The sequence below is a fragment of the Falco punctatus genome, assembly GCF_963210335.1.
Source record: "Falco punctatus genome assembly, chromosome: 1".
In the NCBI taxonomy this organism is placed as follows: Eukaryota; Metazoa; Chordata; class Aves; order Falconiformes; family Falconidae; genus Falco; species Falco punctatus.
Genome location: NC_137580.1, coordinates 13,653,684 through 13,797,862, shown reverse-complemented (window position 1 = coordinate 13,797,862; position 144,179 = coordinate 13,653,684). Strand labels below are relative to the sequence as shown.

Below are 144,179 nucleotides of genomic sequence, written 5' to 3'. Positions count from 1 at the left end.
AAAAATATAAACGGTTCCATCAGAGGCTTTACTAAAGATGCCATTTGACTTACGTGGGATATGAAAAACTTACTGAGCCTGCACTGAAAGTTTTAAATGGTGGTCTTTCCAACAGAAAGTGGAAGTCAATGGCTATTTACTTCAACTTCATTGTAATGAAATAAAACATAGTAGTTTACCTACAGATAAGATTGTCTAGTAGGAAGGCTAGCAATTCTTTGAGATAACTTGAACATGCATTAGTATAGAATTATTTCAGATGCAATGGTTGTTGTGCATCAGCTACCCAAATCTTTAGAGCCTGATCCATCTTTCACTGAAGCTAACCCAAGACTTGCCAGCTCACATCAGATTTTAAATTAAATTGCTGTGACTTAAAAGTTTTAAACTACAATTTTGTAATAATTTTGTATTTATTTAATTCAAACCTCCCTCATTTACAGAACCATAATACATTCATGATCTCAATTGAATTCAGCGGGAATTTTTTTGGGATGGTATTATCTGTTGGTCTTGATTTTATATATATGATAATGAACTCTATATTTCCTATTTCCAGTCAGGAAATAGAACCCTGTAAGTAGTTCTATAGAACTGTAAGTAGTATGTGAGTTGCAAATTGTTTTTAATGGTCCTTTAGAAAGGGAAGGAGGATGACATGAATAGTCCAGAAACTCTGTCACACATGACTAGATGTGGGAGAGTGTGTTTGAGAAGTATCACTTATTCTTGCCTGTTTCTTTTTATTTTTTTGCCATAAATATTCTCCATGACTGCTTTCAGGTAGGGTACTGGGCTATATACATATGTGCATGTATATATGTCTGTATGACTTGTTTTGTTCTGTACATTAGAAGACTAACAATGATGTATTTGAAGTATTCAGTACTGAAAAATGAGATGGAGCCTAGAAAGTATCTAATTCATCATTGGCATTTCAAATCTTTAATGTCAACAAAGGTAATCTAAAGCTATTGTTTTGTATATGTAGCCTTCATCTCGGACAGAAGCTTAATTTGGAACTGCTGGACTGCTGAGAGACAAGCATAAAACATTGACAGAAATCACTCTCTTAGCAGATATACCAAGAGGTGATTAGGAAAGAAGACATGATGGCAATGGTGCAGCTAAGCTTTTGTACTCCCAAACCAGCATACTGGTTCCTTGAATACCTTTATAAACCGGTGAAGCTATGACTAGTCCAGAACTATTTTAAATTCTTGTAGGAATCGTTTTGGCAATGTTCTGCTAAAGGATTGAGCAGAGATAACACATTCCCTACGTAGTCCAGCTAGGCTAGCTCCCAAAACTCTAAGACCAGGAGCTTATTTTATGGGGTCTTATACTGTAATTTTGAAATATACATTGATATTTCAAAACCACTGAAGGAGAAATTGAGCTTTACCAGTCACAGGCATTGAGAAGTCTTCAGTGAAAACTCCCAGAAGTAGATGTTTTGATTGCCTCTCGTACTCAAACACTATTGCCCCCAGGTGTTTCCATTACACTATGTACTGTAATGAGAGCTGTTCAGTGGAGCACAGGGCTCCCTTGGCTTTGGAAAGAACAAACTATCGGGTATTTAAGAAGAGTCTCAAAGAAGAGCTAATCTGGTTTCATTAGATGGGCCGTTGAAGTTGGAAATCCTCTTTGAACGTGTCCTTCACAGTATCATTAAAATGTTCAGAACACCGTCAATCCATGATCACGAAATTATTTTACAGTAGACTGCTAAACAAGAGTTACTGTGTAAATTTATCCTTTCATATATTATTCAAAATTATCTGGTAGCTGGGAGAGACATAGGTTTATTTAGAGCTTAGATGTCTTCAGCATGCTGCCTTTTCAATACATGGCTTGTTTTATCTCACGGTAGCTCTGAAAAATGTTTTCAAAGTTGGGAAGAGATTGTTGTGTTTACACTGTTCTTCAGGAACAAGTTAGCAGCCTAGAAATCACAATAATGTGTAGATTTTTTCAGTCAGTCATCCTCTTCCCTTTATCCTGTGCTAGAATACTCTTACTGAAGAGGTATTGCTAGGAGAGGGAGGAGTAAGCCTACAATGGCCACTTACAGAGTGGCTTTACTGCTTACCCAGTTTGGGCTATTGGTACTGCTGGTTTGCACTTTTATAAGTGTCAATGTGGTTTTTACGTTGGAAGATAAAAGCTGGGGAGAAAAGGAGTCAATTAACAACAAAGTGCATGGACGTTTTCAGTATTCTAAGATAATATCTGTTCACATAAACCACCAGGCTACAAAGGATTTCAGAGTTTTACAAAGCTTCTGCTCAGCTTCCAGCTGGCAAAAAAATAACCGTATTTTCAATAGTAGGAAAGGTGGTGGTTATGCTGTTTTGCATTGCTATGTGTTCCTTATCCCGTGTTGTGTCATGTCTCAGAGTAGGTCAGTATGAAATCAAGAATGAAAGAAATGAAACTTTGAAGATATTTGTTTTTTCCAGCTCAGTAACTTCATCAAGGGCCTTCTGGGAGTGATCTGAACGCTGCAGTGAAGAGAGCAGCCAGGGAGGTACTCTAATGAGTCCTCAGTATACATTCCTGACAGCCTTCAAACAATTTGGTGGCCATAATTTTTTGAAACATTCCAAGCACTTATCTCTCATTGTCTTTTGCGGTTTGGACAGAGTATTGTTGATTGTTGGACTGGTTTTGAGGTAGTCCCTTGAGTGGAATTGTGGATCCTACCTCACACATTATCATCTACATTTGCATATAATTGAGACATAAGCTTTCTGGCAATCTGCAAAAGGAATGCTGTAGAGCTGTTGTTAAATTTTCTAAGAACAAACACGGTAGGAATGCCAGCCGAGGATGTAGGTCAAGAATTCATCCACAGAATAGTCTTTATTAAATCCAGTGAAATTCTCTGGAGGTTGTTAGATACAAGTTAAAGGAAAGACCTGTATCCAAGACTTCCTTACTATGGGGAGTAAAATAAAATGAGATTTGGATGTCCTTTGCCTCTACACTTGTTGGTTTGAAACTAAAATTATTCCATGTTTTGACTTTTTTATTTTTTTTTTTAAATGCACCAAACCATCCCCAAAACCAGGGTGTCACTTTTGTAAATAACATCCATGCATGAGAGAGAGTGTGTGTGTGTATTGGGGGTGGGGGATGAGACGGAGAGTGAGAAACCACAGAGACACTTTATACTGAATGTTGCTCCTGCAGCAGCTAGTAGGGTGAGAGGTGACTTTAGCAAAGACTTACATTACATAATACCTCCCATCTCTCTGCAGATGTGTGAGTTTGTTTAAATGTTTTATGAGGTTTTTATTACACTGTAATATAGTCCCAACCCCTCTGCAGTTGCCAGTTTGGTCACAAAATATAATAAATTTTAAAATACCTAATGCTTCAGCTATTCAATAATTTTCTGACAGGGCCCCCAATGCAAATATGGTACCACTGTGTCGCTGAACTCCTTTTGCTTGGGATATGTAGAACAGCAGTTTTAATTCTCTGATCCTGTTCTACAAAATCCCTCTGTTTAAGCAGATTGGAGTGTTCTGTACAATTGTTAAAAAAAAAAAAATAAAAATCACTGTTCTCTGTCCCTGTCTTTCATGTGCTGTGATACAACAGTAGGCTGTCTAAAGTTAACCAGTGCCTTCATACTCTTTTGGGGTTGCCATGCCTAGATGATTTGTGGTGTAAGTAGCAATATCAACTGTGGTGTTTTTCCAGGTTCTGCAGCAAATTGGATTCATGGGAAGCATCTGTACTGTAAGCTGCTATGCTGCTTTCCACCCATATGATAAAGTTTACATTGGAGGCTGCTGAACGTTAAATGCTCTCTCATGAGACACCTGAGTACAGGCTGGTGCTGTCTTCACTTTATATTGCAGCATTACTACTCAGAATCCCATTCCCTCAAAAATTTTATAATTCTTTATGAAAGGGAGGAAATTCAATTTCTGAAAGAAAAAACCCAACCCTACTCAATTTAATTTATAAGAAGTTGATAATTTTTAATTATTTCAAAGAATACTAAGGGAAGAAATATATGCTTTAGGAAAGTGATTTCCTATTTCCAGTCTCCAATTTCTAGTTCCAGTGAGGCAGCTTTCTGCTAGGCTCTGAACACTGTGTGGAGAGCCAACGGTCAGATCTTGATTGAGAAGGTCAATTTTCCATTCTGCTCTCCCTCCCAAAAAGGAATGGCTCCTGAGATGCAGAAGGCAGATAGAGCTTGAGTTATTTCAGCAGAGTTATGCTCTTAAGGCACTTGTGTTGCTGAGTGGGAGGTAGACTGCTGGAAAACAGCAGTCTGAACTTTTGCGTGAAATCTCTGAATTTAGGAAGATGAAAAGTGGCTGCATTTACAGAACTCTGAAGAATATGAAAATCCTGTGCAATTTCTTTGTATGATTACTTCTTTAGGGGTGACAAGTAGGAATAGAAACCATTGGTTTCTGGCATTAAGACCCAAAATTCTAGAAAAGGAAAGTTGTGTGGTTTTCCATAGTTACTCTTCAATGGACTTTCCAGCAGATGAACAACTGTCTTCCATACTAAACTAGATTCTGTATATCTCCCTGTTAAGACAACTTCTATTACAAACACATTGACAAAGGGTAATTAAAAATTCCCGTACTGAAAAACATTTAAATTGTATCTGTGAAGTGCCCAATTGTCAAAGACATCTGTCACGTACAACAAATTTGGCCTACAGCTTTCTGAATCGTCTTTCTAATAATAGGCTGCTCAAAGAACGGATTTGGGTGGCAATATATCTAATCTATATCTTCTGTATAAATATCTATCTATCTTTTGTTCAGAAATATAAATGTTGTTTCCCTAACATAGCTCTGTCAATTTTAAACTTATTTGTAAATTCCTCAGGTCACCTCAGCAATAACCATACCTCACACTTCGTTTAGAGGTCACAAAAGGTAGTTTTTTACTAGCAGGAATTACTATAGGGATTAATAGATTTTGCTGATTTCACACAATTAGCCAATGGCTTAGTAGAGGTAGGAACCTGAATCCCTAGACCAAGCTGTATCTTCTGGTCTGCAAAAAATTACAAAATGAAAGAGCTACCGTTTGTTACAGTGTGCTATTTCATGTGTCAGACATCTCAAATTCAACAGAGTGATGCCTGATCAGTAGCAGGATGGGACGTTCTGAAGAACTGCAAGAGTTAACGTGAAATAATGCAGTGCTGCTTTTTCCTCTGGATCTATAATCGCATGCCTGTGCCCCTCATGGTATCAGTAAGATATGAAAGCATGCTGACACATTTCGAACATCTTATAAATGTATCTGTGCCAATTAAAATTACGATTTGAATAATTAAATTATCCTTTTGATAACTTAGGTGTGCTACATCCCCATTTTCATTCTGCTCCTCTGTGAGGTGCCTTTTGCATGTGTTAAATAGTCATTTTCCATTGGTTTGTACTAGCTGTGTTGATTGAATACCTGCATATTTGTACAGTGCTTTACTTTTGGGGTAAAAGATGGCATATATGTACAGTCTTTAAATGTTAGTGGATAAAACACAATTTTCTTACATGGAAAGGAGTCGGTGAGATGTTCAATTCAATGGAGGGTGTAACATAATATGACACACTTTGGTAATTTGCTGGGGTTTCCCCCCCTCTTGAAATGAAATATTAGAAATATTAACCTAAGCTAAGAAGAAAGAATTTTAACTTAATTTTAGCCAGATGGAAACAGTTTATAAGCAAGGGTGAGGTGGGAGAGATTGTTCACTAATTATGGCTTTTGTAACTTGGGTGAAGAGCGAGTGTGCTACCTACAGGGAAAGCAGCTAAAGCCTACATATCTCACTTCCAAGGTGTCAGGATTAAAGGTACTGAAAGAAGGTTTGAAGGCACATTCAGTACCTCAAGGGTGGATGCTGGTTTGTGAAACAGATGTGAAGGGAGTGAGACATCAGTGTCCTTAGCTGGTATATAGTTCAGTGGGAGTTAACTCCAGTTGACATGAGAGTTGGGAGAAAGCAAGGGCAGAGATTTTTGGCTGACGCTTTATTTTCTTCTGTGTAGCTTTGTGAAGAAAGGAGCCTAATTTTCTTAGAAGCTTTCCTCAATTCAGAAAAAGCCAGTCATCTCCTATGCTGCTTTCCACCATCTGAATAGGAATCGGGCAGAGGGCCCAGGAGCTACATTCTCTACCTTAACCCAGTGACGCCTGAAGAAGCCAAGAGTCCTCTTCCAAGCAGTTGCAGTGGGAAAGGGCCAGCAGCTACTTAAGAGTGCCCCTTACTCACATCACAGATACTTTGGGGGCTAGAAGGGAAGTAGTAGAAGGCAGCTGGGAGAGCTGCCAAGTGTCACACTTTTGGCAGCTTTGTCACACATTCCTTTAATTTAGGATTTGGCTCTGCCACAGGTTTCTGCTTGAATTTTTCCTTATTTACCACTTGGGGCCACTGTGGCACTCTTGAGCAGGAAATGTGGAGCATCTCCTCCCCGTTGGAGCCAGGCAGGAAGGAGCTCTTGGGAGGTAGAAATTGCAGCAGCATATAGGCAGGACCATTTCCTACTGTCCTCATTGCCTTTGCTTCGCTCCTGGTGACTGAAACAACCTTGAGCATCCTGGGAACTTCTTACCACTCTTCACCTAAGCAGGTTCCCTGGCAGCCCTGGACTAGGGCTGATGGATCCCCATCTCTGTTCTCCATCCAGCTGGGAGCGCTTATTCCACATGCTGGGCTTGTGTAGTTCTTTACTTTACCCTTACCCTCCCTTCAGGGGAGGGTGTGCTGACGACAGGAGTAGGTATTAGGTCATCAAAAATAACACTGTGAGGCAAACGGAGGACAAGATTACACAGAATTGTTAAACAGTGAGAGAAAGCCAGACAGCAGGACAAGTTAAAAAAGGCACGTGATCGCTGTGAAGATACACACGTATCTTGAGGTAGTGAAGCTCTCTGATGGTGGCAAAAAACACTGGAGTTTTTAGCTTAAAATGTGATTGGAACCGTGTGTTAACTCTTACTTTGTTAGGCAAGTGCTTTGCTGCTATGTTCAGTACAGTTAAACTATTGTTTTTTTATAGTAGTACCTGAAAGAAAGTACCACTTAATTTCTGCCTTACCACATTACTCTTTCAATCTGTAGTTAGGACCATAATTTTCTTGTTCACTTGTATTTGAGATCTGGTGGAGTTCAGGCTAAACAACATTCCTTTTTCTAGTTGGATCAATGCTGGTAAGGTTGTTATTTAATTTTACGTATTACCGGAGTAGCACTAAATTGGAATGCTGGGGTTTTCTATACAGTTCTCTATATGTTTCATCCAAATTAAAAAATAATTCAAGAGACTTCACATTGGCTCTCACTTTTGTCACAAACGTTAATGTAGCTTTTTTGAAAGAGAACGAGGCAGTGGAGATCACTGCTTTGAAGGGGTTGGAGGGAAAGATAAACTTCCCGTTCTCTCTCAGTTTAATGATAGTGAGTGACCTGCTTAGCCTGGAGCAGCATGTCCCTGGGGCCCAGCCGTCCACTGGAAGCAAAACTGACCACGGTGACCCACCGCAGATCTGCTTCTCGGTTGCAGGGGTGTGGATTGGTATTGGTTTTCAATTTAGACAAGATGTTGTGTGAGTCACCCTGCCCCCTGCCCTCCCACTAGTGCTATGAATAATAAACTCAGCGAGGAGTTGCAAGCCAACTGATGTGCTGCCAGGGCACGGCTCCTTCTCCCTGCGGTCCTTTCCCTCTGTGCACTTTGCTGGACCTGCAGGGCCTGTTGTGGGTGGAGGTGAAACACATCTGGAAGGGGCTGATTCAAATGGCTCTCGTAAGTGAAGAAGGAGGTTCCAAATCCGACCCACCCTGGGGAAAAGAGGCTGAGGTCATCGGAGGGCAGAATGCAGAGTATTATTATGATGAAAAAGTGAAAAAAAATTACATCAAATGTTTGTTTAAGGATCAGGAGTCCTGGCCCAGCCCCTTCGGTTTGCCAAATATTACATGAAGCTACATAAAACCCAACTCTAACCTCTTACAGCTCTCCCGTTAGGTCATATTAAGCTTTGGCAGGGAGGATGGTCCTACTTGGTGGTTTTCTGATTTGTGGTTTGAATTTGGCCAACCTTACTTATTTAAATTTATTTTATTTTGTAAACGCTCAATGATAGAGTAAAACTCTAGAGTAAACTTGTTCTGGCCAACATTTATTGTGGAAACATTCTGTATTATCAAGAGATCTTTGCAGAACAGCTAGCAAATTAAAACAAAGCATTTCAAGCACATATTGAAGTTCTTTTTGTAAATGAAGGAAATGTACTGATGGCTTCAAGCCATCACTTTGGTTGTTATCCACTTCTAGCCCTCTGAGCTTCTTTAAAACTGGTGTCTTTTCACTCTCCCCGTGAGGACAGCAGTCTCTTTGGCTGTGGTGCAACCAGGGGAATGAATCAAAATACGTTCTCCTCCTTTTAACTTTGTTAAATTTTTAACAAGGTTGTCTTTCCTTCCTTTATGAATAACTTGGTGAGCTTGTTTGCTCACATGGAGGCTCAATTTGACTGTTGCCGTTGAACTATGAAGAGCTGATTCCAAGTAGGGATTTTCATAATCTGAAACAATATTAAGTACACTATATGTCAGCTATATTTTGCCCACTGAAAATAGAATTTAAAATAAGTGGAGAATGGCCTACGCTTCTTTTTATGCCTTCTGAATGAAAAATTTGATTTCTCTATCAGTAATGTTTTCTTTATAGAAAATAACTAGAAATTAAAAAAACCAACACCAAACCAGTTGCATTTTCCTTTATGGGACATTTTTGATTTGCTAAAAATAATCAAAATACTTTATTTTGCCATCAGATTGGTATGTGACTACCCGTGGTAAACTAATAGTCCTGTTCTTTCTGAGGACTATGATCTTGTGACATACTTTCTCATCTTTATAGCTTTTACTATATTTTACTATAGTTGCCACACTGTATAATTGAAATATAATCTCACTGCAGATAAAAAATTGTAATGCATGGAACCAAATCACTAGAGCTGTGAAGCACTTGAAGAAGCCTTGCTTATGAACCTACTGCCTTCAAAGTTTGACAATTTGGGGATGCTGAAAATGTAATTTAGATTAAAAACTTGCAAAGAAACCATTTGAAACATTTGGGTTTTTTCAGAACTTGAGGATTTGTGAACTTCCTTGATCTGAGGGGTAAAAATGGCACACTGCTTTTCTCTTTGAAAAGATATTTTGCAACGGTTTTAAAAATAAGCCACAATAGTGCACAGGGAGCAATAGCCTAATTATAATTTTATGTATAAGTTACATGTCAGAAATATATCTCTCAAATTGTTTTAAGAACTAGGACTACAATTTTGACTCAGCAATTACAATTAGGTCCTGCCAAAATTCATTATTTTATTCTGTGCACATATCTTGTGTAGACGAGCTTTTCCTTCATTTTGCATGTGAACTTATGTTCTGTATGTAGCAGACTGACAGCTCTGTAATCTGGTGATTGTACAGAACAGGTTCAATATACGTAGCAGTGTTTGTACAATGTTCCCCGTATTTGGCACTTAGCTAGGTTAATCATTCTGGTTTTTGGCAGGATAATTAACCAAATACCGTGCTCACTGATACCTCAGTGGAATTGTTTCTCATCCTGGAGTTAGCTTGTTGAAACAAGTTTGAATGTTCTTACACTCTAGCTGTAGTGCCGTCAGCAGTGTAGATTTAAAATATATTATAAAAGTCACTTGAAGAAATATAATCTCTGGGTTTTTTTATGCCTGTGCAGTTTTTGAACTCTTGGCTGACTCTGTCACAAATGCTGGCAACTATAGCAATAATTTTATTGATACGGTTGATTATCTGCTAGTTACTGTTAAAACACCAGTCTGTTCTATGGGAGTCACTGTCATACCAGGTAGTGATGGCCTGACTGGAGGTGAAGAGTGACCTAAAGATGAAAAATTCTTGTATTCGCTGAAACTCTTGAAACTTTCTCTGCAGCTTAATGCTTTTTCCTCTTGATAGTGAAAACACCTTTAAATACCAAAGCCGTATTGTCATAGCTGTCACTGACTCTAAGATGCAAAGTTGGAGACACTTCTTGACAATGGACATGTCAATAGCATTTGTATTGTTGTTGAGAAGGATGTTGAATTCTTTAAAAATTGCAAAGCTAAAGGTTGTTGCAGTGACAGTTTTCCCAATCTGCTTCTTATGTTTTACAAATTGGCTGCCATATGACAACATTATTTCCATTTGTTTTTAAAATATCTAGATAAATTTGACCATGAAAAGACCCATACCAAAGCTCAATAATTTCTTCTATGGAAAGCATCTGTATTGTTCGTTAACAGTAATCTTCTATTATAGTTTATGATTTTGCATTTATGAGTTTCTAGAGTTTTAAAAGGGACAGAAGAGGTAGTATATGATATTTCTTATTGCAGGGTGCCTGTGAATACATCACTTCCTCCAGTTTGTGAATAGCTATGCTTACTAGCTTGCCAGAGGTTTGGATTAAATGCTTAATCACCATTATGCTAAAGCTGAGAAGATGTCACTACTTCCAGTTGTATGAATAAGTAAAACTGAGGAATCTAAATAGAGGTTGTTTGGGTCAGTACTGAGTCAGTACTGCTGACTGCTCCCAAAATATGCTACAAAATAAGTATCTTGTCAATCTGCTTGTATTTGGTGTGTTTTTGGCACAGAAAGCTGTATACTTAGCTCCCTCAAAAATTTAAATAGAAAGCAACGAGGGAATTGTGCAGCTTTTCCTCATGAATCACACTACCCCATTTGCATTATTAAGCTGTATTTTGATTTCACAACAAGCTTCTATGACAATAGCATTTACACTCATCTTGGCTATTATTGTGCACTGGCCAGATTTAGACACTCTTGCTTTATTTAGTATAGACTAGCTGATCTCACAAACAGCCAGCACAGTATAATAGCGGTATCCTGAATTTAGTTTTACTGTCACTCCTCATCTGTGATACTCCCCAGTTGTGGAGAGGTACTGCATCTTGCCTGGTCTCTTAAAATTCTCTATAGCTAACATCTGTGTTACAGTTGCTTACTGGTGTATAGGTGTATAAGAAATGTTTTATAGAGGTAAATCTGGCCAATAGTAGGTTCCAATGGCAGGGCTCCCTTTTCTTACTTGGCTCCAGATCAGTTAACAATATTCAGTTTTATTGCCATAAACATGTAGCCTGTACATTTAAGTTCACGATGCTGAATACAGTATACATAATTCACTGAAAGAGGCTAACAAGAAAAAAGTCTCTCTAAATTATAATTAATTTAAAAAATAGAAAAGAACAGCAATTAGTAGAACTAGTTGAATAATGTTGACTTTGGGAAAAAAAGACTTGAAAAGTTTACAAAAAAAATACTTAAAATGCTACTTATTCAAGCAAATGCCAAATACTGCATTGGCATTAAGGTAGGCACAAGTATTCAATTCGTTCCATGGGTATGTTGCTGTGATGATATACATCTATGATTTGAGAATTGTCATAATAGGTGTGGGTTTGCTTCCTCTGGAATACTTTTTTGTGCTTTTCAACCTCAGGTACATGTATATTACAGTTCAGACCATGAGTATGCTTTTGAAATAAACCTCACAGTCATCTCCACTTGCTGCATTTTTGGTTTGTATCACAATGAAGTCCCAGATGACAAAAACTGGATTCCTTTCAAGAGAAACTTGTGCTCCAGCAGCGCAGCGCACCTAAAAAACTCCAGACTGTACTGGTGTTTTATCTACAACCCCAAACTAGAGCAATTCTGAAACAGAAACCCTCAAAAGGCGTATATATGCAGGGATGCCAGGTCCTCAACGCTGTCAGTATAGTAACTGCTACTTCAATAGGTCTTTCTTCAACATTAGTTACTTCAGTAGACCCTCTTCTATTGTACCACACTGCTCGCTAATGCAGACATAATTGTTGTAGTATCTCTTACCTTTTCCTCATGGGATTATCTAGTTTATTCAGGGTATGTTCAGTAAGGCAGATCTAAGCTGACAAACAAGCTTGCCTGTGTAGTAATATTTATTCTAAGTCTGCTCTCATCCTCAAGCATCAATGAGATACCTGCGCAACGCTAAGAAATAGCTTAAACTTCTACTGAGAAACATTCCGCTCTTAGATGAGTTATGTATGGGAGTATTTGCTTTTTCTTTCAATGTCAGAGCTACCACTTTTCCCTTTTAAGACTCCCCTGTGGTGACAGTAAGCATTGCCAGTCACATGGCTAAGATTCAGAGCTGGGAGAACTGCCATAGTAAACTGAATTTGAACTCTGGTCTTCCCATGCCTCCACTGGGATCTATAACTGTCTAAAAGGCAGGTCTGGCCAGAAAATTTTTGTGTTGCAAGATTACTTTTGATGTGCAGCTGGCTATGTAAAACACTTCTTATTTGTTTGTCCAAATTCCAGAGCCAATTTAAACCACACAGTCTAATCGATAATGCAAGTTCTTTTTAAAAATAAAAATATTTATCTTTTTTATTAGTTGATTTGATGATAATTGAACCCAAGTGTTCTTGAACACTGAAAGCAACTGAAGCTCGCTAATTTATTATCGATGGGCTAGCAGGCTGGTGAATCACTGCAAAGCTATGCTGGGGCAATGACAAGCCTCAGGTAAGTTGTGCTTGTCAGGTTTTTGTACGTAACCCTGAAAAATGTATGTAATTTCTGTGTTAATATTGTTGATGTAAAAACATGTAACTTTTAAAGCACAACATTTTGTGCACAGCATCCCTTAGATCTGCTGGTGTGAAACAGCGGAGCTGCAATGCATTCAAGCATTCATCAATTTAAACTGAAGGTCCTGTCCAAGCTTCTTGTTTTCAGGAACCTTGTTTAGAAACCTGGTACCACAGCAAGTGAAAGAAAAAGTGTGTAGGAAAATTTAAATCAATGACATATGTACTCATTTTCATAATGCACTGGTTAGCCTAATTTTATAATACATACCCTTGGAGGAAATGTGAATGAAATCTGTTGTCAAAACAGATTAAAACAATTGAGATTAATTTATTTTTATTTTGGATGTGGCTTAGTATTCAACTTTGAATTGGTTAGTATACTGTCATTTAAAAGATGTGAAAAGGTTACCCATAGAGTCTCACAGCTCAAAGAGCTGTAATAAGTGGAGCAAGCAGCATCTTTCTTCTAGTAGACATGAAAAGAGAGCTGCTTGTCAGTCAGTCTGTTCACCTTCAAATGTGTAGTAAAGACCAACAATGTGAAATGCATCCAGAGTGTATATGAAATACATTTTTCTATGCATGGAGACAACCATTTGTACATAATACACTTTTTTACTATTTCCACGATCTAAAAAATGTGATAGTTTTTTAAAACACTGATTAATTCAAGATGGATTTAGCAGAAGGATAGAGGTTTGAAGGGATAGCATGTTCCTACAATCTTTGTGGAAATTGCGAACTAGATGGAGATCACATTAGCATTCTTATCGTAGGAAAAACATTTGTTTGAGCTTGACAGTCATTTGTATTACTTGTTCCAGCAGCTGATCAGTCAGCAAACATGTACTGACTAGCCAAGCAGCACATCTGTACCTCCAAGCCAGCTGTGGCACGTGCTGCTGTTCCACCAGCCACAAATGGAAGCTGGCACAGGAGGTGCGATGTACCTGTGGTTGCGTGTGCGAGAGGTACAAGGGATAAATTTTTTAAAATCCTATGAAAGCTGTTCTGAAACGTTTAGGAGAATGAGAAGTTCTGGGAGAGGATGAGGAGAAGGAAAGTAAGGAATGAAAGAGGAATAAGTGTATAGGAGAGACCCAGAGTACTACAGAGTGGAGAGGAAGGGAAGCAGGGACAGGGGGCACAGATCTTGCAATGAGCAAGTCTTTGCTGCGCCGGTCACTGAATGTAGTAGGCTGCATAGGGACCAGGACGTCAGATATGCCTGTCACTGGTTTTGTTCTGTGCTTCTATGTTGTATTGGGTTTGTGTGGCAAGGTTTTGGAACTGGGGGGGCTACAGGGGCGGCTTCTGTGAGAAGCTGCTGGAAGCTTCCCCCGTGTCCGATGGAGCCGATGCCAGGCGGCTTCGAGAGGGACCCGCTGCTGGCCGAGGCTGAGCCCGTCAGCGATGGTGGCAGCACCCCTGGGATAACGCGTTAAAGAAGTGGGGGGAGCGGGGAGTGAGACTGTAAGAGCAGCAGCTGCAGGCCCCAGGCCGGGGCAGGAGGAGGCCGGGGAGCTCCAGGCCCGGAGCAGATCCCCCCGCAGCCCCCGGTGCAGCCCCTGGCGGGGCAGGCTGTGCCCCTCAGCCCGCGGGGGGCAGATTCCCCCCCGCACCCCCGGGACCCCAGGCCGGGGCAGGGGCTGCCCGAGGGGGCCGTGACCTGCGGGCAGCCCCTGGCGCTGCAGCAGCTCCCGGTGGCCCCGCAGGGAGGAGCCCGGGCCCGGGCCGGGCTGGGGCAGGGCCGGGCCCCTTGGCGGGGCTGGATCTGGCCGGGCCTGAGGGGCTGCGCCCCGCGACAGGGCCCGCCCGGGGCAGCCTGTGACCGGCTGCAGCCCCGGGGAAGGGGCAGTCGGAGAGGCTGGTGGGGGGCAGCCTGCCGGGGTCCCGGCTGGGGCAGGGCAGGGTGTGAGGGGTCCCCTGCGGGGGAAGGGGCGGCAGGGACAGCGTGTGGGGGGCTGAGGTGACCCCTGTTCCCCTGCGCTGCTGGGGGGGTGGGGGGGGGGGGAGAGACAATCGGGCGGGAAGGTAAACCCAGGAAGAAGGGAGCTGTGGGGGGAAGGTGGTTTTGAGGTTTGGGTCTATTTCTCGTTACCCTGCTCTGATCTGATTGGTAATAAATGAAACTAATTTCCCCAAGTCAGGTCCTTTTTGCCCATGGCGGTAACGGAGGGCGCTCCCTGTCCCTGTCTCAACCAGGCGCCTTTTGCTGCATTTTCTCTCCCCCTGCCCGGCTGGGGAGGGCAGTGACAGGGCGGCTCCGGTGGACACCTGGTGTCCGGCCAGGGTCAGCCCACCGCATATCCCTATGACCCGTTGCTTCTCCGTATCTTTTACTTCCTTGTCTTCAGCTATTTCAGGTTTGGGAATATAGGACAAGAGAAGACCACAACTGTTTCTACTCTGGGAAGACATTCTTGGAAAATATGTGGGACATAAAGAGCAGGTGGAGGCAATTTTAGTTTCCCTGCATGACTATAGATGTCTCTTGGCCTTGCAGGCTAGATTTTACTCAGGAAAACACATTTAAAGGTCAAAGTAAACACACTTTCTACAGTCAACCAGACTAGTTACAGACATTCTGCCACAGTGGTTTTGAGCTTTCTGGTTCAGGTATATGTATAAATGAAAATATTTTGATGGCACTTTATAATTTTCAAAAAAACGCTGTTTTTTTTCCCTAGTTTTAAATTAAAAAACTCATTGTAATACCTAAGGTGGAAAGTGTCATCCTCTAATTTTCTCTTCCCTGTTACTTTCTTACTGACTTTGTAGGGCAACTAAAATCAACAGAGTATCCCTTCTTGAATGATTTTATTACAACTCAAAGATATTGGACAGATTCAGTATTTTATTTTGGCCTGCTACAATGCTGTGGTCTAAATTCTAGATTTTAATCATATTTTCTTTGAATATTTCAGGATTGTATTTTTAATTTATGAGGCCATATTAAAAAGGGAACTGTGGAAATTAGTACTGTAATTTCAAGGTAACATAAATTATATTCTAAAACAGTTATTTTCTAAACTATGTAGGTTGAGTTGATTCAAATAAAAAGAAAAAGTTTCCTGCAGGGCTAATGAAAGTCTTTGTCCATGCTCATGCAGTCTCACTTTTTTTTCAGACAACCTCATGACTCGTATTTTTAAAACTCTTTATTCGTTAATGTATTTTTGCATTTAGGAAGTAGGAAATAATTGGTGAGCTACCCATGATAGCATGAAGCATTCAAGCATATTATGTATGAACCAGTTCTCTTTTTACATTTCCAGTGGATCTCTCTTTCACTTGAATACTGTAAAAAATAGTTATAAACCTGACCCTGCTAGGACCCCTGAAAGGTACCAGCATGACTCTTCAGCTGGTGTTGGAACCAGATGCAATTTGGTTTGGTATAAAATTTGTCCAAAGAAGGTAAGAAGGACACACACACACCCCCCAAGCCCTGTAAGTATGTGGTCTTAAGAAATGCACACAGCTGCAGGAAAGAACTGCCAATTAATGTAATTTACAACAGGTTTCAAAATCTTGACTTAGATGGTGAGTTGAATGGGGAGGGGGGAAACACAGGAGGGAATGGTGTAGAAGTTCAGGCAAAGGATGCAATGTGGCAGGGAAAAAAAATGGGTAAGCAACTACATCTGGAAACTACCTTGAAAGAAGAAACAACCAAAAGTGCAACTAGTAAGAGAGAATCCAGGCTACAAGAGATTGGGAAAAACCAGAAGTAGCCAAGAGGAGAGCTTTGTGGTAACATAGCGCACTGTGGAATGCAAACACAATTGCTCCTTTTGGCTTTAAAAGTTCTATCACTTCTTTTAAGTATTGATACCTGTGTAGTTTGGGTTGTGCAAGGTCTGAGATTAACAGAGATTTGTTTTCAAAGGTGGGAAATGAGTAAGCTCCACTACTTTCTTCACAGTTCTGCTATCAGTGATTGCCTTGTGACTGTAAAAGTTCTTTCCTTATATGAGTGTCCAGCTGATTTTATAATCACCTTACTAAACTACGTGGTTAACTACTGTGCGATGTGCCTCTAGAGGAGCATCTTTGGTTGTGCACACATAATATATCACTGGATAAATACTTTTTTTGGCAGGTTGCTCATAAGTCATGTTATCATCACCTTTGCCAGTCATATGGAGCCAATCACAGCTTTCCCTGTTCATTGCAAAAGAATGCAGAGCAACCCATTCAAAGTGGTCTGTGAATGCTTGCTTTAACTGTTACCAGTTGCTTTGCTCATCCCTCATTAGTTACTAATGGATGCTTTGGTCTGCCGTTAGTGCAATGTACATGCACGTGTCTCTCAAAGCACATGCTGACTGTGGGGACTGACACTATTGGACAACTCAGGGCAAATGTGTTGGAGGAAACCATTAGAGATGTGATGATTGATTTGGTGGTTCTTTGACATTAAAATTGGCTCTTCATTTTAGATTAGAAGTTTTTTTCCAGCTCTCACAAACTTGAGGAATGTGTCACTTCTCATGGGAGAAAACTGAGATCCACGAAGTTCCAAAACACTGTGGATCTGCTCACACCTATCGAAACACTGAATATTCTTATAAGAAGAGGAAATCACCATTTGACAAACCAGAAGCAAAGGAAATTAATCTTGATGAAACTAGCTGGGTAATTTTGCAGCTGCCATGGTATTATAGAATATCTTATTTATATTTTCATCTGTCTAAGGTGAAAGCATTTTACCTTTCCAATCTACAGGTTAAGGTCCTGGCAACACAAGTGCACAAGTTTTTGAAGACAGGAGAAAAAAACCCAAAACCACCTGAATTTATATTTTATAAGAAATGACAAAGATAGCCTGGTTTTCTTCCCCAGTACATCCTTTATCTTGTGGTGGGGTTCACCAAACAAAACCAACCTTCTTTTGCAGAGGTTTGCTTTGTACTTCAGAGTATGAAAGCATTCCCTGGCTTTTCACCTGCTGAAGTTTTAGGCTATGTGGCTGTATGGCAAATATGATTTTTTTTTTTTTTTTCTGTTTGTTTGGAATAATGTGGCTGCAAATCAAATGGAGTGTTTGGGCTCTAGTATAGACAGCATTGTGATAAAGATCTAGCTTATGTTAATTTTCCTCAAAAGACGCTCAGTATCCATCCCTGTGATCCTAACATGTGGATGTTTTCCCAAATGCCTGGTTTTCCCTGTTATCATCAAACCTAGTCTGTTTTCTCTGGACAAACTACTCCTTCTCAAAGCACAAACAAGAAGCGTTTAACAGAGTGCTGAAGGGGCCTGTGTTGGATTCATGTTAAAAACCTGTGTGCTGCCATAAATCCCTGACTGGTACAGTGTATGTCTGTACTTAGGTAAATGTATAGATGCACGCAAGAATGCGTATCCACCCACTCACGTATGTACATACTTACACATCTTCGGAAAACACACAAGTGTAACAGTAATCTGTTGGACTAGAGTCCTAAATGTTTTCATGCAGTGCTTTGTGGAGAGTAGGTTATGTTCCTTTGCTTCCTCACTGTTCTTTTACTTACAACTAATTTTGAAGAAGAGGGGGGAAATGGTCTATAAGTGATTCTTCTAAGGTCTGTAAAGGTCTTGTCTTGTTAGATATGCACAGTGGTACAGCTGCCAGAGAATCTCAATGTGTAACTGTATTTTATATTTCTCTGGACTTTTTTTCTACTTCTATTGAAATTTCTTACGTTTATTATGTACTGTACCTTCCACTACACAAACTAAACATACTTAAACTCAGAAAATCTGATGCAAAAGAAAAGTGTACAGTAAAATGACATCTCACCAATGGTTATTTTTAACACCCTCAAGTTCTGTTGCAATTCGAAAACAGGTAAGGGCGTACAACAACTCTCAGAATCATTTAGGATCTATGAACATGTCTTATACGTATGCTTCTAAGAGATACCACTGAGAACTTTAAACTTTTAACTGAATATTGTATACAATTCATAACTTGTGCATTTTTGAAGTCAGGTAGTTTTTGTTTGTTCCTATAGTGCCTTCTCTGCTGTTCCTATAACTTAATATAATTACACTTTATTAAAAGAAATTCCACTCTGAAATTATAATGCATGATTGAAAGAATCCGTATATTTTGATATTCAAATTCAAGAAAAAAAGATAAAGCATTTTTTGATGAAAGGTGAGAGTGACTGGGTTTGTGATGTAAATTTATAGGAGCAATTAGTACTGCTATCTGAAATGATGGATATTTTGAAAAATAAAGTCATCCTTTGGAAAATGCATGTTAAAGTAGTCTTTAGACTTAGAAGTTACTCTTTTCTGGATAGCTGAAATTGCATGTTATTTGGTCTCATCTCTTTTCTTCACTCTTGCAGATGGATTTCCCCAGCTGTTTCCTAAGGTGTATGAGTTATGTGCGTGTCTATCTTGTTTAGCCATGAGTAGCTCTTTTCTCCTCTTCTCAGTTGTACATTTCTGCTGGTTACGGGGCGGGGAATCAAGCATATCTACATTGGAATGACATCTTACACAGATTCCATTCTTAGCTAGACAGCAGAGTAAGTGCTGCATTTTATTTTACCTGTTGTGTAGTGGAAGGTACAGTACACAATAAATGTAAGAAATTTCAATAGAAGTAGAAAAAAAGTCCAGAGAAATATAAAATACACTTACACATTCCAAATCTACATTGGAATGCCATCTCACACAGATTCCATTCTTAGCTAGACAGCAAAGAAAGTGCTGCATTTCATTTTACCTGGGTTGGGTTTTTTTTTTTTTTTGTTTGTTTGTTTGTTTTTTACCAAAAGCAGTTGAGAATGCTCAACTAATTTTGGTCTGGGTTTAGGGTACACATTTTTAGCCACAATTACTAGATATTTTAGAAGCCTTTCCGTTAAATTCTAAGCAGAGCAAAGTTTGCAGGGTGGGCTAAGGAGAGTGGGCTTTGTGTAGTGTGAGAAGTGGTAAATGGAAAGCTGTTCTGGAGGGAAACTGGGAGGTTAGCAGAAGGCTTCCCTAGGCGGGAGCGCCTGCATGGGTGTGAAGCTGGCCGCTCTGTACTGTCCAATACTCCCAGGTGGCATGTCACAGGACACCTGGTGGCCTGGCGGCGGCACTGCAGCAACAAAATTGTATGGAAAATATTTTCTTTAATTGGTGTATAGCATGCATTGTGTGCTTTTACAAGTCATAAATTTTGCTCTGGGAGCTAACATTGTTAATCCTGTATTTCCTTCCATGCAACAGAGGCTACGTTTTCAGAGAAGCAATACATTCAGAATGCGTTGGTATGCTTTAGACCGTAGTAAGCTATCCAAACTGAAATGTCAGCTATTTTCATATCTGATCTTTAACGTGAACCTCCTCTTCTTACAGTCTTCTAAGGCTCCGTAGAACTTCAGCAATGCTCCATTTTAGCTTGCTTTATTTGGAATTTGTTTGAAACAAACAGAACATGCAATGTAGGATAAAGAGATACTACACTTGTTCTCATTCCGTTCCCCTCCCCCCCTCCCCCCCCCCAAATTAAAAAAATAGAACCATAGAATCATTTAGGATGGAAAGACCCTTAAGATCATCACGTTCAATCGTTAAACTAACACCATCAAGTCCACCACAAATAGTCCTCTCATACTCCTTTAGCTTTAGATAATTCAGTACATCTTGTATATTGCATAGGAATTATTTTTTAATTACATCAAGCTAACTTTTCAAATTTCAGAGTGAATGATTTTTTTTTTAATTAGTGCTAAAGGTAAGTAATTTGAGGATTACTATTTGCAAATTAATCTGAATGGAACTACTTGATATTAAGTATCTTGTTGAACCAAGTCTCAGTGCTAGAGTGTCACACCATCTTAGATGTGAACTTATATCCCCCATATTGTTTTGAGTATCTGTATAAAAAAGTCAAATAGAATGATCTATGATATAAGAATGTAATTAAATAATTACCTTAAAATGCATTCATCTTTTTAGGAAGTTATACCTCACTGCAATTGTTGATCAGATAACCGGGGAGTAAGTTTTGGTAAACAGGTTAGCTGATGGGTGGTCTTAAGAATATTAATACTAAAAGATAAAATCAAAGAATAGAAGCAGATAGAATGAAATTGGTTAACCTCCCACTCTGTTTAGAGAAGGATTCTGTTTCAGTAGAAGCTAGTTTTTTTTTAAGACCACGACAGCTTTTGCGTATCTCAGCAGGCAAAGTTTGTGGGCATAGCTATAACAAACTTCCACAGATGTTTAGAAGAGCCTTCTGGTTCACCTGAGGTTTTAAATTAAACTTGAGTTGAGAGGTGTGCAAGCACAAATGAATAAATATCTGAAACCTTTTTCCATAAGTCACACAGCTGGGCTTTGGGGAACCTGCAGAGTGGAATGGGGCAGGCTTCTGCAGAGAAAATGGATTATTTTCAGATAAAGAGGGGTTGTACCCCAAAATCTGTCTGTGAGTGGTGGCAGTTCATACAGGACTGAGAATAAAGTAATGATTAGGATAACGCAGAGAAAGAAAAAGTTATTGGATAATGCCACTCGTATTTTCTGGATCTACTAAGCACCATTTTGGTGTGTATTTTTCAAACTTGGAAGTTGTTATTCAGTATCTGTATTCATATTCTTCCAGTTACAGGAATGGCGTGTTTTCAGAGGCTGGAATGGTCAGCACTGAAAATAAAGTTCAAATTTGTTGTGCCAGCTTTCTTTTTGGTTTCTTCTTTCTAAGATGTAACTAATATTTATGATATACTTAGAGAATTAATTAGCCCTTTCAAAGTTATCTGAAATGTTGGGTGAAAGGTGATATAGAGGTATAAATTATGAGTGTGAATATTTAATTTTAGAACACAAAAATTTGCCCAGAATGTTTTTGGTAGCCAAGTGCAAAGGAGAAGTAGAAGAGAGGCAGGGTAGTCTTAATGGCCACACTCTTGAGGAATATTGTTTATTTCTGGTATTAACATCATATTTTATATGCAGGAGGCAGTATCGACTTGCTGTTAATTTATCTGAATAAAGCATGTGTACAACAGCTGTAGTAGCTGTTGAGAGGTCATTAGTTAAACCTTAGTTTATGTCTGGCCGAGATTTGGGTTTGTTGACCAATGATACTGAAAACACTGTAGCCTTGAAAAGACTTTGACAGAGCTCTGTCACTTGCACTTGCAAGAGACCTGGAATTTATAGAGGTTTTGTCTTTTTCCATCTGGGATCTGGGGCAGCAGTCACATTTTTAAGAGATGAAGGGTATTTTCAGACCGTATCCAAAACGATCAAGAGTGAATCCCTTTCCTGCCTACTAGCATAAATTGTTACAGTAATCTGTTGCATTCTTAGTTATTGCCCAATGCTTTATTTTTAGATAGTTGACATTAAATACACAATCATCAGAACATCATTTTGCTGCAGGGGAAGCATAAAGACTGTGGAATACATACATGATACAAGAGGTAGATTTCATTCACCATAAATCAGTGAACTTCTGAGTGTAAAGCCTGGTTCAGAATAACTCTTGCATTATTTCTTTTGTGCATAATTTGATATTTGATTAATGTCTCGGAAAACAAATAAATCTTAATGTTTTAAAAATATCAAAAAGACTTTATATAGTAAAGCTAAGCTTTCAAATTCCTGCAGTATCATTTGATAATGGTGATTTAAAGTAAATAGAATGGTACTAAATCCCTTCTAATAGATATGGACATCTATGAACGATGAAAAAAACTCTTGTATGCAGTTAACTTGAACTTCACAGGCTTCTGTTATCATTTTATTGGAAATCTGGTTAATATTTGAAGGATAACAGACTCGTATTAGTTTAAAAACATCTACAGCCTATCAAAGAAAACCTAATGAAACAGAATAAGTGGTTCCTGATTATTGCAACTAAGGCTACAGCCAGTTTCTGTAATTTTCAGTCTTGTGGACAAAATTTTCAGTTTAATATTTTCCTGGTGGAGGATATGAGTATGTATGTGTCCTTGAATCTAAAGAATCTGTTCTACCAAGTTATTTTCATGCTGGATCCAAGATTCTACAGAGTCTGGGATTAACTAACTAATTCACTAATGGTTTTGGGTCCACTTTTACCTGAAATTAATGACCACATATTTATTGTCATGCTTTGGTCTAATGAATTTTTTAATGAATGTAGCATTAATATAGAAAAAAGCTTACAAGATTCAGTAGTTTAATGAAGATTGTTGGCTAGGCATCAAGAGAATTTAAATTTTATCGTTATTCTTGAAGTGTAATACATTTGGATAATGCAGGAAAAAAAAAAGTCAAAATATGCTGAATACTGTGTCAGTGTCGGAGTATATTTGTTTCACAATTATTGCTTTCTCAAATATTTAGCTAACAAAAATATTTCTTTTTTATCAAATGCCTATTCTGTAATAGAAAACACTCTAGTGAAAGGTTGAGATGATCTGTATAAGGTATTGTGGGCTAACCGCACGTGAGTGGTTCACCTCTAGCAAAAGCAAGAATGCTTGTGCCAAATTATCTTACAAGGCAGGAACTGGTACAGAATGGATGTAATGTTTACTTAGGGCAAGGATGTAATGTGAACTCGGGATGTTGCAACACTACCTTGACCGTTGCCGAGTGAATTGTGATTAGGGGATGTTTTACTTGATGTACATCACCTTTTTGTCTATTTGTAAATGAGTTCAAAGTAATTGTCAAGATTTAAGATATTCTCAAGCTTAGCGGTTGGATTATTATTAATATTTTTAATTATTATTAATATAGTTATTAATAATAATTAACAAAATATTATCATTATTAATATTTTTATACATTTAATTCAATTCATGTAGTTAAATAATAGATGTATAGTTAATCAACAAACAAATCAGTTCAGTATGTATTTGCTATCATATTCAAACTTAGTTCTGATAGATAACATAGCCAATGAGAGGAATTTCTAATCTAATGGCTGAATACAATTCTGAGAATCTGTTTTCTTGTTAAATGCAGGATTCACTTTGTGGGAATGTTCCATCACTATCTGCTTAATTATTTTTTCTCTAAGTAATTTCTGCAAGTAAAATGCCAGAATATTTGCAAAAAATATTTCAAAGTCCTGAGCACAGATACAGTAAATCCATTAGATATTTAAGGTTTTGGGTATAATATTATTCTGCAGACTAATTCTAGTTTATTCATATCTATTTACTTACGTAATTTCTCTTTTAAAGCTGGTGTTCAGCAAGTGGGGGCATGCATGCTAGGATAGAAGCAGTTGAGAGAGGAAGGCATACAATGGTAGTAATCGACACAGAAGAGTCATATTGTACTGGGATTTTGGATTTGGATTTGGATTTGGATTTGGGTTTTGATAAGAGGGAACAGACAGGCTTATCTAAGGGCCTGAATAGCTCTGTGCACACTGGTAAGGGACTCAGAATTGCTGCTGTTACCACACAGTGTTGTACAAAGTGGATTTGAGTAGTACATACTTTGACACAGAAGTGGAAACTGCCACTGCCAATGATCCTGACTGCTTTCTGCTACCGGTTCTACCCAATGCCGTGTCCAGTAGTGATAGTAGCAAAAAAAGTCTGTAAGATGCCTGGGTAGAGATAGGTATTAAGAAGTATTTACATTTTCCATATTCACAAAGAATTCGCAGCAATGAACTGTAAGGATGACTGTTATTGTTCATGTCCCTAACTTTCTCCTTAGGGCTCATTATCGTATCAGTCCTTTATAATCCATCATTCCATTTCACTTTTCTTTGCCATTTTTCAGACCCCTAATCTTTTCCCATCAGTCTCTCTGCTTCTACAGTCTTTTTACTATTCTGTCCTGTCTTTTTCACTTTGTCCAAGGATGAGGAGCTCAGGAGGAGCTAGCAATGCTCTCTCCTGGAATTGATAGGAAAGATTTTAATATAACAATAACAACAATAACAAAAAATAGAAAGAGGAGTTAATAAGGGGAGTCTTCTTATAACTTCTCCGCAGTCAGAAGAAAACACAAGGGCTAGTCTTGCTGTGCATTCTTTCCTAGAAACCTTGGAAGGTTGTACCACGGTTACCCAAACCCTATTTTTCTGAGAAGAGCTGTCTTTTGTTCCCAGGGTGGATGCAGTGTAGGAATTATGTCCACACCCAAAGGCTATCATTTGTAGCTGGATAAAATTGATCAAACCAAGTAATCTCTGAAAATCAACCAGGTTTGTGCTGTTGCAATGGCTGGCTTAATTATATTTGCAGGGAGCAAAGCTATTTAGCAGCCACAGCTTGTTTTAGGATGTGGACCTCAGTGTTGCATGGACACAAAATGTTAAATCATGGAGTGTATAAAAACTTATTTTCACATTTGATTTCCATATTTGGAAAAATGTCTGTTTCTTTTTCAACTCAGGAACATGAGTTTCATTCACAAAGTCTCTTCTGTTACTGTGGCAGGGATGAGTTTCAAGGTCATATTTTTATGCAATACCTATTTCATATACACTGTTAATGAAGTAAAATTGGGCAATAACATCAATTTTTGGGGGGGTTTGAATTAATGATGTGGAAATGTTGAGTGTTTCCTTGTATTTGCTCTTCTGATTTTGCCCTTTTTTTGTGTTGAAAAATTAAACCCCCAAAAAACCTAAACCAGTCACAACCAAATTAGAACATTTTTTTGATCAAGATATAATACATGTGTAAATTGCAGCACTTGCTGTTCTGTGTTCCAAGCCTGCCATTGCTTTCTCCACAAGTTGAGACTCCAGTACTTAAAATGCTCCTCTTTTTCATGCATAAAAACGTACCTCCAGCCCATCAAACTATTTCCTTGGGAAGTTGTGGTTCATGACAGCAAGATCAAATTAGTGTTCTAACCTGGAAATGAAAGGAAGGCAGAAGCTGAGCTGTCTGAGAAACACTGGCATGGTAGGGGATTACCCTGTCTCCCCAAACCACATTTTTCTGGAATTACACTTCCAGTGAGACTCCCCACCCAGGCAGTCCTTCTCCCAGATGAGGTAAAGGAAGCCACCGTCGAGCTGAGCTACGAGTTGTGTTCGGCTTCTCAGAGTTGGAAGCCTCTCTTCATTACATCACACCTGGCCATATTTCAGAGATTAATGAACAGCATCTTGTCAGTTTTAATATATCGCAGCGCTTTAGTTTACATTGACGATGTAATCATAAATTCCCTGAGCTGTGAACTACACCTTAAGGACTCGCATGCAGTTCTAAGAAGGCAAGAAAAAGAAATGACTATACACTAGAGAGTGTGCCAGTTTTGAGAAAAAACTGCAGATTTTCTAGGACATTAGGTTTCAAAAGAAGGATTACACACAGACTAAACAGAGTAGAAGTCATAAAAATTTAAAGACATCACAAAAATAAGATCCTTTTTAGGTATGACAGAATACTAAAGGAAATTTATACTGAATTATACCACCCAAGCAGACCCATTAATTAATGTAATGAGAAAATATGTTCCATTTCCATGGACCTAAGCATGTCAGGAAGCATTTGACACTTTTAAAAGGGGGATAGGTGAAAGCATGCACTTCACCACTCCTGAAATTCTCAGATTTTACCTTATCTGTTCACATTCATGTTAGGGCTGCTGGGGCTGTTGGATACATGCTAATCAAGAGAGAGGAAGAAAAAAAAAATTACCTGTAAGTGACCAATGTGTCTAAAAACTGTAATCACATTTTGTGCTGTGTAAGATACATCTTGTATCTTGAACTTTGGAGAGATTATCATATCACACTAGGAAGTCATGAGTGAAAAGAAGCTTTTTATTGTCAAGATATGATTCTGAAAATGGTATATATGTGAAAATTTTAAATCTATGAGCAGTTGCTGTGTTTATTCCAATTGCTTATCCTTCTGAATCTGACAAGTAGGACAATTTGCAGGATCAGGAAATAAAAGCCAGACTTTAAAGGTTGTTCAGGCATCAATTTTCCATGCAAATGATTTGAAAAATCAGGTTCTAATTCCTTTTCTCAGAGTTTTATTCCATTCCTGTTTTTCAGATATTCCCCTGCATACTGCTTGGAAATTCTTATGGTCGTTCATTGACAGAAGCAAAGTGAAAAAATTAATTTGATCCTTAATTTTTTTTATGATGCACACCCCCCACCCCCCACCCCCCTAGGATACATTCTTTCATTTCATGTGTGTGATGTAATGGTCACTTGATCTTAAGAACAGGATATTGTAGGTAGCATCTTCTGCAACATGTCATGTAATTTTTCAGTTTGGGTAGCACTTCCCAGATGCTTCTATCCCTGTCAATTTAAATAAATTTGGATAGATGTGACTACTCTCTGCAGATGTATTCTTAGACTTACTACGTTGATCTGTCTGCATCAGGGTGATGCATTGCTCTAGTGTATTTTAATAAATGTATGTTTCATACATATATAGCTGATGCTGAAGGATTTTCTAGCTTACAAATAAGTACAATTTTTATGCACACAAAGATTCAAGAGTTAATTACACTTGCATAAGTAAGTGTGCACGTCTGATACAGTTCCGTTAATTCTTTGACTTTTTGGATTAAACTTCATGTTTCTTTTCACTTGTTAGTGGCAGGAATTGGGCCTGCAGGTCCCTTTTCTCTTTTGTGCTGAGCAGTTTACATGCTGTGTGTGCAAAACGGTGCTATAGCCAAAATAATATTGAAATATTTGGTCAACATGGATCAACAGAAAGAAGGCCAAACCTCACGCTTTTACGACCACATTAAAAAGCAGGAGGAAAGTAACAATAGCTAACCTATCTGTGGGGTTGAAATGCAAGGTAGCAGTTGTTTTGTAATAGAAAATAGAAGATCGTTGTTGAGGCAGAAAATACAGGAGAATTTTATGTTTAATTGAATCAAAGAAAAATATTTTGTATAGGCAAACCCCGGTTCATTTACTTTAAGTATTATCAGATACTGCACTGTCATTTTATAGGAGTGCTAATTACTATCCTGATTATGTTAATCTGAATGTTTGCCATCCAGTGAATATTCATTTATTTAAAATCTTTTGCATCCTGTAGTGTTGTGCAAAGTTTATCAGCATTACCTGTTTCTAAGGACAAACTTACTGGGGAAAATGTGCTAATAATCCCATAAATAGATAACTGATAGCAAGCTCTTTCTGAGCAGGTAGCTTTCAAAATAGGTAGAGGAAGGAATCTGATTTGCATGGGTTTACTCTTCATAAAAGGGTTAACATTAGTTGTTAATGAATCCCTGTTAATTTGGCTGATCATTTTCTGATCTGTGGAAGGTTTTGCTTAAGTCAGTAACAATACTAAAGACGAGTCTTTGGCCATGTCTGTACTGCGGTCAATAGTGACTGCAGCACTTAGCATAGATTCAGGAATGAGGTGTCAGTAAGCATGTTAGGGAGACCGGTCACAGTTAAAAATAGTCATGCAGAGCTTCACAGGCTTACCTGAGATGTTTATTTGCTTCCCTAGACTTCCTGATGCACTACTAGACTGCTGCTTATACTCAGGCTGACTTAAAGCTATCTCCCAGATCTCTGTACCGCTCAGTAGTTCACAAAAAAACTTCAGCAAAGACATTCTCACTTTCATTTTCTTTTCTAAGATAGAAAACACTTCAGCACTTTCTGTTACCTGTTCAAAAGATTCATTCATTTAATCTTGTGGGGTTGTAGTGTCTCAGTGTCATGATCTGACAAATCTTTCGTTTTGAGCTTTTTGTAGGGGTATTCATTTGTCAGGGACCTGAAGCTCGAAACTCAATGATAGCCACACGCTCCGCTGAAGCCCATTGCCGTCTGAACTTGCCTTCCTAAAGACTCTGTTAAACTTCATCAGATTTTAATCTCTCTGTGGGTTGGTATGCTGAAATCACAGGCAGAGCTCTTATGGACATCAACAGATCTGGATTTACTCTGTGAATTTTTTTGGCAGACGGATTTTAAAAACAAAAAAGAAGTAACTTCAATCTCTCAGATGGAAAAAAGTATGTCAGGGCTGTTTTCTGAGCTGTTCGTGTGATGGCTTTTTGTTTTTTCTGTCTAGTCTTCTCTTCCTTGTAAATCCGTGCCTGTGATATGAACTGGGGCTTTTATCATCTGTAGAATAATAATAATTTAAAAATCCCTGATTATTCCCTACAAACAAACACTTTGGGTCTTGTCCCTAAATTCTTTTACAAAACTTCTCGGAGATTTCAGAGATGCTCTGCACAGGTGGGGGATAAGTGAAGAAGTGCAGGAGAAAATGCATTCTTGGTGCTGCCTGTTGAAAAGCAGAGCATAGAGGCATAAAAGGGAGTTTCATTCACCCACAAGGAGGAGAAACTGAGGCACTGTGTCACGCATCCTTAAGTGTGTATAACTACATTGTTAAGCAGAACTAATTTAGTGGGCCTTTCCACTTTCAAATGGGCTTTCTAGGCCAGAAGATTCTGACTCTTTCTTCTTTTGACCCACTGATTTGTATCATTTCTGGCTGCATCGTAGCTTGGATTCAACCAGAAGGACTGCAGTCAAAGCAATTTCTTGGGAGTAACCAGAAGAGTTAGATCCACCTTTTTCTGAATAGTAGTAGTGTTCTTATCATTAAACTGGCACCACCACCCATGAAGTTAATTGAGGTGCTGACTATGACTAACTTTTTAGGATTCTCCAAGGTCTCAAGCAAGCTTTGGCAGTTATATGTCTTATCCTGGATTGCTTTTAGAAGGAGATAAATATCTATCTCCGTATTGTTCGGGTACTTCTGAGGATGTATGCTAGCCAGAAAAATTTCTAGCCAGATTATAAGGTATGTAGTAAGTTCAGGTACCAGGAAATTTAAGCAGTACTGGAAACTGAATAGACGGGATTGTTGTTTGGGGCTCAGAAGGGTTTCCGTGCATGGGACACACTTTGGGTAGACATCAACAGCATGTAGTTCGAAACCTGCTGTCTTGGAAGAAAAAGTGGTCCTAAACAAAACAAAAAATCCCAGTCCAATCTGTGTATGGCAGACATTAAAAGTAAAATACTAAGAGTGTGTTCCATCTGGGGTAATTTCATGTGTTTTATCTCCAGGCTAATAAAAGTAGTGAAGAATTTCCAAGACAATAAGTTTAGAAAATACTAAAATGACGATTTATCTGCATACTGAAAATCTGGTAATTGCATAGAAATTCCATCATAAACAAAAAGCTGTAATTATAAATGCAAAGCAAATATGATTCTAGTAATTCACAGGGGGCCTCCAACACAAATTCATCTTGCTACGAAAGTGTTTGAATAAGAAAACGCAGAAAATGTCACAGCTGTACTCTTTGGAACAATTTTAGCAAGCTGACATGGTAATGAGTTTACTGGTTGCATCCTGTTGCCTATATTCAAGTGTCTGTGCAACTTAGTCACTTCACTGTCATTTTTCTCTTGCATAACCATCTTAAAACACATCTAATCTATTGTGTACCTTTCATTGCTTGTTTGCATTGATCTAGAACCAAATAGCTTGGACTAAGTGCACAAGTGATGCATGAGGTATTACGCATGTGTGCGTAGCTGCAGGTTTCTGTTACAGATATAATAAGCACCAGATATATGCAGACTGTAGAGTTATACATCTTGGAAATCTCAGGGCTAGGCTGACATAAGTGCCTTCTGATGGCTTGCTAGGTAAGATCTAGCATGAGACTCTCTAGGGATGAATTTCTTAAAATAATAAAAGTGGGGTCGACCACATTTATTTGATATTACATTCATAGGTGTAAAATAGCAGTTTATAGTTTCACTTGTCCGTTTCCCTTGCTCTGGATCTGCCTCCCTGATCAAGAAATTCAATAGCTATTAAAAGCTGCAGCTGTACTAACAGTCTTACGCTTTATAGGAGCCGTTTTGCAGCTATTACTTTGGAACAGGCGTTCCGTGCCAGTACAGATGTTGCGTCCACCTTTTCATAAGCACTTTATCTGCACCATGGGCATTGCATTTCTAATGTTTGCATGGAATTGCTAAATACGCTCCATAGCTGTAATTTATTTGGGCTGGTGTAGTTTAAAAGACCTGAAAGCTGTACCTGCACCTGTTCTATTCATCTGACCAGGAAAGCGCTAATTCCACTGCATGAGAGTTTGTAGAGTTTGGATCTCTTCCTTATAAATCTCTTGAACCAAATGCAGCCCTTTGATTCACATGTATTTCCCTTCCCTGAAGTGGAAATAGCTTGCATATATATCACCAAATTTCAGTTTTCTAATATTGAAGGGAGAACATACCGCTTGGTCTAATGGAGGACCAGCACATAACTCCTACATTCCCTCCCTCAGCCAATCCACCTCCGAGTACTTAAATGTACATACTGAAAAGTGAAACATGTTCAACTGTGTGTGTAACAGGAGCAAACTCTGCTAGTATGATGACACTGCTTTCATTGTGGAACGGTATGATAAATGTTCTGAGTGTAATGTATTTAAAGTGATATAAAATGAGATACAAGGAAATGCAACTACTTAACCTGGTCACCCCATGACAAACTGATATCAGTGGATTTGCACTAATGTAAGATAAACAACAGTTGAAGAAGGTGGAGATACTGGCAATAGCCTAAATAATAAATGAAAAATTTTAAATATTGGATGTTGAACCACTATGAGAGCCATTCATTCAACAGTTTCAGCCCAAAATTTTGGAGTTCAGACAAAATCCAGTAGTCCTAGCTTTGAAAAATGAAAAAAACCCACACCTTAAAAAAAAAAAAAAAGGCAACTTTAAAAAAAAAACCAGAAACCACCCCAAACCAAGCAAACAAGAAAGCCACTGTTCAGTGAGGTTTTTCAAAACCAAAGCTATGTCCCACTTTGCCCAGTTCTGCCAGAGATGTATGACATCTGTAGACATGTCATCAAATATGACTCAAACCAACCCTTCCCCCAAAATAAATAAATGCAACCACATAGACCGAAATGATTCTTTGGCATTTTAAAGATTCTACTCTACTTACTTGTGGTGCATTTTTAATTTAGAGTTAAACTAGGGGCTGGTCCCTTACTCGGTGTTTTTGTCTAAATTAAAGAGAAAAAAACCACTTGTGCCATAATCAATCTTGTTATAAATAGGTAATAAATTTAATGCAATAGCATGGAGAAGCAGCATCTCTATAGGAAATCAGATAAAGAACAAAAGACTTAAAGAACAGAGCTATATGGAAATAAAGAAAAGGCAATAAAAGGACAGAAGCTTATTCCAAGTATTAATTTTGGGAATAGCGATTAAATACTGAAGCAAAGGTATTTTTAGTAACTATTACTAAAATTAAATGCTCCAGAATTGTGCATTCAGGCTTTGAATTCCTTTAGAAAGTTCTGATGTCTTTGACAAACCACACAAGCCTCATTCAAAGAGGCCACGGATGCCTCCTTTGATTCATCAAAAGGCAGAGCAGAGTTTGGCTCCTCAGGTTTAAGATGCCATCAGAAGGTCTAGGTAGAATTACAGTCTTGCTGTACACAGCTGAGTGTATATAATTAAGTAAAATTCATGTCTTATGTGTTGTAAAAGAAATGAAAGGTAGCTGTTAATTCCAAGGCTTATAAATATGTCAGTGGGTTTTCATAATGTCTTAATAAATTACAAGAACAAACTCAATGACTCATGATGTCACTAGAACTACATGCTTCACTGTATTTATTGTAATTATGTACTATACCTCACAGGATTCTTTTACTTTCTATGTGAATATGTAGGTCCCACTAAAAAATCAAACCAATCCTCATCGATTTCTTCATTCTTTTTCGTTTGCTATCTTTCAGCTGTTTTCTTGTCTGCACCCTTCTTCAAATGAAGAAAATTCTTAAGAAAATGTATTTAAGAGAACATTGCTGCAACTGCTGTATTTATTCATTGAAAAGCTGAAGTAAAATACAGTTTCTAAATATCCTCAAATTTGGGTGAAGTTCAAATTTTCCTTGGATCCTAGTTCTCTGGCTGGCCACCAGCCCCTATCACTAATGGTATAAATAGCTGAAAAATGAAAAAAGAATTTCATGAATATTTCAAGATTATTTTGGCTTAGATCTGAAATGTAGAGATAGCATCAATATTTTCAGTAATGCTTCATTCTTTATTCTAAGAAATAAATGCAGGATGGGCTAAACACTTCAGGTAAGTTAAACAGCTAAGACTAATTCAACAGCATTTCAAAACCACTAAGGTAAACTTGGTGTGTGAAGAAGCCCTTGGCTTTCCAGTCCTCCCTGTCCAGACTGTTTTTTACTTTCACAGATGTAAGCTGCAAGTGTAGTTTGCATTTAAAGTGTCATGATTAAATGTTCTTTTATATAAAAAAATACAGTGAGTTGATACATTGACTTGGCCCTGCTCCCACATATATGCTTAGGTGTTGATTTCAATGGAAGAGAACCTGTTACTTAAGATGGGGGGAAATGGAAAGAATTCCACACTGCATCCATTTTTTATGGCCCTTATTTAAATCACTGGAAATCTTACATCTGAATTTAACATACATTGACTTGATGACATGCTTCTCTGAGGATATTAAATAAACAAAACAAAGAAATGACCCCAACCTTTCTCCCATCGTTACTGAACTAATTCTCCAAGATACCTGTGCCTGAAAAGCCTGTGCATGAAATCCCCTTGTTCAAGCTGTACATGCATTCACGTATTGCTTGCAATGAAACAGGTATCTTTTCAGTGTGGAGGTCTTAATTATCACTGTCATATATCCAGAAGCAAACAGGAAATCCCATTCCAAACTTCCCATTCCAAAAATAATAGCAGTGTTCAGTCATATTTTATGAAAACATCTTAGAATTTATATAAATAAAACTAGTGTACATTTCAAAGAATATATATAATGCTGGTGTTTCACCTTTACTGCAAAGATCAGAGAGCCAATTAAAATCAAAGTTTCATGAATTTTTAAATTATGCATTTAGTCATAACAAAAATATTAAAATAAAAAAAAATTAAAGCAGCAGGTGTACCTTATATAGTAAGATAAAGTTTAATATATTTTATTAGCTTAAGGGACAAGGAATAACTATCTATTCAGAAATTCAGGCATGCATTTACATAAATATATTAAATTAAGAAAAGCAATTATACACTTAAACATCCTTTGTCTAAAAAAATCATTAAATCCACAGATTAACAATAAATCCAACTCTATGCATTTATCACTTCCAGATACAACTGTTCCATTTCTCAGATATTACACAAATACATTTGTTAGAATTTATATGCATTATACATATATTATATATTACATAATAGTGTGTATACATACATGGTGTTCAATAATATAATAATTATTTGTACTTTTTATAGCACTTTTCATTTGAAGAGCTCAAAGCGCTTTACAAGGATTGATTTCACTAATTTTCAGATGGAAAGTGGAGGCACAAAGATGCAATTAGTTCAGGTTATATAGAATTTGTGACAGACAGTAACTGAATTCTTTTGTGAACTTCAGCCGTGCTGTCTCCCTAAAAAGAAATACACGTATAGCATATGTAGTCTATGTAGGTAGACTTGCAAAGACTTGTAAGGTCTCAAACCAAGAAAGCACTTAATTATATTAATAACGTTAAGCACATGACTTTAGTGAGACTCATGTGCTTAAAATTACTTGGGTGCTCCAGTGCTCTGCTAGGTTGGTGCCTGTATATGCTTAGTAGTATAATACAGTTTATAGAAGATACCTAAACATAGTTTGAATGATATTTTCTAAGCTATTTTCCCACATTTCAAATGTACATATAGTACCTGACAGCTACTATAAAATAAAACTAATTGAACAGAGGAATATCACAACAGTAATGTTCTCAAGTAACAGAATCTTGTTATTTCCTTTTCCTTTTCTGCTTGGCTCCTATTACATTCTAATTGTTCTCAAAAGGGAATTGGCGTTCTAATTCTGCGGTATGTTTTGTTGGCGACAGCTAATAGCATTTCTGGATAACTCACAGGGTAAGGTTACTGCTTCTGGTATTAATGGAGATCACTACAAGATACCTCTGGTGACTTAATACCAGATGGTTTCTGGTCTCAGTATATCTTGATATGAATTAAGTTCATTTTGCACACCAGTTTTGACTCTGCCTAGAACATTTTCCTTTTAGTGTTTCTTCCTAGGAACATTCAGAAAATGGGATTTGTTTGTTGCTGCCTTGTGATGCAAACCACCTTTTTGTCCTCCAGCAAAATCCATCCTACATAAAAAATACCCCTCCAAAGCAGCCACTTCTCTCTGCCTTCTTTCCAGCCAAGATTATTGTGAACACAGCCACTGTGTATATCCACAGGCTTTAGCTGGTGCCTTCTTTCTGAAAATCCCTGGGGATTTAAGCAATTTTTCATTTCGATGTTTTTTCATTTCTGTTTTCATTGCAAAATGAGAAAATATTTGTAAAAGGAACTTAACTATATGATATATGGGACCCTACTGATGACTTCTAATAGATGAAAAGTTTTTTTATCAGTAGAAATAAAACTCTTCAACAGTGCAGCTGGCTGTGCACATTCTTAGCAATAGCTTCTGACATTTTTGATTGTGGAAGCCACTGTGTGTACAGGAGACAACAGGTAAAGACATATATTAAGTGTATGTAACATAGAATATTATTTTTTACGAATTCCTATAGCATGAAGTGATCATGAGAATGATACGTTTTCAGCAGTGAGAGCTCTGGTAAGCGGGTGTGTTGCTTGGCTTTCAAATCAAACAGTACAGTGTAATGTGAAGAAAAATTTCCTATAGGAGTTTTCTTTGGGTTATGGGACAACATGATAATCCTTTGCTAATATATAGACCAAATTAGTAAGTATTAATAACTCATGAGTGAACTCAAGGAAAAAGGTTGATGTGTCAGTTGAACCACTTGCACAGTGCTATAAAATAGTAATGTTTCTCTTTTCCCAGATAAGGCATTAATAACACTGATTAGTCAGTCTGCCCAGTGTAAATCTATGCAGAATTAATTGCTATGCTAAGATTTTTTGGATGTTGTGCACTCTCTAGCACAATAAATTCTGTGTGCAGGGTCATAATTGAAATCAATGAGTACAAAGGCAAGCGACTATCCCTTTGCCTAGCACGCGTCTATAGAATGCCTGTTCACGTCTGAGTCCCTAATCCCTTATGCCTGTCATTTCAGTACCGAGGAGTCTCATCGCTTTCTGTCTTACTACTCTTATTAGCAAGGGTGACAACAAAATCTTTGAATTAGGATATAGTCTTGATTGAAATATTACACCATCCCTATTAAATACAGGAAGAAATGCTTGAAAATGTACCTGATATTGCTGAATTCAGCCTTTGCAACAGCGGACTCAAAAAATTTGAGGGAACTCTTTCCATGGATGTTTGTGAGCATCTGTGTCTTCTTATGGCTATTTCATAAAATGGGGCCACTGACTTGTTATTTTAATTGCTTTCCTGCTTAGCGCATATACTTACATATTTGAAATCAGCATATATATGTGTGAAAGAGAAAAAAAGTGAGCTAATTGCTCAACATTTTTAAAGAAGTATCAAGAAGTCTGGCAGATTTAGTAGACCCCTTGTGTAACTGTTGGCAATACCTGTAAGGAAACCCAAGAGGATTGGATGTGGTCCGTAAGTCTTTAAGTAGGATATGCTCCGTACGGCTTTATGCAGGGCTGAATCTCCAGTCTTATTCCAGAAAACCTCGGTGTGTCTAATGACTGCAGATGCAGACACAGAGAGGTCACGTGTGCACTGATGTCTGAAGTTAAGATCTTCTGCCGGCTAAGTGGATATCTCTTAAGGACTTAATCCTATCACTAATGAAGTCAATAGGAGATTTTCAGTTGACATCAATGGACTTCAAGTCAGGCCCTCAAAGATTAAAGTAATCCTTTACTAAGCTTTCAGGTGGCTTCTGCTGTTTCACACCTATATCCTAAAAAGTATGTGTCTTATTTCACTGAACTACACTGCTTTGAAAACAACGAACATTTTAGCAGAATAGTCATAACCTTTTCCAGTGTTTCTACAACATTTTCCCCCTGAAACTAATTATGGAAATATTTATCAGGTTTTTGTAGCCAGAACCGTGATTATTTGGTACATATTTTCTGCAAATTTGGATTAGAATAGATTTAGAGGGTTGGTTGTCTTTTTGGTGAGATTCTTAAGATTTTTTTAAAATGACAAAAATAAAATATTGGTCAATTTTTCAATATTGAAAAATGGGAAAAATTAGTTTTATTTACTTCATTAGTTCTATTTTTTTTCTGAGACAAAGATCACCCTTTAAGCGGGATAGAATATCAAAATGCTATCATTCCTAATTAAACTGATACACAGTTCAACTAAAGGGTAGTAAATGAAAATGCACTAATGTCTTTTAATGGATTTACATAATTAAGGAAAAATAAGCAGAATAGGATGTCCTCAGAGTTGTTTTTTCCATGTAGACCCAATCTTGCAAATACCTATTTCATGGGTACAAAAGTAGAATTACATGCATGGATATTTATTTTCACTTTTATGGGACTTCATGCCTGTGAAAAATTACTTGTTCGTAAAGTGTTTTCAGGATCTTCATCTGGCATATTTGTACACGAAAAGGTCCTAATTTCTAACCCCAAATTAGAGAAAGTATATACTGAAAAGCAACTTTTCATCATCCCGGGAGTATCATTGTGCTTTATACTCGAGGCATCTGATTACTGGATTGAAATCAGTAGCTTTCTGGTTAGCATAGTGACTGTATCATGACCAAGGGTTTTCTCCTTTCCTCCAGCTCCAGTCTATCTGTGGCTGAGCTTCACAGCCTGAGGCTTTGCTGCTTGGGGCTGACACTTCTGAACTGTAAATGTCCAGCTAAGAAACACTGTTAGATGTCACTATAAAATAACAGAGTTCTGTGGAATGATCAAAAGATAAAAACCTCAGCCTGCTGGCAAGCCTCTTTGATGCACACTTCCTTATATCTATAAATATATATGTATATATATATATATATATACACGTTTGCTGTGGTTCTAAAGGGGAAAGAGCTGCAAAGCCAAAATGTGGAGGAGTGAACAAAAGGAGAAGATAAACAGAGGTGTCATGTTGGCGATAAAAAATCTATACACTTATTTATACCTAACTTACACTTTGTTTGCATGAAATAGAATAACCTGTGAGGATTTAAAGGTACAAAGGATTTATATCTGTGTCCCTGACTGTTAATGGAAGGAATTTATTTCCTTGAGAGGGAGATTTGAATTAAAATTTCTTACTGGATGCATTAGAAAAATGAGTTTACTGTTTTTCTGAAACAATTTGGAACTGATTTTACATAACATTTTTTGTCTCCCTACTTATCTATGGAGTAAAGAAGTTTCTCCTTATATTCCAGTAATATACCTTCTTTCTGATCAGTGGCACTTAAAAAGAGAAAGACGAAGGTTTTCTGTCCCAAATTAATAAAACGAGGGTTGAAAACTAGCAGACGTCAGGAACAGAGTTATGTTTCTTGCAGCAGGTATGTTTGTTCTCTTTTAACAGCAGAAAGCCTCAAAGCATGCTTGAAATGTACAATGCGTTGGGAACAGAGAGGCAGTATCTCCGAATAAAGGAAGAAATGAATGGAATAAAAGATTAGGAGAGAGAGACAGAGACAGACACAACTTGAACACATACATAAAATCCCTTCTGGAGGCCCTTATCTAATTGCCTCATTTATCTAGTTTCATTTATAAGCTCAGTTTTATTCTGGGACACTCTCGGAGGTTGTGTGAGAATGGCTGCAGAATGACCTAACTGGCAACAGGCTTTCTACAGACCCTTTTTTTTTCTTTTTTTTTTTTTTTTTTTTTTTTTTTGTATGCCAATTCTCAGGGCAATTACTGCAGTTGCCCTTTTTATATCAGCATCTTGGGTGGCTAGGCCTGGGGTTTACTCACTCTTTTTAATAGTATAATTTCTTTTGATAAATAAGCAGCTAGGATTTTTTGTGTCTTTTTTTTGAGAATACTTCTTTTCCACTGGGATTTCCTATGTATGCATGTGGGCTTAATGCAGATGCTTGCTTTCTCAAGATATAAAAGATGATTTAAAAATGAAGCAAAAGACTTTCTACAAACTATCTCCCGTCTCTAATCTTCACTTAGATTACTTCTCAGTTTTGGTGGAATGACTCAAACAGAAATACTTTTTAAAAAATAAAATAACACAAATGGGAGTATTTTGCTTAAATTTTGAAAGCAAATTTCTGGGTGCAGCAGCACAGCCAATGTGAGTTTTTTGTCATTGAGTTGAACAAGGCCTGGATTTAATTCTTAGCTTTTACTGGAATTTTATTTTCTGATTTCATTAGTAAATGGAACTGTCTTTAGTATTAAGATCAAAACTCTAAGTTCATTATTATTCCTTCTTTACATGACTATGACACATATATTGCCAGGGTTCTTAATTTAGGTGCCATCCAAGGTATTTTTTAAGTCTCCAGGAACTAAGCAGTGAGAAAAGAACTATCACATCTCCCCAGCTGGTTGTTGAAAATAATACGTCACAGTAGAGTTAAAGTTGGTTTTATTTTTAAGTACATTTAATTAAAGAAAGTGTTAAAGCGTTGTTATCTCTGTCAGATATTTTGCTAAAATACTTCAGCAACTTTCTTGTTTTGCCAATTATGAAGAGTGTAATAAAACTGCGCTATGTGACAGATTTAGACAGCTGGCTCATTCATGAGAAGTTCACATTTTTGTCACCCACGTTGAATAAGGAAAGATTAGATGCTAAGGTCAATTTACAAAAATGGTTGTCAGGACATTTTTTAATTGTAAAACTTTTTGTGATGGAATTCAGGGAAAAGACTAAAGGCAGAAAGCAGCGGAGACAAAGAGCTGCTATTAACCTACAGATGCTACCGCAGGGTTCATTTTAAGATTGGTCACACTGCTTAGCCAATGAAGTGTTCGTGTGACTATAAGGGACCACCCTTTTCTGGGGTGAGAGGGCAATTTGGTCTTCATGCTCATTTAATCCCAAGACGTCTTTCAATGGACTGTCAGTTGAATCTACATTGTGCAAAATTATGCATGCACTTTTTAATGCAGACCATTGTTCGCTGAGCACTTAACCAAGATTTCTCAACCAATTTCCATTTGGCATGAGGTCACTCGAAACCCAGGCAAACATATATGGAAGGCAAATGTAATTTTCTGTTCCTCTGAGCTGGAATGCGTAAGACAGAGAAATGCAAGTATCAGTCATGCTGTACTTTCAGATTTAATACTTACTAAATGAAGACTGACAACTTTCTATAAAGGACAATCCATTGCATGTCACTGCCCTGGAGAGCTACTGGAGAGTAATACGGCTAAAGTCTTTTGCATCCTATTGCCTAAAGTGTTGTAAATTGTTGACGCATGAGTAGCTGCTTCTAAGAACCATACGATGTGCATGCTGTGGCTACTCTGTGTTCTTTTCATAGGCGAGAATTTAAAAAAGCCAGGTAGTGCAAAGGAAATCTGACAGTCCGTAAGTAGTGAGCAAAGAAACTTCCAATAGACGCCCTAGTTCTGGAGATAAGAGGGCACCAGTTCTGAAGATATATCTAGTTAGACTATTAATACTTTAGAAAACCTGACTATAGCATGTACAACATATTTATTGATACATTTACAAAGACTCAATTTTATGTTAGCTCTTCAAGGAACACTTACATTTAGAACCACATTTGGCGAGAATTGTTACACGCTTTGTACAGGTGACATCTTACACAGCCAGCATGTGCTCATGTGAGCTCTCATCCAGGAGCGTTCCATTCAGTGTGAAATTGGCAGCGGTCTACTTGTGTATAATCTGGCCTGTCCTGTTACAGTGAAAATCGCTTTATGAACACTTTTAACATGTGCTGCAATTTTATTATGATTGGTTAGCTGTTGTATTTTTCATCCGTCATAAAGGAATACGGGTTGACACAAGGATACATTTCTAGATTAGGTCCACAACACATTAAAGAGTGTGTTTGCTCTCTCTTTCCCCATCTTTCCAATTAAGTTGGTGAAAAATGTAACTTTAGTATTTTACAGGACATGGTAAAGCTGTCTCATCTAGGTGATTTCTATATTATAAAAATAAAATAAAATAACATAAATATGTAACATGAACCCAGTGCCCATTGTTAAATAAAATATATGATAAAAAGCAGACCTTCTAGGATGACTGGTTTTGAAATATGCGAATATAATTTAATTATTAAACACTTGAAACAATCTTGATATTAAGCTGCGATAACCAGATTTTTGCATCTATGCTAGATAAAGAAATGCGTAACATTCTGTAATAGAGTTACATTGATGAAGGTGAAGGTTACAGTCTTACAATGAATTGCCTAGATAGGAATGCATTAAGGAGTGCTGAAATACTGTTTCATGATGTAGTTCACCTTAGAAACTGTTACAACTGGATTTATTAAGTCCAGCAGTGTATACAGCGATGTTTGAAAACTGCTCTCTCAATGCTATAATCAGATAGGTACAGCCACGAGATTTCTGGGATGCCCAAGAATCCATTAAGGCATCACAAAAGTCCTTTGACAAGAATGTGGTTTACAGTGGAATTACTTTGTAAACTATTTCTCATGAAGAAATAAATATTAAAAAAAATTCCACTAGCTGTAAAACCGTATTTGTGATAGTGCGTGCATGTGTATGTGTGCATATATTGGATATCCGTACGTCTGTGGAGGTGTACAGAAATATTTACACACATACAAAGAATTTATCTGCACATTTGTGGATATTATACTTAAATTAATAAAGTAAATCAAATTACCGGTATTTGTTGCAGGATAACAGTCTTTTCAAAATGACAGGATTCAAAACAAATGCCCGTTGAAAGTGTAGTTTCCAAATAGTCCCAGAAACTATACAATATAGCTGGTTAGATCCAGCAAATAGGATGTCATGTCTAGGATCTGATCAAGAATACCTGCCCTTGTCACTCTTCGGATGTTTCTATCCACTTGTTCACACTGGGGGCCGAGATAGCCTTTTTTACACAAGCATTTATTAGGCCTTACACAGACACCTCCATGTCGACAGGCTGGGTCACATTTTGCTGTGGGTGAAAGAAACAGTGATTTTCTAATTTGTTTAGAACATTGCAAACTGAAAAGATACATCACACATTCATTAAGAGCTTTTCTAAACTTATAAAGCACATAAATTTAAAACAAAACAGAAAAGATGAAATATTGGAAGATTTGAAACCGTATCTTTTAAAGTTTTAGAATGTTAGGGAGGGGAATTAATTGTGTATGTCTGAGAGTGTATCACCCAGGACAGACTGTGAATATCAAATAGCAGATTTTTGAAAACGTCCATATTCATGCTTGATTTTGGAGTACACAGAAGACCCATCTCAAAAGACTTCAGGCTTCGAATGTCTTATCGTTTGAAAATAAGACATACAGCACATCTAGATCTTTAAACAGTGGTGGTCTACCTCATCCCATTTCTTATGCTGGCAGCCCAAAAAAGGCCTGAAGTTGGTGAGACATTTTAGCACCTGGCCATCACCAAGCTAGCAAGTACTGAATCTCAGGTGAACTCCTCTGTACATGCAGAGTTCCTCACTACAGACTTTGTCTAACAGAGCAGGCTACAACTGACCACAGAGATCTTTGGCTCTTGAATCACTTAAACTTGGAACAAAATTGAATTCCCTTTAGAAAAAAAAAAAAAAAAAGAAAGAAAGAAGAACCTGAGTATCTTTTCAACGACTTTTATCAATGAGTTAAGTTTCAAAGTTTTTCCCTCTTTAGCAGATATCCAGGTTAATCAGCTTGCTTAAGTTTTTCAGATATAAATGCTATTTTAAATTGTAGCCAGTGTTAGCAAAACTAACAATCAGTATGTTTAGTTGCGGAAGTATTTTCTTCTGGAGTAGAGTCACAGCACTGTGATAAATATAACGTATCCTTCTTTTTGCAGACATTTTGCTGTTTAATGTTATCTGTTAGAGTAAAGGTATGACACTGATTTACAGAGATTTATAATACCTTACATAGAAATAAGTTTCTTGATTTTATTCATGAGTTTCTTAATTAAACTATGTATAGGGGGAAACTGATGACTTGTAAGGTAATTTTTCTTATTTAAATTACAATAGTAGCTTGAGGTTCAACCTAGAACATCTCTGTTAAGAGCTGCATGGGTTACAGGGAAGAAAGATCCTGTTTACACATTTTCTGTAGCTTTCTTGTACATTGCATCTATCAAATTAGCTAGCTGTAATTTTTTTAAAACAAAACAGATTATTCGAAACCCATTTATGTTCACACTGGTGATGTTTTTTACTTTAAGTTCTGTTTGGACAAGGGCTGTAGAATGGGCTTCATTCTCTAAACGCAGGAAATCTCTGACTGACAAGTGAAGACAATTGAAGTTGGGCTGTTTGACCAGATTACATCATCCATCTCTCCAACGTGTTTTTGTTGCACTGTTGTGTGATGGTCAGCTCATTAATCTTGCCAGTAAGATATATCATTGGTGATTTCTTTCATTTAATTTCATTCCAAGTGAAGTCATTCCTGCTCATCACTAAAAACTGGGAAGCTGCTTACACTCCAGGCTGTAAGGACTTCATAGCTGACCCTGCTTCCAACCTGAATTATCCCTGGTCCATCATGTGATTCTTGCTTTATCTTACTCTGTGATTCTTTTCCTCTTTTGAGTTCTACTGCCACTATTTTAACCTTATCTCTTTGTATAGGCATCTGGTCAAACTCGCTGAGCAAATACTCTCAATCAGAAGACTGCTGATGCACGAATAACATCTCCTGGCACCCAGGCTTGCTCTGGGCGATCTGCATGGGCCAGTTACACAGCTCAGCCATCACCGCAGCCCCTGTTGGGGCAGTGGTATCACGGCTGTGGCACTCCAGGTTCATTCACCTCACCCCTTTGGCAACATATCCAACACCTAGTTTGATCACAGTCACTTTTTAAACTGACTTTTAAAAGATACGTTACAGGAACAAGATAGGACTTAATAAACGCACTGTAATTAAAAATGGATTGCAGTAAAGTTCTGATTATTAGCTGCTTTGTAACAAGTTGTACATAGAATTCTCTTTAACAAACGGGAGACATTTTATTTTGTAGGATCAAAAGTAAAAATGTACCAAACCTAAAGCATGTGATTTAAATTAGCGAAGTGTGAAAAATGCAATAGTGACCTGCAGGTCTGATTTATCATCTTTCCTGACAAGTTGCTGCTATTTGACGCTGACAGTGGTACTGCTGCAGGTGGAAGTTGAAAGTCAAGACATGGAACATGTATTTATTGCATTTCCTTTCCTTTTACAATCGTGGTGAAAAAATAAGAATACCATTGCCTGTCATATTTATGCTATTATTTGCATTCTGTAATGGCTCACATTGCATTAGATGTTTTAGTTGTTGCACTCATCTAAAGGTTTAGTTCTCCTACAACTGATGAGATCAGCATTTCTTTAATGTTGTTTTGGAACCGATGGTCAATGACATATATTGAAAATTTATGTCAGCAAATAATAAAAAGCAAATTATGACATGTCACTGCTTTTTTCACGTGTTGCTCTGAATCTATATACAAACCAGTTCTGCAGAACTCTCCTTCCCAGCCTTGATTACAGCAGCATTTCCCTGTGGGAGTGCAGTGCCCGTTCCGACAATGCCTGGAGCACTCAGATGTCAGTATCTGTGCAGATTGAGCTGTTCTTTTGCATTCTTCAGGGACTAAAGGCCTGATTAAAAAAATACGAACAAAGCAGATAGTTAAAAGTCGGGGTCAAGGAGAAATACTTTTTTTTTTTTTTTAATTAAAGGCCTGATTCTCTTTTATGGTATTATCAGTGGGAGAAATCTGTGTTGTAAGAGGATTGCTTTTTTCTCAAAAATACCAATAAACATAGAGATGGTATGTTACATTACAGAAAAATACAGTGTGATTTGCTATTCTTTGATATAACTGCTTTCTGAGATCTTCTACAAGATAAATAATAGTCTCTGAGAATTCTTGAAGCGTGAACCCAGCAAAACCAGCTTGCTGAAGAGCTTATCGCAGGCACCATTTATCTCTAGATAATATCATTTATTAGACATGCCAAATTCTACCCATTGTGTGGCTTTTCTTCAGAGAGTGCAAGTAGTCCTATAACTCAGTCCAGAATCTGATGGTGTCTTTTTGGCCTTTATAGCTGATTTATATTTCCAGTTGTATGCTGGGAAGAGTAATCTGATCAGCAAGTTTTATGTCACACATTATGAAAGGCCTGGTAATTTTGTGGAAATATTACCTCTGTCTACGAATTCAGTTTGACATTGCAGATTTTTTTATTCCCATATTTTTGTGACATCATATTTGGATTATGCATTCTGGATGCTCATTTAAGCACCTGACTTTTTTGCTGTGAGAGCACTGGCACAGGTTGCCCAGCATCCTTGGAGCTATTCAGAAGCTACCTGGCCACGGTCCTAGGCAACTGGCTGGAGGTGGCCCTACAGCGGGCGGTTGGACCAGGTGCCCCGCAGAGTTCCCTTCCAGCCCCAGCCACCCTGGGTGATTCTGTGAAATGTATGCATGAAGGAAATTCTAGTTCAGCTAACTTAAAATATTTCTGATACTGGTTTTTGGTTGGGCTTCTTGGTGTCTAGTCTTACGTAATGCAATTTTTTCCTGTCAGTCTCTACATTATTTTGGATGTCCAGTAGCCTTTTTTATTTACAAAAGCAGAGCATTATCTTCCTTAACAAAGAACTGACTGTAGTGTTCATTCTTTAGTCTTAAGTGTGTAAAACACTTAAGTGTTTTAACTTAAGCATGCCCTAATTGTTGCTATGGCTTCCAATGCTTTTTTAGATGTTTACTGGTTTGTTGTTGTTGTTTTTTTGGTTGGTTGTTTTTTTGGGTTTTTTTTGTTTTTGTTTTTTTTTTTTTTTAATTTAGCTGCATGCCATCATACTGACCACTTACTTTATTTGCTGTATGAGTTCAGCAGCCATAGGATCAAAACAAGGCTACAGGTTCCTGGTAGAGGTATCGTGTTTTGTCTCTGCTGTGGGTTTGATTGTTCAGGAGTAAGTTTAGAAAAGAATGTCAGGATCTCACAAGAGATCTATACAAGTAATCGAATGGGACCATCATGGCAAATACAGAATGACTCATTCTCAAGGAAACAATCTGAACTACTGCCATACATTCCTAAGCTTAACATTTGAAGGACAAAGATTTTAATAGTTTTGTCAAGAGCACAGAGAAACCTTGGCTAAGTGTCCAGCTAGAATCCAGACAAACAAAACCAATTTCTATGAGATAGAATAGAATAGAAAATAACATTGTTCATTATACTGACATCAATATTAAACCCCCAATTATATCAAATAAACAGAATAGCAAGTTGTACACTAACCACTCTGTGAAATATTAAAATCCTAAATTGATACTCCTGTATGGAGAAAAGGATAGTCTTTGAAGTCTGAGAAAGAAGGGGTATGATGGAGGTGTGGGAAACAGTGACAAAAAAAAAGAGGAGGAGAATAAGGCATTCTTGTTTATCTTCCAATTCAACATCAGTAGAAATATCAAGGGGAAAAGTTAAGCTAAATAAAATAAAATTAACAAGTTGAACTTATGGCTTCTAAGATATCAGCAAAGCCCATGTTCTAGTAGGATTTAAAAAAGATTTCTATGCACAATGGGGACATTCAAAGTAATATTAGATAGGGTAAAAATAATTTTGAAGAAAAATAAACACTTATACCTAATGTCATGGAAGTCCCTCACTAGATGACTAGGCTTACATCCACCCGCCCCCAACACCCCCCTCCCCCTCCCAATTTTTGGCATGTGGCTTGTTAATGGTACATTACAGAGTTTCTTGCATTTTTCATTGAAACAGTAATAGAGTACAGGCTCACTGGTTTGTTTCACCGTAGCACTTTCTCTGCTCAGTCTTAATTACTATCATGATTATTTAAACATCCATACAGAACTGGTTCCCCAAAGATGTTAAGGACAGAAAGAATGTGTAGATGCATCTTTATTGTAGCACCAAGTTCTGATTTCAAAAGCACTTCTGAGAATCAGACTTAAGGTCCTGTATTATTTAAGGGCTTTGAAACATGTTTTGACACCTTTAGTGCAGCGTATTTGAAACCCTTTCAGTTTTTGTGTTTACATATTTCCACGGCTGTCTTTTAAATATAATGCATTGGGTTTTTGACCTGTAAAGAATTCCAGTTCTGTAGTAATGAGTGCATTATGTATGATCTGGTTAAGAAAGTTCCTACACTTAAAAATTATACATGACATTCACAGGCAATGCTGTTTTGGAAACGGTTCTACAAAATGATACCATTTTCAGTGGAGACTTGTTCAGACTTCAAGTAAAAAGATCTGTGTTCTAATTCCTACCTCTGGAAAAAAATATCTAAATTTGAGGTGATTTCTTTATAGCCAGCTGCATAGGAGACAACGTTCTTTCTTCATCTGCCTCTGTTAAGCTCATTTCTTTAAAGTTACTTTAAATAAGAGTCTTCTCTTTTTCTTGCTGAAGCACAAGTACAGTACTGTGTTTAGCAGTCAGCATAACCTCAGGCTCCTGGAGCATCTCTTGGAAAAGAGCTTCAGTGACATCTCTTTAGCAAAGAATGACCTCATAAGTCACAGAGTTATTTTATTTGTGAAGATAATGATTTATTTTATTAAGAGATGTAAAATTTATCTACGATAGTGTGGGAATATATTCTTTTATTATTCATATTTAATTAGGGAGGCAGAATTCATATTTTTTTGTATCCAGCCAAGCATGGCTGATCGCTTTTATGATTTAAAGTTTTCTAGTGCTCTTGGTACTTGTGAATATAACTTTGCCTTTTATTCTACCATCAATCAATAACTTGCACTCATCAGCCTTGGATAATATTTATTAATGGCGGGGTGGAGTAGAAACAAAGATGGAAAAAATTCTGGTTGGCAGAGGGCCTTCGGAGAAGAGGAATACAAATGCAGCTGCAGCAGAATCCTTGTGTGTGAGAAGAGTTACGGGTTTTCCTGAGTTGTACTATGGGAGAAGCCACACTTCTTTCTCAGGCTTTGAATGCTGTTATGGTACCAACGTGTATCAAGAGACAGCCTCTGCCCCAATACTTAACGCTTTACATTCTTAAAGGCTTTAAAGGGGTGGAAATTTTCAGGCTCAGCATAAGTTGAACTGAATCTCACGAAGATAACGTGAAGTCTTGAAACTGACTGTTGGGACTTGATCTTTCCAGCACATAGACAAGCCTATGATTTTGTTTATATAACCAGTGCTTCGCTGTGTCTCTTGACGTGGAAAATGGAGGGGAATAGATGGAGCCACACTGTGGGCTGCAGAGGATTTTTTCCTTGTCTCCCTCTATCTATAAAACTCTAAAGGGTACAGCTTGATTAGTCTTACAGTAAGCACTATTCGGTCCGCAGAAAGTCAGCCAAAAATGTAGCTGATAATGACTATTTATATGGTCTGTACAATTCTAGTTATCTTAAAGAGCTGTTCATATATACAGTACAGTACAGTATATCTTGCTTGTTAAAACATGCTTTCATGAAACTGTATAACAACTCCAAATGTATGGAACATGGAGGAAAAGTTGTACTGGGAGCTGGGGCCCTCACTGACGTGTGCAGTGAGCTGGGAATTCTTGATGGTATGAAGTGTAAAATAATTTTTGCTGCATTACTGTAGCTCGTATAAGAAAGTAGCCTCTGCTGTTGGTTTAGAGGCATATAAAAGTCTAACGTGCTTTAATAGATTAAAGCTATTGTTTTATCTATCTGGATACCATCCTGGAACTGCTTAGGATTTCATGCTTTCTTTAGTGCATCTCCTCACAGTTCCACTAAACGCACAGAGTGATTTAGCTGCTATATGCAAGAGCCTGTAGCTCAGACATACATAAATCAATGCAAATGGAGGGCCAAAATCAGCAGTAGTACAATGGTACTGAACAGAAAAAAATTCCTCCATCGTGCCCTTGACACAATATCAAAAATCTCTACTTTCCCACTAAGGCGAGAAAAAAACCCAGACAAGATTCCTGGATGTTCAAATTCAAACAAGAGACATGGCCGTAGAAATCCTGATTTTTGTACAAAATATGCGGAAGGAACATCATGCTTCAATTAACTGCAGACAAGATATTAGGTATTAGAATGCTGCTTAAGTATATCACCAAAATCTGTGCATTAGTTGTTTGGGTTTTTTTCTTTATAAGGGAAAATGTCAAGAAAAAATAATTTTGTTTCACTACTTGTCATAGACTAAATTTACTGCTTGTCATAGAATAAATATAACATCTCTTCAGGTACAGCTTCTAAAATTAAAAAGTATACCTTCAATCCTGGGAGAGATGCCAAAAGCTCGTTACTTGTCTCCAGATTTACTACATGGGAATAATGTGGAAAAAACTCACGGCTTTTAAGATTTAAACTCAGCAGCATATCAAATTTATTCTTATATGGTATACTTGTTCATGACCTCTAGTCTTAAGAAATTCTGTCATGTTTGAAAACTAGTCCCTCGTGAAGCCTGTATCAATGTTAATAGCTAAGAGGTCAATGCAACTGCTAAACAGTTTGTATTACTGTCAGGGTGGTCATGAAAACAACACCTGCTGCATGAGCACTTGGCAGCTGGGTCAACAGGCACTGTGGGAATTTATCAATTTAGGGGGCCACTTGCATAACACTTTGACTGATGAATTGGGAAAGACTGGCTTACTGGGCTAAAGCTGCTCTATTATGTGTGACTTTCTTTAGGATGGCAGAGGCTTCCTGCAGGCTCCAGAAAATAAGCAAAAGATAAACTGAGCTGTTTTTTCCTTATAAAGTGATAAAAAGTGAGAACTCCTTAACAGCCGATGCTAGAAAGACTGAAAAAAAAAGAGGACAAAAAAATAATCCCAAACCAAACCAAAAACTTTTACAGTCAGTGAGCTGTGATGTGATTGAAAAAAATCCTTAGGTTTTTCCATCGTGGTTACAAAGGAGTTTTTGTGAGGTACTTCTGTAAAGTGAAACTCTCTAGACTGGTATTCGCAAAAAGCTCTAATTTCTCTTTAGTGTCTCTTATGGGAATAGTAACTGCATGTGGGTAGGTAAATGAGATAAGAATTTTGCATGCTCTGGCTAAACTAAACATAATTAGACATTAATTCTGGCTTTCCATTCCCCCAAATGACTTAAGGGATAGTAACTTTCTGAACAGAAAGAAATCATATGGCCCACCTGGGTTGGTGAGAGCATTCACCAACAAAATGGGCTCATTCTACGGAGGGTTTCCAGTGGTAGCTTCAGACTGTATCTATAACCCATCAGAACTGAGTGTCTTGATGCAGATTAGTCTAATACTGTATGTTTCTTTCTGAGTTTCCATTTCCACAGTAATTGAAGTCTGCTATGCTTTCATAAATGCTGTTCTTCTATCATACCATCAAACACTCTTGACTCATACTAAAAAATAAAATCACCAATGTTTTTGTAAAGAGCCTGAACAACATAAAATGAGGTATGCCCTAGAAATTGTCCCTTAGTGTTTGAAATCAGTCTGTTTGAAAATACTCTTCGATAGCGGAAATCCCAGAAGGTGATGATGGAAAGGATGATAAGTGGAATTACATACTCTGGAGGGGCATGAAAGAGGAGTGAGATGGTTTGAATCAAGTTCAAGTTTCAATCAAACAGAAAGCAGCTATTCTGGCTGTTGATATGAAACACATTGAAATCCAGATCTATAAGGTGTTACAAAGAGAGGAAGAGGAAATCTTCTTATGCGTGCAAGGACACTTACTTGAGCTCTGCCCTCTTTTGTAAAAATCATCTGCTGGCTCCAGTGAGCCATCCTGGTCAAAAGAATTTTTCACCCCCTTTGGAATCACTTTATTGACAGTGGCAAACACTTAAAACTGTACAGGGGATACAGCACTGCGTGACTGCCCTATAAACTTTTCTGGGTTTAGTCTCACCTTTTAAATGGAAATCTTTTGCATTGTCCATCAGTTTGAGCACTCTTCTCTGAATCTCTTTAATTTTCTCTATAATTTGCTTAGACATAAAAGCAATCATAGTACAAGTATTCTAAAAGAAGACTTACAAAGGCACATTATGGCTGTTCTGCCACCTTCCAAAGTTTGTTTTCTTTCTTGGTCTGTCCCTGTCTATGGTTTTCAAAGAACAGCTGGTAATAATGTTTAAATTAAAGCTGATATGAACTTATCAACAGATCTTTCTTATTTAAATATGTATTTTTAATACTGTCCACAGCTGATTTTCTCCTCTCGTCATGCTAGAAAACGATGACTTTTTCTTTTCTAATGGGTTTGTCTCCTATTTTCTCTGTTATTGACTAACCAGAATATTTGGACCTATACACACTTTCTGTATCACCGTTTATCTACTTATTTTTCCTATGCATTCATCCATGTTTTTGTGATTGATATGAGTATGTATTTGTAGAAACAGAAAGCAAGGCAGAAAAATTATTAAAAATAAAGTAGAAAAATAGAAAATAAAAGTTTTTCTTTTCTGGTCACAAAGAGAATTTATAAAATGCTAGTATATGTGCTGATCTTCAGGACATCTGACTAACCCTACCTTTTAATTCAGAGGTAGCTATGTCTTTCTCCCTATATTTTCTCATTAATTCTTAGCCCTGGAAAGGAGTTTACTCGTGATAACACTTCTTTGATAATCATCAAAGAATTGATATATTTTTCAGAGAAACAGTTTTAACTTCATAAAGTCTTCTTTTGTCTGCTAGTTTAACTAATTTACCTAATGCTGGTTTTATGTGTTTATAATTCTTCGGGTTTCCCACATCTCCTCCAAACTCGAAGCTAAATATGCTGTTACCTATACTCTTCACTGTACTCAATTTTTGTAAGAGGTAGTGTATGTGTTTTGCAGCACCTCACATACTCAGTTTATATTCAGTTTTAACTTTTCTGTTTCTGATTTATCACTTCATTGTCTAAGAGCTCCCAAGTACTTATGTGTCATTATAACAACCTTGTTACAAAGAGGATTATTTAATTTTGTGCTTTTGATGGGATGCTATTTAGTTATTGACATTAAGTATTTGGAGGAACTGAACTGTGGTACCTTGAATTCTATGTTTCAAACTGCCTTGATGAGGGAGGGATTCAGAAACTCCGTGCTGATCATATTTATCAACCTGTCATGTATCAACTCCGTTTAACTTACACTTAAAACATTTTTGTTACATGTGAAGGATTGTTTTAGGAGAGGACTTTCCCACTGTTGAGTACTGAAGACTAATGCAAAGGGTTCTCTGGATTACCCTCATCTGTTCTGATCCTCTGATCTTCTAATGTTTTAACCTGCCCATTTCTTTTGAATTTCTTTTTTTCCCTCTCCTGGCGATATCCATGTCATAGGTTTCTTTCTTAAGCTATATTTGTGACAAGGAAATCAGGGTCATGGTTACGTCTGAGAACAACTTTGATTATGCAGTAGTTTTCTACAAAGATCTAAAGAAATCAAATCCTGCATCTTCATGTAACATTTATTATTCAAAATAAAAGAATGATTTCATAAGCTTGCAGCAGCTTACTGATGACCACTAGCAGAAGACGACTGGGTTTTGCATAAAGTTATTAATTTCCAGAAAGGGTCTACCACAAGTAATGATAATTTTGTTCTTTTACACTGCCCCATGCATGGAAGGATCTTTCTGCTAATCGATGACTCTGCCAGGGCCCACCTCTTACAGGGTTGTATTAGCAAGTAGTGAATTTCTAAGACACAGCAAATCAATACTTTGATGACTTTATTTATACCTGATGCTCATAGACCGCCTGTAGCATCTTTGTTTCATGTTCTAGAAAGTTTACTCTGCTAGGGTTTACACCTATATTTGATGTATTTGTATGGTGCATACCATGAGGAATACATTAAAAGGAGCAGCAAAATATTAGAATGCAAAATTATTACCATGTGAATAATAATTAATATTTTGCTTAATAAAGGTTTACATGAGCACTTGCCAAAGGCAGGGAATTTTTAAATTGTTTACATGTGTAATGTGAAGTTAGCAATTAGCATGAAATGGTAAATAGAGCTGTAATGCTCTTTTCTGGAAGTAAGTCACTGTCTTTCACTTTAAAGCCTGCAATGATGTAAGACTAAAAAACAGCAAAACTCAGAACTTGGCCTGAGTGAAAATTATGCCATGTTTCTAAAGAAGGTCTTACCAAAAGCTGTATCCCTTTGCCACAGTCTGTTTAATTTCAACTGTGTGCCAATTTACAAAAGTATTTTATAGTTTTCTGGTTACTTTCACCAGTAACCAAACACAGTCTTGACCCTTTTCCATACATGAAAACAGCCAACCGTGAGTGCAGCAATGGGAGGTCTGGCCTTTCAGGTATGTCAGCTGAAGACCACCCTACTGGAAGAGGTAACAAGAACAAAAAGCCGAGGTCAAACGAGGCAGCCCCATGTAATTAGATACTAATAGTGGATTTAGGGTGTAAAATTCACTTAAAACCATACACCAACAGACTAAACAATCCCAGGAAGAATGGCAAGTTTTGTTCTAAAAAAATGTTTTTAATACCAGAAAGCATAAATAAAACATACATAATAACCTTGACTAACAGACTGCACTAACCTGCAGTAATGTCTGCTTCCAAATTATTTGCTATAGGTTTGAGATAGTGAAATTGGAAAACACTGAAACTCTACTGTAACTTACAGTACAGTACAGTGTTGTTTATGCCTCTGCTCTTCTGACATTCACTTTCACTAAGACAGTGATTACTATTAAGTGAATCTGTTCTTTTTGCTGCAGGATGGTACATTTGCTTTTAGGAAGCCCCCTGCATTAAGAATTTCCCTTCTCATTGAATGTCAGTATCACATAATTCAGCTACATGGAAAGAACTACATTTACCTTTTGGTTTTTAACATGTTGAAGGGAAGACTGATCATAGTGAGAATCCAATTTCATGAACTTATTATTGAATTCACTTGTTGTTCCAATAACGATTTTTAGATTTTAAAATCAGACAAGAAAATAAATTACTCTTCTAAACAGTCCACAGCAAAACCAAAAATGCAAGCCTAACTGCATCTGATGCTAATGGCAAAACATGCTGAAGTAAATGCTGAACAAATAAGCAGTTGCTTTTGCAGGGTATGATGGGGTCAAAGTAATTAATACGAGAAACTTCGTTTCTGTTGGCTGTTTCGTATTGTGTTAATTTCTGATGCTTTTGCAAGATGAATGTGGTACCTTTACGTGCCACAGACTTGCTGTGATAGAGCAGCAAGATTTGTCATGAAGAGAATGGTATTTCTCCAGCTAAAGTGAGCGTTTGCTAGTCATCTGCTCTTATTGCTGCTGGGGCCCCTGGTCACATTAGGACCTGGCTTTTAGCCGTCTTTCCAGATTCCCTAATATTTTCATAGCTCTAGCTTCTCTGCAAAGATCACATCTCGAGAAACCCTGATTTGATAATTATAATTTATCCTCATTTTACAACTGGTAAATTAGTCTAAATAATTAAACCGACTATATTAATTCTGTGTCTTATAAATCACTTGAGTGGGATTTATAAGCCTTTTGGGAACAGTGCATTTAGAACTGTGAAAGAATTTAGTGTGTTTTTGTCACACAGTCCAAGGACAGAAGGTTTCCTTCCTTGGTGCTCCAAACTTCCCCAGGGAGAGGCAGGTAAATGCAGGGGTATGGAAGGATGTTGAAACCTTGTAAGCAGTGACAATTCACACCCATTGAGGGTTCAGTCCTTTGTATCACTTTCTGTTGGTGGTATTGCCCATACAACAGAAGAGAGGATTGGGAAAGGCTGAATTTGTCCCTTAGAGCTTACTTATGGCAAAGTGAAGTGGAGGAAGTGAGGAACTGGATACTTATGAGGAAGTGAGACTGGAACCAACCAAGGATGGCTTGTCTGCTAGCTGGTGCTGTCAAATTATTTTTCTGTAGTAGCTTTTCAGTATACGGAGTAGGTATTGTCAGCCAGTACTAACCTTTTGAGCCAGCTCCTGCTGCACACTACCCCACCACAGTGGCAGGTAGGAAAGCGGTAGTGCTGGGGAGAATACCAGAATCTGCCTCCCACTGACGCTGCATAACCTCCGTGGTACCTACGAGTCATTTGGCTTCAGAACTACCAGAAGCATCCTTTACCTGTACTGGTCCGTATGGTTCCACATTAAATATGTCTCCACTTCTATGAAAACATGCAAAGAATTTGAATCTAGGTGGGAAAGTGGGCAGCATTTAGCATAATGTCAAAGAGTAAAAATTTCCAGAAGTTAGTGTTGGTTATGCCTCTGCTCTTCTGACATTCACTTTCACTAAGACAGTGATTACTATTAAGTGAATCTGTTCTTTTTGCTGCAGGATGGTACATTTGCTTTTAGGAAGCCCCCTGCATTAAGAATTTCCCTTCTCATTGAATGTCAGTATCACATAATTCAGCTACATGGAAAGAACTACATTTACCTTTTGGTTTTTAACATGTTGAAGGGAAGACTGATCATAGTGAGAAATGCGATGCTCACCTTTTTGGGTCAATGATCTTGTAGAGTTTTCCACTGTGAGGCTGTGTCATACTTTTACTGCTTGATAATATGTAAACCTCACCTGTTAAAGAAACCAATGCAAGAAATTAGTTCTCTCCTAAGATGTCAAATACATGGCTTCTGTGATCTTGCTGTATTTGCAAGATAAGATTAAAAAAAACTTCAGAAGAAACACTAGTTACTGAAACATACATACAACAGAATCATTGCTATTTGAAAATTTAAATAAGCACTTTCCGCGAATTGATGCTAAAGTGTGAAAGATACTTTACCATGAACACTTTTTGTTTCATATTGTACAGGAATTGTACAAGAAAAATAAAACTGGGAAGGAAGGGTAAAGAGGGGGATCAGTCTGCTCATGCACCACCTTTGCTCCTTAAGTCTGTAATGTTGAGAATAAAACCAAGTATACAACACATTGTGTCATAGCGAGTGACACAGCGCACGGAATATGAGAGGCAGTAAGGACCTTTGCCCCTTCCTACAACCCATTCTCTTCTTGGTTCTTACAAGGCTGCTAAGGTGTAGCTGAGAGCAGTGTAGACAGTTTTGGCAAAGGAAAGATAGCCTTTAGTTTTCATCTTTTTAAACATTTACTATAATTTTGAGTAGTTCATTATTCAGGCATTACCCATAAGGCTTATGATTTAATAACATAGTTTTTTTTCTGTTTACCTAATTCGTCTTCACCAAATCCCAAGACAGGGCCTGAAAAGAAACCTCTACATGAACCAGTGTTGCCAAGACAGAGGGGTTTCTCTTGCCACTGTTTGGTTGCAGGACTCTGTTGCAGCGTTAAAAAATTTCTATATTCAAAAACACATAAAGCAAATTGTTATATTACATTTTGAATAGAGAGTTTTCACCATCCAGACAAATAAGTAAACACATGCTGCAAGTGGCTCCATACTCCATAGATACATCTGTGCAGTTACAATCTTAGAATTTCCTGCCTGTTCTGTCTCAGATGCTTAAAAAGTACAGCATTTCCCTTCCGTCATTTAAACATTTCAAAACTGAGTTCAAGCTATACTATATATGCATTTGTGAATACTGAGCTATTTGGCATGGAAAAACTATGCCCATTCTTTAAAAAAACATTCATTTTGCTCTATCAGTGATCTTTCCGTAAAACCCCAAAAGATTTCAATGTCTTACCAGTTAGACCTCTTTGGGAAAGAGTTCTGTGGTTAACATTTATTGCCATCGTAATGTAGATGATGCACGTATTTGTACAACAAAACTCTTAAGAGGGATGTGATGTGAGTGTCTACTTTTTTCCAAGGATCAGATATGTCACATATGTTCCCATTCATTAGAATGCTGTGCTGTTTTATTTCCAAATCTAGAATTTAATCTGCATTGCCACACTGCTAAACTGGCAAAGTGACACAATGTACCAGACTGTTGGTGATCCTTTATACAGTAAGCTCAATAACTAAATATACCTTATATACATTTTTGTTTAAGAGTGAGTTATATGAAACCTACCCATTGCGGTCTCCAAATACATAACTTCCATAAAGTCTTTCAGACTGGCAGCCTCGATAGACAAATCCACCAACCAAGGATCCACTGCTGAATGGTTTGAATTCTAAAAGTGAAGGCTCACTTTCTAAAAAGGAACTACCATAGCGTTAGATCATATGAATTTCATATTTAGCTTCGATTCACATTTATGAAAATGTTATTACTTCAAGAAAAGAGGTTAATTCATTTGAACATTTCTCAAAATTCAAGATGTGTTGCTGGAAATGAAGCATTAAAAAAATCAGAAAATTATAACAAAGGCTGTTTGTGAAACAATCGGTTAGGGATTTAGATAAGAGAGGCTATAATTGCTTTCTTACTTGTGCACAGGCTAGGAGAATAAAACTATATAAGGATTAGGTTGGACTTTCACTGAAGTTGATGTGACTACTGCTATTAACTTTCACGTGTCAATAGAGTCTGCAGAATGGGTCTCCTGCACTCCAGGAATACAATTAAACCCACTTCACTGTAAAGTCCTTCCAGTATCTAAGAGCAGAAATACCAGATATTTTCAGCAGAACTTGGTTTCAAAGCCTTTCAATGGTTTGAGAAACACTTTCAAAATCACAGTTTTAAACGTTTTATGTGTGTTATGTCCCGTAAAACACTAGTTTTGCTGGCCATAGCTTCTTGTGGTAATTTATTTTATGCTGCCTCTGTAGTTGCTGTTCCTACAGGTGTGTTGTTTTTTTTTTTTTTTTTCAAACCTGTAGCGTTTAGTCATATCAAATTTTGTCTTCAAGGAAGTTTCAGTGTAAATGTTCCTATTCATGCAATCAACCACTGCTTAAGGTAAAAGTAGGCTCAACTTGACATGCCGACTGCATGATTTTAAATTAAAGCCACAGCCAATAGACTGTTTTGGTTTATAGAAACTTTTTTGTTAGTCAGAGGGCTATCTGGAAGTCTTTGATAAATGAATTTCCCAGCTTCTTCTATAAGAGTAAGAGCTGACATTTTATGTGGGAGAAAAGGATGATGAGCTCTTTACTGAAGCAATTGACCCACAGCCTAGTATTAATATCGGCAGGCTGTTCTGGATAGACACAATATTGCTTAGCTTACACTGCAATAAAGATGCAGTCAAAATTCCAGTGGAGCAGTGGTTTCCCAAATATAATTCTTTGGTTTGGCTTTTATAAAATGAAAACAGCAAATACATGCAATAGAATGAAGTAGAACAATTGCGTTACACCATTGTGTTCTGTTGTACTAGCCAGCCCAGCTGCTTTGCTTTTAAGTCAAATACAGGTGAGAGAACTCGGGATGTGCGTAAAACTGTAAGATGCTACATTCCAGGAGACAGTCCAGTTCTTGACGCCTTTACACACCTTTGGCATTTATCAGCTTTTACCACCATGAATTTACGAGCTGCTAGAAGCCAAGCAAGGTAGATGATAGCTCAGAGTAACTGTCACCTGGCTTGCCTGAACTAGCAAGCGATCTTAGTGAATCAGAGTTTACATTAAACTAAGATAGTGACTGACAATCATACTGATTCAGAGAAAACATGAAACATTTTAAAATTTCAAGTCCCTAATTGAGAACGTTTATCTTTTTGCAATCTAAACTAGTCATTTATGATGAAGTAGCAGCATAGTGCATTTTTCTAAGTTTTTAATTTTTAGTAACATTTAAACAGAGCTCAGCCGTTTCCCTGTTTGGTTATGGTCTGTTATTGTCTGTCTCACTTTTTCCGTTATAGGAGGCACATTACATGAGGTTTCCATTCTTTATCTTAAAATTTTATTTGTGAATGGCTAAGAATACATTTTCATCACTTCCTGACATTCCAAAATCTTTTCATTATGAGCCATCTATGCAGCAACAGTGAGATCTTTGACAGACTAGCAACTGGCGCGTATTTCTTAAATCTTATTTACATGATATTCTACACCAACAAGAACAAAGTTGAGTCATTTAAATTTTGTTGTTTTGCATCTTTTATCTGCTTGTACCATACTTTTCATAATTTTTATCTTGTGTAGGTTACCTGTGCTGTTTGTGCTGTAAGTTCCCTATCATGGCTATACAGTCCTTCATCTGTTTTCTTCTGCTTTCTATTTATTATTCCACAGGCATAGAAACTGACTGTTCCCAGTAGCTTTACCCTGGATAGAACTTACCATAGTCTTTACCCTTTATTATTTGCAAAATTCGTGCTGAAGATCTGTTCTTTCCATTTGAATCTGAGCAAAGTATAGTTAAATTGATGTTTACATCTGTTGGGTGGCGGTCCACAGCACATCTGTAAAACAAAAAATAATAGAAACCCCATGAGATAGATGAGTCCATAATATATAATTCTCTATCAATAGGATGAAGCATCACATTTTGAAGGATTATTGTTTCTTTGTGGAGCCTACTCGTTTGAGGGACCTATTTCATATGGAGCCACAATATCTGAGAAGTGCATCAGACTTGTACACAAGAGATAATACACCTTTCCCATCCCTGTGCCATTTTTTATATAATGTGAAATAAAACTATTTTTTCCAAGTGATAAAATGTACTCTGCTCACTAGCACCTGAAATGAACAGTGCTTTAACCAAACTAAATGAGTTGACTTATGTAGTGTAGGAATTTTGGATTGTTCAAAAGTCCAAGAATCAACTCCTTTTCTGAACAACTTGACTTTCTGAATTTTTTCAAACCATGACTTTAAATGCCACTTCAGTACTACCACCCACCTAATTTGCTGAATTATCTGTGTTTAGTTAAAGCGTTGTTCTCCTCCTTGTTATTGTTTAGCTATAACCAGATGTTTGTTGTCCACATGCCTTTTTTCCTTGGTCAAGATTCCCATCTCAGCTGTACTTTACCAACTCTCTCCTTTAAGTTATCTTTTTTTCATAAAGGTAATCATTTTATTACTGATTAAAAACAAAAATCCTGGACATTGTTTCTGTCATTTCAGTCTTGACATTTGTTTCTAACTGTGACATATTTGTGAGGGTGGAGGAGTGGAAGTTTCAAAAAGTTCACAAGTGCTTTTATTATTAAAATTTTGTTACCTGACTGTATAAATGATTTCTTTTGAAAATGTTACCTGCTGCAGCATAATTCAGTTTAATTGAAACTTACTTACCGGCCTGGATTGTGGAGTCCATGTGCAAAAATCTCGGGAGGCTGGTTTGTGCTATTAAAATGTGGGTTGCTGCGTGGTATGGAATAAGGGACGTTGCACAGGTCAGTATTTACGTCAAGGCGTAATACAGAACCTGTAAAATCACTGAGAAAGTTGGAGGATAAAATAATTGGGTTTTAGAAGTATTTTACTGGTAGATTTAATTCATATAATAGTACAGTGAACCAGCAAAATAAACCACCCACTTTACTGAATAAATCACATGTAGATTGGCATTATGGTACATGCAAGTCCAAAGAATAGTAGCAGAATCTATCAAAGATTCAGTATGGGCAATAATGTTGCCTTGTTATGTGCATACTAGAACACCTCCGACCGTGCTATTGGGAAACAACTTGATAATAAGAGCAACTTCCCATACACCAACGTTGTCTCATGGCTTCAAACATAAGGCTATTGACTCTTTTATACTGTATCTCCTCTAGAGTAACTATGGATATAATCACTATGTAGTTACATAATGCTTTTTGCTAACACTTTGAATCCTACTGTTGAATTCAATGATTTTTAGTCACAGTACAATCCAAAGATCAGTAATACATTAATTAAAACGACACCAAACAACAGTAAGTAATTGTATTGGTTGAATGGAGGTGCTGATTTTTTTGTAAAGAGTCAGAACTTTCTTGTTACTTGAAACAGGACAGAGTAAAATGTTTTGCCTTACATTCACGATTGTGATGGAGGAAGGGAGAAGGACAAGAATGTAGGAGGAGCAGAAAAGCATCAAAACTCTTTTTACAAACATGAAGAGCTGGGATATTTAAATTGATTTCTTTCTGTCTTTCTTCATCATGAATAAGTTTCAGTCTGCCCTTGTTTTACATAAATTTAAAATTAAGTGTTAGAATTGCTCTCTGGTCTTGGTTTTACATATATCCTCACTTCAAAGGGGAGGAGCATCTGCTATTCTGCTGAGCCAGAGAGGCCTTTGAGCATAGCAACTCCTTTTAGGTCTGTAAAGGCTCAGTACCACACCTGCTCTAAATTAAGGCAAATGTTGCAGCTTCACAGTATAATGAAACAGAGGGAAAAAGCAGGTTGAGAAAATTGTATAGGTAAAATCAAAGGTTTGCTTCATATGTTCACTAGACATTTTCCTAAGTGATGCAGTGTTGTTGCTGGCTCTGGTATGTGTTTGTAGACACTTTTTTAGAATGTTAAATAAAGTTGTCTTGTTCATAGAGTAATAGTTTGGTAAAAAGAGGTCTAACCTGTGCTTAAATACAATTGCATCTGCTGATGAGGTCTCCAATATTTACATAGTTTGACAGCACACAACTACAAGATGCATTTAAGCAGTAGACTGTTCTGAAAATCAGCAGTTTGCTAAACCCCGGCACTGAAAATAGTAGGAAATAAAGGAAAGGGGAGTCAGATCTGTCCTGACAACTGCTGATCACTTTTGATTCTGACCCCAAATACCATGCAAAACCAGGAGACAATAATAGAAGTCTATGCATTGGTAGCTTTTGTACCTTAAACCATCCATCTCCTCCATATCATCTAGAGTGATCATGCCATCTCCAAGAAAAATGTATAGGAAACCATCTGGGCCAAACAGAAGCTGTCCTCCTAGGTGTTTTCGATGTAGTTCTGCTACTTCTAAAAACACTCTTGCTGTTCTCATATCAACTTGGTGTGGGTTTTTCCTGCAATATAAAGATATGAACACAGTTTTCACAGTTCATTATCATTGTTCTTCTTTCTAAAAATAAACTCGAGTCATTCATTCAAATTATACTTTAAGATGTGGATGTAATTTGGTAGGAAAATGTCAATTATTTCTGAGAAATTTAAATTTTCCAGCATTCACAAAAAATATTTTGCTGCCTATACGCAATAATTAGGCAATAACTATAACTAAAAAATGACAGAATAACTTAAAAAAGCCTTAAAAAGAATAAACCAGTGTACTTACTGGCATTCCAAAACTACTGTTTGAAATAAAATCAGCAATATTTTTTCTGCAAGTGCCCAAGTATGCACATTGTAAATCTGCTAGTTCATTTTAGAAATGGGAAATACTAAAATGAAAAAGTTGCTGAGAAATACACAATTTGTAAATTTTAGACTTCTACTGATACCTGGACACCGTGTATTCTACGACCCTAAGGATGTGGTCATGAGGTCCAATAGCCCACCGTTCTTGGTTGGTGGTATAAGACACATACAGCTTTCCATTTTTCTTGTAATTGGGATGGAATGCAAGGCTTAACAGTCCTCTTTCATCTCCTCCCTGCAGTCAAATGAAAAACACAAAGAATTGTGAAGTTAATTATGTTCTTTATTGTGTTTCAGCTGGAACCCAAAAAAAAGTTTCTTTCTTGTGGATAATCTTTGCCCAAACTCTTTTATTTCTTTCCTGACTACTGCACAAAAAAGGATTATAAAGCATTTCACTTTGGGGAAGTCTGTAAGAGTTAGAACAAGACAATTGTCTTATGTAGTTATCTATGCACAAGTCTCTTATGCCACTTTTGTGGAGTGATTTGTGTATGTAATCTTTGGGAAGCCATGAAGACAAGTTTAAGTGCTGTGAAGGATTCTTTGCTGGGTTACTAGGTTGCTTGTAATTCGTAGAAGACAAATAAAAAGGTCTATAATCAGCAGTCACTTCTAATCCAAGTATCCAAAGCCTAAAACACAGTGCTGGCTGCCAACTCCCACTGTCCTGGCAATATGTTTAGAAAACAGTTAAATTGCTTGTGTAATATGTAAACCTTTGTTTTACCCTGGAGGCAGCAACATCAGTTGTCACAACTATGGTGGTCTGTTCGTCATAGCTAGTATACTGTAGGTAATAAGCAGCCTTGGTCTCTGTGCAGAGAAACCATAGTTTTAAATGTGGTCCTTCAATGGAAAGGTTTTTGTTATTTTTTTAAATAAAAATAGAAAAATCTCTGAACAACTTTCTTTTGTTACTATGTTTGCCACAAAGATTAGTACAGTTATATGTTAAGCATCAAATCCATGTAATGTACTGTGACAATGCAAATACTCTGTGTGCTTAAATAGAAGGCAATTTTCTCTTTGGCTTCTAAAAATATATGTCATATTACTATGCCTAAAATTGTATTTGTAGAAATGAAGAGTAAAACTTAGATTCATTTGTTGCTTTTGAGGTAATACACGGGAGAGAAGCTGAGGCACAGAAATAAACCCAGTACATCATTAACAATTCAGATTCAATTAATGTATGTGGTTACTCACAAGCTGATAGCTGTTTTGCAGTTTAACTCAGGGTTTGCCAGCCTTTCACAACTAGTGACTCTGTTGTAGATTCAAATCCTCCAGCTCGGCACCCGTAAGGAGGTAACATTTTGCAACTCTAACCGCACCCATGATAACTAATCATTAAATTTGAAATTATAAGACAGAATGAAGCTTTTCAGATGTATTTGCAATTCAGAGTGATGGATGAGCCTGCCTCCCTGTTGAAATACGTCCTACAAAAGGCCTAACTGGGGAGGTGCACAGCTTTAATTTGTTTTAATTCAACATGATTGCCATCCTTCCTTTTTAATCACAGCCACCAATGGGAAATCTGAGTCAGAAGTGGAAATGTAAATAGGTTCAAGAGATTTCCATACAAAGAGATTTGTACAATGAAATCTGGATCCCGCTAATTTAGAGGCAGCCAAAATTTGCTAGTTTGTCTGCTAGAAAAATTTAGTTTCAGGGGGTTATCAGAGGGGTTAGTTTTGAAAGTCTAGTTAGACCTGCCAAGTCAGTTGCAGTCATCATGGATGAAGGGACCGTTAATCTAGCACTTTCTCCTTCACCAGCCAAAAATAATTCTGCAGCAGAGTCTGAACTGATTGTATATATTATTGTATGAGTTTCTAAGAGTTTTGACCAAGTTGCTCTGATAAGGTCTGAAGCAAAGGGAGGCAAATCAGTTGCTTTGGGAACAGTAAGGCATATTTCAAAGATTCCTGATGAATGATTCTATCTGCTGTGCCCAGACAAAGACAGTCTTATTTCTTCTCCTGAGAGATGAGTTCAACTCATTTAAGGGCCCAGGAATGTCAGTGAGTCACACTAGGCCTGCCATTCAAGGTGAGTTATTGAAAGTACTAGTAAGAAAAGATCTTTCTGTTACTAAGCTGAAGATTTTATTTAGCACTTGATGTCATGGGAGCAGTCTCAGTGTGAAAGTGAAGTTGTTGAAAGGGTAAACAGGTGAAAATTAAATTTAGAGCTTTTAACGAAGTACACATGAAGCAAGAATTTGATGAATGAAACACAAGGGCTGAAAGGTAGTAAGCATGGCAAGTTGTATTCATAGGATCAGGCCAGTATTTCTGCTAATTGCTGTCTTGCATGATTCTATTAGCAATATATTACTTGCTTTGTTTGTAGAATGTTATCTACTGCTTCCTGAAAAGTCATGCTGCTTTCTGTTTTTCAAAGCGAGCCAGACACACTATGTTCTAAAAAGTCTATTTACTCGTGAATTTAACAAAAAATTTGGAAATATCCCTCTAAGATACTGAAATCAGTGCAGTATCAACCCATTAGTTGGCTTAAGGTCAACTAGAAATCCAGCTGAGTTTTTCCATACTTATTTTTTCTGGGTTTGGAAAACAATTGTTCATGTGTACTTTCAGCTTTAATCACTAAGCGGCAAACGTGTTGTTTCCAACTAAATCACTGCCACAACTTCCATAGCTTTTGAAATGATCTCTGTGGTGCCAGAAAGTACATAGTTTTCTGTGGTGTTATGTCTCGTTTGTTGTGGAGTAAATGGAGATACCCAGCAAAATCCCTTACAAGCAGTCATTTTGGTACTGTCAAACTGAATTATGTACCACATTTCAAAATTTCAGATTTTCCCTACAGAATATTCCTCACTTTATTTTCTATCAATGGACTTTTGATGTCTACTCTGAAAACAGCATTCCAGGCTTTACAGTCTTGTCTTGTAGATATACTGTGTCAAATATCTAGATCTTTCTCTTGGCAGCTTAATAACTTACTGACATCCTTTCCTTTTTAAGTCTTCCCTTAGATTAAATCAGCACCAACAAACTGTAGATGACACAGTAGCTTGTATGAGATTCTGCACTACACTGCTTGATGGAATAACCATTGATGTTTGTCAGTTTTATGAGGGCGGGCAAGAAGAATGAGACAAATCTTTGTATTCCATTGGGATGTCTGTTGAAGACAAAGTATGACGGTTCGCTGAAATGAGTATTAACTACTTAGACGTACTGTGGACTGGGTTCATGTGAAATCTCTATCATAACTAAGCCAGGAAACTCACACTTCCAATGTCTGCCTATGCAGCTCTTTAGCTTGAATGCTCATGTCTCACAGTAGTTGCATGTTTTGCACCAATTATTACACTTGTTTCAAAATTGATTTTCCTTGGGCCAGATTATAAGCTTCAGCTAAGGAGTTCTGTGAAAGGAAAAACATTCCTTTTAAAACCAGAATGGTCTAGTTTAAGACCACAAGCATGAAAATAACTTAATCAGAATTACATTATCTCAAGTCAGTACAAAGGCAAGTAAAGATTAATTGTATGCATTAAAGTGTTTTTTTACACTTCATTTTTAAATGATTGGTTAGGTACATTATGTCAGTTCTGAAACTATATCACACCGTAAGTGTTCTCAACTGAAGTATATTTTTAGTATTTCTTTTTCCATTGTGTTTTCTGTTGTAATATATTTACACGTGTGAAAATCTGAAACAGCTGCACAACAGGATCCACTTTGTATTTTGACTAATACTAAGAGGAGTAACCGTTGCACGTGAATACTGGATTTTTATTGAAATGTGCCTTTTTACACCTAAGCACTCCTTAAAAGTGGGCTCTACTTTCAATCTGTGTGTTTCCGTATGTATTCTGGCATATCACTGATACTATATACAGAAGTATTATTATATTGTTAAAGTGTTATACCTTTCCTATAATACAGAAATATACACTTATTTTTAAGACATGCTGCCATTTCAGTATGTCAATATATGCATTATTTCACGTAATAAATATAAAGAAATACATGGGAATGCTTAACTGGTATTGTTAAGCATTTCACTTTAAATAGATCATGTTGTAAGCGTGACCCTTAATTACATAACCTTAATAGTAATTAATTTTAGTAAGCAAAACCAAACATGACTGTATTTTTCCATTACTCTGTGTGGCGTAATAGTAAACAATATATAGGTAGCAGATTCTGAGTTTTCCTTTAAAATTGATTTCGCAATTCACTCATATAAAGTAGTGGTATTTTTAATTAACAGCTTTTTCATCTGAACAATCCCACTTTCATGTTCGAAATTAGTAGCGACCCTTTTTAAATGGAGTTGTGCTTAAAATATGTATTTAATATATTAACTTTAATGTCAGGTCTTTATATTGTTTGTTTTAATCTGTTATTATAGAGCAAATTCTGGGTAACTTGTTGAGGTAGTATGATCACTCTTAATTTAGTTTATTTCCTAGGTAATAAATATCATAGCTAATATGCATTACCATGTGTTTGATCTTAAGGAATTTTATTTGCAAAAAAAATGGGGGAAGGGGTCATAGACCCTCTAAAATCTCTTATCAGGCAGTACCATGTGAACTCTTCAGAAAGAGATTTCTAATTAGGAGATCCCAAAAGGATCTCTGCTTATCTGAACCTTCCTTTACCAGATCTTACTGTAGGGCTGAAGATCAATGCCAGGTATTTTTCTCAGTGGAAAGTGTTTGCTTAAGCGACATGTTTTGGAAATCAGGCCCCAGCACAGATAGAAACTCGACTACAGCAGAAGTAGAAGCCAGCGAAAGGTCTGCTGCAAGGGCACACCTTGCCTTTCAAAGCCGCATCAAGTATTTGGAGAAACACAAGGGAGAGGTGCTCCTGACAGATGGAAGGGGACAACAAATACAGAATGAGAAAACCAGAAACTGATTGGGCTGTAGGTATGGTATAGGAATAGAGCTCCTATAGACCTCTTGGGTGTTGAGAACTCAAGTGCTTTGCTATCTGAACATCTGTGGGGCCTGAGGCCTCTGGCAAGGGAAGAAGTTGTAACATAAGACATTTACCTTAGGGAAAAATAATTACACTGATGTCATGGCTCAGTATAGTATACATACTAGACCCTATCTCCAAAGCATTTCCTTTTTCCTGTTGTGCTGCAAAGCCTTTTTTTTTTTTTTTTTTCTCATTTATAAAGGGCTTTGCAGACATAGAAGGATTTTTTTTAAACATTTCCAGTATTTTTTACTGATTACTTTAAAGAAATGCGTTATTTTAATACTTGACTTAAAAATAACTTCAGACACAGGAATGCTTTACAATTAAATTTATACAGGAAAAATACTTGGACGGCCATATTCTTACTTGGAATTTAAGCACAATTCCTACTGAAGTTAGAGGTGGTTTTTGCTCAGTTAGGTGCAGGGCAGGATTTGGTTGAAAATCATCGATGGCCAAAGTGCACCCATTACAAAGTTGTCTGCTCTGATGTTTGCAGTGATATTTAAATGCTTCATTTTTTCATAGGAGAACTGAACTCTATTAATAAAGTAACGACGTCTCACTCCTGTAATGCCCAGCAGGTCCAAAAGTCAGAGTTATCAAAAGGTAGTAAGAAGGTGATTCATAAGACCAGCTTTGCGGGGATTTTGAATGGGGCTTCTCTGCACTTGAGGAAAAGTCAGAGTACCTATTCACAGGAATTACATATACATATTTATTATGCAGCGCAGTTTTCCAGCAAAAGAGCTCTGGAGAGGCCATAACTTAAACAGAAATAAATAAAAAAGGTTTGAGATCTAAAGAAAGCACTGGAATTTAAAGTCCAGTTCTTTTTTTCTTCTTACTTCTGTTGTAGCAAAGACAAAATTTTGATGTGGCCTCTATTATTTTTTCTTTTCCTTACCTTCATGGTCCTTTAAAGATACCAGTCACTAAATGTAGGACCTTTCACTTCTAGTCCCAGTCCTCTGTACATTTCTTTTATTTTATTTCCTCAACGCCAGATTTTGCTGTTCTGCTGGGCAAGCCTTTAGTTTAATGCAAATGACAATCCTCGTCCCCTGATAATACAATTCTTTCTTCCCACCCTCCTAAAGAAAGTATATGAAACATATAAATGCAGATACCGACCCAACACAAATCCACATCTTGCCTCCTTCACACCCTTCTAGTAAGACATGAATCCTCCTTTGACAACTCTCCCAATTATTGGGTAGAAGCAGCTAAAAGCTTGGAGACTGCCAAGAGCCAGCCAGCCAGTAATTGAGAGGTTTTGGGCAGGGTGACATATGACTGTGAGTGTGCTTGCAAGGAGGTGGCCATGAGCCCATGTGAGGTCTGCATCTGGACTGAGAAACTTTATGGACTGCACTACTTTAGGAGAATTGGAATAACAGAAGACAGTGGAAATCAGTCCCGGAACAGGGAGATTCAAATAAAGACCAGATGATTACTGCATTCAGTAAAGCTGGCTCAAGAAGGTGTGAATTACACACTTTCCTGCACCACAGAGGCCTCTTGAGCTGTAAGCAGCATTTATCCTCTGGGAACACAGGTGGTGATTCCACCTCTGTCCCCAGCTGGATTTATTTTCAAGGAAGCTTTACATTCCACCAGCAATTCAGTGAGTGGTTCACCAGCGGAGGCCACTAAGGGAAGGTAAAAAATAAGCATGCTCCTTCTGAGTTCTCTGGCATGCATCCACTTTCTGGTATTTATGTATGTATTTATTTATTTATTTATCTGGCATATCTGCTGTCCTATACTTTTCCTCTTCAGTATTCTTCCACTATTGGCTATCTTGTCCTGACTGCTTTTCAGCTGCATTGGTTTGAGGTCTATTGTGTGGTAGAATTAGCCTTCTAGGAAAGCAAGAAAGCTTCCTTCAAGTGAACGAGAATGCAGTAAGTGTTAAGAAATTTACTGACCATGAAAATTCTTCATTAATAGGGAGAATAGACTTGACGACCTTTGTATTTTTCCTCCTTCTTTCTGTTGCTTTTGAGCTTTACCCACCTTTCCATGCCACTTCTGCGATAAAGGCAAATTTTACAACTCTCTTTCAGTGGTGAGTCCAATAAAATTAGCTCAGATGATACCCCAAAGAGAATAGCCTACATTACATTTAACATTCACAAATACATGACATGATGACAAGAGACTAATAATCCCTTTTTCATTCACTAAACCCATGACTTTACCTCTTCCAATCAAGCATGATTTTTTTTCACTTAGACCCTATTTTAATGCTATCTAACATTTTTCTGTAAACACAGAAACAATACGATTTAATCTTATTAGTGATTTACTGTTCTACCAGTCCTCTAATTTGACCATGATCCTCTCAGACATCTACTCTGTTTTTCTCGTGCTCTCATTCCTTCACTATGGATATAAAACTTATCTTTATTTTTCAGTAATATGTTTCATAAAATTTTTCCTTTCGGTTAAAACACAGATCTAATCGCAGAGGATTGTCAAAAGAGCTGAAGAATTATAATTCAAAATATAAGTTGCTTTTATATGGCATGACATTTCAGCCAATCACTGCTGCTTTTGTCCTTGCTAAAGATGAAAATATGCTATGAAAAAAGAAGAATCTTACTATGGTGCAAAGGTTTCCCTGGGCTGCTGAACTAAGAATTTTCATACATGTCCGCAAAAAAGTCTGCAGCATTTTAAAATTTTAAAATTAACTGTAAGACTTTTTTTTGTGTGCTGAGGGAGAAAAAAGGATGTATGGTGACACACAGCAAATTTGACAGTGCTTATGTAAAATGAACCAACCTACAACAAATTCTATACTCTGATAATCGAAAACAAATTCATGCTGTTTTACCGTGACCACTTTATATGGAAATTTAGGGATGTAATTCAGAACAGAATAACAGTAATTATCATACTCTCTGCATTAAATTAAAACCAGAAATGTTGATCTGTCTAATTGTAGACATTAAAAATAACTAGTTTCAAAAAAGAGAGATGCAAATGGAAAGATGCCCTGATGACATTACTCCGTCTTGCAAACAATTCTGCCTTTCTCCTTTGGCTCTCAGTAGTGAACTGTTGCCTATTAAAGCAGATACTTGCTTTTTCTGGTTGCATGGGGAATGTTACATTCACATGTATTTATATATCATGGGATGCAGGAAGAAAGCAGCAAACCACACCCAGCTCAAAGGAAAAAAAGCTGCAGATTTCCACTTAGAATGGTCCCCATGTCTTTACTGTGGCCTGTATTATATTTAATACTTAATTAATATTAAGTATTAAAACTTGCTTAGCAAGTGATAAAAGTAAGTTGCTAGCAGTCTGCATCTTGGGGTGGGGGCCAGGGGGAAGCACACCTAAAACAGGATACCTTTTGCCAGAGGGTAGTAAAGTACCAGAGGTGCTTCATTCAGTCCACACCGTTGGTGTTTCTTCCCCCAGCATTACTGTGCTAATCATTCATGTTCGCAACGTAAACTGTGGGCTTTATGGGCCTGGCTCTGTCACTGGTTTATGGAAGAGGGAGTTCAGTGGGTTATCAAAAAGATACTCATCTTCAGTGCAAAATATAAAGATACTCTTCTTCACTGATGGTTATTTAACAGATTTCTAGCTGTAGTCATTCAGGCTCTGAAGGTGCTCAGCAAAGATTCTAAAGTGTTTTCAGCGATATATTTTAAATTGCCTTTTCTTAAGAAAATGGAAAATCATATTATCTGAATGGTTTTTGGTAGGGGTGTTGGAGACAATTTGTAGGATAGAAGTTCATGTGACATAAAAACACAGGACAGAGACAGGAAGCATATGAAAGGTTAACTGTAATTGATGCTTGTATTCCACCCGCAGTCTTCTCTCCTGAAGGCAGAGGCACCATGTAGAGTGTGAGGCTTGCCTGCAGGCACCGAAAGTTGGGAACACGTCACCAAAGAATGTGTGTGCAAATTCTAGAAATAAAGCAAATGGCATTCTGTTCCCCAATATCCAAAGAACTTTCGGACTCCGAAATCTGAATTCGTGGGGAGGCATATTTCGGCCTATATTTAGCTTCAGCATTCAGCATAGTTTTGATAATGATGTGTCATATCTTCAAAGCAAATGCTAGTTGCATATGTTGCTGGTTTTCTCATAGATGATCATGCTAAATGTAATGGGCAAAATGAGCATTTGTATTCTTAGAAGCTGTGTAAGTATTCTTCAACATTTTACCAGTAGACATAAAACAGATCTACTGGATGAAGGCTACGCAACTATGACAACTATGACGACTATGTTATGTCTTTTTACTCCGGTATTAAAACTGTTTATAACTACGTTCCTTATCCATTCAATTGTTCCAGAAATTAAACAGTCTTGTCTTACTGACACAAATGCAAACGGAAGATCGATGTAAAGGTCCACCATCTGCTACTGAGTTTTAAGCTTCCACATGTGAGCATGAGCATTGCAAGTGTATTTGTTACCCAAAATCAAACTGTTTGAAGTATAAGGACTGCACTTGTTGGAGTCCTGCTACAAAGACAGCTAGAAAAAACAGGAAATGCTATTATTGCATTTTTTTCAACGAAAAAATTGTGTTTGTACCTGAGTCAGAAATATATTTAAGCACTGCAACCTCACATTTCTGAAAAAGCACCGAATGGGAGCTGGGAAGAAAAAAAGTGTTTGAATTCTCTGATGCTGCCCAAGCGGTTTTCTCACTGGTACTTTGCCAATGCCACCAGCCTCATGGTGCCTCAGGAGCTGTGTAGCCCCGAGGGCAGAAAGGCTATCCTGCAACTTAACCGCACTGCTGCAGTTAAGCAACAGCTTGGATTTCAGTACTGACTCAAGTAATCAAATAATTCGAGTTCTTTCAGTAAGCCTCAAAAAAATACATGTAATATTTCAGTTACCTGAAAAAAAGGAGTAAATAAATCCAGAGAAATCCAGATTTTTCCACATTTTGCGAACACCAGAGGAAGATAAAATAATCAAGCATTTTTGTGAATCACTCATATAGATCTTGACTTTACCTCTGAACTAAAATAGTGAAAAAATATTAATAATTTGAAGAGAGACATGAATATCTTTATGAAGTGTGCCAAGTGGAAAAATGAGGGTGGTGGAGGATATACGGTTTGCTCTTCATGACTAGAATCTGTATATAAGAGGAGAATGATGGCAATCCACAGCCGTGTTGACAATTCAGACATACAGGAAATACCCTTGTAGGAAACTAATACCATCTGGGTTTGGCCCAAGATGTGTGAATGAGAAATATGTTTCTTGTTGAGAATGCAAAGATAGTTTTGGACATTGCAAAGAAGGAATGCGTTAAGCATGCACAGTTATAAAAATGAAATAGGGTGAGGCATTGCATGCATATGGAATAATTAGAGGAATATGTTTGTGTGCGTCAATAGCTGATGCAGACTTAGAACTTCAGAATTTGTTTGTCCTAAGACAATCAATAAATTACTATGAAAAATGTCTCCAATATAAATCTCCAGGAGCTTTCTAAATAAAGACAGTATTTGAAAATGCTGATTTGTGTAAGCCACCGTGTTCTCTGATAGAAAGGGAAGCTTGCTTGTGACACGTATTTTTTTGGGAAAAAAGTAAAATAATTTTGAAATTGTTGAAACATCCAGTAATAATATTTGTAAAATTGGGAATTTTTATTATTTCAGTGAGTTGTTTTCAGTTTAGAAATTAGTTTTAGTTAGAAGAATGTCAACACTGAAATGGAATATTTCATTTGGCCCTTCCTGAGAACCTTTCAGTCCACACTTGGTAGGAGTATGTTTTCAAAATCTCAGAATATTCTCACTCCTCTCTATCCTGTTCTTGCATTAACTGTCTGAGATTTTAGTGTCTGTTCTTGGCATAGGAAGGCCCTCTGGTTTCTAAAGAAGACACTGCCAGCATTCTGAGGTTCCTGAGACTTGCTGCCTGTGGGATGGATTTTTGCCTCTCCCTTGACACCCTCATCTACTTGTGAAAGCCCCAGCAGTGCTGATCTTTCTGTTATTTGTGAGGCTAATGAATGCCTTGCATGGACAGGAAAAACTTCCAGGCTCTCTTTTTCATGCACATTTGACTTCTCCAGACTAGCCTTTAGTACTATCGTCCTTTTTCTAAGTTCAGGCTCTAAATGCTCTTTTTAAAGAAAATTATTGAGAAGATAAAAGGTTTGCTAGTCTTTCATGTCTCTCAAGATCCTGGATTAACCCTATTCCAGGTTCAAAGACACTCATTATACAAATTACCTGTTCCTTAACTGAGCAATGCTCATATGATGACAGTAAACTGTATGTTATTGTATCTTGGTCTTCATGTGTTTTTCAGCAGATTTTTGACATATCTGAACAACGTTATTCCTATCAGTGCTAAATAGTGCTGGTCACATTCATCTACCATGCATTAATTGTTTTAGTGCTTACCCAGAAGGCACAATGCAAAAAAAGGTTGAAAATTAAAGTGGTTGTTTTGATTCTTTTATTTTCCATTCTTGGTTAGTATGCGTTGAAGCTGCAAAGCACCTGAGATCTTTGGCCAGGATAATCAAAGTCTATTGAATCAAATGTTTTTAATCCACTAATGGCACACCTCTGCCTATCTGATTGATGGATTACATTCAGGTTGACACAGGCTATCCGAAGAAGCAGGCTGGCTAAAGGTATGAACAGCAGCCCATTACCGAGTCCGTTGCAAGTGCAAGTTTGAGCAGATCATCAGGGTTGAGTTCTGTGCTTGCTAGCCAATAGACTATGAAGTCTGTTGAAGTCTTATGACTTGATGGTAAATCCATTCCTTATTCTTTGAAAATAAATTATTAGTACCTCTTTCAGCTTCATTATAGAATCGTGTCGTATCAGTTTATTTTTTGCTAGGCTGTACACACAGAGCATTGCTTTCATTTGCATCTACTGTGGAAGATGCACATCTGCCTTTCAGGTGAGAATTTATGACTGTGCAAGGCTTGAATTTTCCAAGCTGTTTATGCTTATGCGTTACGCATACACTCAGTACATACACATATAAACATACACATGCATCCACCATTTAGGTTAACACAGATTTCCTTGTCCCTGTAGTTTAAATTCTCATCAAATTTGATTCTTTTTTGTAGTCCCAAAAGTGGAACGTGAGTGGATAGAAACAGTGCATACATGCATGATTTGCATATCTTAAGGATTAGATAAAAGGTGTTTGAAATACCTAGAAGAATTTATTTTATAGTCTAGAATAAGTTAATACTGTTATGCCTACAATGTTCAATTCCGCTGTTGGGGGAAAAGGGTTTTGAAAAATGTGCATTTCATGTATGTGCCTGTTTTTCAAAGAACTCATTAAATTATGGTTGTACTACGTATTTTAAATATTGACATTTCTGAGTGGGGTTTAATTTTTATTCTGCCAAACGTTGTAAATTCCTGTTTTGGATCCTGAGGATTTTGGTGGAGGTGGAAAACCACTAGTAATTTCTTCTTGTTCACGCAACTTATATTCACTTGCATGTTTTAACTTGAAACAGACCTTTTCTGTTGATGCTGATAACACTGTACTGAGTATAAACCAAACTACTTTGGATTAGGAAATTTCCTCGAAGTAATGGCAATGATAATTACCTTAATATAAAATTTTGTTTCATAAGGCCCTAATTCAGCAAGTATTTAGGCACATGCCCAAACTCCACTGATTTTTTTTCTAGTGCAAAACAGGATACCAGGAAGCAGCCGATTCTCTCCACTTCAGAGCTTACATGACTTTCAGTGTCAGTAAATGAGATCTGACACAATGATATTAAGGGAATTTATCAATCAAAAATACTTCTGATTGAGGGGAAATAAAATTACTGGGAAAAATGTAGACTTTTCTCTTAATGAATCAGACCCTGAGATCTCATGAAGATTTTTTTATGGTCTGTAGCTAACGTGGTGGTTATGCAGCTAAAGGCATTATCTTCACATCATTATAATGAAATGTAACACTGGTATCCTTGACTTTATTAGCCAGGCTTCGTTGGTATCTGACGTTATATATTTCCTATTATAAATCTAAATAAGAACTTGCATTGACCTGCATTAGACCAAACATTAAACAATTTACTAAGATTACGACTTTGAAAGGGAACTTTCAAAAAAAAGTCTTTTAGACCACCAAGAAACAACCATAAATTTAAGGAAATATGAGGTTTCCACCATGTGACTTCCCCTGCAGAGTTATGCAACAGACTGCTGTTACTTAAAGGTCATACATAAAAAATTTATGGTACATTTTTTAAGAGATTTATAGTATTTCTATTTATACAACTTATATGTCAACAATTTAAAGGTATAGTATACTAAAATAACAAATTAAAGCCTAATCCCTTTGAATCCTTGATAAAATAGAACGCTCTAATAGAAGTCATATATAAAAGATGTTTAATAAATGTATCTATATTGATTTATGTGGTATGTGTGATGTAACGATTAGCTGTTTATTATCTATTATAGATATTTTTTTCATTTTTGCCCTGGAAATCGCTTGCAAATGGGGTTGATTAGGGGAGCATTCTTTGTCGCATAGGCCCATTACATAGTGGTGTAACTCTCTTTAGATAAGCTCTGCAAATCAGTCTCAGAACTAACTTTATTTCAGTGTTGGGATGAATGATGCCATTGATACTATCTAGACCTCTTGTTTCAGGATGACTTTGAACTCAAACATGTACCATTTACCCAAGGTGCCACTGGATTCCCTGGAAGTAAAAATTTGTAGCACCATATGAAGAAGGTACCACCCCTTAGTTATTTACTGAACTTCATTTGTGTTGCACTGAAATGAAGTAGGAGCAGTTACACAGTTACTCAGCCTTCGCTGAAGCAAGAGAATGACAAAGATGACTGGCAGGGGGTACTTTCTCAGATCACTAGAGCTGCTTTACCAGTAGGGTTTGAATTTAGCCATCGGAGTCACGTTTTCAAACTTATCTTTGCAGACTTAACCATATACTTGTGCATATTTACATGGGAGCGCAGACTGCAAATGCATCATTTTGTGCCGGGAGTGAGAGCTGTGTACCCAGGTCTGGCAGTGATTATTGATTCTAAATTAATCACTGAATTTTGCCTATTGAAATAATGCATGAATACAAAGGTTTCATTAGGGCACGGTATTTAAATATCCTAATGTATGTAAGCACTTTGACACCATAAATATTCATTTCTCATGAAAATAAGCCTTCATAGGTAAGCAAAGGTCTTAGTACATGAAACACCTATGAACACGCACAACCATAAACACTTGGGTAATTCATTGCCTTTGAGGTCAAATATAAACACAGGGCTGAGTGGGACAATAGCATTTGGAGAAAGACACTGATATGGTGTATTGGAGAAGCTGCCAGAAGCTTCCCCTGTGTTTGATGGAGCCAATGCCAGGTGGCTCCAAGAGGGACTGCTGCTGGCCAGGGCCATTGGCGATGATGGTAGCGCCTCTGGGATAAGGTAATTTAAGAAGGGGGAAAAAAACCTGTGCAACAGATGGCAGCCAGAGAGAGGAGTGAGACCATGTGAGAGCAACTGCAGCCCCCCAGGTGGGTGCAGGAGGCTGGGGGGCTCCAGGCCCGGAGCAGATCCCCCCGCAGCCCCCGGTGCAGCCCCTGGCGGGGCAGGCTGTGCCCCTCAGCCCGCGGGGGGTGGCGGGGGCAGATCCCCCCCGGCAGCCTGTGACCGGCTGCAGCCCCGGGGAAGGGGCAGTCGGAGAGGCTGGTGGGGGGCTGCCTGCCGGGGGTCCCGGCTGGGGCAGGGCAGGGTGTGAGGGGTCCCCTGCGGGGGAAGGGGCGGCAGGGGCAGCGTGTGGGGGGCTGAGGTGACCCCTGTTCCCCTGCGCTGCTGGGGGGGTGGGGGGGGGGAGAGACAATCGGGCGGGAAGGTAAACCCAGGAAGAAGGGAGCTGTGGGGGGAAGGTGGTTTTGAGGTTTGGGTCTATTTCTCGTTACCCTGCTCTGACCTGATTGGTAATAAATGAAACTAATTTCCCCAAGTCAGGTCCTTTTTGCCCATGGCGGTAACGGAGGGCGCTCCCTGTCCCTGTCTCAACCAGGCGCCTTTTGCTGCATTTTCTCTCCCCCTGCCCGGCTGGGGAGGGCAGTGACAGGGCGGCTCCGGTGGGCACCTGGTGTCCGGCCAGGGTCAGCCCACCGCATATGGTCATGGAGATTTGTCTCTACAAGGTATTAATTATGGCCTAATCTTATCCTTAGGAAAGAACCTATGAATGCACTCTGGCGGTGGTAACTTCCTAAATATTGGGAGGGGAATTCTCCACAAGAGGCAGCCTTTGGGTTGCTGTGCTACCTACCAGGGTTTAGTTACGGAGCCTCTAACTGACTTGAATTGTCATATCTAGTCCCTTGATGACTCTCACTGTCTTCCTGTAGGGATGCTCTTTGTCTGGGCTTGGAAAATGTTTCTTGGCTTGCTGTGGGAGAAGCTGTTCTACTGGTCTCCTTGGCTACTGCTATCTCCAGCTCTGAAGAGCGCACACAATGCCTGAGCAGCCCTTCAGAGCTAGAGCTCGTTCTCAGCAAAATCACCCAACAGACCGCTGCAAAAAGTATTTGCGCAGCCCTGGATTACTGAGTTTTTTACTGTTACACTGCTGTTATGTAGAATTGTAACAGTTATGAGAATTTTGGATGTTTCTAAAGCAGTGGCACCTTGTGCTTTGCCTTTGCCGACTGAAGGAGCATATCGCTATTCCTAAGCTGGTCATCACCCCCTTCATCAGCATAATTCATTTCAACAGTAAGAAACTGTTGTAAAGAAATTTGGCTACAACTGTTCCAGCAGAGTTTATAGGTTCATAGGCCAACCCAAGCAGCAATTAATTTAAAAGAAGATGTGATCATTTCCTATACTTTATGAGCATTAAATAATATTTATTTTTCTTTTGGACAAAAAATATTTGACATGTCCAATGACTAGAATAAGATCTGATAGTATCTATGGTATTTTAAAATATTAATAACTTTTGCAAATAAGAAAATCACAAAGTGTTAGAAAAGAATAACAGGTATGGCATTTTAAAAGCTGTTTTTCTTATAACTGTAAGTCTAGAGTTTCAGAGAAAACACTAATAAAAATTAGTCAGTCATCATTATGATGTCATTCTCATAATTTCCCTTGAAGTAAACTAGCAAGAACAAATAATATTTGTAATGTCTGACATCATCTATGTAGCTTTCCATTACTCAGAGTTTAGGTTAAATTTAGTGATGTTTCCCATTTGTTAGAGAGAACACCTTCTGGGTGGAATGGATTCCATTAAGAAAAAGTCTCTGAAGTTAAGCCATCTTTGTAACTTGTTTGAAACAAAACAAAAAAACCCAAACAGGCCAGTAATGATAGGAGTACAGCGGTAGCAATTTGTCAAAAATGTGATCATGAACCAAGTTTCAGTCCTGAGTCTGACAGCTCACATGAAAAAAGGAACCATGCTTTTCAGTGATGCCCTCTTCAAAAAGAAATAGGCACCATAATAATTTTTTTACTCAGGAAACAATATTTCCTTCCCTGTGATATATACCTATATATCGTAGTTTGACCTGCAAAAGCTACTTAGAATCACTCAGACTTTAAAAAATGTTTCAGAATAACTGTGGACTCATTTTTTTGTTGCTTCTGCTTTGAGATGTTAAGCATTAAAGGACATTTTTAAAAGTGATTCCTTGTTTTTAAGGCTGAACTTGAAACAGCTAAAAAGTGTATAGGAATCACAGAAAGAGTGATCGGTATTTCCTCAAAATTAGTCTCAGATTGGCCACAAGCACTAACTCATTACATTTGAAAATCTTAGTCTTATATTTACATGAATTACAATACTGTCTATTAAGTGATAATTTATGCATATGGAATGGCCAGCCACTTCCTTTCGTCTTGCTTTTTCTTTTCATTCTGAAGTTTTCTACAATTTTTGAAGTGGTAATTTCATTTCATTATTTCACTCTATTAGTGGCAGGAGGTATGTCAGTACCACAATATGATCACAATTCTATGTAATAGCATATGCTAGTGAGATACGTAGAAGATGAGAAAGTTGTATTTCACATGAAACAAGTCTCATTCCGCTTGTGGAATACACAGTCTCACTTTTTCTGTCTCTTGCCCACTGTGTCCTTTCCCAGATGTAGGCCAATGATGTCTGTGCCATCTTTCCACTCCCAGAAAGGAGCAAAAGAGCAGGAGAGATGGTGGTGAGACGTAATCACCACTGCCTTCCCCAACCATCTATGCTGTTCTGCTCCACAGCATGACGGGCTCATCAGCATCTTTGTCCTTAACATACTTTGGATCTAGCCAAAAATGTACCAATGAGTTATTTTTTAAACAAAATTATCGACTGGATTTACACCTTTAATTTCTAGACATCTTTCAAAGATATGCAGTACACAGATGTTTTGGACTAATTTGATCCTAAGGCCCCTGAAAACTTTTTCAGATAATACATTGCATTACTTTATATAAGCTTGCAATTTAAGTAAACATTATTCATTATTCCTGATTATTGTTGTTGTTGTTGTAAGACGTGGGCATCTGTTTTAAATGGTGTTACTATTTATACATGGTGACTTCTGCATTTGAATGGACATCAGCTAAATGTGACAGTTATTCAAATTCAAAGGAGAAAAAGTGACTAGAATTGTCAGAATGTTGTGATACACTGATTCATTATTCCTTGATAAATGCCAAAATTTTTATTACCCTCCCTCCCCCAAAAATTAGTAAGAAATTCACCCATTTACAATCTATACTTAAGGACTGAATGAAATGTTTTCTGAAAGAAAAACAACTAACATAAACGTAATTTCTTCTTTAGAAATATGAGGTATGCAATAATTAGCAGAGCCTCACTGAGCTATGAAAACCACGTTCCCTCAGGAGGAATAGAACAATAACTACTGAAAAAAGTGACAGGCTATACACAATTTGTTCTATCTGAAGAACACAAACATAACTGCTTAAACATGTTTAAGAAGTGGTAAATTCACTTTCTTTACAAAATCATAAACTCACAAATGTTTCCTTGCAATTGTTCTTGGAACTGATAGAGCAAAATTTCCCAGGGACACACAAAATGTAATAAGTGTAATATGAAATTTGCCCTTCTTGTATGAAGATTAAAACAAAACAGATATTCTCCAGAAAAACAGCAGGTTCCCCCATTCTCTGCTCATATGGGCTCTTCCCACAGTATCAGTGCATGAAGGGCTTAGGAACCTCGCCAGAGCTGACTTTATGGAAGGAATGTGGACTCAAACATTTGAAGGCATGCCACAGAACCTCATCAATCCACTCTCTTGCTAATTACAACTAATATTTCATTATGTTGTGGAATTTTCAGCTACATAGATGTGAGTACACATCTTAGTGTGTAGTGTAGTCAGTTCTTGTGATTATATTACAAACCTTCCAAAGGGTAAGAGCTGTATTGAAAGCTGAAATTACTAGAAAAAAAAAAATATTGCAGTAGGTTTGCATCTTTTTAATTTGAAACCCTTAGGCTTCATGATTGGAAGAAGTTTGAGAACACAAATCAAGCTGGAAAGTATGGAGGCAGTGAATTTCACTCCCCCTGTTTCCAAATGGATTTTTTAAGCATGTGGCTTTTAAGCCAATTTCATGATTTTGGAGGCTGCCTCGTAAGTGTCTGAATGGACAAGACTGAAGGTACTTTATATGGCTATTTGAGAATAACATCCTAACCCAAGCTATAAATCACAATAAGTATTTAATGCCTTATGTATATAATAAATATTCAAGTCTAAGTATCTGGTTACAGCAGTGTTCTGAAAATCAACCCTTAAAAGATGCTCTTCAGTGGAAATGCTGTTAGTGGTGAGGCTTCTTTCACACCCTTCTATGCACATGTACAGTTCACACACAGCCTTTAAGTCAGCAGCATGACAGCATCTGTTATTTCTGAAGTGTTGTGCACGTCTATACAGTTGCAGATCTCATTTTAATATTTTTTTGGAGAAATTTAAAAAATCATTAAGAGAGAGAGGAGCCAGCCTGATAGGAAGCTCTATACCTTACAGTGGTTACAGCAACTGGATGTGTTTTATAGTGGGAAGAGGGACAAAAGGGTAAGGAAGGTGTCTCGGGGAGGCTATTCTAGATTAAGGTTTTAACAAGGAAACCTGATCTTCATTGAGTTGGGGAGGAATGACCTCTGGCTGGATAGCCGCAGTCAGAAGGAATGAATCAGAACTACAGATACAGACTACTGCAGACTTGTCAAATCCCTTCACATTTGCAACAATACAGGCAGGGGACTGACTGGCTGGGGACAGCTCTGCTGAAAGGGACTTTGGGGTCTCGGTGAACAGCAAACTGAACATGAGCCAGCAGTGTGCCCTGGCAGCAGAGAAGACCAAGAGCATACTGGGCTGTATTAACAAGAGCACGGGCAGCAGAGCAAGCGATCATCCTCCCTTTACTCATGAGGCTGCATCTGGGTTTATAGGCTCCTTGGTCCCAGAATGATATTGATATCAAATAACTTTCCTGATCATCTGTATAGAGCAATGAGTCTCTTTTACCGCGTAATATTTAACTACACAGTAGCACAGCACCTCTCTTTCTGAGCAAGTACCATTGACTTCATATGTGCCTTTGGAGCTGCTTCTCTGAATTTCATCTGTCTTATTGTATATTGTGTCCAATATTTTACAATTTTATAACCGCCCTCAGAAATACATCTTGACAACCCTCAGTCGCTGTTGGAAATGCTTACTATTGCATCCAGCCCTCATATAAAGCAGACTTTACATGTGAGTCTGGTGATCACCTAAATGAGTTCCCAAGTCACCTAGCTTTGCAGCTATTCGGAGTTTGACATGAAAGATAATTTTGAGATGTGTTGATTCTCGGCTCCACACAGAAAAGAAAGAACCAAACACTAACACTAGGATATTTCTAGACAAGGAATCTGAAGCAAAGATTAAAGGTGATAGCTGTATAGACTACACCACCAGCAGAGCTAGGACCTACCTGCACCCAGTTTTATTGACATAGACCCGATTCCCTGTCAGGAAAGCTACATGGCTGCTGTAATTTTTTGTAAACAATTGGATAATAAATTATATTAGTAGGAAAGCTACAGGCAAATCCTTCATTAATTGGTGTTGAATCAAAACTATCAAAGAAGCAGCATGTAACAGACAAGTGATTATGTTGCTCAAATGTAATTCCTTTTATGTGTGACAATTTAATTTGTTTAACTTTTTCATCAAAGAAAAAAAGAGAGGCAGTATTTCCTTCTCTGAAATGTATTACTTCACCTATTTCTGCTAGATCTTATTTTTTCCAAATGAAATATATTTTTTAGCTGCCACCACACAGGCACCCTTTTCAGCACTATTTAATCCAATTGTGTCTTGCTGAACTCCTGAGGATGCTGCTGGGTTATATAGTGACAGTGTCTGTTCTCCAAAGTACTTCAAACCCTCTTTTACATACTGCTTAATACCTGCTTTTTTATAGTTGGATAGCTACTCGGAGTTGTCACTGATGCTTCTTAAAATATTTTTCAGGACAGAATAGAATAAGGTGAGAGCTCTTTATGTGTTTAAAGGTTCTTCCTGAGGTACTGAATTTAGTGCGCCATAACCTAGATTTAGAAAATTTCTCTAGACTTCCTACCAATGTACTCTACTATTGTATCACCAGCAAATTCTGCCACTTAGTTATCGTGACCTCTTCAAAGTAACAGCTGATTTTCTGGAAGCAATACTAGCTTACACATTTTAAATTTTTTTTCAAGATATTGATTATTTATTTCTTCTATTTGTTTTTCACCTCCTAATTCAGCAGTGTACTGGAGGTATGTCCAGAGGCACTGGTATGGAGCAGTTCTTCCCTGAGCGCAGTCTGAACCACAACAGTGGGTTTTTTTTTAATTTTATGACCAGCAATCTACTCATACTACTTTTTTCAGAGACTCTGTATAAAAACTTCTAGAAATGTAAAATGGTTTTTATTCGTGACCTTACTAATTCTTTGACAGAATTCTGTTTGTGGCAGCAAATTAACACTTACACAAGATGCTTTTTTGACCTAATTTTACATTTTTCTTAATTTTTCTCACCGAGGATTTTTCTAGGTTCTCATTTCTCTGTAATTTGCAAGATGACCTTCAGAGCCCTTTTACAGCCAGACTCACAAATAATAGTTAAATTGTATAAAAATAAATTGTGCAACTTCAGTATCTCAACTGCTGCAATTTTCAGTTCCTGTAGAGCACTTATTTTTAGAGCAATTTATGCTGGTGCTTTCCAAAATTTATCTTTCTCTTTTTTTTGTCAGCCTACAGGTGGAGACATGGGAAATGTTAAACACCAAATATAGGCTGTGTCTTTCCCAGTCTCTCTTATGCAAAGAAATCAACCTGTAACTTTTGATTTTATACCCTGTTGGTCTAGCTAACCAGCCTCTGCCAAAGACCATCACCTAGCTTGAGGAAGTTCTTCTTTTATCACAGTGTCTTAAAAATTTCTCTTTTATTTTTCCCTATTTGTTCTTTAAATTTCCTCACAGACCTCAGAATGTTGTTCTACCATAAATGTTTATGGGAAACTCCTACTTACTTTGCCAGTGAAACAAAGGCAGGATATAACCCTAACTCTGGTGTTCTGAATTTATATTCTGTTCTATTATTGTCACTTGAGTTGGATTTCCATTTTATTATGGGATTATTATTTTTTGGGGCCTGAACATTCCCTTGTACCTTGCTGTATTTCTCACCTTCTTGATTCCTAATTGTTCCAGTATATACATACATTCTCTGAGTCTAATAAGGTACTTTTAAAGAACCTCCGTGCTGCTTCTACAGATTTTAATTTCCTAACTTTCCCCTTCAGGCTATTTCTAACTTCCTCAATATAAAAATCTTCCTTTTTTTGAAAAGTACTGTAATATTATTACCTCATGGTAGGATCCCATGGGAGGATGTTGAACTTAATTATATTATGGTCACTTTTATGTAGTGGCTCAGCCACGTTAACTTCCTGAATCAACTCATATATTTCACGCAAGACCTGCATCAAGACTAGGTTTGCCCTCTCAGTATCCCAGAATTCTTGTAACAAATGATCGTCTTTGTTGTCTGTACACTATTCCAGTATTATACTGAGAGGGCTTAAAAATAATGTGCCTTTGATATACATGAAAATGTTACCAGGAAATAACTGTTTATTCAATGCACTTTTAAGAGTGCCTAAAGTCTAAAGGGCTTAATTGTCAGTGAAACCACATGGAGTTTTTTAAATTCAAATATTCCTTCTTTGTGCATGAATCAAACTCTATGTTTGGGAGGTCAGTTACACGTCTAACTCTGCGCGTGTTGCAATTCATGTCTGTGCTGCCTGAATTCTTGCAGGTTAAATATCCTATGGTTAGTTAAATCAGCAAATGCAAATTACTGCTTCTCCCATGGCTGAGAGCCTAAGCTCATTGAAACAGCAGTTGGTGCCTTATGTTATTAAAAAAAAAGCCTGAAATCCAAACTGTAAACTAATGATTTTATGACCTGTAGTAAATAGAAACTGTGACACCTTACAAGTGAAAGCACGTTATGATGTACAGTAGTGCATCTCAAGAAATCAGTTGTTGTTAGCTAAGATTCAGCAGAAAACAAACTAGTAATGAACTGTATGGTAGTTTTGAAAAGCAGATTGAAATACGGTTTGTCTTTGAACTAGATCCACTGCTTCTCTGAGCTTATAAACATGACTTTGAAAGAATGCACACTGTTTTCCTGATTAGAAGTCCCTTTTCTTTTTATTTTCCATTACTCATTTATTTCAATCCCAATTTTAAAATCTAGCTCATTAGAAAAGCATTCTCAGTAACAGAAGTTGAAACAAATACAGACATGTGTATCCTCGTTCAGCACAGTGCAAGACAGCTATTACTATTACATGTTATAATAACACTAATATTTGTCTGTACTAGACTAAATTTCTTTATTCTTTTAAATCCCATAGTGATTAATCTAACTTTTTCTTAAATTTGCCAAGTGAGAAATGTTTGCTTCATTAATGTCACAATTTGTGGTTCCCATTTCAAAAGAAAGCTAAAAATAATTTCTGAAATAGTGTGTCTTGCTGATATAAATACAGTTAACTTATATTTTTGCAACTTCCAGGATTGTTTCACTTGTATAAAGCAGTAGAAGTATTCTGCTCTTTCCATTTTTCTTGTACTATAAGAACCAAGAAAGCAGGGATTTGTTTAGCTCATTGGCTCCATTTATCCTGAGCCAAGACCATGATCTTGGAAACCCTGTAGCTTGGCTGAATCCAGTACAAAGTTCTTTGCAAAAAGCCAGTGCAATTAGAACAGCACAGTGTATGTTCAGTCTCAAAATTAAGACGATAAAGTTTCAAACAGCTAGAACTGAAACACAGAGTATCTTGGACTCAGACCTTTAATCAGTTAAACACAAACCCTAATTCCACTAGTTTCTGATCAAATGAAGAATTATGTAGTTGAGGACAGCATTAAGAAAACACTATTTACCTTTTTGCAAATGGGCAGAATTAACACTGGAAACAAGGAAACTTAATGGGAGAAGTGCAGTCCAGCCTCAGGAGCTTCTCTGAATATTGCAGACAGAGTGATATTATAATACAAGCAATACCCTTTGCACTTTCTATTTTATCACTGGTTACTGCTAAGTGACAATACACATTTGCTAACCCAGTCCGCACATTGCAGAGTCTGTTTTGAAACCTGGTGCTTCATTTTTGGAGCTGGTTTTTTTTCCCGAAAACCTCTCTTTCACTGCATATCTAGTACATCAAAGGTGAATAAGATATTATCTTCATTTTCTACGAAAACATCTGTAATTAGTATTTTGATGAATTATAGCACTTAAGAATATCAAAGAAATCAAACCCAGTCCTAAGGATTCTAGTTCATTATGTTTCATTTCACCTTTTAAAATGTTCACTTTGTTGAGGGTTGTTGAAGGTAGACTTTTGTTTTATTGAACAAAGGTAGGAATTCTCAGACCTTATTAAAGGATAATTTTAGCAGTGCTCAGATTGAGAGTAGATTGGTAGTTTCTTTCATGCATTTTGTTTGGTTTTTTTTTTTTGACCATTCACATAAAACAACTTCAGTGGTTACTAGTTAGTAAGTAGCCAATTAAGTTAATTTCCCTTAGTCATTTGCCACTATTTTTTCCTGTGAATACTTACTCCTGGAAGCTGAAATACTTATGCAGGTAGTTAAATATAATAAAATCTATACACGTTGATAAAATGTGTATAAATTTTATACTAAATAAAGTATTATATGAATTGTATTGAAATATGTTCTTTTTGTACTTTTATTTGTGCCACACACATATTTAACATGCTATTTCAAAACCTTAATTATTAAAAGTCCATATAATTTGTAAGGAGAATGCAACTGTAATTTGTACAAGAAGTGCAAATTGTTGCAAGTTGCAAAATACTGACTCATTAAACTACAGCAAAACCAGTTTTGTATGCTTCTGCTTCAAGAACTGAAATTACTCTTAAGTTAAGTAATCAATTACACATTTTTTTACCAAGCGTTTGCAAATAAAGGGTTTGATCCAATTTTATCTGTGGCCTTCCCAGCCCCACAGGCCTTTGGAGAAACATGGATACTGCCTGTGAATTAGTTTTGGTTTGTCTCAGTGAGGAGCAACCCCGCAGAGGCGGTCAAACCCAACAGAGGCTAGGTTCTGTTGGGCAGTTCCCTAATATTCTCTATTTCTGGATTTGTCTGTTGCTTCAAATGTTTGACATGACATTTGGAACTTCAACGTATTTGGCAGGGCTGTGCTCTGTAACTGTAGGGGTGACTTTGAGTAATCTCATAGGTGGCTTGTTAAGTTTTATTTGAACTTACGGACTTACTTACACGCACATACACATGCTAGTTAGATGAGACCACTGAGTTTGTGCTCTTGCCCTCAAAAAGTCACTATAGCAATACTGTCCTGACAATAATGTCCTGTTGTATCCTGTAAGGCAGTTACTGGGGAGGAAAATAGCAGTAATGGAAGCTGCCAACATTTTGTGTTGCCTTCCTTCTAATCTGAACTTCTACTTATTTGACTAGATATTTAAAGTGTTCAAGGTTTAGTGCATACATTAACATACCTAAACGTTATCTGATTCTTAATAAGGCAAGTCAACAGTACTTAGTCACATCTTCAACTAGGCTCCTGTAAGGTGACAATATTATTTTACATTCACCAGTTACAAGTAAGCATTCAGTTTGTAATGGGAAGGTATCTGTTTTCTTTAAGGAAGAGCTTGAAACGATGTCCTGAGAGGAGCTAATTTCCTTCTAATGTGGTTCCTCATGAAAACTGATCACACTTCTAAAAAATGATACGAACACGTCAAGTATAAGTAAGTACTTTTCTTACGTAGTTTGAGATAAAAAAAATGTCTTTTCTCCTTCACAGAACAGTGTGACTCAGATCCGTTCACCTACTAGCACTTCTGGTATGTTGCCTCTAGGCTGTTGCAGTGATTGAGAATGTAGCTGATAAAGATTCACATAGTTTTTAGGAATGTCAAAAATACAAAAGTTTTGGTGATTTACTCCCTCTTTTATTTCTTTTCAAGGCATTCAGTTAGTAAAAAATAGTGATTATTACATGAATTAAAGTTGTTGCAATTCAGCTGTATTTTTTTTTTTGCGATTCAATGCCAGTGAAGATGGATCAAGGTTTTAAAAAGTATCTGCTGTAAATTAAAAACAAATGGTTGAAAGTATTTTGCAGACCTCTCTCCCACAGATTGTATATTCCATTTTCCAAATTAAATCTAAGAGAGAGTATTACTTTATTGAGATTTATGGAATAATTTCTTTTAAAATTCCAGCAATATGAGAATGCAGGCAGACACTGACAGTGAACAAAAATAAGTGTCAGCTACTAAGTGGTTTCATCTTTTGGAGGGGTTGGGTTTTTTTTTTGGTAATGGGAAAAATTAGTTCTGACTGGTTTTTAAAACTAAAATGATATATAAACCATTAAATTAGGGACAGATCATTTGTCCAATTTAACTGCAAAGGGGATAAAATGGGTGGAAAACATGATAGTATACCAGTGCTGTGTTGGAGGAAGTGTTCCTCCTTCAATACAACTTGCTGATCCTGTCTAAGGAATAGGACTTAAGAGCTTCTGAGAAAATGTGTGTCAGAGGATATAGAGGAAAATTGTTTCATGGCATCTGGGGGAAGTATATCTAGGAATAGTAGTTGGGCTGTATTAACTACGAAAGTATATATGTTGTTCAATTTTTAATCTCCTTCAAGACAAAGACATGACCCATTTTCTGTATGGCACAGTACAAGGAATATAACACCAGAGGAAAACACGTAGCTGTGATGGACAGGAAAGTAAATGGAGGAAGTCTCAAGGACACAGTGCTGGTTTTGAGAGCTCCAGTACTTCATGGGTTCCCTGGAGAATTCTAGGACCTCAATACGGATTTTGGGGTGTCCAAGAGCTTAAGGAGATGATGAATCCTGGAGCCTTAGTGGACGGTTAAACCTCCTCCCATTAAAGAAAAACATGTGGCTGAAACTGTGTTGGCTAAAACCCATGGAATTTTCTGCACAACTTTATTCCTTCTTTGCCATTTTGTGTTGGATATCATGACCTGCCTGTTATATTTCAGCAAACGCAATAATTTCCTTTTAATTAGATAATTACCATGTTATTCATTGGGTTTGATCACTTCTAAATTCAGCTTTTGGTTTTAACAAATGCAGTTTCAGAAGATGATGGATTTTTACATTTTTAAAACCGCTAAATGTTCAAAAAGGATTTGTACATATAACAAAATTAAAGTAGGGATTATCTAGCACTGTGTGTGGGATACAGCTATAATCTATACAGTGCATGGAAAAGAAACTGGCATTCTCAATTGCACTGCACACATCTCAGTAATAACAGGGTATAAGGCATACAATTTCATGGAACACCCACAATGAAAATTATTCTTTCCAAACAGAGAATTGTTTTGGAATAAGTTAGGTTAATTGGCACCATGGGATTCCTCTCGAGGAAACACAGAACATTAAAATCTACACATGTGCATGTAAAATGATAAAGTATTATCTTCTTTCCCCTCTCAGCTCCTCAAATCTAAGGCATGCTACCCAAAATCAACAGAAATTATTATGTTTTGTTGATTTGAATTTCCTCAGAATAAACTGGCAATTCTTCATCTGGTCAGCTTACAACCTGAGAGTCGCTGCACTGTTCCACAATTGCTAGCTTTACATATGGTTATCTAGTGCAGTCTCTCACACAAAAATAGAGGTCTCTCGAGCTTTTGGCACATGCTTTTCAGAACTGTAAGAATCTTTATTTTCAGTGCAAGCAACAGAGCTATATGGTGGTAAGATACAGCTTCTTTCAAAGGACTGTTCTGCCCTATTAGCATGAGAACCAAAATCTGCAAATGGTTAATGATAAATCTAGGCACATTTCACTGTCATTATATAGTCCTCACTTAAAACACTGATTGCAAATTTCAGTTTCTGAATACAGTTGAAGTATATTAAGTCCTCACAGAAGTATGATCACCCTCTCAAAAATCATAAAGAACTTATAACTAAGAAACAAACAAATCTTCCTTTTCATCAAGGTGTCTGAATTCTCATCCAGGCTGTTGTGCTGCGTGCATCGCATCTATTTCATTAATGTTTAAGGTCATTATAAATGAGGACATTCTACTTGTTTGTTTTGTTTTTTTTTTAATGTCCTGTTTGGGGCCATTTGCATACCTTAACCATTATTTCTTTCCTAGTTTTCTGCCCCAATTACGCCAAGGCATATAAAACAAATTAACTGTGATTCCTAGTGGCCAGGTCACAGGTGAGGTGTGGCCTCGGAAATGACGTCTGTTGTGCTGCAAGTCTGACTGCAGCTCTTCTGACCTCTTGAATGAGTGAGAAACCCCCGTGTCCTGTGAGCCCACATGACTTCACATGCAAGTCCTGTGCTGAAGAATAATCATCATTCCCCTCTGCAGTCTCCAGTGGAAAGCTGAGGTGTATGTTAGTTGCCTTGTCATTTTTGGAATAACAGACAACATAGCATTTCAGCTTCTCACCAAAGACGTCCTAGAGTCTCCCCTGTCATAATGTGAAAGTAGAGTTCCAGAACACCAAAGAATATCCCAAAACATATCACTGTTATATGCGAATAATTGTATTTCCCTTGCCACTCTGCCTGGACCTATGCAGGTGTCTGAAATGGACTTACCACTTAACTAGTCTTAATTAGAAGTACAGAAGCAAGACAGCAAATAGAATTTACGCTTAGCATCAGTGGAATTAATTGTAGGATTAAATGAAAATGAAATATTACACTGTTCATAATAGGATATGTGTCATATTTATATTCTATACTCTAACATTGTTATTTTACAGGACTACCCCTATTCTTCATAGATAGATGAGAGCTTGGTCTGGTACAAAAAAGAGGGTTTACTTTCCAGACTTTTCATATACAAAGTTTCTGAGTAACTCTGAAGGGTTACTGTTGGGTTGAAGGCCTGTTGGGTTGTAGAAGGAAGAAATGTAGATTATTTGTTTCCTAAAGCCAGGAGTGAAGTACATCCTTCCACTGCTCCCTTTTCTCTCTATGCATCAAAACATTCCCATTTGGGACTAATTGGTCACAAATTTAGTAGCCGCTATAAGTTTGGCTTAATAGGGAGCAAAAAGCAGCAGATAACGTTTGCCAAGAGCATGACCTTGAGCTTAGGGGAGGAAAGCCCAGCTTGCTCTGTGATGTCAAGGCAAAGAAGTTCAAGAAAGGTTCATCGATTTCACCGTATATTGTCCACATAAGAATTAGAGGAAAATAAATTGATTGAAATTACTGGACTTGGATGGAAGGGTTAGCATGAACTGTGTGAATTGTGGGTCTTTTGTCAGTAACATAAATCCTGTGGGTATTGATGGGCAGTGTATCTGTAAACCTAGGTCTGCACTGTACGTCTTCACTGTCAAGAGGAATATGTGAAGAGTTTTATCAATGGTAGTACTAAGCATACAATGCAGCAACAGTCTGATTCAATTCATACACTAATTTTTAAACATATTTTATCACTGATGTATTGTACTGCAGCACTCCCCACTGCAAAAGCTGCACAACCTATTATAAGCCCCTTGAAACGTGCTGTAACAGTGCTGGAAGTGGTATTTCTTTTATTTTTAAATTTGTATTCTATATTGAATGACCTGAGCAACATGTATTCATGTGATTAAATGTTATGTTGTGATACAAAAACTGAAGGCATAGTAGAATTTTCACTACTAATCCTGCATTCCTGCAAAAAGGTGCTTATGGTGACAAGGTGCTCATTTGACCCTGAGAAGTTCTGAAACAATTGGCTCGTAGCAGCATAGTTAGCATATTTATTACCTGACAGTCTACTTTCATAGCCTTATACTGAACGTACAAATTGCTGTGTTCCACGGCACTCTTCGTGGCACCACAGAAGACTCCTACCTGAATCACTGGATCACTCACAGAATCATAGAATCGTTTAGGTTGGAAAAGACCTTTAAGATCATCAGGTCCAACTGTTAACCCAGCACTGCCAAGTCCACCACTAAACCATGACCCCAAGTGCCATATCTACATGCCTTTTAAATACTTCCAGGGATGGTGACTCAACCACCTCCCTGCGCAGCCTGTTCCAATGCTTGATAACCCTTCTGGTGAATGGTTTTTTTTCCTAATATCCAATCTAAAGCTCCCCTGGCACAATGTGATGCTGTTTCCCCTTGTCCTGCCACTTGTTGCTTGGGAGAAGAGACCGACACCCACCTCACTACAACCTCCTGTCAGGCAGTTGCAGAGAGCAGTAAGATCCCCCCCTCAGCATCCTTTTCTCCAGACTACACAACCCCAGTTCCCTCAGCTGCTCCTGATACTCCTGAATAAGACTTTGCAGGACTGAAAGTACTTGCGTACTGATGTAGAAACTAACCAACACACAGTACGGAATATACCTAACTTTAAACTCTTCTTAAAACTATTACTTGGAAATTATGCTGAGTGTACACTTTAAATAATTGTTGTCATATATTTATGTATTTCTTTCACTGCAAAGAGAATAGGCTGCTAAAGTATTTACAAGGAATTATATAGGAATATAGTTTGTAAAAAACTTTGTGAATTAAGAAGAATAAATAAACTAGTCTTACTGACTAATTTGAAAGTAAGATGAAATAAAAAGGTGATTATGGCTTAGGATTTTACATGATTCTGATAAGGAAAACCACAGTCTTGGAGTAGAGAAGGTGGTGATGGAAGTCAAGGGGTCTAATTCATATATTCTTAACAGTGATCTCCAATACCATTTCATTGAGATTTTCTGTCCCTTTTCCCTTTCCTTCCCTTCCCTGCCCTTTACTTCCTCAGAAGCTTTGCCCTTTATCACAGTGATCTTATGAGATGTCCTAAGGGTATTTTATTACTAGCTCAAGAAACAAAGAAGAAGGAAGAAAAAAAAAAGAAAAAGAAAGACCTCTACACAAGTACAAGTGGTAATTCTGTAACAGCAATGTTAAGGATACCTATTTTGTAGGGGATTCTACCTGAGGCACTATGTGAGGTAAAGTACAACAGAATGCAGCCGTTCTTGCTGGCTGCACAATTTATGACCCTGTAGTCAGCAGATACACACCAGAGCTATACCAGAGCTTGGTCACCATCAAAAAAAGTAGCAATAAATGGAAAATAACTTCAGGATCAGCGATGACAAGCAACTGAACACGAAGCCCAACTGCAATACCATGCCTAAAGAGGTAGTTCAGTGGATGGATTTATAAGTAGAAAACTACCATGTAACTACAGGGACTTGATTTCACCATTGGCAGTAATAAGATGTAAATCTGGCTACTTTATACAGTTCTGAGGTCCTTCAATTTGAAAGGATATTGGGAAGTTGAATGATTGTAAGGAAAGACCGCAAAAATAATTTAAGGACTAATAGTTCAGCCCTAGAGCTATTTAGCTTTTCAGGAAGTATTCTGAAATGTGATTATAGGACTTAACTCCCAAGAGAAGTGGTAGGCTCTTCCTTTTTTGTTGTTGCCAAATCATACCTTGATGCCTTCCTTTCTCAACAATATATATTAGACAATACATGGTTTTGGGCTCAGGAGACAAAAGAGTGAGTGAAAATTGATGTAATAGGTTGTGTTACATTTTATAATGGCTGCTACTAAACTAAGGGTTTCCAAATCTTAGGAAATAATACAGTTAGTATGATAAAATACAGCCACCACAGTAAGGAAATTTGGAGAACTGCTACCACATTCAGCATTTTTGTGTAAGTTACATACAATCTTGAGTACAAGGTGACTGATCTTGTAATAATATATTCAGCACTGCTACCTCTCAAGAAATCATTAAATTCAAGTATTTAGAACGTTTTGATCCTTTTTTTTTTTTTCTGCTGAGTGCATTATGGGATAGAATTATAGTTGCCCGATACTTTTAAAGCATTTAATTATTTTGCCTGATTTTTTAACAATACATTCAGATTCAGGACTATTTTTTCTTGATAATTAAGTTCTTAAACATCAGTGAAATCAAAGTATTACCAGTTCAATAGCTTCTCATTTAAACTTTCTGCCTCTCTTCTACTTGGCAGTAGTTTAAAACAAAAAGAAAATAATGGTAGTGAAAATCAGTCCGCAAGGAAAAATGGGCACTAGTATTTTCATTAAAAAATTGTCTTTGCTACATAACTTCGAAGGAACAACTGTAAAATGTAACTAACAACTCTCTTCACCACAACATAATGGAGCAGTAAATCACCAGAACAGGGAAGCAGACTTCTAGTTTTGGTGGTTTGTTTTTTTTCTGGTAAATGCTTATTCTTTTCTTCTACACACATGCCACATACTCAGGGTACTTAGTAATATTAATAGGCACAGGTGATGGAATCAGTATTTTCTGCACTACACTGGGCTGGCTATATATCCCTAAATACTTGAGCCCAGGTGCATGTCCTAGATTTGAGTTCCAGGTGCATGTCTCACTCATATCCTTACTCAACTTTGGGCCAAGACCAAGGCACACAGCTTCCTTCTTTTCACCACATTCTTGAGATAGGGAAGAAAAGGATAAGTATGCACACATACTGCAATACTTATGTAGCCAGTGTGACATAAAATACGTTGGAGAGGGCCACTGATGTTGAATTAGCAACTTCTTCATTAAGATACATTCATGGCTTCCAAAAACTAAGTTGAAAAATCGAATACCAAAAGTATTCCTGCTAATCGTGCTGTCAAAGAGAATTAGAAATTGGGAGATGTGCAGAGAAAAACTGTTTCTTAAGCTCTTCAGAGCTGTTTTTTTTATTATTATTTAACCTTCAAGAATCCTTCAATTTCCTCTTGAGTAGGGCTTCCAGGAAGCACAAGTTACCATCATCCATTCATGGCATCTCTCTCTGTTATGAAATACTTCTACAAGCTTGTGCTAATTCCTTCTGAGATACTGGCTGCATATAAAATTACCACCTCTTCTCTTTCATTAGAACTCCTTAAAATTAAATCACATAACTGTCAGTAGATTTTACCGCAGAAACAATTTTCAAGCAGAGACCTCAATGACTTCAAGAAACATTAAAAGCCAATGGACAAATAAAACATATGCATCAGGTTGTACCACTCTTCTTGATTTCCATTTATATCTACAGACCTTCACAGGAGTGACAGACAAGAAGCAGCTCCAAATAATCCTATTTATGTGCTTAAGTTAGCAGGAACAGTGAAGAAACCCTACAAGCTTGCTCACAGCAATGTTAGGGCCTCCAAACGAATTTCATCCACACAGGGACCATTAGTTCTATTAGAGGAACAAAACAGCATCTTCTTAGGAGGGTATCATGGGTGATTGCTGTATAATGCAGTCACCTCTCCTCCTCTGTTTTTGTACAGTGTTTTCCTCCTTGTCTGACTGCCAGTGCTGTGATGAGTGAAAATGTTGTTAGTGAGATCAGAACTAAAGTTCAGGAGTATCTTTGTGAAGGAAATAAGTCGCTTCTGTTTCTTGGTTATATCAGCCTCCAGGCAGTTTTAAGTATATTCTCTGGAAAATCATCATGCAACAGATTTGCTGCTTTGTGACAATGTAACAATTTATCACTCCTAAATTTCCTCTTCACAGTAGAAAAAGAGAGAAAATCAATGACCGCTATTTCATTCTATCTATCAACATTAAAAATATCTTATTGGGATAGCTGTCCAAAATGCTTTTTAGAGGCATCAATGCAAATTACCTGTCATTCAACCATAGCTGCATAATTATTTTTTTTTTACTTGATACAACATATATCTGTCAAAGTTTGAAAAAATATTTTTGCTATTGTCACTAGAGTTAAGTATTTGTTCATATTTCAGATACAGAAAAGAAATTAAGAGAAAATTCTATTTTCAGACACTTGGGTATAAGAGACAAAAATTTTACACTTACTTTTAGGGAAAAAAAAATTGTTTGCCCTTTCTGGCTACCATTGCTCCTAGGTTGGAAAAGGTGAACAGTTTTTGTTTACTTCAATGAAGAGTCTCTGTGCTAATTCAAGAGTAACATTATATGGATGAGTTATACAGGAATTGACTAGATACTTGGGTTAACATCTACGAATCTGTGTAAATGAACAGGGGACTCAAAAAAGGCAACATGTTACCTTGGCAAAACACTTTGCTGGAATACAGAGGCCTAATGTTGATCAGGGACAACTGAAATTTCATTGATTTCATTTTACTTTTTCACATATACCACTATATAAGAAGAATCAGGCACATCAAGCAAAATGTATACATTCAAATTAATATATCTGACGCTCCAAGCATTTCTTGAGTAGGCACAGAGAACACATTCAGCGCTTCTTGCACTTTCCTTGTGGATGCAGTATTTTAGATAGTGTCAGGGTTTTTTTACTTGCTGGCTGTACAGTATCTGCACTGCCTGCTGGAAAATTATCTATCCACATAGTATTCTCCATTACTGATTTCTAGTTTTACAGTGTACAACAACTAAGTCAAATCAAATACCCTTCAAGTAGTCTATTTTCATGGAATAATTGCTACTGTTCTCACAGGGATCTCCCATCCTTATAAGTAAAAGACCATGGGCAATGATTATAGGAATCAGACTGCAGGGGATAAACGTAAAAATGTTTTAAACCCCCTTGTTTTAAAGCTACCACTTGGATTATGTGGGTTTTGTTTTATTCTATTTATTTATTATTTTCTATAATATACTCATTCCTCAAATTCTTTCCCCTTTCTATTTAAGAGCTGGAGTATTGCTTCTAGGCACATTCCCTTTCTCCTTACCTGTGAAGTACATAAAGCCCCCGTTCTTGCCAGCCTGCATTAAACACTGCAATACAATTATCCTCAGTCACTGGACTGTTATCTCACGGAATTGAATTAGACTTTGTAGCTTAGAGAACATCAACTTATTTACACAAAATGTTATAGTTGAAACAGATCCAGTTTAGAGTACTATATGATGGTTAGGGTAGTAAAGACTAAAAAGATCACATCACTGATTTAAAACAGAACTAAAAGTTGAATCTGAATCAGAGGGTAGCTGTTGAGAGTCTTATCAAGCAGGCTGTTGCTTATTCAGAAGCATGGAAAATCAGTTTCCCATTTAGTCTTGCCTCTAATTTCCAGCTGTAAAAGTTTCCTCAAGGAAGGTTTGTTTGGGACTGATAGCAGTTCTGTGGAAAGTTTCAGTGTCAGTTTTTCGCAAGTACAAGCTATCAGAATTTCCGGTTCAGAAATATAAACCAGCCTTAGACTGATGTTCAAAAATACCCCTGAGAAGTCCCTTCTGTTTTTGTGTATTGAACGTAGTGGTTACCTACAGAGGCAGAAAAGGAAGTGTTCAGGAAATAACAGAATCATATAAATGGTTATTTTCCTGAAAAAGGTGTAAAGTATTTCATTTTTCTCTCTCTAACGCAAACCAAAACCATCTTCCTCTCAGAAAAAGACTATCTTAATTGGCTTATTGCCCTTATAGCTGAAATACAAAATATTTAGTTAGTATGTGCGATGAATTTTGAATCAACATAGGTTGTCACAATTACTATTTGTGATTATTCTTTCAAGAGTATGTCAGTATATCTTTCATCCATGAAGGCTTTCTAGTATATAGTCCTGACTGTTCTATGCAAAATCTGATTAAAATTTAAATTTGCTTTATATATCTAGATTTTACTTGCATTACCACTCTAAAACGTGACCAAAAATCAACATGGGACAACACTTACGACATTTCTAAAGCAAAATATCGCCCAACAGACTTAAGTACTTACCCAATACCTAGACGTAATTTCTTACCTCTACCCTCCAGTGTATTCCCACCAGTGCCCACTCACCCACCATTCACTCCCCTGACCATGGAAGTCTTCCCATTAAACACGATGAAAGCTGTTGCACCAGCCCACCCGCATATCTGAATTTAGAGGGTCAGTCCCTTTTTACGTGCATCTCAAATACATGCCGTTTTAAAGCAGCCTCCCACCAAGGGCAGCTTGTGCCACATTTGAGGTTAAGCTCCACTGCCCCTTTCCCGGGGTCCCCAAGCACTCCCAGGCCCCCTCCTGCGTCGAGCTCCTGGGGCATCACTGAGCACCCGCAGGGCAGGAGAGGCCCTGAGCTCCCACTGGAATCGCAGCAACACTTGGCTGGGTTCAGTGGAGTGAAAATGAACCCAAAGAATGAAAATATAAAGAAAATGTTGTGGGATGCTGTTGTTGGATAGTTTCTTCTGAATTTAAAGTGAGGGGAAAATTAAGGGAAAGAGAAAAATATTATGATGGTTGTTATATGAAGCGCTGTTTTCCCTTCCTGAAGCAAGGAAGTTTTTACTTCTTTGCCAGATAGAACTGCAGCGTCTGTTGTCATGGCTCTTCTCTTTTATAACTTAAATTAAAATAATTTCTGAAAAAACATTTCATCCCTTTTCCCCCTTATACGGGCTAAAATTTAAATAGGTAGAGATAAGCATAAAATCCAACCTTTATTCCACTTTGAACAAGCTTGTGTATATCCAGAAAAGGTTCTTTGAGTATGTCTCCTTCAGGACTGAAAATCTTCACATATCCTTCTTTCTCAAGAATAAAGAGGCGATGGGATCCATCCCCGCAATGTACTGCTCCGACAGGCTGCCTTAGTCCACTCACAACCTCCTGAATACAGAAGCAGTTGTGCTTGTGTTTTCTAAAAAAATTTAAAAAAATAGTGAGAAATTTCTTCTTTCTTGTAACCATGACACAACAATGTCCCTAAAAGATAAAATTATTGTTCTGGAGTGATATTAAAAACACACTTATACAATCCAGAATAAATTATTTCCTTGAATGTATACAAGCAGCTAATACAGCAGAAAATCAATTTGAACTTCATTTGAGCAAAATTTGGTTTGTATTCAAGACAGAAAATTAATTCATCTTAGATCTGAAATTTAAAGGAATAGGAGAGAAAAAATTTGGTAAAGAAAGAGAACAGTTTATAAAGACAAAATTTCTACCATACAATAAATAGTAAAATCTAGCAATTTGACAAAATTTGGCCTCTAAACACCATTTAAAAATAATGACTTATGATGGAAGAATCTAATTTAATTATTTTCACAAAGAAAAATAAATGATTGAAATAAATTAAAAACAATGAAATAAGTATTTTACTAATAAACTTACTGTAGTTGTTTAGTAATATTAAATTCAGGTAGAAATGACTTCCTAGAACTCCATGTGATCCACAGCGTGGATCAAACCCGGATTCTAACACCTTTTCAGCAATGCAAATATCAAATGGTACTGAAATTTTGACACTAATGTAACTTTCTCTTTTGATGTACACTAGCAGCAGCAAAAGAAAGTAACATCTGGAAAACACAGCTGCTGAGCATAAGCACACACTGAGCTGTTTCACTGTGAAAACCACAGGCTTTGCTAAGGTTTTTTTTTCAGATTAAACAGCATTTATCTTTATGAACCTGCTGATCTCTTCCTCTTTGTCGTATTCTTCCATGTGGTCCAGGGAGTTAGAAGCTGGCCCTCGCACTTGTTTTCTTGGAAAATCTGGAAAGCATACACCACCATCTTTTCTTGCATAGTAAAAGCAAAACTCATCAGCTGTAGTTTGGAGAAAACCTTAAAAATGCAAAAGAGCATACAAATATTTAGTGTGTTGTCATGTTTGCAGTTTTGTGCTGTCAAACGAATCTTTAAATAGATTATATATTGAGTGGAAAAAGAAGTCATTTTAAACAAAGTGCTATCTGCAAAAAAGGCCTGCTCTGAATAAATACAAACTATTACCTTTTATAGTTTATTCTATTAAACCTTATTTTCAGTGTACTTAAATAAAAATACAAATTAATCCAAAATGACTCTACAGTTCACTCATGAAAACATTAAGAGACAAAGTTCAGAGCTGAGGCTGTGATACGCTTTTCCCTGAATTTAACCCTATTAATCAAGTGTAGTATCTGCTGTAAAACAGCTTGAGCCGCTTTCATTTAACTTTTTTTTAAGTGTCTTGTTGTAGTAAAAATTTCAGTGAAGACTTTGGTAAAAGACACGCAGCAGAGATTTTGTGGAATTCTGGCAGCAAAGGAGAGGTGAATAATTAGCTGCCTCAGAATGCGAGAAGCGCTGCTGAGGACTGCATCGTGCTGACATACGGGTAGGCCTCCGGTTGATTCCAAGCGTTAGAGCGGGTGAACACAGTGTCCTACGGTGAGGTCTGCGTCCTCAGCCCCCGTCCCCTGAAAAGGGGATATCTCTCACGCTGCATTGGCGCTGGCTTTAAGCTGGCTTGGATGAAAGGCGGTCTTTAGGTTTTAGGTTAAAATGGGAAGGGGTTTGAGGATCCAGGGAAATAAGAAGTTGGTAAATGGAAGCCTCTGAGGAAAAACCCTGCCACTACTGATATTGCATTACGTTTAATGACAGCAAAATTACCTGTTTCTGTCTGCAAACCTATTTCTAGTCATTTCTATCCAGTTTTTAATTATTAGTGTTAAAACTAAGATGATAGAATTTGGCTAGTTATACATGTACTATTTTATAGAACATTGTTAACATAATATGTCTTAAGTTACTACCTTCATTCCTCTTTGCATTATTGGCATAATGTGTTAGGAGGTACTTTGGTCCAGGACATAACTCATCGGATACGTAGAATTAGCACTTAATTGGAATTAGAGGCCTAATTTATGCATGGCTTTACCACTTGTGAATAATGCAGTAATCCATAGATCCTGGCCATAAAGCCTCTGGCTTACAACGTACAGTAAGAGCTGATCAGGGACAGCTGTGTTTCATTGGAAAATGCCAATTCCTTAAAAGCAAAGCTTTTTCAGAAACATTATCAGTTTTGACAAAATTTAGTTAACATGATGTTTCTGGTCCAGACTCAAACTTCTGGTCTAAATGAAAAAGAGAGAAACAGACAGTAAACCTTGTATCACTATACTTCAATGTCTTGCAATTAGGGTGTTTCATTAGGAAGAGGAATATTCAGGTCAATGCCCCTCATCTGTCAGGCAAGAGTTTGACCCTAAGTCTCCCATTTCCCAAGTAAATGTCCTAACAACGACTTTATTAGCTACCCTGGGGTGGTCTCTCTGTGGCTTTCTTCATGGAAAATTTCGAAAGAGTTCAATTTCTTCCTTATGTGGAATAGGAAAATTTTTTAGATCCCAGAATTTTTGTGGAGTGGAAAGCCTTTCCCACCCAACTATACTTCTTTTCATATGCATCTTCCTTGAAAAATATTGGAAAAATAACACGACAAAGCCCGCCTTTGGTTTCTATAAAATAGCATCTGGAAACACATGGTAGAGTGTTGTGGTGTAAAAGTTTAATTACCATGATTTGGAGCTTCAGTAAATATCATCTCTGAGGAGCTGGTTTTAATTTATAGTAGTTATTTGGAGAAAATGGGAGATATAATTTCAAGTGGAACAACCGAAGAGGAACTCTGATATAATCACAGAGTAGTATTCCAAGGCTTGTAGATACAATGCCAAAATCAAAGGTAATCTAAAATCTTGCTGTTGAATTATTTGACTTAAGAATACAGAGTTTTTTCTTTAATAGTTTATTTCTCTAGGCACAGTGGGTCATTCAAGAAAATGTAATAGCAAATTAGAGGTGTAGAATTTCTAAGCATTTCTAGAATTTTCGAAGTATTCCATCTACTATTTACTAAAGATAAACTACTCTTGGCTTGAATGTTATCTTTAATCAGAAGAACTGAGAGCATATTATGATCCTATTGTTTACTCAGTACATATTAATTTCAAATAATAATGGACATAAACTGTCTTGATTAGTGCATTATGCAATGCCTTTTCTTATATGTAAGACAAATCTTTTTTCCCTAAGAAATATTTCATGTGCACTTAAGTACTTGTTGCACTGCAGTTGCCTTTTGGTATTTAGCAAACCCATCAGCAGGTTCCAACAAAGGATAAGGCTTATGTTCTGTTTTCCTTAGAAATGCTAGTAAAAAATTGGGTTTGAATTAAGCTATGAAAATCAGTCAGTAAATTTCTAAAATGTTGTGTTACTGAAAGAAATGTAACCTCTCTAAAGACAGTTTCACCTGTGTATTAGGGATGGAATTTTGTTCTACAAAAAACACAGTAATTTACAAAAAAAAAAAAAAAGAAATCCGCTTGTGTTATGTATGTTAGATTCAACATACTAACAGCTTCAACGAAGACAGAGAAGTATTTGCTTCTACTCTCTTATCTGCTTGTAGCCATTTAATGTTTTATTTATCATGCTTAGATTGTAAGGTCTTTAGTGTAGAGTTTGCCATTTTGTTCAGTGTTCGTACAGTGTCCAGAAGAATGGTCCCTGCCAAGCACCCCTATGCAGTAAAATTGTTTGGAGAGAAAAAAAAAAGATCATTTTGCTCAGTCGAATTTTATTCAAATGCAGCTCTGTCACTCTTCTCTATGAGAATTATGCCTAATACGGACTGCAACATTTGGTCCTGTGTGAATTTCTGCACTTACTATATTTTGAAAGACTCATACATGTCATTACAAATTTCCTCCCAGCTGTGTATGTGTTGACAGAGCAGCGCCCGTGTTAACAATGAAAACTGAAATCACAAAGGAAGATAAAACATAATGTTTAAGTGTCGCATGTGTCAGGTTTTGCACAGGCTTGCATTTCTATGCTTTTGAAACTTTCTGTCTTCCAAAACTACAGACTTTTCAGTTAAGGCAGTTACAGTGAAGGCTCTCTGTGTTCATCCTTATAAAAAACTGTAGGAATATGTTGCATGATATCAAGCCTTTTCAAAGGAAAACTCCTGCTCTCTGCTGATCCTCACCTCCTCTCTCCACTCATACTTGTGGTCAGTTATTCCTCACCTTGTATCTTCCTTTTTATACCACCTTCACCAAATTCCACTTTGCTGGATTCCTGGCTAACCCATCCCCCTGCCTCTTCTCTTTGATATATAATTCAAATGTCCTGGTAGCATTTGTCCTGGTCTTTACAGCAAGCCAAGTTTCTGTTCATTCCCTTGTTTGCACTGCACACAGGATTGAATATCATCCACTCATCTGAGTAGACCTGTACTGGTTTAGACAGCATCTGGAAGTCAGGATCACCTGCTTTACTCCTGCTATGATCTTGAGCATACAGTTCAGTGTCATGTCAAAGAAGCATCTTCCTGGTTTTGGTTTAGGTTGTTGGGTTTTTTTCTTTTTTTTCCTGATTTGTACTTTTGACAGCTAGGTGTGAATTTGTTCCCAAAAACCCCACATTCTCCTCTCTCTTCTGAACTCTCAGTGAAAACTAAATGAAAGAGGTAATTCCAGACTGATTGTTTAAAAATGTAAGATGTTCGGTGGTAGCTCACATAATTTCCTACTGGTTTTAGATTGACTAGTGGCCCTCTTCTTGTACTCACACATTGCACATACCTGCACACAGGTTAATCCCCTTGATGCTCTTGTTAGCAGTAGCAACATTATGAGCCACTACTATTTTTCTGCAAGTTGACTATGTTGATTGTGACTATTAGTTGACTATGTCAGAACTTCTGATAATGTTGTATGGGTTGCAGAATTTCTTAGATTTCCAGCACTTTGGATTGGGGTGCCCCTCTTTGGCATTAAAAATTCTTATCAAGCATCTGTTCTGGTAATGCCTGGATTCAGATCTGGGTCTGAATTCACCTACAATCATCTAGAACCCATTTCTTCAAATTAAAATAATGGAGAGCACATAGTTCAAAATCTGTCCCACATCCTTGGATGGCAGAACGCACCGTGGCTGGGGCAGAGTTTTGTTCCTTAGAATATATCACACTTCCACTGGCATGAATCAAGTTTCCCCTCATGCCTAAAGGGAGAATCAACCGTGCCATTCTCTAGTAGCTAAATTAATAAGAAATATTAGACAGCCTTCTCTTACGACCTTGGAAAACTTGTATTTCATATTGATTGAAGATACTTCATTAAGTCATTTAACTCCAGTGTCTCCATCAGTAATCACTTAAACTGAGGCTTACAGTAAAGATCAGATGAGAAATAATGACAATGGTCAACTGGGATGAAGCAGTGAAGTTCTAATCTCACAGGCTTTGTGAAACGTTCCACCCTCCTGGCTAACATATCCATACAATCCTAACAGCTATTGTTATTACTGTGTTTGAATAAAGAATTGGGTCCACTTTTTCTCTGGATATTCCTAAAGAAGTCTGTCTTTATCAGAGGAAGTTCTGATACAGTCATAACTGGTGGGCAAACTGCTGTCTTTAAAAGAGTTAACCAAGGATCTGCTAGAGTTTTCATCTTTGAAAAAAGAGACAGAACAATAAATCAATTTCTGGAGCTAAGTCATGAAAAAAACTGATGTATAATTGCCCAGTCTTCTTCTTTAATATGTACCACTAAAATTTCAATTCCAGAACAGATGCTTTGTATCTTAAATCACTAATAATATTTCTCATTTGTGCAGGACTTAAGGGATAAAATTATTTTTGTAGTTGGCAATTTCCTTAAACTCCTTTGTATTGGTGTTCAGAAACAATTAGCGCTCCTTAATGGAGCAAGAGTAATTATTTGAGTTTTTAACAAATGCACAGTGAATCATTGCAAGAGACCTTGGGTTTAGGGGCCTGTTAATTTCCAACTCTCTGTTTAACCCTCCAGGCTAAGCTGAAAACGTAGCTTCCACATATTCTATTTTTTTCTTTCTTTTGCAATAAAAATTATTATGGATATACAGGTCTCACAAGTAAGATGGAAAACCCAAATAAGTTGTTATTTTAATTATTTATATCTTAGAACGTATAAGACTGTTGAGCTATATTAAAGTCCTGTAGGCCATCTTCTCAAAAAGAGGGACCTGAATTTTACTTAATTAATACCTTCAGGAAGTGCTAGTATGGGTATCAACAACCATATGTACCAGTCAAGTCACCAAATTAACCCTGTTGGTGGATGTAAGTAAGCAACAACTTTTTGTTAGTACAACCTACTTTCAGAACAAGTATTTAGAATGATTATTAGCATCTGATTGATGTAGGAAAAATCCTATTTTAACTGACGCTAAAGTATGTAAGCTCTTTTCCTGCAAAGCACAGTGCTCTGCCCAGTGCTAAAGTTATGCTTTCATCTGGTTATCTTTCAAGGCAACCTGGGTGGTCACAAAAAGCACTTGACATCTTGATGCACTTCAGCAGTTTTACATATACACAAACTTTGTAGAAAAATAAATTTGTCATTTGTCACCACATATGTTGATCTGAGGAGTGAGGTTCCTGTGGCTATAGCTCCTGTGCTGCTCAGCTCTTTCTCATTCTCTCCCTCTCTCTGCTTCCTCTTCTTTCTCCCTTTTCCCTCTTTCACTTTTTCCAATTAAACAAATTGTTTCCTCAGAAACACAGAATTTCACAAAACAACGATGAGGGACTTGCTCTGCAGAATATGCTAATCATTTGCACTAGCTACAAACTCACGTCAAAAAAACTCTTTGTGCTGACTTCTTATACGGGCCAAACATTTAGAATATCTAATCTGTTATCGCTGTTCAGCAGGCAGTCTTGGCAACTGTGATCTATTCTGCTTTGCTTTGGGGAATGTGATAAAGAGCAAGAAACAGCTGGTTTAAGAAAGCCTTAGAAACATCTCTTAGTTTATAAAGAAAATAATAATATTTTCATATTTGAATGGGTTGAGATACATGTTAAACCACAGTAAAGGGAAAAAGTAAGTCAATTCAAAATGTTTTCTCAAGTCAATAAAAGTACGCTGCAAAAAATCCCTGCGCTCTTGGGATTTCAGAGAAAACAAGTACACACTGTACACATGCAATTAAAAAACCCTCATCCAAATCTCATCCACTTAAACTATCCCCTTTACTCAAATATGTTTATATTATATTACAGAGTTGTGTTCATATGTCAAAAATGACTATTCACAAATTCATTTTTCATATCATTATCAACTGTTTTTTCCAGTCTGTGTTGCTAGTAAAAAAAAGAAAACATAACCAGTTCAATTATTTTCTCCTGTGTGGCATTATTTATAAGTAGTGTTTGGACAGGGAAAAAAGCATAGTTTAAAAATGACAGTCTTAAACATATAAATAGTTTACTACTGAGAATACCAAAGATGTTATTTAATATAAGGGTGTATTAAGACAGTATTTCTAAAAGAACCATCTTCTGTGGTTATTTTGTTGATATAGTTACAAGAGATAGCACACATTTGGTGACTGCTTAGACAACACAGGTCAAATTCTGGTTTTGGTTATGTCCAGCTAACTCTACTGACTATAGTGAGGAAGTGTTAGGTTAGTTAAGAATTTGGTTGTTAACAGCGTGTTGGAAGTGATTCAGAGATCACAGAAGTCTATCGAATGGCTTCCTTTGATTTCAATGGGCTTCAAACCCTGTGGAAAAAACGTCAGTTTCTAGGGTAACAAAACCAGAAAAAACACTTTACTCATCAGCTTTTAGAGTCTACAGAAAACAGCCAGCGTCCTTTATTTCTTGCATTTTAAAGCTATTGATCATTTAGAATAGCCTTTTGGATGCCCAGCTGCTTGTTTACATGATTTGAATGAGCATGCTAATGTTTCAGCAAAGGTAATAGTTTCAGGTGCCTTTGCCAACAAATAATCCTGGGTTTCATGGAGGGTTTAATAGAAGGGTGGCGAGAAAGTGCTCAAAATATTTCCCTCACTACACTACACAACCATGGTGAAGACCCTGAGATATTCTGTCTTTCCTTGGGCAAACCCCCCTGGATATCAACAGGGATTTTACCTAGTGAAGAGCTGGATCTGTAACTGCTCAGGCAACATCAACATTTCAAAGCAGACATCCTTTAGCCCCATATTTTTCAATTGGTTTTACCTGGTATGTGACCTCTGCAAGTATAATAGAATTCTTTACAATAGTCTTTGCACAGGTAGGGAAGAGTTAGTTCTCTCTCGGGTGTTTCCCCCTTCTCAGGTGAGTGGAATAGGTTCTGAGCATGAGGTGAGCAGTGTGCACATTTGATTTCCTCCAGTAGCTTCGCACATTCTGTGTTGTTGGTAACAGAAAGTATCTGCAAGCCACAAACCAGAAACAAATAAGCATATGACCTGTTTCCCCATCCTACACAAAAAAAAGATTGCATGATCTAATGTAATAAATAATGCTAGTGGAACCATACAGTTAGTATAAATGCATCATGTTTCATGTCACTGTTCCGGAAGTGCAGAAATTATTACTATTGAATGTGCAATATGTCATTAGTACAGTGAGATTTTAAGCGCTTGCTTCTCTCTCCCAGATAAGAATAACAGTACTCGAGTTATTTTATGGACTCATGCCTGCAATCTCTTAATCATGTAGGCAGTCTCTGAACTAGAGGGATCATTTACATAAGGAGAAGCTACAGCAGCAGGCCTTCTACCCACTTCTCTTATGAGAAATACTTAAAATCCTAACTTGTAAAGTGACCTGTCCAAGCATTTAAAGACTAAAACTCCTACCATCAAAACACATCAGGAAAACTACATTGTGGTCTTTTCTAAATAGGTGTATCTTGAACAATACCCGGGTCTGGCTACTGAAATGGCTGCTGTGGAGTTCAGCAGGTGCCTTGGCTTCTTCACATTTTAAATCCTGCTCTGCTTTTTGCTTTCTCTGAGGCAAACTACTTGGACGTAGGAAAAGCTGCATGTTTTCAGACATTTCACTTCGTAAGTGAAAAAGTAGAATTTGTAACATCTTGTTTGTCTGAATATCGAAACAGTAACTTTGTCCTGAAAAAAAGAGCATATATTATGCATAGTAGTTGAAGGAGCACGAAACCACGATTGATGATGTGTTTATGTAAACACAGGAGCCTAAGGAGCGCAATGTCATCAAATCGTGAAAAATAATGGAAAACAGCATAGTCGTCTTTATTAGTCTTTGAATACAGTGCACTTTGTTAATCTATTGTTAACCACATTGATTGTTTTTTGATCATTCATCCCAATGGTGGGTAGTGGGAAATGTGTTCTCAGTTGAGAGGGACTGAATCTGATCCAATGCAAAAACAAAACTCAGGTTCTTTCTGCTATTTGTTTAATGCAGTTTTAAGCAAAGACTGTAAGACACTTCTATTAAGAAATATTAATGCAGTAAATATTCGCATTTTGTAAAATTTGTAAGTATTTGTAAACAGCACATTTGAAAACAGTGACACAGTTTTGCTAAAGTTCGTATCTCTGAGTTGATTTGTAGAAGGACTTTTGAATGTCATTCCCTTGCAACATAACATTGAAGGGAATTGCCTAAATTGCTTTTGATAAAATAAGTTATTCAATGCATGAGGACTCTTCATATGTTTGAGTAGAGCTGTCTTATAGGTTGGCTCTCTTCTAGGATGCAGTACTTCGATAACACAGTTCTGAACTCAGCATTTTATTTATGGATCATAATTACATAAACCTCAAACAAGAGAAATGCACTCTCCATTGTTTTGAAGAGATAGATATTCAAAATATTACACAATATATGGCCTGTACAGTTACACAAAATCCTATTTAAAGGAACCTTAATTTAGAAGATAACCGTTTCCAGGAAGATTTAGTCTTACCATATATACATTGTCCAAAGGCCATCTGAAACATGTACTAAAGGTTAGCAGCGTAAGCTGAGCCACTGATTAGAAGAACACTGTTTGGCTTCTACACTTATTCTGGAAGAGCTGCCATTGGCTTCTAAACCGATTTCTCCAGATTTGCCAGGATTGTTAAATGCATTAAATGTTCTGTTCTTTAGACTATCTGTCCTCAGACTATCCTTGGCTTCATAGCACCTGCAATTAAGTAATGTGACTAACATCTGGCACGTATGGTTTAGTATCTCTCTTCAGATCCCTCTTGGGAATATAATTGTCTCGTATCTTCTTTTGGAAAGGGTTTCCCTACCTTTGTTTTATTTTTAAACCTTGAAGACAGTAATCAATTAATTGCATGTTGCATGTATGGCAAAAGGTTTGCATTGGCCCTGAATTCTTCGGGGAATTCTTTTCCACAGTGGCAGTCCCTTCTCTCCTGAAAAGGTTTAGATTCTTCTTGGTAGACTGCTCATTTGGGCATAGCAGCAGAACTGTTAACCTTAGTCTTCCTTCTTGAATTTCAGATGTTCTAGATATGGTAGATCTGAAGGAAAATGCCTTGAAGGCAAGAACTAAAAATGTAATGATAACCAAAGTATAACCAAAATACACAATAATAAAACGTTGAACTTAATACTGCCTAGGATTGCAATGCAGGTAGTAGAGATCAGACTTTACATGCTTGCAGTAGTTGACACTGCTGAGGCAATCCTCTGCATTAGCTGGACTTTCTTAAGGGACAATGGCATCCTGACCTTGTTACTTTGCGTTACTGTGGTTCTGATGCTGTGGCCTGTATAATTCAGTCATGTCACTGTCTGCCAAATAGAACAAAGCCTGAAGCCGACAGGGGATGATCAAAAGCACTGTCCATAACTGCTACTTTTTAAGAACGTTATGTCACCAAGAAGCTGAGAGCTCTCCTAAAGTAAGGATGAAATGACCTGTTTTGGTGTTTCAACCACAGGATAGTGCACCACTACTAGACTTGGCAATGTTCTTGCCTACACTCAGTAGTATCACCTGCTTTGCAAAAGTCTCAGATGTTTTCATCAGGGAGTCGATCTCAGGCAGTAGGCTTTCTTGTGGTAGCAGTATGATAGTGTGTTTAGAAGTACAAGTAAACATGAGGTATTACTAGGTAAATAACTCAGTGTGTTTATTGAATTAACTCCACATTGATGCAGACAGAAAACTGCACTTCTGCTGGAAGACTCCAGAACACATTGTGAACAGGGGAAAAAAATTACAGGATAGCAATGCTAATTTACTGTTTCTTGTGGAAAACGTAATTGACGTTGCCTGGTGATACAGGAGAAGTAACGCTTGCCAACATTTCAGTCCTCAAAGTTAAGACAAAAGGATCCTAATCCCCCTGAGCAGCTGCTATCCAGGAATTAACCACAGGAATTCACCCCCTCATGTAATTTCTGGAATGAATCTTGGTCATATAATAGCTAATCGGAAGATTAAGGAATGAGAGTCAATCAATTATCTGAACATCAAGTACAGTGTTATTTAACTTTTAGAATGCTCAAGGAAAATAGGGTGGTAACATTTGCTCTGTGTGAGGTCTGATGTATAACTCTGTCCTGGCTGGGAGATAGGACAAATGTTCTATTCCAAATTTCAGCAAATCGATAATGTATTTGTCCTGGAGTATATTAAACCAGCTTTAAGAGAAAGCTGAAATACTTATTTGAATGAAGCTTTTTCTGTTGGATCTGTACTTTGAAAATGACCTTAAAGCTGACAATGGCTTTGGTCTCTTGAAGAAATGTAAACTGATTTCCTGCTTCAATTTTTAAAGTTGTATGTGAAACCATCAAACTGCAGTGGTTTAAACTAACTGTGCTCTGGAAAATATGTAAAACTTCCAAACATTTATTGCAACATGCCTAATAATGATTATGCCTGCTGCTGACTAATTTACAACATCTGTAAGATCATCCTTTAATCTCTAGCCACATGAAAGCAAAACGAGTAGACTAAAGGTAAGATAAATCCTGGAATGCGCAGGAAAGCGCAGCATACTAAATGGGTTTATCAACAGAAAGAATAGTGCAAAGAAGAAGAAAAAGAAGACAACACAATAGACAGAAATTCTTTACATTGAATATTGTAATCTGTTTTGTGTGCTGTCATATTTAGTTTGAGAAAGGCAATATAATTTTAATGTTAACAGAAAAAAACCCAGTGAAGTAAGCCATTGCATTAAGCAGTATTTGATATACAAGCATTTATGTCTAAAAATCATATGCTTAGGAGATTGTTCAGCTGTTGGGTTGAACATATGCTTCTTCTGTATTATAGTGCTGGATTATGTCATTAAAGAGTTCGGTTTCAATTTTAGGGTAATATGTAAATAGATCATTGTACTAAGGCAGCTGTTAAAGGGACCCCAAGATGAGTTATTTGTTTAGTTGGATGTGTTCAACAATAGCCTTTGTTCGTGAAAGAGCCAGAGCAAACAAATGATTGTAAAAGGGCACACTTGAAAACAATTACTTTTCACCCATTCCTTGACAGCCTTGGCTGTGAAACCATCCAAGGTAGAGAAGACTTTGCCTGTTGGGCTGTAAGCAAACTTTTAGAAAAACTGGTATTACAATGCTTGACTGGGATGTAGTAGCCTTTCATAAACAAGGGGATAGTGCAGAAAACTAGAAGACAAAGAGTTAAATGTCAACAACAGAATGCCAAAATCTTACTTGAGCCAGTGCAATGTTGTATCTGCTCATTATGGTAGCTCCATTTTTGTTCCCAAAACCCCAGGCAATGGTGGTGTTTTCATTATAAACACAGATCAATAATTTGGGTAAAAATTCTCAAAGACCTGGCATCTTCACCAAGCAGCTCTTATTAAAATGTCTACTGAGCATGCTCAAATATTTTTTTTAAAGAAGCTAGCATTCAGATTCATTAGTGTCATAGCCACTCCATCGTGTAGATATATGATGGAGTTAAAAAAAAGCAAGTTTTGAAACTGTAGTAGAACAAAGTTTAAAAAAATGTGGTTTTAGAAAAGTTCCATTCAAATGTATTCCTTAATAGTTTGCCACATCTTTTATGGAATGACCATCCCATTCTGTCAAATATAAATGACATGTATTTTGACATTTTTTTCTAAACATATATTGATATGATAAAGCAGGTTTGTGAGTTTCATAAACGTTAATCTTTGGTGAAAAACAGTCCGATTTTAAACCCCTGTAAAACAGTACTCCTTAAAAAGTGTAATTTATATTTGAAAAAACAGGTTCAACAGCTCAGAAATAGCTACTGTGGCATATATGGTCAATTCCTCACATTTATATGAGGTTTTTAGTACCATTATTTAATAAAATATATAAATAAATAGACAAACAAACCCCAAAGGGAATTAAAAGATATTTTCAAGGAACAGTAAGAAAAGAATAAACCCTTCAGCTGCCTGGGGATTGAAAACTAACCAAAATTCAACTTTCAATTTACTACATTCAGCCAATTACTACAAGGGTCTCCAAGCACTGAATAATCTCAGTAGCATATATGCCACCGAGACATTGCAAACAGGGTGAATTAAGGACATATTTTCCAGTCCTTACTCTTTTTCTTTTTTTTTTTTTCCTCTTTCTTTTTCTTTTTTTTTTTTTTTTTCCCTTTTACCCAGCTAGATCTTTCAGGTTATCTGTGTGTGGTTAGTTTATAGTTTAATTCAATTATCACACAGGAGCTTAATGACACTGTCTCTAGACAATATGAAGAAATATATCTGCCTTGAATCTCAAACTGCTGCTGCATATGGTATGAATAAAGAGAGATCTGCAGCTGAAAACCTGCAGTAAGACAGTTCTCACTCATCTGGGAATAGAGGGGGTAGGACAAATGCTCCCTCAAAAGGCATGAACATTTGGACAGAGCTGGAGACTGAAGGAGAATGATGTTCTCCAGTTTCACCCATTAGTGAACCAACTAACAAACACAATGGTGTTGTTGTTATTCTTTTGCCATAAGCAACAGGACTCTGTGTGTGGGCAGCAGTTTAGTGGGGAGGAGGATAAGTCGACCCCTTTTTGTCCTATTGATTTTTTCCTATTTGCATGACTTGAGCAAATTAAATGATGCAATATGGCTTTTTGTTACAAAACAAAGTGAGAGATACCACCCAGACACATATGTTGATTCGTAGAAGCTGTTTACATGAGAATGGAGTGAAATCTACCGTGAACTCAGCATAAAAATTCGATTCAGGCTGGGTATTTTTTTTTTTATTATGCTTGGGCCAGCAAGACTGAAAACACAAGTTTTCCAAGAGTCTCTCAGACCTTGACAACTACACAGTTGTAACTGAGGAATTCTTAATTAAACCTAAACCAGGATGAAGGGCGGGGGGGGGGCGGGGGAAGAAAGACACCTGATGGTTAATTTCACGTGCAGTGATTCTTAATGACGTTATTGAGTAACTTCCCTCCCTGTGCGTACCCCTGGATGCAACGCTGATCATCGCGGCGCAGCTTATCCAGCACGCTCCCGCAGCTGGGTACCAGTGCGGGGAGCAAACCTACACGGCGGGCCCATAGGCAGAATGTAACTTGCTATAGGATGAGGAAAGCTGACAGTTTTGGAGCCGTAGCAGAGATCGGTGAGCAGAGGAGGTGCTTCCCTTCACATGACCGCAGCCTGAAAGTGGGCAGAGAGGCTGCCAGGTGATGTGAAAAGGGAGACTCGTCTCCCGGCACCTTGTGCGAGAAACGGGTGCTTAGCGGGAGCTGTTAGCGCAGGGTGCTGCAGCGGGGGCGTCGGGGCTCGTTCGCGGCCGGTGCGCGAAATTCTGACCCACGAACGCGCCGGGAGGAGGCTGGAGGTGACAAAGTTTTGGTACCCCGGCCCCATCTGCGCTGCGAAAAGCCTTCCCGATTAAGCGTGTGGAGCAAATCCGACAACATTGTGCACCCCGGCAAAACACGCCGGTTACCGCCGCCCAGCCGGGGCGCAGCCCCGCCGCTGCCAGCGCCCGGCCGGCAGCCCGAGCCCGGGCCGCTCCGCCGCCGCCCCACCCGGGCAGCGGTACCTGCGGGCGGCCCCGTCCCGCTGCACCGGCCCGCCGAGCCCGGCCCGGGGCCGCAGCCGCCGCCAGAAACCGCCGCTGCGGCCAAACACAAAGTAACTTCCACGCACAGCCCCGTGGGCTGGCACAGCGCTGTCCCCGCCGAGCGTCCCTCCCCTCCGGGTAGCGGATCTGCAGCCCGCGGCTCCCGGGGAAAGGCACCGGCACCGGTGTCACGCCGCTGCTTCGCCCTCCCCTCCCCGCCAGACACGCTCGCCCCCGCCGCTGCAGCCCCCCACCCGGGAGCGCAGCAGGTTAGCGGCTGGTGCGCGGGCTCCGCGCGGAAAGAACACCCAAACCCACCCCAAGACCCCCAGCATCCCCCCGCCGAGCCCAAAGCAGCCCCGGGCGGTGCCTACCTTGGCCTCGGCGTGCAGCAGCCCCTGCGCGTCAGCGCGGGAGCAGCAGGACAGGCGGGGGTAGAGGCCGCGGCACATCGCCTCCCCGCCGCCCGGGGCCTCCGGGGACAGCACCCGCCGGTCGCGCTTCTTCAGCCGCCTCGGCGGGGTCCCGTTGAGGCACCTTCTCCTCCGGGCGCCGCTCTCCCCAAACTTGGCATCCCCCTCGAAGAAGCACAGAACCACGGCCACCAGCAGCAGCTTGAACGGCAGCATCTTGAGCATCATGCCTGAGGGAGCGTGTGAATGCACCCAAAAAAGGGGGGGGGTGGGGGCAGAAGGAGGGGAATCCCACTGACTTTCCCGTGCACTTCAGATCAGGAAACCACCTCCCTCCCACAGAAGGGGAAAGTCTGGAGGAGGACAGTCACGGTAGCAATTAAAAAGCCTACGGAGGAGAAGCACCCCCGCTCCCAGGGAGGCGGACGCCAGAAGGCGGGCGCGGGGCAGCGAGCCCCCGGGCCCGGCGGGAGGATGCTCGGGGCCGGCCGAGCCGTGCAAGTGGCACAGGTTTAGCGGCGGCCGCTGCCGCGCCGGGGCGCCGAGGCTCGGGGCGGGCCGGGCAGCGGGCGGCGGCAGCCCTTCACTTGTCGTCCCATAGGAAGGGTGTCCCCGAGGTGGGACGGCGGCGGCGGCGGCCGGGCCGGGCGATGCCCCCTGCGCTGCTGCCGGCGGCGGCTGCGGCTCACTAGGGCTCTCATGTTTCGCTCCCTCTTTTCTTCTTCTTTTTAAGCCGCGCGCGGGGAGGTGCTGCCACCGCGCGCCCTGCACGTCACCCGGCGGCACCGGCCGCGCGTGCCGCCCGCGCCGCCGCGGGGGCCCGGCGGGAAGCGGCGGCGCCGCGCCCGGCCTCGCGCCCCCCCCACCCCCCCGGGCCCGCGCGCGAGCGGCCAGCGGGAGCTTGCGCGAGGCCGCGGCCGGCGCGAGGCTGGCGGCGGCGCCCCGCCCTGTAGCGGGCTCCCGCCGGCGGCCCGGGGGTCGCCGCGCCCCTCGCCGCCCCGTTCCCCCCGGTGGGACGGGAGCCGTGGCTCCCGCAGGGCCGGCGGAGGGGACGGGCGCCCTCCCTCCCCCGGGCGGCCCGGTCTCGGCGGGAAGCGGTGGAGCCGCGTCGGTGCCCGGCGGAAGGCGAGCGCTGTAGGTGGGTCCTGCGCCCCTGACGGCTGAGGGGCCCGGCCCGGCGGCGGAGCCCCCTCACCGCCCTCGGCCGGCGCGCTGAGGTGCCGCTCTGGGTCCGCTGGGCCGGGCCCGCCGGCGGCCCCCTCGGCTCATCCCCAGACGCCAGGGAACCTTCCAGACGCGCGGGGCAGGCATCGACGGCCACGGGGGCGAGCGGTGGAGGTGTCGCTCAGCTCCAGGTGCCTTTTTGGCGGGGCTCCGGCATCCTCACTCCCGCCCAGGAATCGGAGAAGCGTAGGCCAGCGGGCCGGCTCCTTGGTGCCTGTCACCACGCTCACCAGGTTCGGAGCAGGACCCCTTGGTGGCTGCGGCCGCGGACATGGCGGCCGTTGCCAATGGCAGAAGGGAGCGTGGTGCACAGGGGCGAGCATCCTCCTGGTTGGCTAGAAATGGGAGACCTCTGTTTGGGAATACTGGGACGAGCCTGGTATCTGGCACTTGGTGGCAAGAAAGCACCTGGGAGACCAGGAAGGAGCCAGCTGGAAAGGGAAGGGCCAACCCAGTACGAACAGGGGTGAAATGAATTTGGGAAAAGGAGAAAGATGCCAGACCAGGGTGTAGAGGCAGAGGCCTCCAGGGAGGATGTGCTGCAGAGCCCCACAGGTGGGGAGAGAGAGCTAGAGGGTAGGAGGAGGTGTTGGCTCCTTCCCCTGGGGGAGAGGGAGGAGTGGAAGTCCTCAGGGGCAGCAGTGGCACAGCCACTGACTTGGGGGTAAAAGGCAGCTGGAGAAAAAGAGCCCCAAGGCATATTTGCTAGGGACTTGCTGCTAACCCCTGAAATAGAGGAAAAAATGGCTTGCACCCAAAGAGCCCCCTGAGGAGGGAGAAAGTGTAAGAAGTATTGCCTGGAGTTCCTCACGAGCATTTTTTCTGAGGCAGCTAGGGCCTGTTACTGTTCTCCTCATGTTTATTTTTAACCAAAGAAAATTAGTCTTTTCAGATTTGTATTTAAACTCTTATCCTTAAGTGGTCCACACTGAACTAAATAGGAATTGCGCATGGACAAACAGGACGTCAGATAAATCACTGAGCAGACATAAAGACACTTTCCTCTCCTTTTAGGTGCATTTCTTAAAAGCTAGCAGTTCCTTAACTCGTGAGCAGCCCTTGTCTTACCACTGACTCTTGTTTGGGTGAAAATCTTCCTGACCAAGGCTTGGGCTACATCAACATCAATGAGGCAGGCCTGTGGTACGGCATGGGCCCCAGCACCCATGCTGATGAGTGCAAATAAGGATGGCACCCTTAGAATATCAACAGCACTGGTGATACAGCATCCTTGCTTTGCAGCTTTAGAAAAAAGTACCGCTTGGCGATACATGGACATGTTCCATGAGCAACCTGACTAGCAGAACTGTGGCAATGTAGTTATACCTCAACAGTTATGCTATTTTTGTTACGCTGGGTTATTACATAGATTATTCTGAAATAAAAGTGACTGGTATAAAGCAGAATAACGGTAGCAGAAGAAAGTCACTTCTATTCCCAAGCAGACACCTTACAGAGGGTTATACTGGCAGAACTGTAGTGGCAAAAGGACACAGCTGGAGGCCTGTATGTCATCTTTCCCTGTGTAGACAGGTGCTCATACTTTCCAAGCAGATTCGCATACTTCTGCCCTGCATCTCCCTTATGGGAGTGGGAAGCTGGAACTCAGTGGAAGGAAGTGGCTGCGGGGCAGATTCCCTCTTGAAAAAACAAAAGTTCAGTGCAGATTTCTGTTGAGCAGTTGTGGTGTGGCCTGGTCCTTGCAGTTCCTGTCTCATTGAAGGAGAGAGGAAGTGAGGAATGTAAATCTATATGATCAAAGTAATACAGCTATGGTAAATAACCTTTCTTCCTCCTTCAAATGCTGCCTGCATAAATATCTGTTTCTATGTATACCTGTACCAGTTCTCAGAGGAGGTGAGATTGAGGTGGATTAATTAGAGAATGGTTTCCCGAAATGGGATTTAGATCAAGTTGCCAGACTAAGTAAGAGCTGACAGTTTGTGAAGGTCAGTTTCTACACAGAAATTTTACACAGATCTATGATGGAGATATTTCGCAGAAATTCCATGGAATGTACTGTTGCCTTGTATAACATAAAGTGCTCAAAACTTCAAGCTATATAATGATAGAGTGATGTAAAAATATATAAGCAAGACCTTTAAAACCTCTGAATAGAAGTTGCTGATTCTTGGGGTTTTGTGCAAGAGGACCGATTGAATCTTATATTCCTTTCCACACTTTAAAAGTACATGATGGCTTCTTTAACAAAGCACTTTCTCCAAGCTGGTTGATACAAGATTTTATTTATAAACCTTTTTAATAATGCAAAGTTAAGGTCAATATTAGTATATGCCAGTTCACAGTGTCAAATTCAGGTGACTTTCAGCCTCTGAGAAACAGAGATAAGGGAATACTTAAGAAGAAAGAAAAAAATACACATAGGAAATATGGTTAATAGACACATCATTTTTTTTAAGACAACCTGGATTCTGTCATATGAAGCTCATTACTAGAAATGATTAAACATGGTAATGCTGTAAGTCAGTTGAATAAATTCTGTAATTTGTTCAGAATATGTAGGATGCAGATGAGAATCTTTGGGTTACAATGCAATTAAGTGTGAGAGGGTTAGAAAGTTTTTAAAAAGGAAGCTATTGCTGCTACAGTGTTTGAATGTAGCTAGATTTTCTTGTAGTTTCACCCAGGAGATAAGCAGACTGTGCTTATTTATGCCATTAGCTTCATTGTCTGTCGTCTTATCTATATCATGATACATCACGGTACCTGTATCGTGTGAATTAAATGTCTCAGAATACCCTTCTAAGAGTAGAAGGCTGATTGTAGCGTGCACTTGAACTTATTATTTCTCAGATTATTTTGTTTGTTCTCAGACAGTCATACATATTTTGCAAAGGAATTTAATTGTATCAAGAAACCCGCTTTAAGGTTTAAAGTTAGTGAATTCCTTTGGTAGTTTGAACAAAAGAGGAAACGTGCAGTTATGTGTAGCAGCTAGTGTCAGTTTTGGGAAATATAGTTATCATATCAGTTTGCAGATAGGAGCAGAGGCTGGACAAAGTTATCTCATGGTGTCATATTTGATGGAAGCAAACAGTAGCATCAGATTATTCCTAACCTCCCAACAGATGTTGTCTGAATGCATATCTTTACATACTGTTGTGATTCACAGAAGAACTTCACGTGCAGTCACCACACTTTCACAGCTAAACCCATGCAGTATGAGATGTGTATTCTCAGCAGTGGTATCAGGGCTAGATCCCATCTCCTGCCACACCAGTGGCAAATACCTGGCGTGCCATGAGGAGGAATGTTGCCATGTTGGAGCAGACTAGGAGACAAGCCAGCACTCACCTTGCTCTGTGTCTGAGAAATTATGGTATTTAAAATACTAGTACATGGAGATCACCCCTCTGTATCAGGGACACTGCACTAGGTGAAGCAGGTGGACTTCAGCTCTTGGGGTGTGGCTGAGATTTTCTTTTAGCTGGCATTTGAGCTGAACTTCTGAAACATACTTTTGCCTTGCCATTTACTTTTTTTAAGAGAAAAAAGCTTTTTATTTTTTTTTTCAGAACCACTTTGTTGTCAGATGAAATGAGGGTGGAATCTCTCCATATCTCAGCACCATTACATTTTCCTGAGTCCGTTGTAACATTACACTTGTTATTTTGAGCGCTCTTCCTAAACTGTAGGATGTGCTGTGAAGCCAATGATTCTACCTTATTTCTTAGTTTTAGGTAGTCCTGTGAGGAGCAGGGAGTTGGACTTAGTGATCCTTACGGGTTCCTTCCAGCTTCAGATACTCTTCTATGATTCTGTGTTCTTCCTGGGATCACTATCATAGAACAGTGAGAAACACTCAATCATGGAATCTCCACTGTAGATGCTCAAAATTAAGAGTTCCATTTCCAGATTCAGTTCTGGAAAAAAGCATTTAATTTTGAATTCTACATGTTTCATTTAGAAAGGAAAGCAGAAAAATCTTTCTATAGGAGTCAGATAGTTCATTTAAATTACTTTGAAATGAAACCGAACTTAAGAGTTTAAGCTCTTGCTTCTGCCTTAGCTGTGGCTCCTGAAAGTTAAAGGTCCCATCTCTCTGTTTCCTGTCAGCTACATATACAGAGACCCAGGAACCTGGAAATTTGGAGTGAGGACCTGAGCAGGAATCTCAAGGTTTGGCAGTCTGGGCTCCTGTGCTTCTGGCTTTTTTTGAGTGAAAGCCCAGCTGTCCTGAGAGTCCCATTAGAAGTGAAGTTGAGAGTTTTTTCTGGCTCTTTGCTACATCACTGGGTCTAGGGTTCCTGTGGCTTAAAGGCGGAGAACTGTAATATCAGGAAATCCTGACTCCGGGACAGTCTTTATGGCAGGAGTTCCCCACAGCTGTGGACTCTGCAATTCCATTTGCTGCAGCAGCTCCTCTGGTAATGAAGAAGGAAAACTGCTGGAATGGTTTAATTAAAGCATCTTGTGGTTAGTCAGAAGTTTATAAAACCATTATATTTTTGCTTATATTTCTGTTTGTGATGTAACAGAATTTTTTCAGTTTGGTTACAGCATTTCTGGTTGGTTCTATCCACCATATACTATAGCCCACATCATTTCATGGGGTTGAGAATAACATGTTGCTTGTCTTTGCATACCACAAATACGAGGTGTGAAAGCTGGTATAACATGAATGAACAGGACTTGTTAGGATATTTTTTATGGAAAATAGGTGCTCAGACAGTCACAGACAGGTTTTTAGGGTATGTCTTTACCACAGAGTTCCCCATGGCTCTTAGAAATCCTCTAAACCAGCTGAAGCCACCTGGACCATTTGGGACTGTAAACTAATGCATCTACTCTCTAAACATGACTTCAAAAAAGCCCGAGTCCCTTCTGGGTACAAAAGCAATATTGGGCTGATGTTAACTCCACTTGATTGGCCCATCAGGGAATGTGAGTTACAGATTATTTTAGCACATCACGTCAGCTGCTAACACAAACCCTCAATTATGTGTGTTCAATTTTGCAACATAGGCTAGGCTAACTAGAAGGCAGATAAAGCAAACCATTTTGTGAGGGAATGAAGACTCAAGAGGCCCTCTTGCCTATGGTCTGCATACTTTCACTACCTGCTGTAATTCACCTCAACAGTGGGTCTCTATTTATGTGTGTTACAAAGAGACAAAGGAAGCTGCTGTGGGAAAATCTTTCTTTCCTACCAGGGACTGTAGTAATCCCACTGCCTACTGCAGTTTACCAGCCACGTGTATGCTATCCCTCGCTCCGGCGTTTAAAGTATCCTTAGCTGGCTGTAGGAACAATTTATTTAAGATGCCATCAAGGAAACTGAAATGCTTGTAGTAGTTACCAAAGGAATAAAATTCTTTCTGAATAAGGGATATTGCGCATACCAGAACTAAATAATGGGCCTAAATATTTGTGCCTAGTGTTCTTTGTTTCCTGCTAAGAGTGGGGACAGAAGTTGTAGCCCGGCAGTGTTCATGAGCGACAAAGCGGTCATGAAGCTCTGCTCCGAGCTGCTTCGTGGCTGGGATGTCAGAGAGGATTCCACAGATTTTCTTTGTGTTGATGCAGTGCATGTGCATTTTGCTCTGTTAAATAAATCAGTGTGAGTCAATTCATATTTGATATGGAAGCTTTGGGAAATTCTTCACAGAAGCTTTGATAGAATACATGCTCAGGCACCACGTACAGCACTGCTGCATATAGAGCACATAGGCTATATTAACTGTGCTATTCGAGGCTCCTTTCCAAACAGTAAAAATCCTTTTCTCCCACAGGTGGAAAATAACGGTGGAGTCAACAACCATCGTCATATATTTTCCTAGAACAGCATGTGTCTAATTTGTATCTGTAATGTAGCTTTCAGAAAGGTGTGTTCCAATTCAGTAGCATAACTTTCAGAAACTAGGGACTTCATCTCAAATATATGTGCTCCTCAACACATCATTCTCAGAACTACCAAGTGCCCTGGCATACGGAGCAGAAGTCCCAGTGTACCTCACTGTCATTCCCAGACACATGCTAACAGCATGTTCAAAATCAGTTGTTTTGGCCTCTGTTAAATGACATCAGAATAGTGCCGAAAGCTGCCTCACATTTCTAACAGCACACATGCTTCTGCAGGCTTATGTGCACTTCCAGGCTGCCTGGTCTGTGCCAGTGTAAGGCATACCTAGTGCCATCTTTTTGAAGTGTCCATTTAGTGGTTACAAATTTTACCCTTAGTAACTTTTTCTACCTTTCTTCCCTGAAGGGGCATTGGGAGCGTTGTGTTAGCAGCCTAAATCCTGCCTGAATTAGATCAGCCTGGAGAGGATTAAAGCTATAGCCTGAGTCCCAGTCATGCAAAGGAAAAATTGGAAGAAGCAAGTGATTTTGTAAACAGCTAATTCTCACAGAGGCTGTTCTTTGGGAGCCCATCATTGAAGTGACTGAGCTTGGCCTGCTTGCCCTCCCTCACACTCCTGTGATGCACAGCAAATTTCAAGCATGTAGATTTTAGATTATTTACAGTAGTCAACCTTTAACTAAAAAATTATGCTCGACCTCACTGTAATTAAAATGGAATGTAGACACCAGTTTGGCTAGGAGTTTAGGATGTGGTCGTAAAGCTACTTTATCCGGATGGAGCACTGTCAAACCGTCAGGTTTTGGGAGTCCCTGGTTCTGCAGGCTGATACTATTTTGCCAGGAATGTGGTCTTCAAAGACAGATTGGACCATGTACGTTCTAAACCTTGAGATGAAGAGTCCATTAACTTTGGTTGGAAATAAATCTAAGTAGGTGGTAGGTTCACACACAGGTGGCAATGAGTGAATAATTCCTTTCATTTGACTGTAAGATGTATGAACAAAGAAGATCTTTGGATAAAGATGGAAACTGATGTGGATGCCAGATGAACTTTGATTGAACTTAAGGCCAAACCATATTTTAAAAAATAAATAACACAGGATAAGGAGACACAATAGCAGATGCTGGAACCATCTGTTCCTGGACAGCTCTAATAGAAAACTTCTTCTAGTCTATTGTATGTTTCCTCATTAGGTAGTACTATTCTCTGTATGAATGTGGTCTGCCTGTGGTGAGATATGAACAATAACGGCCCTGATCTCCAGGTCAGCTGTCTTGAATCCTACAACTTCTATATGCAACCTGGCTTCTACAGCATTTGAAATTATGTGTATAATCAAGTGATTGAGTTAAGCATGCCATCCTAACCTTAAGGCATGTATTACAATCACCATCAAATGAACTTTAAGGATGAGCTGTACTGCTCCATGTAATTTGTTACAGATGTGAGGGAATCCCTAATTTCCCAAGGAATGGTCACTGCAGACTAGATGTTGTTTGAATGAGGTAAACAGACTGCTTTTAACCCTTACTGCAGAGGTTCGGTTCTGATTCTGGCAAAAGTATGATTTAAAGTAGTCATGATTCCAGCATTTTAACCTTTCCTACTCCCCACATAATTTTTTAGAGTAGGGCCTAAATGATTACTTAAAACAGAAATCATAGCATTCCAGGGATAGGACACGTTACCAACTACTTTCTATGTCTGGGACAAGATTAGTAGGTGTAGGTCACGACTCAGATATGATATAATGATCAATACATTAAGTGTGACTTCCATAAAGGATGATAATCAGGATCAATTTGTCAGACCCATCCACTAGAATAATGGTATTTCATGATTTTTAATAATGAAAGACATTGTTTGCAGGACAATGTGTATATCATGGACTAGTTGTTGAATTTTGCTAGCAAATCAGTCAAGTATGAGTGGGAGTCAAATGAGTTTCTACTGCCAATCAACGTTTTTTGGAAACTCAAGGGTCAGTTGGTTGTTCATGAGGGAATACTTTGTTGCAGCCGTCATTTTTTTCTAATATAAAGTCCGGGATGCTAGCGCTGTACTTTCAGTGGAACTGTTTATGATAAACTTACCTGAATATATGTAATGGAGGAAGGCCCTGAGGACATTGAAATCTTGTGCCTCTGGCAGCTTGAAGGAGCAGAGGGACTGTGTGGGCTGTTCTCTCTGGACCTGTGGTGTTTTATATAACCTCACACCGAATGTTCAGTTCTTCTGGGAGGTTTGTGTATCGCTCCACCAAGCGTGGTTTTCCAAAGGGTTTGAACTTTAACATCAAGGGCACTTGTATGTCTCAGGAGTCAGTAATCTGTGCAGAAAAACTTGGGGAAACACTTTTAAGTGACAGCTGTATGTTCCCTGAGAGTGCTGTTGTGCCAAGGAATCGATGAACTAATCTGGAAGTCTGCAGAATTAAACTGTTTTGACAGAGCTGAGTGGACAGGTAATAATTCTAAAGTTTCCAGTATTTTTGGTTAGGAGACAGAGCTTTAAAAAGTTTTACTAGTATTTTTTAACATGAAGTTAAAATTGTAATTTCAAGCAGATAACATAGTAATTATGAGTTATCTTCCTGGTTTCGTACAGGGAGGGAGTCCTATAGGACACCAGTAGGGCATTTCTAGAAAAACAAACTTGATGAGGAAACAGTCCTGTCCTTTTCTTCTTTCTTACTGATCCTTAATTTAGAGATTTCTCAAATAGGATTCCACACACTATCTTGAGATCCACCTACCTACAGCCATTAGGATGAGATGGAATTCTGAAAAGAGGTAACATTTAAATGGGTTAATTATGGTTTTTTACATCCTTTCTCAGAGTAGGCAGCAATTCACCCGTTGATATACAGAGCTAAGTAAAGATCTTTTCATTTGAGGAAGTAAAAAATTATGAATGAAAGGATAAAGAGACTAGCACTGAACAATAGGGGAAAAAAGGGTAACAAATAATGATAAAAGAGAGCAGGAAAAGTAAATAATGAATTCAAAGTTCTTTCAGATATACCTTATCCTCTCCATTGTGGCTTGATCTAGAGCCCATTGAACAGGTTCCCCTAAATTTATCAGTTCTTTCTTGCTCATCCCCTTATTCAGGCCCCTTCTAGCCTGGGCCTGAACTTGAGCGTTGCATCACCTTGATGCTTTATTTCTTATGAGTGCAAAGATGTTAGCTAGCTATGTATACAATATCTGTTCACTTACATGTTTATGTTTATTTTTACACTTATGTTATCAATATTACATTACTATGGAATATTTTCATTCATGCTTTGACAGGACAATAAACTTGGTTCACATACCACTTAACTTTTGAACAGTTGAGGAAGCCATGGTTTCTGGTTAGCTCTGAAACAGAAACCATTGCAATGTATTCTGATTCTTATTTGGGAAAACATTTACTTTTAAATCTTTCTTAGAAAAACATGTCCATTTCAGTGACCTTACTTGTACAATGGGCACAGTACTTACACACTTGTTTGAAGAGTATTGTGAAAATGCAAAGCACTTCGTAAGTCTAAGTACTGTTTATAATAGGAAATTTTTCTTGCATTCCCAAACTACCTAAGATGCATTTTTCATTGGTATCAAGTGCTCTGAATAACTGTTTTAACATAAAGCAACAAAAATGGAGAGATCTTCCTCTGTCTTATAGGTTTGGTGCTTTTTGAGCCTGCATATTCATAAACATTGTGGAATATTTATTATTGACCTGATGGAAAAGAACCGAGGTTCTGTCAGATCAATATGTGTCAGAAGCATGTGAATACACAAATACTCCTGTTCAAGTGAATGACAAAAGTTCCTTCTTTTTCATAGTTACAGTTTTACATTTTCAAAATGTAAAATACTTGAGTTGCAATTTCTTGTATTAGCTTTGCTCATGGAAATACAGCTTTGCAAAGAGCCGTATTGGTTGATGCCATGTTTTTGTTTACATATCTTTAGAAAAGAGACAATTGGCAGTGATGATATCACTGTTTTACAGGTAGCCAACACCCTTGGCTGTGTGAATTTTGGCTGAGACGGTGAGGAGTGCTGCAACCCAAGTATGAGTCTACCGCCAGCTTCATCGACGTTTCATACTGAGAACGGGTAATTAGTTTTCACTAAAAAACTTTAGTTAACACTAAAAAATATTAATATTGCTACAGAACACTATTTGCTGGCACTGTACTGAGTTTCTGGTACAATGTACATCAAATATAATTCTATTTTCACATAGTGGAATGGGTAAAATAATGTCTGAATCCCCTAGCTTTTCAAAATTTACTGACTACAGCAATGATAGTGGAATGAGACACACAGTGAAACAGAAATCTGAATACAATTATTTTAAGAACCTTTATTATTTAAATTAGTTAACATATTTCTAGTCTTTTGTTTTAAGCCCCTTGGAATTTAATTTCCCATTTGTATTTTATATGTAATTATATGTTACCCTGCACAGTGGCAATCTACATTTGATTTTGTCATCTAATTCATATTACAGTAGTCTGTAGAGTAGTGTTAGAGTAAATTTTAAAGAAACTCTGGAAGTATAGAGATTGTAGAAGGAACATTTATTAGTGTTGTGTATGGAGAAAATGCATGCTCCCTTCTATTGTTTAATTAAATATCTGTAGATAGAGATATTGAGACTTGTTTAACTTTGGTGTGAAGTCTGTCCTATAGATAATATTCAGAATGATGATTTCCTGCTTTTGTCCTATGAATAATTCTAAGTAAATGAGTAAAGATTGCATATTTTTTTTAAAAAGGGGGAAATATTAAATTAATAGGTTGGTTCATCTCCTTATTTGTTGTATAGGTCTTAATATAAAATTTTAAATTTGGGAGAGGAAAACATAGCTCATTACTTCTCTAAGAGACTGAAAATTTCTAAGTTACAGAAAAATTGAAAAATACTAAGCTTTTGAAGTGTCCATGCTCTAACAATTAAAGAAGTAGAAATAGCTGAGCTTCATTAAAACCAGTAGTGCATTTGCTGAAACCTGTAGCAGAGGCAGATTTTTGTCCTTGGTGTCCAAGGCCTGGAAATTCTGTGATGGGACTTCCTGTGATCCTTTTCATAAGACCCACTCACAAAAGAGAAGAGGAGGCTCATCGACTGTTTGAAACTGTTATGTCTCTGTTGATCTCAGTTATGATAATTTCTGCTACCTAAGAATCTGCCCCAAGGTCTTTCTGTAAAGACTCTTCTGTGTTATTTTCTTTGAAAGGCAAAAAACCAAACCCATGAAACAACAGCAAAATGCCTTTTGCTCTGTCTTGTGCATTATTGTTTTAGAATATTAAAGTGTAGTGGCACTTCAGTAGCAAAAGAAAGGAAGGTGGCCAGCCAACTAAAGCAGAATGCAGTTTCTACCCACCATCTTAGATGGTCTTATGATGTTCCTCTTTGCTAACTGGCTTCTCTCATATTGAATTACTGTTTTATCCTCATTACTTTTAATTCCAAATATATAAATATTGTTAGTGCTTGAAAGGCAGAGTGAACCAGAAAAGGTTAGTATCATTTCCAGATTATACTTGTAGCACTGGGACTTAAAAAGAGACCTAATGCTGTTTTACCTGCTAACTTAAGAGCTTTGGTGCACAGTCACAGTCACTGAGAGATAGTTTCTGTGGTGCTGCTTCAGAAACATGCCTAAAGAAGTGCTGACTTAGAGCTGCCATGGAAATACCTAAGATTCTGACTGTATTGCTGGCCTTAACTGTAGGGAGAGTTCACCAAATCCAAAGAACTCTAAGGTGATACTTCTCCAGTTTGCTGTCCTGGATGCTTCGCATTCTGTATCTCCTGTAGGAAAGGTATATCTGGTTTTTTGTGTTGTGATGTTGTTTCCCTCCCATGTCCCCCACCCGCCCACCCCACCCCCCAAACCAAGTGGAATTCACCTTGCAGAACAGGAAGACTGACTAATGCTCCCAGTCTGCTGCACAAACATGTGCTGCATATGTTGTTTTGGTTAGCAGTTCAAGTATCCTAGCAAGTCCTACTTAATAATCTATCTGATAAGACGTGATTGTGCTTCACTGTGTTTAAATTTTTTGAGGAACTGTTTAGATAACAAAAGTGCTCCAGTGCCTGCAATTATGTAAAACTCCAAAATTAGAAAACGCAGCCTTTAGTGTCTTGAGGTCTCAGATGAGTGAAATGCCGAAGGAATTGCATATTGCAGTATTTTACTCAATATCTCAACATTAGCATATACAATACATTGTGTAAATAATATCTGTTTATACTTTATTTACTGTATTACGTTTTGTTGGTGTGAGTGTTAAATGGAATTGTTAGAGAGCAGTTTCACAGCTCTTTGCAGTAAGAGAACCTGCAGAAGAACAAGGTCATGTGTAGACCATCCAGGTTTCATCTTGGCACTAGAAGATTGTACACTGTATTTTTTGAAAGATTCTTCTGACTTTTCCAGCTTTTAGCAGTACTATTGAATTGTAGATGGTGCTATTTCTCTTTGGCATTATGTTTCCATAAAATAATGTATATTGAAAATAACGTGTCCTCACAGACTGACAGCATCTTACATCCATCTGGAAACAGAAGCTGCATTAATTGTTGTTATTATTATGCAGTAACTCTCCTATCTAATTGCTCACGCTTAGACAGTACGAATGATAGAATACAAACTGGCATTATGTACTTGGCCTGAGTCGTAGTAACTCAAAGCTATTACTTCAAGAAAAAAAAAATTAAGCTACAGAACATAGCTGCTGAATTCTGAAGGAGGTTACAGGAACCTTGTTAAAGTTAACATGTTTCAGACCTTCAAAATCCCATACTTCTGGACACATTCCCTTACCTCCCATTGAAGATATATCCATGTGTGGTTCTAGTGATAGCATTGTAGCTGTGGTTGTTTAGGGTTTTTTGTTTAAATATAGCTCTTCCTTTCCCTTCTGCCCTGGCATTATTTTCACTATTTCCAGTGTTTTTGCTTAAATTCATCATTTTTATAATTTTAACTGGACAATTCTATTCCATGTATTTATGGCATTTCATGTGAAACAGTTCTGCCTTCATTTCCTGTTTATTTTTAGTTGCTAATTTTCAGACTTTTTCCATCCCCTTGGGTTTTTTAAAATCCTGTTTGGTACAAACCAGGGTGGTCCAACTGGCAGCCCAAGGAACAGTTCCATCTGGACTGCTGCATTTGCCAAGGAGGAGCTAGGAAATGCCTGTAAGGGCATGCACTGCCCTCACAAGCGAATACTACCTATTGCTCAGATACATAACCATGCTTAAAGCCCAACTGTATTGCCATATCCACCCAGAAAAAGAGATTGGCACTAGACATCCCTTTTCCCAAGCACAGCCAGGTGTCTAGAGGGGCTAGCTGTCCTTTCAAAACAGTCTTCAAAGAGGTTGCTACAAGTGGAAGATTGCACCTGTCCCTAAAAAAGCTAGGCCACTGTTGTTTTTCCTTAGAAATGATAAATTGAATTTAGAATGATAAATTGAAAGAGTGACAGGAAAACTGCTTAAACCCCGGGACAGTTGGAGCTAATTAGAATTTTAATACCAACTTCAACAAAGCTGATGTTATTGATTCATGGAATTGTTGCTAGCTTTACATCTGACTCCATAACTGCCTTCTGTCAAGACACTGTGTCTTCTTCCCTTATGAAAAATGAGCATAATGATAATAACCAAGCACCATGCATTGAAAGCCCCATAAGAACCAAGTATGTTTTGTCCAATCGACAATATAATTTTAAAGGATTTAATTTGTTTACTTTGCACCTTTCTTTTTGTTGGAGAATATTCTACCTTCAGATGCACATGGGTGCCTCACTTGGAATCAGTGCATCTGCCAACATGCAGCTCCTCATAGGAAATTATCTCAAAAGCTGAATTTATCCTGTGTACTCCATTATGTTGTACATTAATAGCTTTTCTGTAGCAAAATGAGCCCAACTGAGCATGAGGTCTAACCAGTGCCTCATAAAACAGTAATATCACATCTTTTGATGTGTATTCCGTTTCCATTGAAAATATTTATAATGTTTAGCAAGAATGGGGCAAACTGCAGCTTGGCAAAAGGCTGAAATAAGCAGTCAGGAGAAATATACCCAAATGTACATTTACTGTTAGCATATATCATTATGTGATGACAGCAGAGCTCTGCTATTTTAGTATCCTCATTCAGTATATTGCAGCACGTAAAGTTATCAAAGAGCATATAGTAGAAAAAAACCCACCATAATACAACATCTTGGTTTTATACTAATGCCTTTTAGCATCCTGCTTACCTTTTAAATTGTAGAGAAACACCAGATTAATGTTCATAACTTATAAACCCTTTCCTGTTTAGGGTGTACAGCAGCACAACTGCTCTATTCACTCTGGGCTCATTTATTTTAAAGTATTTCTTCTGTTTATTGTCCTAGGCCCTCTACTTTGGTCTGTAGCGTTCCCTATTATACTGTTCATCTCCAATTTTGGTTAAAAACACCCCTTATTTCTGATACAGATCATCTCCCCAGGGCTTTTTTGGGTCTTTATTCATCTTTGTTTTCTGTCTCCTCTTTGTCTGTTCTTTCTTATTGTCTACTCTTTATGCTATGTATCACTATGGTGTTTTCCCCAAGTCTGTCTTTCCTTTTCCTTCTTAGCCCCTTTCATGCTCAGCTCTTTTTTTCACACTGATTTACCCCTTTCCTCCTTTGGTGTTCCTCTCCTCTCCCCAGTTTTCTCCCCATATCCTTCAGTCTGTCTTAGCCCTTTTCTTTCTGCTCTGTTCACTTTATTGCACTATCCTACACTCCTCTTTGTTTTCCTTTCTCTTCCCTAATGTTGTCTTACATATGGGAGGTGACTGCTGGTGACAGAAAAGAAAAAGGGAAGACAACAGCTGAAGGAATGAAGATGTAGGCTAACTTTCAGAGAAAAATTTTGTTCAGGAATAAATAATTGAATCGAAGCATCAAACAGGAACAGCAGCAAAAAAGCCTGATTATTTATAGCTAATTATGCAGTAGTGAAACTGAATTTTACTTGACAGTTACAGTCAGCAATGTTGTAGAAGGAGTATGTGACAGCATACTTAAAAATAGATAAAGCTTAAGTAGAAGCAAAACGTAGTTATAGTTATTAAATAGTCTTATTCAACAGTTGTAGGGTGCATGTCTCTGGAAATGTTTACGGAGAAAGAAATGGCACTGGAGGATAAGGAAAGGCTAGTGAAACAAATAAATATAGAAATATGATGGGGAAACGATGCAGTCATACATGAAGTATGAGAAGATGGTGAATCAGCAGCAATAAAGACCTGCATCAAATATTTGGAGCAGGTTGAAAGACAGAAAAAAGTAACAGAACTGAGAACAAGCAGTGATTATTCAGTTATACAAGATGGAAAAAACAGGAGAGCAGTGGAAATGGCAGCAGAACCAGCTTACTGAGGGTACCAGACCCACACTATTCATTAAAGTAATTTCAAGCAGGATGCAAAACTTTCTGGATAAGACAATGAAGTGCTAAGAAGCCAATGGGTTTGAAAGAGGATATAGTTCATACTGTTCAAATTCTTCCTTGTTTGGATGGCAGAAAGTGCTCAACTGGAAGGAATTTAGGTCATAGTTACCCATTGGAGAGTGGCTTCTCAAAATTTTTACGTTTTATTTGTGATAGTATCCAAAGTTTTTATCTAGATTTTGCTGTGTGTATTCATGCTTTCTAACAGAAGTTTATTCTCGGAGTTGTTACCCCAATTTAGTGAAGTCACAGCCACAGGCAGAATCTAGTCAAGTTGCTGGCATAACTGGAGCAACAGTCCTATAAATTGTGACAATCTTTTCAGTTGCAATATATGCAAAGACTCAAGTTTCCAAAAGAAAAGGTCATTTTAGTAGCTTTGTCAGTATTCCTAAAATGCTAGTCACACCTCATTGGTCATCAAAGATTATGGTTAGGTGGTGTGTGTTATAACAGTACTGATAACATGATAGTAATAGCAATGGATTGTCTGTAGTTTTCCAGCACAGTGAATTATTGGATAGCGTAACCTTTGTGGCCAGAACATTTTTCTGCTTGAAAGTCCCATTTCCTGGAAGTATTAGGCTAGGAAATGGTAACACAAATGTGAGTACCATGAATTTTGTTAGATTAAGGTGAAGGAAGCAACTTAACTAAAACATTGATGAGGTATGCAACATTTTACAGAAATTATATTTAGCCATTTGCCATGGCTTCACCAAGGGCAATCTGTGCATGAGTAATCTTGTGGCCTTCAACAATGGAGTAACTGCATCAGTGGACAAGGGAACAGGTATCAATGCCATCTGTCTGGACTTCCATAAGGCCTTTGACATAGTCCTCCACAACATTCTTGCCTCTAAGTTGGAGAGGTAGGGGTTTGAGGGGTGGTCTGTTAGATGGATAAGGAATTAGCTGGCTGAATCCAGAGAGTTACAGTCAACAGCTCAATGTCCAAGTGGAAACTAGCAACAGGTGGTGTCCCTCAAGGGTGTGTACTGGCACCAATACTTTTTAGTATCTTCATTAATGACATAGATAGGGGGGTTGAGTGTGCCCTCAGCAAGTTTGTGGATGACACCAGGCTGAGTGGTGCAGTTGGTATACTAGAGGGAAAGGATGCCCTCCAGAGGGACCTTGTCATACTTGAGGGTTGTGCCCATATGAACCTCATGAAGTTCAAAAAGATGAAGTGCAGGGTCCCTGCCCCTGGGCTGGCGCAGTCCCCAGCATCAGCACAGGCTGTGTGATAACTGATTGAGAGCAGCCCTGCAGAGGAGGACTTAGGGATTTTGGTGGATGAAAAATGAAGTAGGAGCTGGCGACATGCACTTGCAGCCTGGAAAGCTGATTGTGTCCTGGGCTGCATAAGGAGAAACATGACCAGTAGGTCAAAAGCGAGGTGACTCTCTCCCTGTATTCCACTCTTGTGAGACCCCACCTGGGGTACTGCATCCGGTTCTGGGGTCCCCAGTACAAGGGCATGGGCCCGCTAGAGTGGGTCCAAAGGAGGGCCTCTAAAATTACCAGAGCTGGAACACCTCTCCTCTAAAGAAAGGCTGAGAGAGTTGGAGTTGTTCGGCTTGTAGAACAGAAGGCTCCACTGAGATGTTATTGTGGCCTTGCAATACTTTAAGAGGGTTTATAAGAAAGACAGAGAGAGACTTTTTACCAGGGCCTGTAGTGACAGGACAAGGGGTAATGAAAGAGGTACCCTGAAAGAGGGTAGATTTAGATTGTACATAAGGAAGAAATTATTTACCACGAAGAGTGGTGAGATGCTGGAACAGGTTGCTCAGAGACATCATCGATGCCCCAACCCTAGAAGTATTCAAGATTAGGCTGGCTGGGGCTTTAAGCAACCTGATCTAGTGAAATATGTCCCTGCCTATGGCAGGAGCATTGGATTAGCTGTTCTTTAAAAGGCCCCTTCAAACCTAAACCATTCTATGATTCTGTGAAAACCCAACTTACAAAGACAGAAGGGAAGACGACACATAGTACTATACCTATGCTCATTGTGTCCATGGGGTTTACACATAAAGAATGAAGAATAAGAAATATTTTATGTGTTGGTTGTTCACAGCTATTGTCTCAAGGAAGAGAAGAATATAATAGACATCACATTTTTTCCTTAAAAACCAAATGATCATTTTATCTTGGATTGCATTTACAGGTTCATTACAGTAGTGTTATTTTAAGATGGAAATGATTAATTTTTATAGCAATTTATAGACAATAAGGGAAAAAGAACAGGCAGTACTGTACTTTGAATGGTTATGGGCACTCCATCTCAAGTCTTGTCAGTTGCAGCAGGCATCGGTTGTCTTAGTATCTGATTGAACCATGTGTGTATGTCCCTTATTACTATAGTGTATATACCGAAACAATTTTCATGACAAGTTAATCTGTTCAAGTCAATAGCCACTTAACAAGAAAGAAAAAAATAAAAACCAACTTCCTTAGCTTCCAAGCCATAAAGTGACTGGGGCAAGTAGGACAGAGAATGGTTACAACAGCCCTTGGACTTCCAGGTTATTCTGTCCCCTTCCTTGCTGTGCATTAACTTTTCTTTGAGGGTATATAGGGAATGGAAATTACTCCAGGATGGGGTTGTAATCTTTTCTTACAGATATAAATGAAGATAGAGGAGATGAGCAAAATGTAGGCTTATCCTTTAGATTTGCCTTTTTTAAAAATATTGATTCTATTACATAGTCACAGTTGTAGGAAAGAAATGAAGGGGATTCTCTCCCCCAAGTGAAGCAAATGTTTCAATGAGCCAAATCTAAGATTTTGTTCTTTGTAAGGAAGCAGAGGGAATGCCTATTTATGGTATTTTGCAGCTTCACTGAAGGAAATACTCTCTTCAGATTATGTTGAGTGGCTCCATAGTATACAACATTTGTGGTTGCTTAGTTGAGCCAAGAGCCATGTAAGCAACTTCTACGCAGGACGGACCATAAAAATCTGATCCTTAGACATGAAGACAGTCCTTCATAAGTTTAACTTTCTGTGAATTCAGGACTTCTTGCAATAAGCAGAATTTACTGTTGTCTGAGGAGCATGGGTTACTAAATCAGTTGCTGGTTGTACTTTTCAAGTGTAGCTCCTGTGTGGAAAAGACATGTAATTGCAGCTCTCCAAAAGAGACAGAATTGTAATCCATACTGTATCTCTGAGGTTATTCAATGTGTAAGTAAAACATGTTGCAGTTTTATGTTCCAGTGTAGCAGATTATAGTGGAGGGCAAAGAGTTAAGGGTTCATCTGTTTCTCAACTAAATGTGCAGAAAAGCGATGGTATTTGAGGACACTATTCTCTTGGCTACTCCTCAGCTGACATGGCAGCTGGGGATGCTTTAGTCCTTTTGCATTCCTGTAGCTCTACATTCTAGTTCCTAGCATGCACCTGTTATTTCCAGGAATATCAATTAATTCTGGACAATAAGTTCACTTTAATTCAGGAATCTTGTGTTATCTTCATAGTCCTATTGAGCAGTAGGGTGTTTTGGCCCAGAGGGAGCAGTGTCTGTCATTCAGGGCAACCTTGTCTATCCATACATGGTACTGTGTTGCTCCAGTTAAATATACCTCAATTGAGTTGACAACACAGCATAGCTTCGTAGTTGCATAATCAATGTTTTCCCCTTTTGCTTTGTTTGTGACCTCTAGCCAAACCCTGCTTTGAGTAACTAATTTCCATGTGGGATTTTCTATGCAATTATTGCTATATTAAATGAGTTCCCTGCAAGCAAGAAATAATTTATTTTGGGAAATGAGCTGCCCCCACAGAAATATCTGTGTACTTGAAACACTGAGAGCAAATCCTGTTTTGTCAAAAATGCCTAATCCTCAGAATATGGGAGAATTTAGGCCTGATTGCTCATATGGTTTGGATCTGCTTATAGAGCTTGAAGTGTGAAAAATAGAGCTCTTGACTTACGCTGCTGTTGTAAGTATTCAGGTCTTCTGACAGACCTCAGAGGCAAAATACAGTTCCAATAAAGCAGCCTTACACTGCATTAGTGAGACCTTGCTTCCTCTTCTCTCACGCTTCTCTAGACACAGTCTAGTCCCTCAAGGGCTGTAGTGCTGATCCTTCCCTCTGGATCGCCTCCTGTGCAGCTCAACGCAGAGTTTTAAACCCACATTCAGAAGAGAAAACCAGCCTTTGATTTTGCCTGGTCCTTCTAGGGCACTATCTACCTTCTGGAGCAAATGAGGCAGAAGTCTAATGACAATATGCTTATTCAATGCCTAAGCCTTAATCATTCCCTAAACACTGTACTTTCTGACTATTGAATGATGTAGGGATCCAGGACAGAATATATTAATGTAAAAAAAAAAAAAAAAAAAAAAAAGAAATAGAATCATTATGTATGCAGGAAGCAATTAAAGATTGTGCAGGTGAACTGAATACTGGTATGTTCTAAATTTTGAGTAAGATGTTGCAACATGTATCACATTTTATCCAAATTTTAATGTACCATCCTATCTTACAAGGTAGGATACAGTAACAAAGTAAGACCTTCCTGAAAAACAGAGTTGTCATTATGTAGAGCTATGCAAACTGCTACATTGGTGTTAAACAGATTTTACAGACCTGCAGCACAGTCTTGCATGTCTCCCAATTAAGTATTTGGCAACAGTCATATCTCTTCTGTGGGTTGGCCACAGTGTGGAAAAGATACATGCAGGTTAGCAATGACTTTCTTGACCATATCCCTACAGCAATGGAATCATAAAAATTGAGAACTGTCCCCCCTATTCCAGGTTCTTGGGGAAGATAGTTGTACGTACTAGTACTAAGTTCTAATTATTTTTTTGCATGCTTTTCCCACCAGTTTGCACGTTCTGCTCTGATCCATTAACCTATCTCACACAGCCAGCAATATTTTCTGGTAGTCCTTTTTCTCCTGTCAGGTCTTCCCATTCACTTTTCACTTACCTTTTTGTGAGCACTGCATCTTCCAGCCCAAGTGATTCTTTCTCTGAGCTGTGTGTGTAACAAGAGGAACACTGAGAACACAGGAAGACTGTTCGCCTCTTTTCTGTTCCAATGCCCAGTGCCATAATTGTTTCTGGCAGCCATGAGGAGCTGTTGCAAGGAAAAGTTCTGTTCAGTTCTGGAAGACAAAATGTGAAAACAGTCTCTGTAAAGAATGTTGTTTGATATCCTCTAACAAGCTTTCATCAAGCACGTGCAAACTCTTGATTTTTGTCAGAAGTTTATAGCAGGGTGAGACTGCATAGGTGACAGTGAAAAGCATCCTGACAAATTTTAAGTCCTTTCTTCAAAGAAGGAAGGTTGAAGACTCTCTCAGTGGAACAGCTATAAGAATTTTTTAATACAAGAAGTGTATAATGAGGCTTGTTTATTGGGACTGTTATATAAATGGAATTAAACCATAAAATCAAAATGTGTAATCAGACACAGGTTTAGAAGACTCAGGTTTAGAAACAGCATTATTTGCCTAACACAACAGAAAGTTCCAGATTCATCTATAAAACATGTTTCTAGAAAAAAACCCACAAACCAAAACCTTTTTTTCTGGGGGAAAAAAAAAAAACCAGTGTGAGTTTTTAACATGTGTATCTGATTCTCTACTTGAAATAAAGGTTGTCAGGCCAGCTTTCCCACGTGATGTAAAGTAATGTAGTTCCACTAAATGTCAACTAGTAGCTGACACTTGAAATAGCTTGCCCTACTTTTCAATAAATACAAGTGTAAATTCATTCTTAGATAGCAATGGGACCACTTTGCATTCCTTGAAAACTCTTTGGCAATTCATAGTGTTCATAGCTTTCATAGATTCATAGCTTTAGTATCTGCAGAGACTGTATTCGATCTTGAGTATAAATCCCCTCTTTCCTCAAGAGAGCCATGTAGCATTTAAGTTATCTGTTAATCCCTTCCATGGTTGGTGACTATTCTTTGATAGCTAGGTTTATTTAGGAATGGTACGAAAATTTCAGAGAGAACAGAGAAGCAAGTCCCTGCCTATGTGATTAATAGCTGGGGAGAATGAAAGGACAAATTAACCACCTAACATCTTCTGCTGGCCATTCTGAAACCAAACTGTCGTTTAAGAAGAGACAACAAACAAGAGCCCTCCCAACACAGGCTGAAACTGCCCCACTACCTCATCTTCTGTGTCTTTTCGGAACAGTACAGCGTTACAGTAGCTCTAAAATGTGTGAAGGGTGAGAAATTAAGATTACTGAACTCTTTGCAACAGTATGACCCTGTTTTTTTCCTCACACCCATGTAAATCGCATCCAAATGTTTATTATTACCACCTCTTGCTTGGGCTATCTCCTTTTCCCTATAGTGTCATATTCTTTGCTCTTTAGGCTCCAGGTTCAGTCAGCTTGATGTGCAAATTGTTCAGGAAATCATGAAAGCTATGTGCTCATTACTGCTATGTAAATTAGCTCACAGTTTGCTCTCCAGATAATTTGGATAATCGGGTACCTCCCTTTCTCAGGTCCTAAAGGAAAGGTATCATTTTAAATTGTCTATCATTAACAAGGCTATTTATTCCCTGTTGGATTTTGAGGTGTTTTTAGTGAATTAAACACTCTTTATTTGAAGAGAAATTTTAACTGGGTGGAATTAAAGCCAGATTCTGATGACTAGCAGCAGCAGCAATTTGTGAATTACTGACATATACGTTTAATATCTCCCTTGAGAGTAGGAAAGTTCTTCAAATGTTGAAACTGGCTTAAATAATTTAAGTTCATGAGTGGTGAAAATTCTTTGGCTAATAATGTTAACCTGATTTCTTCACTTCCAGTTTCTATATATAGTCTAGAATATTTGGAATAGTTATTAATAGTATGTTGATTTATTTGAATATCTTATTCAATAGAATGGTTTGCATCCTTATACTCACACCTTAGAACTGATTAATATTCTTGAGTTGCTTAAAATAAATACATTTTTATCAAGCAAATGATTATGTTTCTTTGGCATATCTGTTTTTGCTTGGTGCAGTAAGAGCAAGCAAAATGCTTGGCTATATTTCCTCTTGGTTTGTAGGAAAGCTGTAGGGAGTGATAAAATTTTTCTAGGGTTTTGGGGTTTTTTTTGGCTGGAAATGCTAATTCATGAACACTTTTAGTAGGAATGAAGAAGAAAGAAAAAGATGAATGAAAAAAAAAAAAATGAAGGTGGCACTAACTAGGTTGCAGAAGGCTAAGTTTTAAATCCCTGCTCTGATTTTAAAATAAAGGCACTGACATGATGTCTTTTTGCTGTTCTGGAGTCTCTCTTCCTTGCTTTTATGTGGAAAAATTTTGAAAATTCTGGGGTTAATTTTAATGGGGGGAAAAAATATTTCTGAGATTTCAGAGTTTCACAGGAAAGGAACTATTTCCCACCCAGCTACAATGTCAAGAAATAGCTTGAAGCAAAACAATTGTCAGCAGCAATCATTCTAAGTAATTTTTTGTCCAGGTTTAAAATTACAAGTTCTTACCCACAAAATACATAGGTTATTAATAGGAGGGTGCTTCTGATTGCTTTGCAGAAATGGGTCTATTTAGTCTAATGATAATGGAGGCTTTAGGAATCAGAAATGGAATTTAACATGAAAACTGTTAGGTAGTACAGACAGTACATTAAGCTTTCATCTCTTTTTTTCCTTAAACCCATCTATTTTCTTTCTGCGTAATTTGAAGACCTAATATCGCTATACTGCAATATGTGTCAAACATTCCTACCTACATCCTTGCGGAGAGGAATAAGCAGCACTGTATCACACAGCCGTTTGTTTCTGGTGGTTTATATTCATTTCAATTTCTGAAACAGCTTGTTTTAGGTCTTACCTTCAGCCTCCACACTACCCCTGTCAGCCTTCCTTGACTTTCTTGATGTCCTTCTTTAGCCAAGCAGAGATCGGGTCTTTCTATTCTGTCATACAGTCAAGCAAGTTTGCTTTACTGTAAATATTGTAAGGAGGACTTCAGAGTCCCTTCTTCACCAGTTGTTTTCTCATGTAGCCAAAACCAACTTCTTTCTTTTCAAAGAGATTGTTCAGCTTTCTTATGAACACAACCATGTTTGGTATTTAGCCTCATATTCTGTGTTATACTGTTAAAAGGACACTACAAAATAAAAGACATGGCCTTGTATTTTGCTGTTCAAAGGAGAAACCTGCCCCAGTTTTAATGCTGGTAACCCAGTAATGCATCAGTGTTAGGTACAACAGGGGAAAAATAATACTTAGTGTGTTTATAAACCTTAATTGTGTACGTGATCCAGATATCAGGATTGCATATGAGCTATCTCCAAGGGAAAAGGAATCCACTTTTGAAGTTTATAGTAGCAGCAACATGGCAAGTGCTGCCATATCAAGAAGTCTTGTTAAATTCAGGTGGGCTAGAGATGTGTAAATGTAACCTGCATATTCAGTACAATGTAAAGGTACCCAAATACCTGTATAAATAAGGAAGTTTAACCACTGGAAGAAATCTTGCTGGGGAAATATGGAAATTTTCTAAAGAAAATAAGCTGATATGTTTCTCCATGGCCATACAGCAGGATGGTTTCTTGTTAGCTGGCTTAAAGTGAGCTTTAACATCTCTGCATTTCAGTCTTTTGTACAGACTTTTCTGTGATGTAAATTAGCGGTGCCATACCAGTCTTAAATGCTACTTTACTGCTGTGTAAAAAATAATGCATTAGAAGGTTACCTCCAGAAAAGGTATAGTAAGTAAGTACTTCTGAAAGAAAGCATAATTTATTGCATGTTTTGATCAGCAGTCAGGAACACTTTAAAAAACAGAGTTAATCAGATGCAGAAACTGTTGGATAAAACAATTCTCATGAGTCCCACAAAAGGCATAGCTAACAAAAACTTCTAGTTTGCAAGACTGTATACCTTTTCAGTAGTCAGGGGCAAAATCAAATTCAATTCCTGGGAAGGATGGCTTTTGACATGCAAAAAATTTGAAGCTCCTGCCCTTTAAATCAATATTTTTCAGCTCATTTTGTGTTGCTGAAAATATTGCATGGTAGGGTCACTGGTTAGTAACCACTTTGAGAAACATTTTTCATGTCTCACAACGTCATACATGATTTATGTCATAGTCTTTAGTTAGCTACTTAAGGCTGCTTAGTACCAAAATGGTTTTTAATAAATATGACAGAGACTATCAGCTTCTGACAGGCAGCATGTGTCATTGAAATAAAGGCAGTCATACAATAGCTTTAAAAGAGGAGTGCCACAGCTGAACAAGCAGCTTTTATGTTCTTTTTTTGTTGGACCCCCTCCGGGAGTAAGGGGTAAGTTTAGTTTATTGCCTTAGTTTAGTTTTCAGTTTAGGGCTAAACTGAAATTTTCTGGCAGGAAGCTTGAATAGGATCTTAGTAGGATAATATTCAAGAAAACACAATAGAATGAATGTAGTCAAACATGGCCATACACAAAATGTAGTAGACCTAAACTGTTTTGTGCGCTTTCCTTGTTAGAATGGTTGAGTATGCAGGGACATGTACATATATGCCTGCTTGTATAAAACCTGATGTATGTGTGCAGGTATTTATTGGTATGAAAAGAAAGCAATAATTTACTGTCAGATTAATATGCATCAGAAATAACTTCACTGAAATCAAAGTAGCTCTGTGGTGTAAAGCAGTGTGAAAAGAGAATCAAACCTGTATATCAAAGGCATAGATCAAATTCCCAGTTTTACTGAGAAAGAAATCACACACAAACACAAGCACGTACACAGACAACTTGTATTAAAAGAACATTGTTAGTGTTTTCCAGTTCAACGATCAAATGATAGGACTTATTATATTAGCATAACCCATGCAACTCCATTTGAGCTTTTATGTATGCACCATGTTCAGTTACATGACCTCACACATGTTGCTTGACAGTACTCAGAACAGACCAACACATACTAAGACACTACCTCTGTGTCGTAGGCAAGCTGATAGTATTGCCCATTACTGAAGTTGTTCAGTTCAGCCTATGACAAAATCAGGTTTTCAGTTATGTTCTTTAGATACAATAACCTGAACAAAACTCTTGCTTTGTTCACATATGTTCCTGCACTGTTTTTAAACTGGATTGTTTCTAGATCCAGTCAAGGCAGCGGGTCAGGGAATCTGTTTTGCACGTGCTGCTTGTTACCCCTATGGAAACACAGAAGAGGAATGTAAAGGGGGAGAAAGGCAAATATATATGAGTAAAAGGAAAGAACTGGGACAAGAACAAGAGAGGTGTGGGCATTGAGGATGACAGAGCTGCAGTAGTAGATAGGGAGAAGGAAGGAGAAAAAGTCTGGGAGTTTTTGATGGAGTAAAATTGGTCCATTGTATGTTTACATTTAATTATAAGATGACACTATTTTTCCACAGAATTCCTACCTCATGCAGGATGCACTTATATGAGCAGCTATTAAATATATTGCTTTGCCCTATCGTTCATGGCTCCAAGCCCTACTTACCACAGACATTTCAAATCCATGTCCAAAGGCAGATTATTAATTTTTTTCAGAGATTTTTGTGAGGCCGCTGTCACTCTTAACATTTTAAGTAAGGTTGCACCAACAAGGTTAACTCCACTATTTCCTAACTTTTCAGTGCTTAAAGTTTTAATCTTAATATTTCATTTTTTCAGGTGTATAATTATACATATGCATTGATATATATACAATATAGTGTGAGCAAACAAATTGATATATAAGTGTTACTGAAGGACATAAAGGATATACAATTTTATAAGGACAGAAAGTTATGTGAGGGCATGAAGGACTCTAGAAATGACTGGCAAAAAAAGAAAGCAAAGATAGTCCTTACTATTTTTAACCATTGTGTTACATCATGTAGTTCTGCCGCAGATTAGTCATCACATCAAAAGGTTGATGGAAATAATAGCGAAAAGGACTTGGCGGACGTTGAACATATATGAGGTAATTCAGTAAGAGTGACAAATGACTTCTGGCATTTTAAGGTGAAATGGAAAAACTACAGCCAAAATACCTGACTCTTTTCTGGTTGTTTTTTTTTTCTTGGCTTTTTTTTTTTTTTTTTCTAATTCCTGATTGCAGTATGCTGATATCAGTGCAAATTTTATGGGTCTGTACGGGAATTAGGTAAGAGTAGAAGGATGTCACTTACAGTGAAGTAGTTTTGTGATTTTAAGCATTTTAGGTGGTGTAGACTAGAGGGTCCATGGGAGGAATAAACAAGACAAAGTTTTTGCTGGAATAGCTAGAACTATGATATTTGAGAGAAGGAAGCTAGTGATTTCTTAATTGCATCAGCATATTGGGACAATCTTCTCCTTAGTAGTATATAATAGCTGAACATAGTATTCAATATTCTTTGAGAAAACTCTGATTTTTCAACAGAGCTCTGCAATAACATTTTGTGGTGCTGCCTTAAAATTATTGACTATCTAAAACTGATGATCCAGAGCTGAGCTGTGGGCTGTTAACAACAGTCAGTAGCAAACCCCAAGATATTATCTATGTTGAGCACTGTTTAGTTCAGATGAAAGATAAAAAAGAGAGTTTGAACCTGTATTTTTTCTTCTAGACGCAAAATAGTTTCAACAGATGTGAATTGTATACTTCTAGAAAATTACTGCTAAGCACCGTAGTAAGTTACATTACTTGATATGTTTTTCTTGTTTCACATATGTATCATCCATTTATGTTTACCTGTCAGGATCTTCAACGGGGCTAAAAGTTATAGAAACAAGTAAAGCAAAACATATGAACAGTGAGGAGGTAGACGAAACTTGTTCATGAATATGTGAATTATTGGACTGTTCAAAACAGTACACATCCAATTTTATTTAAAAGATATAGCTGATATGTGTATAGTAACAGTAACAATTATGTTTAAGGGAATTGATACAAGATGAGAATAAATTTTATTTAACATTTTCATTGTGTGATGAAAGGACAATCCTGGCATTTTTGTTACACAGGTATTAATAAGGTATAAATGTTAATGTTTGTGAAGCAGAAAAAATCACTGAGGAGTAAAAATTTCTGAGAGGTCCCTTCTTCAGTAAAATCCTTAAGTAAAGATAAATATAAAATAATATGCATTTCAATAAACAAGTGATATAGTACTTCATAAAGTCATATATTAGTATCTAGTTTGTACAGTCACATTAACAACTATTTAATCAACTATTTAGTATTCAGAGTGCTCTTTTGTTTGGATCAGTGTTTGCTCCCATTTTATTTATTATCCCCTTTATTGAAGAAGGTGGTAATCACTATGTTCAGTTAAGTTACGGGTGATTTTAAGGCTGCAGTTTCACAATTGGTGTAAACCAGTTTAAGTCTATTCTGCTACTGTCCCACCACTTTTCTGCTCCAGGCAGTGGGCTGCAATGCCTTTCTTCTGCTGGCACCAACATTCATGCAGCTGTGTAATTGGTTGGATCAGAGAGCTGATCTGCCTGAAAACTAATTAATTAATTTTGGTAGTTTTCAGCTGAATAGAGTCAATCCATCTGATCCCAGCAATCCAGTGCTGGCACAAAGGAGGAGCCAAGGATATGGGGAGAACTTTCCCTTTTGGTGGTAACGTGGATGTGGATTGTGAAATAAACTAGTTGTGAAGCTATGCCTGAATTGTGATGAACAGCCTGCTCTAGAGAGGATGGAGAAATAAAAAATGAACTAACAAGTTGTGAATGGGTACTGCATAACCAGTGGAAGTGCTTGTAGGAAACAAAAAATTCAGTTTTGAAGTTTATAAACTGTATCATAGAGTGAAGAGGGAATATTCCTTCTCTGTGGGCCTAATCCAGTTCTCTTAAGAGTCTATAGAAAAACTACTGTGTTTTCGGTGGCAGATGGATCAGTTCCTATCTGACACTAACATGATTCAAATTGAATGGCTAGAAGAAAAACAGTAGTGACAAGTTTGCCAAGGAAAAAAAATCTTTACTAAGTATCTATAAACCTGTGAAATTATCTTAAATATAGTTATTTGAAACTGAATCTATTAACAAAACATTTCATAAATATGGAATATAGTATGGCTTACAGTTTGAAAAAATAATTTAAAAGCTTATTTTATTTGGCTGCTAGTGGTCAGAAAACTTACACAGTATTACTACTGCGTCCTGGTCAAATACTTGCTACAATTCTCTTAAATTCCGATTTCTGATGTAAATGCTTAATTTTGCTTTTCACTGATACTGAAGTTTAAAAGTAATCCCGTGGTCATAATGGAAGTATTTGCTGAGATGAATTCAATATAATTGTTATCACAATTAGTTAATTTCTACATTGAATATATCTTCATGGAGGTAGGGAGATTATAATATTTATTTATTCCAGTAAACCGCAGCTTGCTTCTAAGCACCAAATTTCCAGAATCCTTGGAAAGTGCAGTAAAGAAATTAGGCTACAGAAATGTTTTATAAGATAAGATTATACATTTTCAATATAGTTGGGTCAGTAATTTGTTTTTCTGGCAAAGATTCTTGAAATTAATGTTAGGATTCTCTTTCTTATTTAGCTAGTTAGATGACAGTCAGTAGCTAAGTCTTGCTGTCCATGTTATCTGCCTTTTTTCCTCTTTTCCTTAACCCCACCTCCCAAGGATGCATTACTCATCTAAATCAGATAGCCATCCAGAATTAGATTTATAAAGTTCTCTGGCCTTCTAAGTTGCTTTTCTCACATTCATAGGATTTTCCCCTGCCAACTTAGCCTTCTGTCCTCCACCCATCCCTGTTTTGATTCATTTCCCTCATGCCGCGTGCCTAAATATTGCCCAACCCATGTGGAAAGTCCTTAATTCTTGTCAAGACAGGGTCATGACTAGCCCACCCAGGAAGATCAGAACCAAGGCTCCCAAACTGGGAACAAGGCTTGCCCACCAGTATAAAAGCCATTATTCCCTCATGCTCATCCAGGCCTTTGGGTTAGCAGACAGTTTGAGCAGAGGCACAGAAGGTATGTATTAG

The 144,179-nt window shown here is 38.2% G+C and overlaps 1 protein-coding gene across 1 annotated transcript; it reads right to left on the bottom strand.

The window, feature by feature from the left end:
- Positions 1–40,845: 40,845 nt before the first annotated feature.
- Positions 40,846–115,102, bottom strand: HHIP (hedgehog interacting protein). The gene is made up of 13 exons (XM_080393735.1): positions 113,620–115,102; positions 106,428–106,623; positions 99,028–99,184; positions 98,048–98,249; positions 62,053–62,204; positions 61,444–61,617; positions 59,906–60,049; positions 58,943–59,064; positions 56,775–56,898; positions 55,959–56,089; positions 55,260–55,341; positions 44,264–44,412; positions 40,846–41,741 (listed from the first exon to the last, which is right to left on the bottom strand). The coding sequence occupies exons 1-13, from the start codon at positions 113,884–113,886 to the stop codon at positions 41,548–41,550; spliced, it is 2,094 nt and encodes a 697-aa protein (XP_080249861.1). The 5' UTR covers positions 113,887–115,102; the 3' UTR covers positions 40,846–41,547.
- Between the last annotated feature and the right edge of the window lie 29,077 nt (positions 115,103–144,179).

Bases quoted from the DNA above. Each gene is read 5' to 3' on its own strand.
- HHIP (XM_080393735.1), bottom strand. From the start codon at position 113,886: ATGATGCTCAAGATGCTGCCGTTCAAGCTGCTGCTGGTGGCCGTGGTT. The intron at 99,185-106,427 runs GTAAAACCAATT...TGCATTTTTAAG, and splicing joins TTGCAGAGGTCACATACCAG to GTTTTCTCCAAACTACAGCT. The intron at 55,342-55,958 runs GTAAACAGAAAA...TTTCTTTAACAG, and splicing joins ATTTGGTGAAGACGAATTAG to GTGAGGTTTACATATTATCA.